A 133,310-nucleotide genomic window follows, 5' to 3' on the forward strand; every position below is an offset into this window, starting at 1 on the left:
GAATCGAATACAAGGTGGTAGGTGATAGGTGGAACTGGGAGAGAGGGAGGGGGTGAAGAACAGAGCTGGGAAGTTGATTAGTGGACATGAACAGCAATGGGGTATAAACATTGATTTCATGAACGGAAATTGCTCCTCCCTTTCACCATTGCCCAACCCTGATTCCCTCTCACACCTTCTCCCCTTCCCTCCCTATCAGCTCCCTCTGGAGTACATTCTTCCATGGACTTCTATCCTCCCCTATCAGATTCCCCCTTTTCCAGTCCTTCAAATCCTTCATCAATCAACTTCACCCCTCCCTCTCTCCCAGTTTCTCCTACCACCTACAACCTTCTCTTTCTTCCTCCTCTTCCACACCTTCATACTCTGACTTCTTTCCAGTCCTGGCGAAGGGTCTCAGCCTGAAACGTCAACTGTTTACTTTTTTCCACAGATGCTGCCTGACCTACTGAGTTCATCCTGCATTTTGTGATAAAAGGATGTCTTATCAGACCAAACAGATACAGGTATACAGACATTGATTGTTAGTAGGAAGGAAGGAAAAATATAGCTTTAAAGAATTCTATGTGATTTGTTCATCACATCTACACATAAAGGGAGCAGTGAAATATTAGCAAAAACTACACTTACATATATTTCAAATATCAAGTTCAAGTTTGATTGTCATTCAACTATACTTGAATATCCATGAATACAGTCAAACAAAACAGCATTACTCCCGGGGCCAAGGTGCAAAACACAGCACCAACAGTGCACAGCTCAAGGCACACATATCAAATATAATTACGTTACCAGGAAATATACAGTCTCACACAATAATAATATAGCCAAGACCTGTCCTGGGCTGTTTGTCAGCAAGAACAATCCTGTAACAGTCCGATCATCACGTGCCAGTGAAGCCGCAAACAAACGCAAACCAGCTTGTAAATTTCCTGTATGTAATTGCTATCTTATTTATTTCAAAATAAGGGGAGCCATGGTAGCATAATGGTTAGCACAGTACTATTACAGTTCGGAGTTCAGATTCTCTGTAGGTTCTTCCTGTGAGCGTGTGGGTTTCCTCCGGGTGCTCTGGTTTCCTCCCACTGTCCAAAAAACATACCGGTTAGTAGGTTAATTGGTCATTGTAAATCGTCCTGTGATTAAGCTAGGGTTATATAGGTCTGTTGCTGGGCCAGAAGGACCCTAACCCTAATGCACCATATCTCTTAATGAATAGATAGATAGATAGATAGATAGATAGATAGATAGATAGATAGATAGATAGATAGATAGATAGATAGATAGATAGATAGATAGAGAGATAGAGAGGAACTTAGACTGATAAAAGCCTGTAACACACAAGGCATTCACTATATCAAAGCATCAGTATCAGGCAACCAAAGAGAAGTTACATTGCCAGCCATCCCACAGTTTTACTGACATACAATGATTTATGTAACACCAATTAATTTCAGCTGAGATACCTTAAAATAGTCATTTGACATATATGTTGTTCAAATCCCTAAAGTCTCTGTATGCAACCTATATCTAACCCTACATGAATAATGCATTGAAATGCTTCAAAATATGCATATGTAGGAATGCATAATGAAACTCACCCAGTGGAAAGAGATTTGTATGCTTATTTTTCCAACTTCTTGCCAAAGACTTCACATATCACCGGTATACTTAAGCAGATTAAATTCTAAGTAAATACAATAAGGTAAATCTATTAGTTCTTATAATGATAAATATATATAATACTTTTCCATGAAAATTGCACAGTGCTGTCATCTGTTGATCATTATAAGCAATACCTTACTCTGTATTTTTCCACTATACAGTTATCACAAACTGGTGCACAGTGCCCCCTAGTGTAATAATTGGCAATTGAATGTTCCTTAAAATCAAGGTTCAAAGTAAATCAATTATCAATGTACATATGTCACTATACACAACCCTGAGGTTCATTTTCTTGTGCGCATTCACCATAAATATGAAGAACCATGACAGAATCAATGAAAGACTACACCCAAGATGATGAACAACTGGTGTCCTAAAGACATAAAACTGGAAGTATCAAATGAATAAAATCAACAAAACAATAAATATTGAGAACTTGAGACGAAGACCCCTTGGAAGTGAGTCCATAGTTGTGAGGACATTCCAAGTGAAGTTGAGTGAAGATATTTCTGTGTGCAACTGTAATGGCTCCATGCTGTGCACTGTGTCTCCTGATGTTTGAGGGTTAATAACCTGTGGTGTGGTCCTGAGGCTCCTGCACTTTAATCCTGATGCTTGAGGGATAATAACCTGGTGGTGTGGTCCTGAGGCTCCTGTAGCTTAATCCTGATACTTGAGGGGTAATAACCTGTGGTGTGGTCCTCAGGATCCTGTAGCTTAATCCTGATGCTTGAAGGGTAATAACCTGTGGTGTGGTCCTCAGGATCCTGTAGCTTAATCCTGATGCTTGAGGGGTAATAACCTGTGGTGTGGTCCTCAGGATCCTGTAGCTTAATCCTGATGCTTGAGGGGTAATAACCTGTGGTGTGGTCTTCAGGATCCTGTAGCTTAATCCTGATGCTTGAGGGGTAATAACCTGTGGTGTGGTCCTGAGGCTCCTGTAGCTTAATCCTGATGCTTGATGGGTAATAACCTGTGGTGGGGGTCCTGAGGCTCCTGTACTTCTTCCTGATAATTGAGAGGTAATAACCTGGTGGTGGGGGTCCTGAGGCTCTTGTACCTTCTTCCTGATAATTGAGGGGTAATAACCTGGTGGTGGGGGTCCTGAGGCTCCTGTACTTCTTCCTGATAATTGAGGGGTAATAACCTGGTGGTGGGGGTCCTGAGGCTCCTGTACTTCTTCCTGATAATTGAGGGGTAATAACCTGTGGTGGGGGTCCTGAGGCTCTTGTACCTTCTTCCTGATAATTGAGGGGTAATAACCTGGTGGTGGGGGTCCTGAGGCTCTTGTATCTTCTTCCTGAAGACTGAGGGGTAATAACCTGGTAGTGGGGGTCCTGAGGCTCCCCTCATGGCAGCAGTGAGAAGAGAGCATGTCCTGGATGGCGAGGGATCCCTGACAACTTATGTTGCTTTCCTGTGACAGCGCTCCATGTAGGTGTGCCCTGAGCCGGGAAGGGCTAAACTGGGTTGTATCTGCTACTTTTGTAGGATACTCAGTTCAAGGGTACTGGTGTTTCCATACCAGGGCATGGTGCAAAGAGACAACACATATTTCTTCTGAAGATAATCATGCAAAAGCGTATATTCCAGTTTTCCTGCCCGGCTGACACTGTGTTTTGTCCAGCGTGAGAATGTATCATGACACATTTTGGGCAGCTGAGTGGCACACTTGTGGGGGTGTGTTCACTGGGGTGCTGAACTTCTGCCAGAATGGACATCGAACCCATGATCACTACCTCACTACTTTTTAATTTCTGTTTTAGCTCTACTTATTTCTTTTAATTATTTGATATACAAATACTTACTTTAATTCAATTGTTTTCTATATTATTATGTATGACATAGTGCTTCTGTTGTAAAGTTAACAAATTTCACAACATATGCCAGTGATATTAGAGCTGATTCTGATTCTGATACTGACTGGAACCTGAAAATATAATTTTTTTGATTAATTACTTCAGTTAACTTAAATGCATTCAATATTCAACTTACATACATACAGTTTAATGACTTAATTGTGTATTTTTCTGCGATTTAATTTTCAGATGATTTCATTCACCTGGTTCTCTTGAATTAATGTTGGACTATTCCTCCATGATCTGACAAGTGACAGAATCTGCAGCACACAAGGCGGTGTCTGCTATTTGTGGCAAAATGGTTCTGCCCTGCTGAGTCTTGCCAACCCAGAGCAGGTCTGGGAACGTACTCCAGGAGACCAAGCACAGAGCGCGGGGAGCTTTGGGTAACTGGCCTTCAATAGATTTTGGAGTCATTATTATTCATGTCACCAGCAAATGGCAATGTCCAGAGACGTGTGAGAGGGAAGTGTGCTGCTATATTGTGATATTTTCTGCTGGAATGTGTTGAATTGCAATGATTTCAGGTTTCAGTCTTGCAAAGTAAAGCATATGATTTGCCTGAAAATTTCCAGCTGGTCCTTTGCAGTGAGCGCAGACCGTTCAACACGTAGAGGGTAAATGTTCTAGTTCTTGTTTGCAACATTCCAGCAGTCCTTGCTTCTTTGATTTGAAACATTACAAAGCAAGCAAAGTAACTGGCTTCTTATAGCGCTTTGTAGAGATAGGCTGCATTAGTTACACTTCTCACCGAGTACATTAGGCACAATGATGACAGGCAAACTGAAGGTCACTAGAGAAGTCAGAATCGGAGAAACACACTTGCAAAATGAATCACAACAGTCCATTTTACACATACCTACAAAGTGAGGTTTTTGTTTTACAATTATGCTTGACAAAATTCTTTCTGTCACCATATCCTTTGTCTAGTTACAAATATTCCAACCCATCTGCTCTAGAAATTTTATTCATATTCAAGTTTATTGTCATCAGATTGTACGTACATGACCCACATTCCTCCCGACCACGGTGCTTCCACAACACAGCACATAAAACAAAATATTACCACAAATCAGTTTATTGTTTACTCTGACCACAGATTGTTTGAAGTACATTTATTGACAATGGTTTAACTGAATGGGAATCATGGAACACTACAGCACGGAAACAAAAGTAACACACGCAAAATCCTGGAGGCAGCATTTATGAAAATTAATAGACGGTCAACATTTCGGTCTGAGATACTTCATCAGGACTGGAGGTGAAGAGGGGAGACGCCAGTATAAAAGGCATGAGGGAGAGGAAGGAGGACAAGCCGGAAGGTGAAAGGTAAAGGGTTGGAGAGGAAGGAATCTGATAGGAGAGGAGAGTGACCCATAGAAGAAAGGGAAGGAGGAGGAGACCCGGGGGAAGTGTAAGGCAGATGAGGAGAGTTAAAAGGCCAGAACAGAGAGGAACATGCCGGGATTAAACTCCGAACTCTGACGCCCTGAGCTATGAAAGCATCGCGCTAACTGCTATATTACCATGTTGCTCCAGACCATAGATCGTGCTTAACCTTTGACGTCAACCAGCATTTTGTGTGTGTTGCTCTAGTCATTGTTTGAAAGCTGCCATTAGAAGGTGAAAAGTCACCACCCCAAATCTCTCTTTCCAGATGCCGACTGACCTGCTGAAAATTTCCAATAGCTTCTGCTTTTGAATTGAGTTCCCAAGTTCATGACAGGCATCAGAATTTTTATTATAAAGAGAGATAGATTGCAGTATGTCACTGATAACAAATATCAACACTGCTGTAAGGCAGGTATTTTCAATTCTACATCCGTCTCTGGGTTATCATCAGATAGATTTCTCAATATCTGGTCAGCTTACTGCAACGAGGTTGTTATTGTCAGAATGAAGTGACCTCAATCCCGGCCACTGGGGTTTTGACTGCATGTCAGTCATGATCAGTGAAGTGTGATAAAGATCATGTCAATGAAGACCAGGTACTTGCAGACTGTATCAAACTAATTATACACTAAAGGATTGCCAATTGAGGAAATTTAACTGTTAAATACTGTGTTCAAAATGCTTGGAGTCCCACAATTATAATTGCATGAATTTGTAAGGATCTTCAGAATGATTAAGGAAACGTTATATGGAATAGTGTATGTAGCACATGTAAGACCATCAGATATAGGAGCAGAATTAGGCCATTTGGCTCATTGAGTCTGCTCTGCCATTCCATCATGGCTGATTTATTATCTCTCTCAAACCCATTCTCCTGCCTTCTCCCCATAACCTTTAACATCCTGACTGATCAGTAACCTATCAGCCTCTGCTTTAACTATACTCAATCTGTGACAATGAATTCTACAGATTCACCACCCTCTGGCTAAACAAATCCCTTCTCTTCTCATTTCTATATGGACGTCATTCTGTTCTGGGGCTGTGCCTTCTGGTTCCTGACTCTCCCACATCCACTCTATCTACACCATCCGATATTCTGTAGGTTTCAAAGCGATCTCCCATCATTCTCCTAAACACCAGTGATCACAGGCCCAGAGTCATCAAATGCTCTTCACACTTCATTAACCCCGTCATTCCTGTGAGTCTCCTCTAGACCCTCTCCAAAGCCAACACATCTTTTCTTAGGTAAGGGGCCCAAAACTGGTCACAGTACTCCAAGCCTCAGCATTCCTTCCTAGCACTTACATTCCAGTCCTCTGGAAATGAATACACTCATTGCATGTGCCTTCCCCACCACCAACTCAACCTTTACGGAATCCTGGAAAGGACTCCCAAGTCCTTTTGAACCTCTGAATTTTGAATCTTCTCCCCGTTTAGAAACTAGTCTATACCTTTACACTGTATCGATATGGAGTGTTACATACATGTAACAACCTTGGTTAACACCTGCTGTAATCATTAGTACATACAGGTGCACGATGATTCCGTATTGAATTTAATACTTATTTTACTTAACTCTCAGCAGTTTTACAGTCAGGAGATTTCATTAAAAATCCTGAAGAAAGATTGCACCTTGGATGATTTTTGGGAGGTTGCTTAGCTCAATGCATAGCTGTGTCCATATGTACAGTGAGGGCAGTGGAGGATTGCCAAGGTCGTCAATCATATGTTGACGGTGAAATTTTGAAAGGAAAGGATTGTCTCAGTGTTCTGTATTGGGTTTACAAAACCTGCACTCAACAATTAATGTGGCCATCACTGTGACGGATACCAGAGCAAGCCAAGTATTTGGAAACGAGAATCTAAAGATCTGGAAATTATTCAGTATGCCAGCCAGCATCTATGGAGAGTGAAGAACTTTGTGTGATTAACCTTTCTTCAGCATGGCGATAAACACAAAAGATACTGCAGACACTGGAAGTTCAGAGCAACACACACAACATGCTGGAGGAACTCAGCAGGTCAGGCAGCATCTATAGAGAAGAATAAACAGTTGATGTTGCAGGCCAAGACCCTTCATCAGGACTAGAAAGGAAGAGGAAAAAGCCAGAATAGAGGAGAGTGGAAGAGTTGGGGAGCATTATCAGTGAAAGCTAGGAACATAGACTGTTGCACACAGCCAATGAAAAGATGGGCATAGTTGGGGCACATGCGAGTACCCAAGGCAACACCTTGAGCTTGGAGAAAGTGAGAGGAGACAGAAGAGAAGATGATGAGTGTGAAGAGCAGTCCTGCCAGATGGCAGAGGGTGGTGAGGAGGGGAGGTGGTTGAGTCTGTTGTCGATCATAAGTGATCATAACATGATAAGTTTTTATCTACAATTTGAGAGGGATAGGGGCAGATCAGAGGTGTCAGTGTTGCAATTAAATAAAGGAGACTACGGAGCCATGAGGGAAGAGCTGGCCAAAGTTAAATGGGCGGATGCCCTGGCAGGAAAGACAGTGGATCAGCAGTGGCAGATATTCTTGGGCATAATACAAAAGATGCAAAAGCAGTTCATTCCAATGAGAAGGAAGGATTCAAAGAGGGGGAAGGGGCCACAGTGGTTGACAAAGGAAGTCAGAGATTGTATAGCATTAAAGAAAAAGAAGTATGACAGGGCTAAGTTGAGTGGGAATACAGATGATTGGGAAAGTTTTAAGGAACAGCAGATCTTAACTAAAAAAGCAATACGGAGAGAAAAAATCAGGTATGAGCTCAGTCTAGCCAGGAATATAAAAGGGGATAGCAAAAGCTTTTTTAGCTATGTGAAGAGAAAGAAGATAGTTAAGAACAATGTTGGCCCCTTGAAGAATGAATTGGGAGAAATTGTTATGGGAAACAGGGAAATGGCAACAGAAATTAATGCATACTTTAGATCTGTCTTCACCAGGGAGGACACAAGCAATCTCCCAGATGTATGGATGGGCCAGGGTCATAAGATATCAGAGGAATTGAGACAGATTGACATTAGGAAAGAAACTGTGATGAGTAGACTGGTAGGACTGAAGTCTAATAAATCCCCGGGTCCAGATGGTCTGCATCCGAGGGTTCTAAAAGAGGTGGCTCAGGAAATTGCGGATGCATTGGTAATCATTTTCCAATGTTCCTTAGATTCAGGATCAGTTCCTGAAGATTGGAGAGTGGCTAATGTTGTCCCACTTTTCAAGAAGGGAGGGAAGGAGAAAACGGAGAACTATCGCCCTGTTAGCCTGACGTCAGTCGTGGGGAAGATGCTTGAGTCCATTATTAAGGACGAAATAGTGGCACATCTAGATGGCAGAAATAGGATTAGGCCGAGCCGGCATGGATTTACCAAGGGCAAATCATGCTTGACTAATCTGTTGGAGTTTTTTGAGGGTGTAACAAGGATGTTAGACGAGGGTAAGCCAGTAGATGTTGTGTACCTAGATTTTCAGAAGGCATTCGATAAGGTGCCACATAGGAGATTGGTGAGTAAAATCAGAGCTCATGGCATTGGGGGCAGGGTTTCAACATGGATAGAAAACTGGTTGGCGGATAGAAAGCAAAGGGTAGCAGTGAATGGGTGTTTCTCAGACTGGCTGGAGGTGACTAGTGGGGTGCCACAGGGCTCTGTATTGGGACCACAGCTCTTTACGATTTATGTCAATGATTTAGATGAGGGCATTGAAAACTATATCAGCAAGTTTGCTGACGATACTAAACTGGGTGGCAGTGTGACATGCGAAGAGGACGTTAGGAGAATACAGGGAGACTTGGATAGGCTGAGTGAGTGGGCAGATACTTGGCAGATGTCATTCAATGTGAATAAATGTGAAGTTATCCACTTTGGAAGCTGGAACAAGAGGACAGAGTATTGTCTGAACGGTGTCGAGTTAGGTAAGGGAGAAATGCAAAGAGACCTAGGAGTCCTAGTTCACCAGTCAATGAAGGTGAATGAGCAAGTGCAACAGGCAGTGAAGAGGGCAAATGGAATGTTGGCCTTTGTTACAAGGGGAATTGAATACAAGAGCAAGGATGTTCTTTTGCATTTGTACAGGGCCCTGGTGAGACCACACCTGGAATATTGTGTACAGTTTTGGTCTCCAGGTTTAAGGAAGGACATTCTGGCAATTGAGGAAGTGCAGCGTAGATTCACTAGGTTGATTCCTGGGATGGCAGGGCTGTCTTACGCAGAGAGATTGGAGAGATTGGGCTTGTACACGCTGGAATTGAGGAGATTGAGAGGGGATCTGATTGAAACGTTTAAGATAATTAAAGGATTTGATAGGATTGAGGCAGGAAATATGTTCCAGATGTTGGGAGAGTCCAGTACCAGAGGGCATGGATTGAGAATAAGAGGTCAGTTATTTAAAACAGAGTTGAGGAAGAGCTTCTTCTCCCAGAGAGTTGTGGAGGTGTGGAATGCACTGCCTCAGAAGACGGTGGAGGCCAATTCTCTGGATGCTTTCAAGAAGGAGCTGGATAGATATCTGATGGATAGGGGAATCAAGGGATATGGGGACAAGGCAGGGACTGGGTATTGATAGAGAATGATCAGCCATGATCTCAGAATGGCAGTGCAGACTCGAGGGGCCGAATGGTCTACTTCAGCACCTATTGTCTATTGTCTATCTATTGTCTATTGATAAAGGAGTAGAAAACCTTAAGGCATTCTTGATGGTAAAAGAAAGAAGCAGAGAGCTTTAATCAATTCTTGATGGGGTTGACAAAGAAGCAAAGAGCTTCAAGTCCTTTAAACATAGTGAATTGTTTCAGCTTGCTTCTCTTCATTCCAGTTGATCAGTGTGGTTGAACAACATCTTTTATACATTAAGTTGATGTTAGCAAATGTAGAAAGATCATAGTTCCTGTGTGATCTTTAACTAGGACTATAAATAAAAATAATTCTCCCATTGAAGCAAATTGTGATATTTGTAGTGACAAATATACCAAAGCAAACTACTCATTCTGAATAAAAGGAGAGTTAAAGTCATACTCTGTCAAAAAAAATCACTCCTGAATAAAGTCTCACTTGCAGACTTATGAAATCATTTGACAAGCTCTCATTTCCGGGGCAAGAAATATAACAACTGAGCTTTCATCAATTAAAACTAACGTCCCCCTCAGGCACTGGTCTCCCAAAGTTTTATTTTAATTGGGAAGCTGTGACTTGCAGGAGGATTAGTGAAACACAATTTAATCATAGCTGTATCTGACCCATTACTTCATTAGCAGATGTGTCTGCTTTAATACTTTTACTCATAGAATTCACATTGGCTGAGATTTAAATGCTAATCTGCTGCGAGGATTCATTTAATGGTTTGAACCTTTGGGGACATGGATTATACCCTATTAAGAATGCGGTTTAATATTGTCTGAATGGCACTTTTAGGCTCCTGGAGGATGTCAGAATATCAGTGCTGCAGTTTAAATGGGTTGATTCAAATACCATCAGCCGACACAACTATTATTGGCAAAAGGGTCACAATAGTATAGTGTACTGAAATCATAATCTCATTCTGTAATGATATTACAATGGGACAATTCAGTGAGAACACAGACCCTCTATAGACTGATATTACCCTTGGTATGAGTAATGCACGAGTTGAATATGGAATGAGCACCCTCCAGTGCTCGATCATTGGAAGAACAAGCTGGATCAGGACTATAGTCATGCCACTCAGAATCATGTTTGACATTACTGGCGTATATCTTGAAGTTTGTTGTCTTTGCTGTAGCAGTAAAATGCAATATATAATAGAGAAATAAAACTGTGAATTACAATAAATATATGTATAGTTATATTAAATAAGTAGTGTAAAATTAGAAACAAAAATGTAGTGAGGTAGTGTTCATGGGTTCACTGTCCATTCAGAAATCCGATGGCAAAGCGAGAGAAGCAGCTCTTGAATCATTCAGTGTATGTCTTCAGGCTTCTGTACCTCCATCCTGATGGTAGCAATAAGAAAAGGGCATGTCCTGGGTGATAGGGGTGCTATACCACCTTTTTGAGGCATCGCTCCTTGAAGATGTCCTGGGTGCTGCAGAAGCTAGTGCCCATGATGGAGCTGGCTGAGTTTACAACTCCCTGCAGCTTGTTTTGATTCTGTGCAGTAGCCACCCCACCCCACCCCCTCATTCCACACTAATGCAGCTCAGGAACGTGGGCAGTATTCATTATTTTTCTTCGTGACCATATCATTTTCTGATATTCGTAACCATATATGCTATCTGTGCTATGTGCCTTTTGCAATGTGCTGTCTGCTGTTGGCAGTCTGCGTTGCACCTTGGCCCCAGAGGTCCACTGTTTTATTTGGCTATATTCACATATAGTTGAAAGATAATTAAACTTGAACTTTGAACTTTGAAATATGCTCATGTCATGAACAGTACAAATATGAGTCTCCTAGGGACTGATATATGAGCAGTAAGCCTTCTTGATATCACCAGCCCAATAAGAAAGATCAAACCAAAGAAGCACCTTTGATGAATGTAGGAGTCACTACCAAGGACTCCCTCTCATCAAGTCCATGCTTCCTGCTGCTGGATTAGGAAGGAGGTACAAGACCACCAGGTTCAGGAACAGTTATTACCCTTCAATCATCTGGCTCTTGAACCAGAGGGGATAGCTTCACTCACCTCAACATTGAATTGATTCCACAACTTATAGACTCACTTTCAAGAATCCTCATCTCATGTTCTCAATACTTCATGTGTATTTGGTTTTATTATTATTATTATTATTATTATTATTATTATTATTATTATTATTATTATTATTATTATTATTATTATTATTATTATTATTAATAATAAATATTAAATATTAAAATATTTTTGTATTTGCACAATCAGTTGCTTTTGCACAATGATTGTTTTTCCATCCTGTTGGGTGAGGTCTTTCATTGATTCTATTATGTTTCTTGTAATTACTGTAAATGCCAGCAAGAAAATAAACCTCAGGGTCGTACTATATATTATGACATATACGTACTTCGATAACTAATTTACTTTCAGCTGACATCTGCTATCTTTGCTAGGATTCTCACTACCAATAGAAAATCAAATAAACAAAATATTAACTTAAATTGAACTACTTGTTAGGAGACTAAAACATACATATTGAACTTGTGTCGTCTCAAGATGAAAGTGGTGGTATTTCTGTGAGAATACACACCAAATGCTGGAGGAACTCAGCAAGTAAGGTAGCATCTATGGAAAGGAGTAAACAGTCTACACTCCCGGCCAAGACCATTCATAGGTGAATCAGTGGAACTCATAACCACAGACAGCTGTGGAGGCCAAGTCATTGCATATAGATTAAACTAAGTTTGATTGTTTCTGGATTAGTCAGGGTGCCAAAGCTTACAGGGAGAAAGCAGGGGAATAGGTGTGAGAGGGATAATAAATCAGCTATGATGGTATGGTGGGGCAGACTCAATGAGCCAAATGGCCTAATTCTGCTCCTGTTTCTTATAGTCTTACAAGAAGGCATTTCTCAGTGATATACCTGTGTATTTCCACAGCTGGCATTGAAATACCAACCAACCAGCTTTTATCGAGAGCATACTGATGTACAGAATGACAGTGTGGTACTCGACTGCAGAAAGACAGATCACAAAGCACTCCAATGGGTGATTAAGATTGCTCAGCACATTGTTGGGACTCAACTGCTGGGCCTGGAGACAATCTATAAATCTTGATGCCTATGGCACACTCATAATATCATTAAAGACATACTCCATCCTGGACATTGCCTGCACAATCTCTTGTGAATAGGAATAAAAGGATCCTTGTCTGGTTGGCTGCCAGTGACTAGTGGTGTTCCACAGGGTTCGATGTTGGGACCATTTCTTTTTATACAGTTTATCACTGATTTAGATGATGGAATAGATGGCTTTGTTGCCAAGTTTGCAGATGACGTGTAGATTGGTGGAGGTGGTGTTGAGGAAACAGGTAGACTGCAGAACAACTTAGACAGTTTAGAAGAATGGGCAAGAGAGAGGCAAATGAAATATAATCTTGGAAAATGCATGGTTGTGCACTTTGGTAGTAGAAGTAAATGTGAAAATGATTTTCTAAGTGGGAAGAAAATCCAAAATTCTGAGGTGCAGGGGGACTTGGGAGTCCTTGACCAGAATACCTTGGAGGTTAACTTGCAGGCTGAGTCAGTGGTGAGGAAGGCAAATGCAATGTTAGCATTCATTTCAAGTGGTCTTGAATACAAGATGTGATGCTGAGGCTTATAAGGCACTGGTGAGGCCTCACCTTAAGTGCTGTAAATATTTTTGGGCTCCATATCTAAGAAGAGATATGCTGGCATTAGAGAGGGTCCAGAGGAGGTTCACAAGGATGATTCCAGGAATGAAAGGTTTATCATACGAGGAACATTTGTACTTACTGGAATTCAGAATGATGAGGGGAGATCTCATTGAGACCTTTTGAACGTTGAAGGGTCTGGACAGAGTAGAAGTGGAAATGATGTTTCCCATGGTGGGACAGTCTAGGACAAGAGGGCACAACCTCAGGATGGAGGGATGTCTATTCAAAACAGAGATGCAGAGAAATTTCTTTAGCCAAGGGGTGATGAATTTGTGGAATTTCTTACATACGTATGCTCTGAAGGACAGGTCATTGGGTGTATTTATGGTAGAGCTCCATAGGTTCTTGATTGGACATGGCATCAAAGGTTACGGGGAGAAGGCTGGAGAATGGTATTGAGGAGGGGATAAATGGATCAGCCATGATTGATTGGCAGAGCAGTATCGATGGGCCAAATGGCCTATTTCTGCTCCTATGTCTTACAGTCTTATGGTCTTAAAAACAAGTTCCTTTTTATTTAGAATCAGTGAGATTCATTAGAATAACCTTTATTATTCTAATTTCTCTAACTAATTAGATCTGGTGTAATTCCCTACTTCAGGTTTACAGACTAATATTTGCATTTATATTTTGTTTCTTGGTTTGTTGGAAGAAATGGCGGCTCACCCATGGAAAGTCTGTTCACAATACTTACACAAATAAACCCCTGACCAAATCCCTTGGTATAACTTAACAGAACAAGTTCCTGGTTTCACAGTAGAGATCTTGGACACTAGTCTTTGCCAATATCATCTCGCTGTGGTTGGTGCTTGTTTTTAGCCGTAGCTTCAATAAACTTTTATTGCTGTCCTCTCCCCTCCAGATGTTTCACCCTGAGGATTTCCAGTAAGTAGGGTAGAAATACTGGTAATTCCACTTTAAAAAGTTTATATCTTTTGCAAATTTCTATGGTTTGCTGTGTTTCTCTCGCTTGTCCATCCCTGTGTCAGCCATCACCTGTTCTTGCATAGCTATTTTTGTCAAGTCCTCAGTTTTTTAAAATTCAGTAAATCTTGTTTTCATCCCTCCACGGGTGGAGCTTTCTACCGTTACATCTTTGGGTTGAATTAACCTGGGTTACACAGTCCTCCTTTGAACTTATGCAAGTCCATTTGCATATTGTTACAGGTTGCACTGTAATGGGATATCTGGAAGAGAATCTAAAGTAGCTGCACTCAGACCTTAGAAGAAGGACTGAAATGCTGTTACTGAAGGATTTCCTAGCTCAGGCTATGTTAGAGTTCTAGATTTTTCTGTGTTTAGAAAACCTCCTGAGTTCAGGCTCTTCTCTGTGAGAATTTTTATTTATAACCATATAACAATTGCAGCACGGAAACAGGCCATCTCGGCACTTCTAGTCCGTGCCGAACACTTACTCTCACCTAGTCCCACCTACCTGCACTCAGCCCATAACCCTCCACTCCTTTCCTGTCCATATACCTATCCAATTATTTTTTAAATGACAGTATCAAACCTGCCTCTACCACTTCTACTGGAAGGTCATTCCACACAGCTACCACTCTCTGAGTAAAGGAGTTCCCCCTCATGTTACCCCTAAACTTTTGCCCCTTAACTCTCAACTCACGTCCTCTCGTTTGAATCTCCCCTACTCTCAATGGAAACAGCCTATTCACGTCAACTCTACCTATCCCTCTCAAAATTTTAAATACCTCGATCAAATCCCCCCTCAACCTTCTACGCTCCACTGAATAGAGACCTAACTTGTTCAGCCTTTCTCTGTAATTTAGGTGTTGAAACCCAGGTAACATCCTAGTAAATCTCCTCTGTACTCTCTCTATTTTGTTGACATCTTTCCTATAATTCGGTGACCAGAACTGTACACAATACTCCAAATTTGGTCTCACCAATGCCTTGTACAATTTTAACATTGCATCCCAACTCCTATACTCAATGCTCTGACTTATAAAGGCCAGCATACCAAAAGCTTTCTTCACCACCCTATCCACATGAGATTCCACCTTTAGGGAACTATGCACCATTATTCCTAGATCACTCTGTTCTACTGCATTCTACAATGCCCTACCATTTACCATGTATGTCCTATTTGGATTATTCCTACCAAAATGTAGCACCTCACACTTATCAGCATTAAACTCCATTTGCCATTGTTCAGCCCACTCTTCTAACTGACCTAAATCTCTCTGCAAACTTTGAAAACCGACTTCATTATCCACAACGCCACCTACCTTAGTATCATCTGCATACTTGCTAATCCAATTTACCACCCCATCATCCAGATCATTAATGTATATGACAAACAACATTGGACCCAGTACAGATCCTTCAGGCACACCACTAGTCACCAGCCTCCAACCTGACAAACAGTTATCCACCACTACTCTCTGGCATCTCCCATCCAGCCACTGTTGAATCCATTTTACTACTTCAATATTAATACCTAACGATTGAACCTTCCTAACTAACCTTCTGTATGGAACCCTGTCAAAGGCCTTACTGAAGTTCATATGGACAACATCCACTGCTTTACCCTCGTCAACTTTCCTAGAAACCTCTTCAAAATATTCAATGAGATTTGTCAGTCATGACCTTCCATGCACAAATCCATGTTGACTGTTCTAATCAGACCCTGTCTATCCAGATAATTATATATACCATCTCTAAGGATAATGTAAAGGCAACTGAAATTTGATTCATCACTATGTCTCTGAAGTTACAAATGAGCTTGCTGGAGAAAGGTTTGTTTCCACATTCAAAGCACAGTGAAATGGAAGGTTGTAAATAACAAACACAAGAGATTCTGCAGAAGCTAAAATTCCAAGACAACACACACAAAATGCTGGAGGAACTCAACAGGTCAGACAGCATCTATGGAAATGAATAAACAGTAGACTTTTCAGGCTGAGACCCTTCGTCAGGACTGGAAAGGAATGAGGTGGGGAAGAAGCCAGAATAAGAAGGTGGGGAGAGGAGAAGGAGGACAAGTTAGCAAGTGATAGGTGAAGCCAGGTGAGAAGGGAGGTGGGTGGTTGGGGACAGGGGTGAAATGTGAGGCTGGGAGGTGAGAGGTGGAAGAGACAAAGGGTTGGAGAGGGACAGACCTGATAGGACGATGAGAGAAAGGGAAAGAGGAGGGTTAGGGTCCCTAAGGAAGGTGATGGGCAAATACAGAGATACAGAGAAGTGATGTGATACAGGAAAGCCAGAAATCAGAATGGAGAAAGAAAGAGAGGGGAGCAGGGAGAAGTAACCTGAAGATAGAGAAATTGATATTCATACCATCGGACTGGAGGCCACCCGGAACGAATATGAGGTGGTGCTCCTCCAGACTGAGAGTAGACTCATCATGACTGTAGAGACAGCTGTAAACTGACATGTCACAATGGGAATGGAAAGTTGAATTGAAACTCAAGCCTTTTGTGGCAGATAGAACAAAGTGCAAACACCATATACCATAATAAATCAAACAGGAACACTGAAGAAATAAGAACAATTATTCTTAAGAACAATTAAAAACCAGAAACGAGGTAAAACTGTAAGATAAGGAGACAAATATTGAAAACCACAGAAAGGTACATTGCAGGAGCAGGCCTTTTGGTCTAGTACGGGGGTCGGCAACCCGCGGCTCCGGAGCCACATGTGGCTCTTTTACGTCTGTGCTGCGGCTCCCTGTTACTTTGGGAAATAATTGGTTGTGGCGACCCTTTTCCTGGCACATCCGAACCGACTCACAATTAGATAGCCTACGGGGGTTTGCGAGCACAGAGCTTTGGAGCCTCTGCGCCATGGGGGGCAGGTTGAGGGAGGCTTAAAAGTGAGGCTGAAGATTTCGAATAAGGTTTTTCCTTCGACTGCAGTTACTGACTCCGTGTCGTAATTTTAGCGCTGCATGTAGCACACCGCTACATGGTCAGTATTTAATTAAAATGTATTTTATGTTAGTTTGTTAGTTTTTGAAATGTAAATCTAAATTTGAAGATTATGGTGATCTTGTACAATCTAAATAAGATGTTGTGGCGACCCATTTCCTGACACATCCGAACCGGCTCACAACTAGCCAGAGTTCAGGCTAAGGGAGATAGCCTACAGGGGTTTGTGAGTACGTGTCTTTTGCAGCATCCGCGCCCATGGGGGGGCGGGTTGAGGGAGGCTTAAAAGCAAGGCTGTTTAGTTCGAATAAAGCTATCTTTGACTGCAGTTTACTGACTGCGTGTAGCAACCGCTACGTGTTTTTATCGCTGGCTGTCCAGAGGGGAGGTGCTGAAACGCTTTGTCGCGTGTCTGGAAGAAGTGAAAACTTTCCTGGGCAGCAAAGGGCTCAACTTTCCTGAGCTGGAACAGCCAGAGTGGCTGGAAAAGCTACACTTCATGGTAGACATGACAGCGCACCTGAACACGCTGAACACAGCTCTTCAACGGGGTAAGGACGTACAGCCCTGCACATGTTGGAGGATGTTTTGGCATTCGAGCGCAAGTTGACGTTGCTTGCCAGAGATTTACAGAAAGGCACATTGTCTCACTTGCCCAATTTGAGAGAGTTCAAACAATGTCACGACATGATAAATTCGGAGTATTTACATTCTGCAATCATCGCAATGCAAACATCGTTTGGGAAACGCTTCTGTGAGTTCAGAGAGGAAAAAAACACATTATCCTTCCCAGTCACTCCCCTAAGCATCGATCCATCCCTACTGAATACGACTGCATTGTCAGGTGTGAGTCAACCTGAACAAGTATGATAAATATTTTAATTGCCTATTATTTTACGTATATTCATATGTTTTCATTGTTCAGTGAAATAGTCCTTTTATTTTTCAGGCTGACAGCTGGCTGATGTTATTTTTGATTTGCTGCTGGCGGCAAATTTAAGTTTGGCGTTTTTCATAAATACAAGAAGGACTCAAATAGACGTTGAGTATTTTACTTAAAAGTAACCTTTAACCTAACGTCTTTTTTTTGGAGTTCAAAATGTTTCTGTTGCATGCAGAAATGTAATTTTGTTTTCTCTGCAGGAGTTCATCAATTTCATAAATGCAACACATTATAGTTTGTTTATACATAGCATAAAGGCAAAACAAAACGTTGTATGCAGTGTTATTTCATTTTAAATGTCAAACGGGTTTTGCGGCTCCCAGTGTTTTCTTTTCTGTGGGAAACGGGTCCAAGTGGCTCTTTCAGTGGTAAAGGTTGCTGACCCCTGGGACTCTAGTATGCCTGCCTGAATACAATGGCACGTTAATCTGCCTCTATGAGATCCGTATGCATCCGTTCATTCCCTGCGTTGTTATGTGTCTTTTTAAAACCCTTTTAAATGACACTGTCAAAGGGACATTCATTTGAACAAGGATAAGGAGGAATTTCTACAGCCAGAAGCTGGTGGATCAGTGGCATTCATTACCACAGGCAGCTGTGGAGGCCAGGTCATTGGGTATATTTAAAGTGGAGATTGACAGGTTCTTGAGTAGTCAAGGCATCAAAGGTTACGGGGAGAAAGCAGGAGACTGGGGTTGAGAGGGATAATGACTTAGCCATGATGGAATGGTGGATCAGACTCAATGGGCTGAATGGCCTAACTCTGCTTCTATGTATGCCTCATGGCTTTTATCACATCATCTTCCACCATTGCCCCTGGCAGCCCATTCAGGCAGGTACTACACTCTGTATAAAATAAACATTCGCCCCAAAGTTCAGAGGAAATTTATTATCAATGTACAAACGTATGTCACCATATACAACACTGAGATTCATAAATCCAAGAACCACAATAGAATCAAGGAAAGGCTGCAGCAACCTGGATGGACAACCAGTGTACAAATGACAAAAAAACTGTGCAAATACAAAGAGGAATAATAATAAGAAAAAATAAGAAAGCATAAATATTGAGAACGTGAGATGAAGAGTCTTTGAAAGTGAATCCATAGGTTGTGGGAACACTTCAGTGATAGGGCCAAGTGAAGTTGAGTGAAATTATCCTCTCTGGTTGAAGAGCCTGATGGTTGAGGGGAAATAACTGTTCCTGAGTCTGGTGGTGTGGGTCCTGAGGCTCCTGTGCAGTGAGAAGGGAGTATGTCCTGGGTGAGGGGATTCTTGATGATCAAAGCTGCTTTCCTGCGACAGCAATCCTTGTAGATGGGCTCAGTGGTGGGGCAGGCTTTACCCATGATGGCCTGTGCTGTATCTACAACATTTTGTGGTCTTTTCTGTTCAAGGGAGTACCGGGCTGTGAAGCAACCAGTTTATATACCCTCCACTGTGTCTCTATAGGTTTGTCAAAACTTTAGATGACAAGCCGAATCTTCACAAACTTCTGAAGAAGTAGAGGTGCTTCTGTGCACTTCCTTCATAATGGCACTTCCATGCTGGATCCAGGACAGACCCTCTGAAATGGTAACACCGAGGAATTTAAAATTGCTGACCCTGTCCAGCTCTGATCCTCCGATGATGACTGGATCATAGACCTCTGCTTTCCTCCTCCAGAAGTCAATAAATCAACTCTTTGGTCTTGCTGACATTGTGTAAAAGATTGCTGTTGGGGCACCGATCAGCCAGATTTTCATATCCCTCCAATATGCTGATTCATCATTACCTTTCTGGAGGACTAGAAAATTGCAAATGTCACTCCAAGAAGGGAAAGAGGCAGAAGAAAGGAAACTATAGGCCAGTTAGCCTGAGCTCAGTGATTATGAGGATGCTGGAGTTAATTATTAAGAATACTTGGGTATTTGGAGGCACATGATAAAATAGGTCATAGTCAGTCTGATTTCCTGAAGAGGAATCTTGCCTGATAGGTACATGGAGCTTAGGAAAATAGAGGGTGATGGGTAACCCTTGGTAATTTCTAAAGTAAGTACATGTTTGGCACAGCTTTGTGGGCCGAAGGGCCTGTATTGCACTGTCATTTTTCTATGTTTCTAAATCTGTTGGAATTCTTTGAGGAAGTAGCAGACAGGATGACAGCAGGACAAAGGAGAATCAGTGAATGTTGTTTATCTAGATTTTCAGAAGGCCTCTGACAAGGTGCCACACATGAGGCTGCTTAACAAAATAAGAGCCCATGGTATTACAAGAAAGATACAGGAATAGATACAAGATTGGCTGATTGGCAGGAGGCAAGGGGTGGGAATAAATGGAGCATTCTCTGGTTGGCTGCTGGTGATTAGTGGGGTTTTGCAGACGATGGTGTTGGGACACTTCTTTAACATTATATGTCATGACTTGGATGATGGAATTGATTGCTTTGTGGCTAAGTTTGCAGATGATACAAAGATATGTGGAGGAAGCAGGGAGACTGCAGAAGGACTTTGACAGATTAGGAGAATGGGCAAAGAAGTGGTAGATAGAATATAGTGTCAGGAGATGTATGGTCATGCATTTTGGTAGAAGGAACAGAAACATAGACTCTTTTCTAAGTGGGGAGAAAACTCAAAAATATTAAATACAAAGTGACTTTGGAGTCCTTGTGCAGGATTCCCTAAAGGTTAACCTGCAGGTTGTCAGTGATAAAGAAGGCAAATGCAATCTAGCTTTAATTTCAAGAGGAGTAGAATAAAAAGTAAGGATGTAATGCTAAGTCTTTATAAGGCATCGGCCAGACTGCACTTGGAGTACTATGAGCAGTTTTGGGCCCCTTATCTAAGAAAGGATGTGCTGACATTGGAGAGGGTTCAAAGGAGGTTGACGCGAATTATTCCAGGAATGCAAGGGTTGCTGCATGAGAAGAGTGTGGTCCTGTACTCACTAGAATTCAAAAGAATGAGGGGCAATCTCATTTAAATGGCCCAATTCTGCTCCTGTGTCTGTGGTCTTATGGTTATGATATAAATCTACCAAATCTTGAAAGGCCTAGATAGAGTGGATGTGGAGAAGGTGATTCCTATGGTGAGGAAGTTTAGACCATAGGGCACAGACTCAGAATAGAAAGATGTCCTTTTATAATGAAGAGAAGGAGGAATATATTTAGTCAGATGGTGGTGAACCTATGAAATTTGTTGCCACAAGTGGCTGTGGAGGCCAAGTTGTTGAGTGTATTTAAGGCTGATGTTGATAGGTTCTTGATTAGTCAGGGTATGACAGGTTACAGGGAGAAGGCAGGAGAATTGGGTTGTGAGGGAAAATGGATCAGCAATGTGGAAATGGTAGAGCAGACTTGATGGGCTGAAAGCCTAATTCTTCTCCTATCTCTTATGCTACTACTACCTTTGCTTAGTAATATTTTAGAGCTTCAACATATTTACATTGTCAGTGCTTCCATTTACAACACTGTTAGAAATTGTAACAATAAGCTCAGAATGGATGTCAGTAGCTCATTGTTAATAAGATGTCAGCCCTGGGCGCTGATACTGTCTTATTTTATAAATTTATGAAATGTAAAAGATTTTCTTCATTTTACTGTGTTTCATTATACCCTTGAATTAAATAAATTCAAAAGTATGTGATTTTTTAATTTTCATTCTATAGATTCATAGTACACATATTTCAAACAAAATGAAGTGCTGTACAGTTTTGAGGCCATGTAAAAATGCCCTGCTCAAAGAATGGCTGGTCTGTGTAGCCATAAAGTAATTAGAGGGAATGTTGGAAAAGAAGGAAGAAGCAACACTAACATGTTTACATACTGGACAGACTAGGTTGAATAATTCCTTGTTCAGAATTAATATGCTTGACATGGCATTTTTAGGGAGTGCACTTGTCAAGAAATGGTACAGCATAAGACTATAAGACATAGGAGCAGAATTAGGCCATTCAGCCCATCGAGTCTGACACCATTCCATCATAGCTGATTCCGAATCCCACTCCACCCCATAAACTGGCTTCTTGCCATAACCTTTGATGCCCTGATCAATCAGTAAACTATCAACTTCTGCTTTAAATATACCCATGGACTTGGCTTCCACCATAGTCTGTGGCAGAGCATTCCACAGATACACTACTCTCTGGCTAAAAAATAAAAATCCTCCTTATCTGTGTTCTAACTTGTTGCCCCTCAATTTTGAGGCTGTGGCCTCTAGTTCTGGAAACACCCACCATAGGCAACATCCTCTCCACAGCCATCCTATCTAGTCCTTTCAACATTTGGTAGGTTTCAATGAGATACCCCACCCCACCCTACATGTATTGTTTGAATGCAGTTCCAAGAGATCTTTGGCACAGGCACAATTTAAAGTGGAAAGTTTCTTAGGATAGCACTGCCTTCATATTGTATAAAGGTGTGTATATGACTTTCTGTAAAGCATTAGACTTTTTAACCCTTACATACTGTTCGGGTCCAATTTGACCCGTTTTGACATTTGACAGCAGTAAAAACACCCGAAATGCTATTTTTTTTTGCCGAAATTTGGTAACTTTTCCTAAAGAGATCCAAAATGTGCAAAAATGAAAATATTTTAAAATGTTATACTTTTTTACATGTGCTCCAAATTTTTGTACATTGAGGCTGTTCTGGGTCAAATTTAACCCATATCGATTGAAGCAACGCACACAAAATGTTGGTGGAACGCAGCAGGCTAGGCTGCGTCTATAGGATGAAGGGTCGCAGCCCGAAACGTCGACTGTACTTCTTCCTATAGATGCTGCCTGGCCTGCTGCGTTCCACCAGCATTTTGTGTGTGATTGAACTTCCAGCATCTGCAGATTTCCTTGTGTTCCTGTATCTATTGAAATGGATTTTAGATCTCTGAAGCATTAATTAAGGATTAATCACCCACTTATTAACGTCAGGTAGGCTATTTATACATTAGAAACATAGAAAACCTACAGCACAATACAGGCCCTTCGGCCCACAAAGTTGTGCTGAACGTGTCCCTACCTTAGAAGTTACTAGCCTTCCCTATAGCCCTTTGTTTTTCTAAGCTCCATGTACCTATCTAAACACCTCTTAAAAGACCCTATCATATCCGCCTCCACCATTGTCGCGGGCAGCCCATTCCATGCACCCACCACTCCCTGTGTAAAAAAACTTACCCCTGACATCTCCCCAGCACCTTAAACCTGTGTCCTCTTGTAGCAACCCTGGGAAAAAGCCTCTGACTATCCACACTATCATAAATAGATTTATGGTTCAAAATTTGGTCTAGACACTTGTTAGGAGGGAATTGACCCGGCCCATACTGTGAAGGAAAAGAATATGAACAGTATGTAAGGGTTAATATGATTTGAAATATTTTTGAGGGGAGCGGGAGTGTGATTTAGTGGGTGTACTTCCTGTATCTTTCCTCCACGCTGATTCTCGATAGGCAGCGAAAACACACACAAAATGCTGGAGGAACTCAGCAGGCCAGGCAGCGTCGATGGAAATGAGTGCAGTCGACGTTTCAGGCCGAGACCCTGCCCAGCACCGGAGGGAAAAGAAGCTGCCGGGTAGATTTAAAAGGGGGTGGGACAGGAGAGAGAAGCACAAGGTGATATGTGAAACCTGGAGGGGGCGGGATGAAGCACAGAGCTGGCAAGTTGATTGGTGAAAGGTCATGAAAGAAAGGAAAAAAGGGGGAAGGAGAAAATACATTTCATGTTGGTCTGGCCACGACACGCGGAAGTGCTGCCTCTTCGGGGAGTTAGTGTCGCCGCCACTCCCTCCCTTGTAACGGTGCTGTACGGTTCGACTGAGCCCGGTTTGTCCCATTGGGACGGCGGTGTACGGGTCAGCTGAGCCCGGTTTGTCCCTTGTGACGGCGGTGTACGGGTCAGCTGAGCCCGGTTTGTCCCATTGGGACGGTGCTGTACGGGTCAGCTGAGCCCGGTTTGTCCCATTGGGACGGCGGTGTACGAGTCAGCTGAGCCCGGTTTGTCCCTTGTGACGGTGCTGTACGGGTCAGCTGAGCCCGGTTTGTCCCATTGGGACGCTGACAATGGCCGGGCCGGCCCGGATCTCCCTCCTGTGCTGTGCCGTGTTGCTGCTGCCGATGCCGGGGGCTGCCGACTACGTGCTGGACGATCAGGCGGGTCTCGGCCCGGAGTTTGACGGTATCGGCGGCCTGAGCGGCGGCGGGGTAAGTCGTACTGGCGGGGTTAACTTGCTACAAAGTTTTCAAGGCGCAGAAATACAGTTTTGGTGAGAATGTCTATATTACGCAGTTACTGCAAATCTATTTCAGAATCAGGTTTAATATCAATGGCTCCTGTCGTAAAATAAGCTGTTTTGCGGAAGCAGTACATTGCAAATGAAATTATAAATTACAATAAAAATGTGTATACAATAATTAATATATATATATATATGAATTTAAGTTGAAGTTCCTCAAAAGAGCGGGGAAGTAGTAAGGTTGTATACGTGGGGTCAGTGTCCATTCAGAAATCGGATGGTAAAGGGGGAAAAAGCTGTTTCTGAATCGGTGAGTGTGTGTTAAATCGAGTTACAGTATTTTGAGAGGATTAAGGAGAAGTCTACATGATTTTTTAATGTATTTGTTTACGGGATATGAGTGTCGACAGCTAAGCCAGCATTTATTGCCCATCCCTCGTTGTCCTTGCACACAGTACTGTTAGGGAGGGAATTCCACGATTTTGACCCAGCGACGATGAAGGAACCCGGTGATATGTTTCCAAGTCAGGATGGTGAGTGGCTTGGAGGGGATTTCCAAGTGGTGATGTTCCCAGTTATCTGCTGTTCTTCTAGATGGTAGTGACCGTGGGTCTGGTATTTAAAACACGTAATATAAAATTAATTTAATTCTCGTTCACAAATAGCAATATGCTCCAAGATTTGAGATTTAAGATTGTTTAATGTCATTTCCAGTACAGAAGAGTAAAAAGAGAACAAAGTAATTGTTTGGCAACACGAGTGAATCTGCAGATGCTGGAAATAAATAAAAACACAAAATGCTGGCAGAACTCAGCAGGCCAGACAGCATCTATGGGAGGAGGTAGTGACCCTCCTGATGAAGGGTTTCTGCCCGAAACGTCGTCACTACCTCCTCCCATAGATGCTGTCTGGCCTGCTGAGTTCTGCCAGTATTTTGTGTTTTTATTTCAAAGTAATTGTTTCTCTGGATCTGATGTAGCACTAAAGAAGCACAATAAGATAAAGAACATAATGATAAAAATACACAATAAATATATAAGATAGCTTATACATTGATTGTATGTCCATAAAGTGACGCTAGGCACTGTGCGTAAGGCGACTCTTACAGGAAATGATAAAGTAGTGGTGGTGGGGTGAGGGGTGTGGAAGGGCGGGTTAGTGGGTGGAGGTGTTGTTAAGCCTCACTGCTTGGGGAAAGTAACTGTTTTTGAGTCTGGTGGTCCCAGTGTGGATGCTACAGATCCTCCTCACTGGTGGGAGGGCTCCTTCATGAAGCTTCTGGTCTTCTTCACGGCATGTTCCAATTTGGGCTGTTGTATTGATCAATGATAGTTTAATTGCAATCAGTTGGGGAATTAAGTGATCTACCGAGCAAATCATTGCCATTTCCATTTCAGTTAACGACTAAGAAATCATAATAATTTTGTTGTAGGCAACTTCCCGACTTCTTGTCAACTACCAAGAGCCATATCGCAGCCAGATCTTGGACTACTTGTTCAAGGTAGGACTGATGTTCAAATCGATACATTTGTGCGCTTCGTGATTGATACCGAGGATATGGGGAAGATTGCAATATCGGACTATCTGAAAAGCTGGTAATTCTGTGGATAACGTTTTTTGTTTGGGTACGATAAGGGTGTAATTATGTTCTGATTTGGTGTCAAGTTAAATAGACGAGTTACAGCACAGGAATGAGCCCTTCGGCCCACTGTGCTCTGCCAAACCAGTTGTGTTAATAATCAAACGGCCAGCCAAACTAATTTCTTCTCCCTACACAATGTTCATAAACTGGAGCCTAGATTGTCTTCTAACCGTAACTTGCTGTGGCAGACTGGCACCAAAGTGGCACTGTGCCAGCTCTCGGCTCTCATTCGTTGTATTCCGTTGTGAATGCGCTTTCAGACGGGATGTTGCTACCCAGCAGAGAAAAGACTTCATCTAGAACATTGAAAAGTACAACACAGAAACAGACCCTTCAGCCCACAATGTAGCATTGAACCAAATAAATTAGTAATCAAATAGCCAACTAAACTAACCTCTTCTGCCTACACAATGCCCATATCTTTCCATTTTCCTCACAGTCATGTGCCGACCTAAACGTCCCTTAAAAGTCCCTCATGCATCTGCCTGTACCACCACCCCAGGCAGCACACTCCAGACACCCACAACTCAGTGTGAAAACAAAAAAACAACTTGCCCCTCATATCTCCTTTGAACTTACCACATCTCACCTTAAATGCATGCGGTCTGGTGTCGGACATTTCAACTGTGGGGGACAAAGATACTCCCTGTCTGTCTATGCCACTCATAATCTTATAAACCTCAGCCTCCGCCGTACCAGAGTAACCGTCCTAAGCTGTCCAACCCTCTCATTATGGGACATGCCCTCTAATCCAGGCTGTATCGTAGTAAACCTGCTCTACACTCTCTCCAGAGCCTCGACATCCTTCCTGTAAGGATGAACTGCGTGCAGTACCCCAGATGTGGTCTCACTGGAGCTTAAAGCTGCAACATAACTTCCTGACTTTTGGACTCAGTGCCTTGACTAATAAAGACAAGCATGTCACATGCCTTCTTAACCACCCTGTCAACCTGTCAATATAACCATTGTGAGCCTTGCACTTGTGGGTTGACGCATGCACATATCTCTCTTGGCTAAGAGCAATGAGTTCAAAATTTTGTGTGTGAATTGACAAACTGGTACGTAGAGAATCATTGTTTACTAGTTCACAAAAACACAAAATTATAGAGCAAGCAGTTCTCTGTAAAATGCTTGAAGTGTAAAATAACCCCTCTTGCCTTTTGAGATTTGTGTGTTCATGTCTGTAGTTCTGTGCATTTAAATTCTCCTTATTTAACAAAATGTGCTATGGTATGATGAGGTGTTGTGTCCAGTTGGCCAAAGTAAATAGAGAATAGAAGGATGAGAGATCATTTCATTAAACTAAGTGAGATTGTGGGAGGATTTGATGGTGGAATTGCTAAGAAGCTATTTTATCTCAATGGAGATTATAGAACTAATACCATTGTTTCAAGGTAGCAGAGTGGTTAGTACAGGCCACACAAACTCAATTCCTGCTGCTGCCTGTAAGGAGTGTGTATGTTCTCCTCGTGCAGTGTGAGGCTGTGGCTTATTTGCCAGTCGAAAGCCGCCCGTAACTGTGTGTATTTCCTCCGGGAGCTCCGGTCTCCTCCCGCAGTCTAAAAATGTAACCGGTTGGTTAATTGGTCATTGTAAATTGTTCTGTGATTAGCATAGGGGAATTGCTGTGTGAGCTGGAAGGGGTGATTCCATGCTGCATCTCAATAAATAATTTAAAAAATCAATAATAAAAAGACGAAGTCCCTACTGCTCAGGAAATAGTTTAAAAGAAATTTCTTTCTGCAAAGAATTGTGAAACTTTGGAATTGTCTGCTCCAGGAATCAATGGTGCCTGATTATTGGGTACATTTAAACCTGAAATTAATAACGTTTTTGCCACTCAGAAACCGGGAAATTGGACCTGAGTTAGTCAGGTAACCTTGATATTACTGGATAGTGGAGCTGACACAAAGGGCCTTTTGCTTAACGTAACTTCCTGAATTCTTATTAAATATGGTACTGCCTGATTGAAGTTAATATTGTGGCAGCCATCGGCATTAGTTTAATGCTGAACACTGCATGGTAATATTGTTCATTAGAGTGCATTTTCACGTCATTGCCTAAAATTGCCTGATCAATGATTGAGCATTGGGACACTTGCTTCTGATATTAAAATATCAACTAACTATTGTGTTAATTGTACAGGGGGAAACTAAAGCGTGGAAATAAGTAGGTGCATTATATTAGAAATTTCAAAACTAAAATAAAGTTTGCTTTGTTGTTTGCCTTGGTGAGCTCACAATTTTGAATTGCTTGCAATTTTGGCTGAGAAAGCATTTAATAATCATAATACACAAAATGCTGGAGGGACTTAGCAGGTCAGGCAGCATCTGTGGAAAAGAATAAACAGTTGATGTTTTGAGCTGAGACCCTTCATCAGGACCTGATGAAAGGTCTCGACCCGAAACGTTGACTGTACTCTTTTTCCATAGATGCTTCCTGACCTGCTGAGTTCCTCCCTCCAGCATTTTGTGTGTGATGTTCTGGATTTCCAGCATCTGCAGATTTTCTTGTGTTGGTAATAATCTGTATGATTTATTTACAGAGCACTTTTCATACAATGTAGTTCAAAGTGCTTTACAATGGGGAAAAAGAGCAAACATGAAAATAAAAGGCAAAAAGATGTTGGTTAAGAGCAAGGTTAACCAAATAGGTTTTGAGCTGATGTTTAAAAGCGTTAACTGAGTCTGCATCCCTTATAGTTTCAGATATTGAGATCCCCTGTTTAGGAGCGTAGTTCAAAAAAGATGACCTGCCAGTTAATTACCTTTTGAGGGAGATTATTTAAATTTAGTAGACCAGCGGAATAACTGAGAACTCAAGCAGGATTATAAAGTTGAAGTTTATAGTGCACTTGATGATTATAACTGTAGTTCTACATTGATATTCACTGATTATTTTATGAACTGAATAGATGCAGCTTTGTGTGTAACTTGGTGATATTTTTCTTGTTGGTGTTTTAGGAACTACCTTTCTTGATTAGTTTCAATGTTCTATAGAGAAAGTAGTGATACCTTGGTTTTGAATCTTATATAAATATCTCCCTAATATGGTTAATTTGCAAGATTGAGCAAATAGACATGCTTTGACCAATACCATTTCCCCATTAACTAAGCCTTTGCTCCAGGTCAGAATCAGAATCATTTTTAATATCACTGGCGTATGTTGTGAAATTTTTTGTTTTGTGGAAGCAATACATTAAAATGCATAATAAAAAAAACTATGAATTCTCACTATAATTTATACAGCCCTGATTGAAAAGCTACAGAATATGGGCTTCGCTACCTCCCTCTGCACGGGAATCTCAACTTCCTAATGGAAGACCACAGTCTGTGTGGATTGGCGATAACATCTCCATCTCCCTGACAATCTTCACTGGTGCACCTCAGGGGTGTGTGCTTATCCCACTTCTTTACTCTCTATATACACATGACTGTGTGGCTAGGCATAGCTCAAATACCATCTATAAATTTGCTGATGATATATTGCTGACAGAATCTCAGATGGTGATGAGAGGAGATTCAGGAGTGAGATATGCCAACTAGTTGAGTGGTGTTGCCACAACAACCTTAACTCAGCATTTGTAAGACGAAAGAGCTGATTGTGGACTTCAAAAAGGGTAAGACAAAGGAACACGTAGAATCCTCACAGAGGGATCAGAAGTGGAGAGAGGGAGCAGTTTCACGTTCCTGGGTGTCAATATCTCTGAGGATCTAACTTTGTCTCAACATAGTGATACCGTTATAAAGACGGCAAGGCATTGGCTATACTTCATCAGTAGTTTGAAGAGAATTGGAATTTCACCTAAAATACAAACTTCTACAGATGTACTGTGGAGAGCATTCTGACTGGCTGCATGACCATCTGGTATGGGGAGGTGCGGGCCTACTGCACAGGATTGAAGTAAACTGCAGACAACGCTTAAATTAATCAGCTCTATCTTGCATACCAGCCTCCATAGTATCCAAAACATCTTCAAGGAGCGGTGCCTCAGAAAGGTAGTGTTAGTCCATCATTACGGTCCCTCGCCACCCAGGCCGTGCCCTCTTCTCTCTGTTTTCATCATAGTGGAGGTACAGAAACCTGAAGGCACACACTCTGATTCAGAAACAGCTTTTTCTGTCTGCCATCCTTTTCCTAAATGGACATTGAACCCATGAACACCACCTCACTTTTTAAAATTTCTATTTAATTTTAAATAAGTCCTCTCTCTTCCCCATCTCCCTCCCACGATGGGTGCCACCTTTTTGAGGCTTTGCTGCTTGAAGATGTTCTGGGTGCTGTGGAGGCTCGTGTTCGTGATTTAGCTGGCTGAGTTTTCAACTTGCTGCCCCTTATTTCGTCCTCTGCTGTGTCATCCTGTTCCCATCAACAAAGTGATATGGACATTGTGTAGGCAGAAGAGGTTAGTTTAGTTAGCCATTTGATTACTAATTAGTTCAACGCGGCATTGTGGGCTGTCGGACCTATTCCTGTGCTGCATTATTCTATGTTTTGATAAATGTTTATTTGACTGTTTAACTTTGCTTATCTCTTTGCAGATGACACACTGTAATTTCAATATTTTGTACATAAAATTGTTTGTGTTCAACATCCAACAATTAAGTAGACTATGGGAGGGTGAATGAAAATACAAGTTATAGGCATTTATAACCTAATCATACCAACCTGTTAATATTATTTATTATCTATTGTCAGCCAAATTTTGGTGCTTCTTTGCATATCTTGAAAGTTGAGATTGGAGGTGATGCCCAAACAACAGGTAAGAATTTTTTCTGTTAAAGATCAACTACAGAATGTTGATCTTTGCTGACTAAAATGATATCCTGGCTACCCTTGTGCCTGTACTTTCCCAACTGCACGTAAGAGTTGCCAAGAGATGGTGTTTCCAACTTTTCTGTAAGATTTCTTTCATTCAGAAATTAAAGTTACATTTTTTTTTCTTTCTTTCTGTACTTGCTGAGTTTGTTGTCTGTTGCACTTTGGTTGTTTGCATTAAATTCCATCGGCCACTTTTCAGCCCAATCTTCCAGCTGATGCAAGTCCCTCTGCAAGCCATAACGGCCTTTCTCAGTGTCCACTACACCGCCAGTCTTGGTGTCACCTGCAAATTGGCTGATCCATACTGACTGCCCTTAATCAGTCCATGTCTTTCTGAATTTTTGTATATCCGGTCCCTTAGAATACCTTCCGATAGCTTTCTCACAACTGATGTCAGATTCACCTGCCTATAATTTCCTGGTTTCTGTTTAGAGCCTTTTTTAAACAGAAGAACAACATTGACCATCCTCCAATCCTCTGGTACTTCTCCTGTCACTAAGGAGATATCCCTGTCCGGCCTCAGCAATTTCTGCGCTTGTCTCCCGTAGGGTCAGAGGGAGCGCCTTGTTAGGCCCTGGGGATTCATCCACCCTGGTTTTTCTCAGGGTAGAAAACGCTGCCTCCTCTAATCTCTACAGGGTCCAAGATGTTGATGTCGCTTTGCCTCACTTCTATAGACTTTTCTCGAGTAAATACAGATGCAAAGAATTCATTTAAGACCTTCCACATCTAATTTGGCTCCACACATGGGTTACCATTCTGATCTTCCAGAGGGCCAGTTTTGTCCCTTGCAGTCCTTTTGTCCTTAAAATATCTATAGACTCCCTTTGGATTCTCCTTCACCTTGTCTGCTGGAGCAACTTCATGCCGTCTTTTAGCCTTCCTGATTTTCTTAAGTGTTCCTTTGCATTTCTTGTACTTGTAAGCATCTCATTTGTTCCGAATTGTCTATACCTCCTATGTACCTCCTTTTTTTCTCTTAACAAGGGTCTCAATATCCATTGAAGAACCAAGCTGAAGGAAGCTATCCTGAACACATTTGACAAACTGTATTCCATCTGGTCCTTTTAACAGTTTGGGATTCACAGTCAATATGTGGAAAGTTAAAATCACCTACTATCACAACCTTATTTTTCCGGCAACAATCTGCGATCTCTTTACAGATTTGTTCCTCTCAATCCCTAGGACTGTTGAGTGATCTGTAACATGGCTCCACCAATATGGTCATAACTTTTTTCTTTCTCAGTTCCCCCTATAACGCCTCACTAGTCCAGTTCTCCAGTCTGTCCTGACGGAGCACTGCCGTGACATTTTCCCTGACTAGTACTGCCAGCCCTCCTCCATTGACCCCTACCGCTAAGAAAGAGTGGAAGAGTGTTCCATTATTATCTGTTTAACTTCAGTTCAGCATGTTTCTCGTGGTTTTTGCTGGGGTCTGTTAGCAAGATTTAACTGGTATTCGGTAGTTTTCATTCTGTCTGCTGTGGTTTGCCATCGATAGGTGCTTGTACCTCTCACAGCTCAGGACAACTAATAGAAGCATAGTTGCATCTTGGGACAAAAACTATTAGGATTGGAATCAGCTTCTTCCCCCAGGCCATGAGATGACCTAACTCCCTGTCGCCACCCAGCTCATCACGTATGAAGTACCAGTAGTGTTATATTGTTTACTTTTTAAACTTGTGTAATCAGTGCATCTTATAACTTGTGGTAAGATTTCTTGTTTTGTACGTGAGTTATATGTACTGTGCGCGCACCTTGGTCCGGAGGAATGTTGTTTTATTTGGAAGTACATGTGTATGGTTGAATGACAACAAACTTGAACTTGATCCATTTGTAAATCAATTGAGAAGTGATAATGAGAGAGGTTTCTTTTCTTTGTAGATGGGACAGAACCTTCACATATGCACTATGAAGATGATGCCAATTATTTCCGAGGATATGAGTGGTGGCTGATGAAAGAGGCAAAGAAAAGGAATCCTAATATTAAATTAATAGGTATAAATGATAACCATGTGCAAGTGTGGCTGAAAGCCAGACAATGAAACTAGGTATTGATTTTGAGATCTGTTCCATCTCAGTGCATTAATGATGATTTTATTTGGAGATTTGAAGTTTATATGAAGCTAAGTTTCTTTCAAGTGATTAATATTTTATTTATACAACTCCTGGCACATTTATGATGACAAACTTTAAGAACATCTATGTTTATTTCTAGAGCATAAATAGAACACGAGAGTACACTGCATGATGACTGTAGCCTTCCATTTTCCTCACATTCGTGTGCCTATCTAAAGGTCCCTTAAAAGTTTCTAATGTATCTGCCACCATCACCACTCCAGGCAGTGACCTTTTCCTGTTTGTAAAAAAACACAAAAAAACACCTTGCCCCCATGTCTCCTTTGAAATTACCTCCTCTTATTACATAGAACATAGAAATCTACAGCACATTACAGGCCCTTCGGCCCACAATATTGTGCCACCCATGTAACCTACTCTAGAAACTGCCTAGAATTTCCCTACCACATAGCACTCTATTTTTCTAAACTCCATGTACTCATCTAAGAGTCTCTTAAAAGACCCTACTGTATCTGCCTCCACCACTGGCAGTGCATTCCAAGCACCCACCACTCTCTGTGTGAAAAACTTGCCTCTGACATCCCCCTTGTACCTACTTCCAAGCACCTTAAAACTGTGCACCCTCGTGTTAGCCATTTCAGCCCTGGGAAAATGCCTCTGGCTATCTACATGATCAATGCCTCTCAACATCTTGTACACCTCTATCAGGTCACCTCTCATTCTCTATCACACCAAGGAGAAAAGGTCAAGTTCACCCAATCTATTCTCATAAGGCATACTGTGCAATTCAGGCAACTCCCTTATAAATACCCTCTGCACTGTCTATAGTATCCACATCCTTCCTGTAGTGACGTGACCAGAACTGAACACACAGTACTCCAAGTGGAGTCTAACTAAGGTCTCGTATAGCTGTAACATTACCTCACGGCTCTTGATCTCAATCCCATGGTTGATGAAGGCCAACACACCATACGCCTTCTTAACAACACTGTCATCCTGCATAGCAGCTTTGTGTGTCCGATGTATTTGGATAGACGGGGTGGTCACCATCGCTTTGTGTATGGTAGGTAATGCCTAACCAATCTTAGAGTGTTTGGAGAAAGTTACCAGGAAAGTTGAAGAAGGCAAAGCAGTGGATGTTGTCCCAGTGGACTTTAGCAAGACATTTGATGAGGTCCCACATGGGAGGCTAGTCAAGCAGGTTCAGTCAATCAGCATTTAAGATTAGGTATTAAACTGATTGAGATGTTGACTTTATTGGGGAAACCAGAGAGTGGTAGTAAAGGGTTGTCTCTGTGCAGCAGGGATCAGTACTGGGTCTGTTGTTGCTTGTCATCTTTATCAATGATCTGTATAATAATGTGGTTAACTAGATCAGCAAATTCATGGATGACACCAAGACTGGGCTGCAGCGGACCGTGAAGAAGACTCTGGTTCCAGTGGGATCTAGACCAGCTGAGAAAATGGCTGATGGAATTTAATGCAGACAAGTGTGAGGTGTTGCACTTTGGGAGGACCCACTGGAACAGGTCTCACACAGTGAAGGGTAGGGCACTGAGGAGTGTGGTAGAGCAAAGGGATCTGGGAATACAGGTCCCTAATTCATTGAAAGTGGTGTCACCGGAAAATAGGATTGTCAGGGAAGCTTTTGGCACATTGGCTTCATAAGTCAAAGTTTTCAGTACTTAAGAGGTTTTGTTGAAGTTGTATAAGATGTTGGTGAGGCCTTATTTGGACTACAGTGAGCAGCTTTGGTCACCTACTCATAGGAAAGATGTAAATAACATTGAAAGAGTTCAGAGAAAATTTACAAGTTTCTTGTAAAAGAAGTTTAAAATTTACATCTCCGCTCTGCCGTCATCCCCACCAGTATCTTCCTCCAAACCATCGGGCAAGCTCCTTTCCCATGCCTCTATAATTCCCTTTATTCCACTGTGGTACTGATACCTGTAAGTTGTGTTTCTCTTTCTCAAATTGCAGTATGAATTCAATTATATTATGTTCACTGCCTCCTAAGGGGTTCCTGTATGTTAAGCTCCCTCATTGAATTATTGAATTTTATTGAATTTATTGAATTTTTTGAAGAAGTTACGAGGAAAGTTGACGAGGGTAAGGCAGTGGATGTAGTCTATATGGACTTCAGCAAAGTCTCTGACAAAGTTCCACATGGAAGGTTAGTTAAGAAGGTTCAGTCGTTAGGTATTAATGCTGGAGTAATAAAATGGATTCAACAGTGGCTAGATGGGAGATGCCAGAGAGTAGTGGTGGATGATTGTTTATCGGGATGGAGGCCGGTGACTAGTGAGGTGCCTCAGGGATCTGTTTTGGGCCCAATGCTGTTTGTAATATGCATAAATGATCTGGATGATGGGGTGGTAAATTGGATTAGTAAGTATGCCGATGATATTAAGGTAGGAGGTGTTGTGGATAATGAGGTGGGTTTTCAAAGCTTGCAGGGAGATTTATGCCGGTTAGAAGAATGGGCTGAACGTTGGCAGATGGAGTTTAATGCTGAGAAGAGTGAGGTTCTTCATTTTGGCAGGAATAATCCAAATAGAACATACAGGGTAAATGGTAGGGCATTGAGGAATGCAGTGGAACAGAGAGATCTAGGAATAACAGTGCATAGTTCCCTAAAGGTGGATTCTCATGTGGATAGGGTGGTGAAGAAGGCTTTTGGAAAGCTGGCCTTTATAAATCAAAGCATTGAGTACAGAAGTTGGGATGTAATGTTAAAATTGTACAAGGCATTGGTAAGGCCAAATTTGGAATATTGTGTACAGTTCTGGTCACCGAATTATAGGAAAGATATCAATAAATTAGAGGGAGTGCAGAGACGATTTACTAGGATGTTACCTGGGTTTCAGCACAAGTTACAGAGAAAGGTTGAACAAGTTAGGTCTCTATTCATTGGAGCGTAGAAGGTTGAGGGGGGATTTGATCGAGGTATTTAAAATTTTGAGAGGGATAGATAGAGTTGACGTGAATAGGCTGTTTCCATTGAGAGTAGGGGAGATTCAAACGAGAGGACGTGAGTTGAGAGTTAGGGGCAAAAGTTTAGGGGTAACATGAGGCGGAACTTCTTTACTCAGAGAGTGGTAGCTGTGTGGAATGAGCTTCCAGTAGAAGTGGTAGAGGCAGGTTTGATACTGTCATTTAAAAAATAATTGGATAGGTATATGGACAGGAAAGGAATGGAGGGTTATGGGCTGAGTGCAGGTAGGTGGGACTAGGTGAGAGTAAGCGTTCGGCACGAACTAGAAGTGCTGAGATGACCTGTTTCCGTGCTGCAATGGTTATATGGTTATAAATAAAAATTCTCACAGAGAAGAGCCTGAACCCAGGAGGTTTCTTTACTCAGAGAGTGATAGCTGTGTGGAATGAGCTTCCTGTAGAAGTAGTAGAGGCCAGTTCAGTTGTGTCATTTAAGGTAAAATTGGATAGGTATATGGACAGGAAAGGAGTGGAGGGTTATGGGCTGAGTGCGGGTAGGTGGGACTAGGTGAGATTAAGAGTTCGGCACGGACTAGGAGGGCCGAGATGGCCTGTTTCCGTGCTGTGATTGTTATTTGGTTATAAGATCTGGATTATTACACAACACTCAATCTAAGATGCCCTTACCCTGAGTAGGTTCAAACACAAGCTGCTCTAAAAAGCCATCTCGTAGGCATTCAACAAATTACCTCTCTTGCAATCCGACACCGACCTGATTTTCCTGATCCCCCTGCATATTGAAGTCCCCAATTACAATTGTGACATTACCATTATTACATGCCTTTTCCTGCTTCCTTTGCAATCTCAACCCCACATCTTGGCTACTATCTGGAGGCCTGTATATGATTTTTATCCTTGCAATTTCTTAACTCCACCCACAAAGATTCAATATTCTCTATGTCACCTCTTTCTAAAAATGTAATTCCATCTCTTACCAACAGAGCCACACCACTGCCTGTACTTTCAATAAAAAGTATATCCTTTGATATTATTCTCTCAATGGTGGTCTTCTTTCAGCCACGACCCAGTGATGCCCACAACGCCATACCCACTAATCTCTCATTGTGCTGAGTTCGTTCACCTTTGGTTCACTAAGTTCAGATTCAAGTTTAATTATCATTCAGCCATACCCATGAATACAGCCAGTGAAACTGGGTTCTTCTGGGGCCGAGGTGCAAAGCACAGTACTCATAGTTCACAGTTACAATAGCAGAAAAACATACAATCACAAAAATAAATATCCTTTGGGTGGCATGGCCCATAGATTGATGGTGTGTAGAAAGTTGTCTTCCACCGAGCAAACACTGGAAGCAGCAGCCCCGAACCCAGTATGGATTCCAGTGTGCACACAGAGACCTCTGCTTTCTCCCACACCTCCTCCAGTGTCTCCTCTCCTGCGCAGCTGCAATAGGTGACCTGAACTTTGTTGCTGTTTCTGTGCTCCTGTTAACACACCAAAGTCATAGCTGACCCTTCTACACTCAAACCTACTAAGTGCACTAGAAAATTTATGAGACTACTATGTCACATCTAAAGAAGAAATGATAAAGTGTGTGGGAGTCTGGAACTCTGATAATCCAGCTCCACTCAAGTCCCAAGCATGCTGGATGAATAGTTTGTATATTAACTGTAAGGTAGACCACAGCAAAGTAAGTCCAATCAAGAAGAATGTTACTGAAGGGAGGTATTTCAAAACCTTCTAAATTCCCCGGGAAATCTAGCATCTCCAGAATGCAAGAGAATCAGAATCAGTTTATCAGTGTGTGAAACATACCAGAATTGATTGTGGTTTGATGCCAAACACAGGACAATGCCAGAACTGACAACACAATAGCAACCAATGAGCCATGAGCAATCAACAATTAGCAGAACGGTCACATGTGTAAACATCAATAATCAAGCTTAAATGTGAATGATATGAGCGGATTTAATAATTCTCAACAGAACAAGAAGAGCAGGAAAGACCATCTAACGGAGGTTGTTTGGGGGCAGTCAGAGTATCACAGCTGAGTGAGTTCTGTTGGGGAGCTGGATAGCTACCGGAGTGTAGCTTCGGAGCTGGAGTGTTGTCCTGGTGATGATGGACGTGAAATCGAAACATAAAACCATTTTAATATTGTTCTAATTGTAGTTTGCTTTTTAAGTGAATCATTTATTTATTTATTTCTCAGGGTTACCCTGGGCCTTTCCTGCTTGGATTGGTTATGGAGAGATGTCACCTTACTCTTACCCACACAGAACAGCCTATTATATTTCTTCGTGGATTCATGGTGCTAAATACTATCATAATCTTGATATTGACTATGTTGGGGTTAGTAAAGTAAAACATACTTGTTGTTTATGGTAACATTGTAGAATGGTAATTTATACCGGATGTTGAATCTGAATAACTAAAGGTGCCACAACAGCGTCATGTGTAGTGCGATGCTATTACAGCTCGGGGTGTTCTGGAGTTCGGAGTTCAATTCCAGCTCCATCTGTAAGAAAATTGTATGTTTTCCCTGTAATCAAGTGGGTTTCCTCCCACAGTCCAAAGACATCATTTAGTAGATTAATTGGTCATTGTAAATTGACCCGTGTTAAATAGGTTGAATTTCCCCATTCAGTCGGATAGTGGATTACCAACGTTATATTCTCAGATAGGCTCGGGTTAAGATCGGTGGCTTGCTGGCTGCTGCAGCTCATTGGGCCGAAGGGCCTGGTCCGCACTCTATCTCAAAATACAAAGTATAAAAAAAGCAGAGGCAGGAACATAGGATAGAACACTTTTTTAAACCTATATTTAATTATCTTTAAACCTATCATTAATTAGCAACTTAAATAATTACAACACACACAAAATGCTGTTGGAACACAGCAGGTCAGGCAGCATCTATAGGGAGAAGCGCTGTCGACATTTCGGGCCGAGACCCTTCGTCAGGAATTCATTGCCACTGGCAACTGTGGAGGCCAAGTCTTTATGTATGTATAAGACAGAGGTTGATAGATTCCTGATTAGTCAGGGCATACGGGGAGAAGGCAGGAGACTGGGGCTGAGAGGGAAAATGAATCAGCCATGATGAAATGGTGCAGCAGACTCTGGGCCAAATGGCCTAACTCTGCTCCTATATCTGTTGATCTGAGGAAAAGAAAATAAACTGAAGGCTGTTTTTTTTTTCAGCTGTTCATTTAAATTCATAACAATTATCCAAGAGATTTAGAATAGTTCAGTGACTACCAACTTTAGTGCCAAATGTAGGAGTGTTTAGACTTGTATTTTATTCACATTAGTCAGTCTAGTAAACATTTATGTACTTTTCAAACGCATCTGATAAAATACCACTGTTCATAAAATGACAGTAAAAGGCAGCAAAGGGGCACTTGAAACATGTTTTGCCTAAAGCAATTCCAGGTAATGGGGAACAGCAGCAATGAATGCATGTTCTCTGTTCCCTCTCCTCAGAGACAGTTTATGCAGTGAGATCTCCCAGGGTTAATACAAGGACAATTGTTTGTCATGTTAAATACAAGTTTTGAAGACCATAAGATAAAGGAGCAGGTTAGGCCATTCGGACCTTTAACTTTGCTCTGCCATTTCATCATGGCTAATTTATTGCCCATTCTCCTGCCTTCTTCTGTAACCTTTGACACCCTTACTAATCGAGAACCTGTCAACTTCCACTTTAAATATACTCAATCACTTGTCCTCCACAGCTGTCTGTAGGAATGAATTCCACAGATTCACCACCCTCAAGCTAAAGAAATTCCTCATCTTCTCTGTTGTAAATGGATGTCCCAGTATTCTGAGGTTATGTCCTCTGGTCCTAGACCAGGAACATTCTGGAATGTTGGAAACATTCTCTCGACATCCATTCTATGTAGCCCTTTCAATAGTCGATAGGTTTCAATGAGACCTCCTCCCCCCCCCCCCCCCCCCATTCTTCTAAACTCCTGAACAGACAGAAAGACATACTTTATTGATCCCGAGGGAAATTGAGTTTTGTTACAGTCGCACCAACCAAGAATAGTGTAGAAATATAGCAATATAAAACCATAAATAATTAAATAACAATAAGTAAATCATGCCAAGTGGAAATAAGTCCAGGACCAGCCTATTGGCTCAGGGTGTCTGACACTCCGAGGGAGGAGTCCTCGATACAGGAATGATACAGAACTAAGAGTCAAAGCAAAGACTGAACAAGATATGAGCAAACGTTAGCAAGCAGTGGCTTTCTGTAAAATTGTACCCATTCAAGCAAAGTAACATAGGGAGTTGATGTAATCTAAATCACACTTTTTAATGAGAAGTAGTCTTTGAGGGAATTTCCTTACACACTAATTCTTGAAGGTGGCTGGGCAAGTTGACAAGGCAATTAATGCAGTACTTGAGACTGAAGATGAACACAAGTTTGAGCTGGTATGCTAAACCGATTAACAGTTACACCCAAGCTGGTGAGAAACAGTTTCCTCTGGCAAGTAAGCCAGTATTGGAATTCATCGGGGTAAGTTAATTGGCAGAATCATTAGAAAGGTGACTTTAAGTTTTTATTTTTACAAAGCTCATATGTAATCCAGAACACACAACAAGAAAGGTTTGTGAAATCAACTTCAATGTGAACTTAGAATGCAATTGGATACAAAAATTTATTTGCTGAGTTTGAGGAAAATCTCGGGTGCATGTCACGAGTGTGCACAGATCCTTCAGGGAAAACCCAAGTAAATTTACCAAATGATTCCTCTCTTTACCATGCAGTTTCAAAACAAGAAGCAGGGGGGCTGGGCCATTCAGATGCTTGAGTCTCTGGTCAGAATCAGGGTTAATATCACTAGCATATATCGTGAAATTTGTTGTTCTGTGGTGGTACTGCAAACAAACCAAAGACTAAGCACGGTGGGGGCAAGGGGGTTGACACTGTATGATTTGATGCACTCAAATTTAATGATGTTCCAAAGTTCAAAGAATATGTTTTTCAGAATCCAGCAAAGGTGGACAATCTTGTTAAGATTTGTTAAAAAAACTAATTAAACTAAAACTGGCGATATAACAAAATAATAACGCTAGTGGTACTAAGCGTTCTTAAGCGTATTTAAATGGTCACCCAAAAAAATCAGCACATGGCTTACACCCTGGCTCTACCTGGACAAAACTGACGCAAGAGAGTGTGAATTCGTAACTATACTGCTTGCCTAACCCACGTGAAAAATTACCCATAATAAACATGCGGCACAAAATACAGTACAGACGGAAAATAGATACATAGCTTGTACAAGTACATAGCTTGGAATACATAATAAAAATTATAAATTGAACATAAATATGAAAAATAAGTCATGCAGAAAGAGAGGAAAAATAGTGAGGTTGTGTTCATGGGTATTTTGCCCATAAATTAGCTGGGTTTTTTTGGTCTTTATGTTGAATATTGGTATCAATGCTGAATTTGGAATAAATAGTATGCAAAAATGTGTTTTTTTTTGTTGTTAAATAGCCCTATAATTCAGATTTGTATTTAATTTCTCAAATCCTACTTGTGGAAGGAAAGTAATTTAGTGTTCATAATTGTAAATATTCATAGGTTAAGTTTTGTTTCTAATGGTAAATGATTGGCAACAAAATTAATGTTGCTGGTATAGTTGGCACTGATCTATTTAAAGATATATATTTTGTGCATAATCAGATTCTTTTATGTTTCTCTCCTAGATTTGGAATGAGAGACATTTTAACAAGAAGTACATCATGGTATGTTTCACATATTTTGTCTCCTATTTTCTTATAACACAGAAGCCCATTGAGCCATTTGGCTGTCAGTCCCATTCTCCCACGTTTTGTCTTGTAATCTGTTCTCTCCCAAAAAAGACACAGGAGCAGAATTAGGCCATTCCATCCATTGTCTGTTCCACCATTCCATCATGGCTGATCCATTTCTCTCTCGGTCCCATTTTGCTGCCTACTCTCTGTAAGCATTGACTACCTGACTAATCAAGATTTAAATATACCCAATGACTCGGCCTCTACAGCCGTATGTGCAATGAAATCCATGAATTGACCACCCTCTGGCGAAAGAAATTACTCCTCAGCTCTGTTATAAATGGGCGCCCCTCTATTCTGAGGCTGTATCCTCTGGTCCTGGACTCCCCCACCATAGGAAGCAACGTCAGATCCAGCAGCTCACCTTGACTTCCCATGCCACCAGCTACACTACTAGCACATCTTGTACATATGGGAGGAAATTTAAGTACCAGGGAGAGCTGGGGAGGGCCTTCCAAGAATAACTTCTGTTGAGAAATATTTTGAACATATTTCCAATTTAATTTTTATTTGTAACAAATTTTTAAAAACCAAGTGCAGGGATTTAAATTTACATGGTAAATATTTTTGAATGATTTTATTATATGGTGAGGCAAGAACATAAGGTTTTCTGCAAAAAGAGTTTGTGCAACGTCAGTATGATAAACCATTAAAATGGTAGTGTTTATAAATAAGCAGAATCTTTAAAATAATTATATAAAATTAATAACCCTATTTTATATTTTAGGATGGTGCAATGTGATGACATTAAAATTAAGTCCAGCACTATACTCACTTTCTCCTTTACTTAATAAAGTGGCCACTGAGTCTGCACGCATGGTCTTCAAAAACGTGTTCATGCTGTTGCAGTTGCCCATAACTTCAGGGTTTGATGTATTGTGTATTCAAAGACACTGTCCTGCACACCACCGTTGTAGCATGTGGTTCTTTGAATTCCTGTCACCTTCCTGTCGGCTCGAGCCAGTCTGGCCATTCTCCTCTGACCTCTCTCATCAACAAGGTGTTTTTGCCTACAGAACTGCCGCTCTCTGGATTTTATTTTTGCCTTTTGCACCGTTCTCTATAAACAATAGAGTCTGTTGTGTGTAAAAGTCCCTGGAGATCGGGAGTTTCTGAGATATTTAAACCACCCCATCTGGCACCAGCAATCATTCCATGGTCAAAGTCACTTTGATCACACTTCCTCCCCATTCTGGTGTTTGTTCTGAACAGCAACTGAACCTGTTGACCATGTCTGCATGCTTGCATGCATTGAGTTGCTGCCACATGGTTGTCTAATTAGGTACTTGCATTAACGAGCAGGTGTACCTAATAAAGTGGCTACTGAGTGTACCTTCATTCAGTTTCCTTCGGGAAATTATAGGAGCTCTTGATGCTGTTGTTCCTGCTTCATCTTTAACATGTTCCTCAGGCTTTTGTTGAAGTCGGGTATTACAGAAGTGTGCATTATGTATTCCAATGTTAATTTTTGCTTCATTGAATTGTATGAGAAGTTTCATTCATTTGGAAAGATGTGTTCCTGAAATTTCAAACCCAGTGAACTGCCCATATAATAACATCCCTGTGTTGTACTTTGCCTCTGCATTCATTCTCTACAGAGCTGAAATACACACAGTTCAACATAGAGTTTATAGTCAACAATGCTTTTACGTGTGAAGAGAGAGGAAAGTGGATTTTCTTTGACCTGAATACATTGGTTTGCTATAATTTGACGTCATTCAAGATCCAGAGTTGGTTCACTAGAATTATTTTGGGAATGAAAGGGTTAATGTGTGAGGAGTGTTTGATGGCTCTGGGCCAGTACTCATTGGAGTTTAGAAGAATGAGAGGGGGTCTCATTGAAATCTATCAAATGCTGAAAGTCCTACATAGAGTGGATGTGGAGAGGATGTTTCCTATAGTGAGAGTGTCTAGGACCAGAGGGCACAACCTCAGAACAGAACGACATTGCCTTAGAACTGAGATGAGAACTGAGCCTGAAAGTGTGGAATCCTTGTCACAGATGGCTGTGGAGGCCAAGTCATTGGTTGTATTTAAAGAGGAGGTAGATAGGTTCCTGATTATTCAGGGTAACAAAGGGTGTGAGGAAACTGATGGAGATTTTAAAGGCAGAGCTTTGCGGCAGATTCTCGGAGTTGAGGAGTGACCAAAGAGTGAGAGTGATTCGTTAGAGAGGGGAGTAAAGTAACGCAGGTGCAAGCAGAGCGGCCACGCTTATGGGCGTGTCACTGTTTAGAGTGGTTTTGGCTCATCAGGCTTGGGCGAGTTTAAGGATTTGTTGGTTTTCTCTCTTTCTGTTCTTACTTATTCATTCCTTGTCTGTTATGGCACAGTACTTTAGTGAGAATGGTTCCAGGGGCAGTGTTTTATACTGTGTGTGGGATGTGGGAAGTCTTGGAGACCGCCAGTCTCCAGGATAAACACATCTGCATCAGGTGCAGCTCCTGGGAGAATGTATTGAAGAACTGGAGCTGCAGCTCAAGGAACTTTGACTCATACGGGAGAATGAGGAGATGTTAGACAGGAGGTACGAGGACATAATCACCACTACATTGAAGGTAACAAGGTGGCTGTCAGGAGAAAGGGAGATGCACAGCCAGGGCAGAGTACACCTGTGGCCGTTCCCCTCAATCATAAGTATGCAACTTTAGACACTATTGAGGGAGACAACCAACCAGTGGGGAGCCACTGTGACCACATCTCTGGCACTGAACCTGGTGCTGTGGCTTAGAAGACCAGAGAGGCGAAGAGGACTACGGTGTTGATAGGAGATTCCCTAGTCAGAGGAACAGAGCTGAGGTTCTGTGGGTGTGATAGAGACAGCCGGACGGTATGTTGCCTCCCTGGTGCCAGGATCAGGGATGCCTCGGATCGTGTCCATGGCATTCTCAAGGATAAGGGTGAACAGTCTTGGTACATATTGGCACCCATGCAAAGGTAGACAAGGAGAATTTGAGGAGAGATTTTAGGGAGCTAGGTAGAAAGCTGAGCAACAGGAGCTCCGAGTGGAATCTCTGGATTGCTGCCTGTGCCACATGCCAGTGAGGGTAAGAGTGGGATGATTTGGCAGGTGAATGTGTGGCTGAGGAACTGGTGCAGGGGGTAGGGGTTCAGATTTATGGATTATTGGGATCTCTTCTGGGGAAGATATTAAAGGTACTAAAGGGACAGGTTATACCTGAACCCAAGGGAGTCCACAATCTCCTTGCAGGCAGGTAGCTACAGTTGTTTGTGATGGTTTAAACTAATTTGGCAGGGAAATGGGAACTGGGGTGATGGTGCTGAGGATGAAGTTGGTTACAAACAGAGGGAATGTGTAGTGAGATTCCCAGCAAGGAGAGGCTGATGATAGGGCAAAATTGCAGTCAACAGGATGAACTGCAATGTAAAAGGTGGACAAAATTGAAAATGGTGACTCTAGGTCTGGAAGTGTTATAACTGAATGCGTGCAGTACACAGTAAGGTAAATAAACTTGCAGCATAGTTACTGATTGGAATGCATGATGTAGGCATCACTGTATCGTGGCTGAAAGAAGATTATAGCTGGGAGCTTAATGTCCAAGGATACACATTGTATTGAAAAGATAGACAGGAAGGCGGGGGGGGGGGGGGTGGGTATGGCTCTGAAAAATGAAATCAAATAATTAGAAAGAGGTGACATAGGGCCAGAGGGTGTTGAATCATTGTGGATGAAGCTAAAGAACTACAAGGGTAAAATGACGCTGATGGAAGTTGTGTACAGACTCCCAAACAATAGTAAGGATGTGGTCTGCAAATTACAATGTGGCATAGAAAATGCATGCCAAAAAGACAGTGTTACTATAGTGATGGGGGACTTCAAATGCAGACTGGGGGAAAATCAGGTTCCAAGAAGGAGAATTTCTCGGATGCCTACGAGATGTTTTTTTTTTAATGCAACTCATAGTTGAGCCTACTAGGGGATATCCAACAAGTGAAGTCAAAGACAATATAAAAGTCAAAAAGAGGGCATATAATAGAGCAAAAATGAGCAGCTAGTTAGAGGTTTAGGAAGCTTTTTAATAACCAACTGAAGGCAACTAAAAAAGTCATGAAAAACCAAAGATGGAATACAAATGTAAGCTAGCTGATAATATTAAAGAGAATACTGAAAGTTTCTTCAGATTTATAAAGTGTAAAAGAGAGGTGAGAGTTGATAACAGACTGCTATAGAACAATACTGGAGAGGTAGTAATGGGAGACAAGAAAATGGCAGATGAACTGAATAAGTGTTTTCCATCAGCCTTCACTGTTGGTGGAAGTTCCAGATATCGGGTCATGAGGTGTGTGAAGTTACCATTACTAGGGGGAAGTTCTTTGGGAAACAGAAAGGGTCTAAAGGTGGGCAAGTCACATGTTGACCATAGGGTGTACACCCCAGAGTTCTGGAAAAGTTGGCTGAAAAGATTGTGGAGGCATTAGTAATGATCTTTACAGAATCACTGGATTTGGGTATGGTTCCAGAAGACTGGAAAACTGTAAATGTTGCTCCACTCTTGAAGAAGGGCAAGAGGCAGAAGAAAGGAATCTATAGGCCAAAAAATCTGACCTCAATGGATGGGAAGCTGTTGACATTCATTATTAATGATGAGGTCTCAGGGAACTTGGAGACACATGATAAAACGGGCTGTAGTCAGCATGGTTTCCTCAAGGAAAAAATCTTGTCTGACAAATCTCTTAGATTTTTTTGAAGAAATAACAAGCAGGATGGACAAAGGAGAATCAGTTGATGTTGTGTTCTTGGATTTTCAGAAGGCCTGTGATATGGTGCCACACGTGATGCTGCTTAACAAGTTACGAGCCCATGCTATTACAGGAAAGAATCTGGCATGTATAAAGCAATGGCTAGTTGGCATGAGGCAAAGAGTGAGAATAAAGGGAGCCTTTTCTGACTGGCTGCTGGTGACTAGTGGTGTTCCACAGGGGTCTGTGTTGGGACCACTTCTTTTTATGTTGTGTATCGGTGATTTGAATCATGGATTTGGCTTTGTGGCAATGTTTGCAGATGATATGAAGATAGATGGTGGGGCAGGTAGTTTTGAAGAAGTAGAGAGGCTACAGAAGGACAGAATGGGCAAAGAAGTGGCAAATGGAATTTTGTGTAGGGAAGTGCATGATACAAAGATGAAGGCTATTTTCTAAGTGGAGAAAATTCAAGAAGCAGAGCTGCAAAGTTTAACTTGCAGATTGAGTGGTAAGGAATGCAAATATGATAGTATTCATTTCGAGAGGACTGAGATATAAGAGCAAGGATACTTTATAAGGCATTGTAAAGTTATGAGCAGTTTTGAGCCTGTTATTTATGAAAAGCTGTGCTGGCATTGGAGAGTTTCCAGAGGTGTTTGACGAGAATTATTCCAGAAATGAAGGGTCTAATGCAGGAGCAGCATTTGATGGCTCTAGGACCGTACTACTGGAGTTTAGAAGAACGAGGTGTGACCTCGTTAATATGTATCACATATTGAAAGGGCTAGATAGAGTAATATGGGGGTGATGTTTCCTATAGTGGGTGAGTTTAAGACTAGAGGGCACAGCTTCACACTAGAGAGATGTCCATTTAGAACAGATGAGAAGGAATTTCTTTAGGCAGAGGGTAGATAATCTCTGGAATTTATTGCCACAGGCAGCTGTGGAGGGCAAGTCATTGAATATGTTTAAAGTGGAGGTAGGTAGGTACTTGGTTAGGATGTCAAAGATTACAGGGAGAAGGCATGAAAATGAAAATATTAGTGCAAACTCAATGGACTGTATGGACTAGTCCTGTTACTGCATCTTATGGTCTTACAAATTCTGGTTTTTAAAAAGAACAAAAAGGTATTTAATTAACACAAGATGTCCTGCAGATGCTGGAAGTCTTTCGTAGCTCACACAAAAGGTTGGAGGAGCTCGGGCAGCATCTGTGGAGGGGAATTTTTCATGTTTCAGCTGAGACCCTTCATCTGGACTGGAAAGGAAGGGGGACAAATCCAGAATAAGGAGTGAGGCAAAGGAGGGACAGGTGAGATGAGGTGAGGGGGAAGGTGGAGGAGAGGGGATGAGGTAAGAAGCTGGAAGGTGATGGGGCGAAGAGGTAATGGGCTGAAGAAGGAAACTAACAGGTGAGGATAATCATGCACTGACGTCCTTTGGAAAAGGAAAGATTCATGGCCAACTAGTGACTCCAATCCATTACCAATGTGACAGCTCAGTCAATGTGAAAAATAGCAGATTATGAGGGGGAGAGTGGATGTAACAAAGAGTAATTACCTGGATTGGATTCGTCCTGTCAAGGCAACAGGACATGTTGAAAGGTCTCAGCAGGTCAGGCAGTATCTATGGAAATTGTACTCTTCCTGCGCTGCATCGATGACTGCATTGCTGCTTCTTCCTGCACTGGTGCTGAGCTCATCGTATTCATTAACTTTGTCTCCATCTTCCATCCGATTGTTGAATTCACTTGGTCCATTTCTGACACCTCCCTCCCTTTTCTCAATCTCTCTCTCTTCATCTCTGGAGACAAACTGTCCACTGATACCTTTTTATAAATTGCAACTGCTTTAAAAATGTGTTGCTTTGGATTTCCAGCATCTGCTGAGAACACAGGGCATGTTGGGCAAATTGCCAAGCTATAGAATGGTAGCTGGCAACAGATAAGGTGTGGTAATTCTTATCAACAGCTCCATAAGAACATGGAGTATAAGAAATAGGAGTAGGCCATCTGGCCCGTCGAGCCTGCTCTGCCATTCAGTAAGGTCATGGCTGATCTGGCCATGGACTCATCCTCACCTACCTGCCCTTTCCCCATGACCCTTAATTCCCCTTACAACACTTGCTATGGTAACTTTTGTCTGAAATGCCCCTTGTTCTTTCTAAGTTTAAATATTGGTTTACCTTCATCTTTGTTACATTAATAAAAATGATCATTAAAATCTTTGTTTTTCCCATATGTCAGAGTTGTGAAAGTCCTTCCTTTCGCATCATCCATCCTACAATTTTTTTCCTTGTGTGACTTAATTCCTTCTTCCTAAGTAGCCCTGGTTTTCTTTTGCCCTCTGTGATGATGTCCCTTCAAATTTATTGTTATTCAATCATACAAGTGTATACTGACAAATGAAGCAACATTCCTCTGGACCAGGGTGCACAACACAGTACATATAACTCACAAATAGACAGGCAGACACTTGGCCACACAACAGATAAGTAATATTACTACAAATAAATTAACAAATAATGAGGTGTATTTACAACACGTGAAAAAGTAAACGTATAACACTACTGGCGCTTCATAAGTGATGAGACCTGCGTGGTGGCAGGGAGTTCAGTAGTCTCACTGTCTGGGGGAACAAGATGTTCTTCATCCTAATACTTTTGGTCCTGATGCTACGGTACCTCCTGCCTGGTGGTAAGGGTTATAGATTGTTGATGGATGGGAGAAATTAATAACAATGCTAAGGGCTCTATTTACACAGCACTCCTGATAGTTATCTTTGTGTGTGAAGGATCCCAATGATCCTCTCTGCCTTGAACTAAATTTTGAAGTTTTGTCCCTTCCCACCGTCTGCCCATGCATCAGGCCTTATTAAAGATAGTTTTCGAGGGTTTTATTCATTACTATTCCATTTTTCATCCAGTCATGTTCATCTTTATCTATTGCCAAGGTTCTGCACCAGTTACTGGATAATGTTGGTGTAAAAGATGTTGGTATTATTGCTGCAGATGGACATTGGGAGATCGCAGATGATTTAATAGTTGATCCATACTTAAGTGATGCAGTTGAAATTATAGGGTAAGTTTTTGGGCTAAATTGCACTATAGAATCCAGCTCTCTTACTAAAATGTTCTCTTGTTGTCCAGAGTAGAGTTTTAATTAGAAAATGATTTCAAAATGCTGAAGGATCTTAATAAGAACTGTTATGTATTCTGGGTTTTTGATATCTTGCTTTATTGAAAATCATGCACAGATTGATTTTGGGTTCAGTTTTTGTATTATGATGTTTTACCTTTATTATAAAAGTATTTTTGGTTCCTAAATGTTATAATAGGAGTGGTGGTGAGGATAAGCTCCAATTATTTGTGAAATGCTCCCAAATGCGTCCATTAGATGTAGATGCAGAGTTAGGCCATTTGGCCAATCGATCATCATGGCTGATCCATTTTCCCCTCTCAGCTCCAATTCCAGCCTCCTACTCATATCCCTCATCCCCTGACCAATCAAGAATCTATGTAACTCTGCCTTAATTATACCCAATGGCTTGGCTGCCACAGCTGTCTATGGCAACAAATTCCATAAATACACCACTCTTCAGCTAAAGAAATTCCTCCTCCTCTCCTTTCTAAATGGATGTCCCTCTATTCTGAGGCTGTGTCCTCCAGTCTTAGACTCCCCTCCCCTACCAAAGGAAACATCCTTTCCACATCTACACTGTCAAGGCCTTTCATCATTTTTAATGGGTTTCAATGAGGTCACCCCTCATTCCAGTGAGTAGAGGCCCAGAGCCATCAGATGCTCCTCATATGACAAGCCTTTCAATCCCAGAATCGTTTTCGTGAGCCTCCTTTGAACCATCTCAAATAACCTCCGGCAACCAAGCCCTGTTCTTGGCCTTCATGAGTGGATTAGCTATTATGCCCAGTTCAACATGTTGTGCTGATGGAAGGGGTAAAGACATGATACTGGTGCCTTAAAACCAGTTGCCTCAGGCAGATGGGCTTGTCAGCCGTGGTTGGCAGCTCATCTAGGAGAAGGAAAACTCTGATCCCAAATGCATGCTGCCTAGTGGCTGTACCCACTCATGGGGAAGGTTTCAGGATTAAGCCCCAAGGAAAATTCCAGAACTGGAGTCCCTAAGGCAGTTCTATATTGAGTCCCACACTGATTGGTAACTTCTGTGATACTGCTGGTGCCAAATTGTATTAGTCTCCACTGTTCCTTTGGGTTTATCAGCCGTGTGGAGTGGGGTATTTCAGGTTTACATTTTTTTTGGGGAGGAGAGGAGGGACTAAACTGATGGATGAACAATTTAAAAAATCATGTTGATTTTTAAAGAAAACAATCATAGAGGATGTCTCAGTGGTGCGATATTTGAATTTAAAAAAACCTTTCACCTCTGTCTATAGACAATCTAGTTAAACACTTTGTGTGTAGAGTGAATTGAATGGAGTGTAGCCATCAAACCAGTTTTAAGTTTAGAATGTGCCTGTGAATATAGTGCCTTTTAATCTGCACTTGGAAATTCTCCTGAAATTGGATCTGGCTACAGAATGGTTAAACACAACACACGTGAACTTCCCCCGCAGCTTGGCGTTTAGCGTCACACTATTACAGCAAGTTCAGAGTTCAATTCCAGCATCCTTTGTAAAAAAAAAGAAAAATTGTACTGCCTTTCCGGGAGTGCATGTTTTTCCTCTGGGAGCTCCAGTTTCTTCCCACAGTTCAAAGGTGTACAGGTTAGTAGTTTAATTGGTCATTGTAAATTGTCCCATGATTAGGCTGGGGTTAAATCAGTGAGTTGCTAGGTGGTGCGACTCAGGGCCTATGCCACCCTGTATCACTAAATAAAATTAAACCAAATGTGGTATGAAAGCCTGATTCTGGAAGATGAGAAAGTTGTCACATTTTTAAATGCTGGGTTGTCAAAGTATAACACAGTTTTACAGATAATAAAGTCAAATAAACTGCTCTTCTCCTTTAATCTTTTGTTTCCTTTACTCTTTCCTTGAAGCAACAAATAAACCTTCTTACCTAGTCCTGACATGCTTCTTCAGTTTCCTAATCCATCAAAAATGTGTAGCTTTCAGCCTGTCAATGCACAAATATCAGAGGCTGCATTACCAATAGATCGTGCACATTGAGATGAATCGGTATGTGTTGCTCCTATTCAAAACAAGATACTTGGCCAAAGAGATAGTTGCTGATTTATATTTATAGGCTAAATTCCTTCTCAACATGTACTGTAGGTATGAAAAGAACAAAAACTAATTGAGAAACTTGCCTTTTATTTATTTGGGATACTACACCGCTTAATTCGGACAAAAGACTGCTTCAAACTAGCGTCAGTCGCGTGTGCTATTCTCTGCTTAGAGTGAACGGTTTTAAACAGCATCGGTTGCATGTGTTTGTGTTCAAAAAGCAGTGATTTTTGTCACTGATAGTTGGCGCGAAATAAGCAGTAAGACAACTGTTTTGCTCACAGCAGTTTCAAACGTTCGGGCTTGAAGATGGTAGAAATGGCTGGGAGTGAAAATGAAACGATTTCACTACTCCAAGTTAGTAACTGAGAAATTTAAAGGTATCGAATCATCTTGAATGGTACAATGAAAATGAGGAATTGAAAGATGCAATCATCCAGAGCACTGCATGAAGGCACTGGGCATTATATTGTATGAAGGCGGTCCTTTAACTGCACTAGGTGTGTGCGCTGATTTTGTTCATTTAAATTTAATCAAAAGAACACAGCATACATCAGATGAATCTTGCCATCAATAACCGTTAGGAACTAGCCAGTTTGATATTTGTTCAAAGTTCAGTCAGACTTTGCTGAATCCACCAGATCAAATTCACCTTTGAATCAGAGGAAGAAAGACATAGCCAGCTGATCAGCGAGGAAAGGGGGAGTACGTTGAAAGGAGGCTGGCAATAGGTTTGCCTGCTTTTTGAAGGTGGGTAGGCTCAGGAAGGATTTGGAGGATGATCACTGGGGAGGTCACAGAGTCACAGCCAATTAACACACAATATTGCTGGCTTGGAGCTGAATTGAAGTGGCCAATCGGAGGTGAGGCAGGAGCTGACCCGAGAGTGAGGAACGAGCCAGTGCTTGGCCGATTTAAGCATAGGGTGTTGGACCCAGAGAATAGCATTGACAGGTGTTCAGCTCATAGCCCGATGACGTTTCCACTCGTTTCTGCTCTGAACCGAGGGTGTGGCCTGTAACTAATGGACTCCTGGACGGGCTTCGCGGCTATGAACTCTCTTTTATGAAGTTTACTTCTGAATGTTACTTAATTTTTTTTGTGTACATTTGGGTGTTTGACGGTCTCCTTTAATGGGTTCTATTGAGTTTCTCTGTGGCTGCCTGTAAGGAGGGGAATCTCGAGACTGTATATAGTATACGTACTTTGAACTTTGTTATTGGATGCAATCCTCTATGCACTGAGCTTCAGAAATAAAATCTGATTTCTACTTTAACTGTGACCTGTCACCCTCTGCACCTGACAGTAAACTCAGTAATTTTGTATTTGACATGAGTGGGTTGCCAATTGGAATATATTCTTCGAAGGTCAGGCAGCATCTCCGGAGAGAAGAACGGAGTTAATGACTCCGATCGATGCCCTGTTATCAATACAAGGAAAGGTTAGCAATCACATATGTTAAAGACAAGAGAAAATCTGCAGATACTGGAAATCCAAACAACACACAGAAAATGCTGGAGGAACTCAGCAGGCCGGACAGCGCCCATGGAAAAAAGTGCAGTAATAGTTTCGGGCCGAGACACTTAAGCACGACTGGTAAAGGGTCTCAGTCTGAAACATCGACTGTACTCTTTTCCACAGATGCTGCTGAGTTCCTCCAGCATTTTCTGTGTGTTGCTGTGAGCTGATGTTTTCAGTTTCAGAGAAGTGGGAGGACTGAAGAGAATTTCTGTGGTGGAACTGATTGACAGAAGTGGTGGTGGATGATGAAGATGCTGTAAGTGAATGGAAATAAATGATCAGGAGAGGGGTTAAGAACAGAACCAGAACAATGAGATACGGGCCTACATATTGTAACTGGTTATATTACCACCTGGTATGGAGAGACCGCTTCACAGGATCATAAAAAGCTGCAGAAAGTTGTAAACTCAGTCAGCTCCATCATGGGCACTAGCCTCCCCAGCATGCAGGACATCTTCAAAGGTGGATGCCTCAAAAAGATGTTATCCATCATTAAGGACCCCCCGCCCCACTCCTGACTGCTGCGCTTCATGTCTGCAAATTGTGCATTTATTTGCCCCCTAATATGATGGACAGATAACAAGGCTTTGGGCCTACTCCGTGCTGCTCCAGGCATTTGGATCTCGGGAATCAATTTGGTTCAAAATTCTGTTGCTGTTGCTCACTATTGAATTACAATGACAACATTCTAACAAAGGCCAGTGTACATTCAAGGAATGTGATCCCAGGCCCTGACTAGGTATGCTGCAACTCTCTGGACATAGTTTTTCTTTTTATTGTTTATGTCAGGGGTTCCCAAAATTGGACTCCATGGACCCCCTTCTTAATGGTATTAGTCAATGGCAAGACAAAGGTAGGGAGCCCCTGGTATGTAAAGATACAGGGCCTTCTGGTTGAATGAGCCATTGCTGACCTATGACACCCATGTGACCAATGAACCTATTTCAACAATCACATGCACCTGACATTCCAGTCTATATCAGAAGAGCCTAATTCTGATGAGGGATCTTGATGTTAACTTGATTCTTCCCTCTCCACAAATGCTGTCTGATTTGCTGAGGATTTCCAGCATTATTTTATGGTTCAAATTTACAACATCTGCAATGTTCAGTATCTTGCATGATACAAAGTGTGATACAATGCCTTTCCCACATGTTTACAGACAGCATCATCACAATTTCTGTCATTTATTGTCTTGATGAATAATGTTTCATAACTATTCCCATTCTCCTTCTCTGCAACTTAAAACATGCCTGGCTTCTACCTTTCCCTTGCACTGACCGAAGCGTTTGATTCGGAGGGATGATCATGGTATGTGCCATGTACGTATGCTGTTGGGGAATCTAGATCCAGGGACGGGAAATGAAATGGTTCCTTCAAGGGATTTTGAGTCTTTGACACACCTTTCCTCGGGGCAGTAGAAGCTGTGTCTCGCAATATTTTTAAGACTAGGGTACATGGCGTATAGGAGAATGAGGGGAGATTTGGTAGAGGTATACAAAATTATGAGTGATGCAGGCAAGCTTTCTCCACTGAGTTTGGGTGAGATGAGAACTGGAGGTCATGGGTTGAGGGTGAAAGGGGAAATATTTAAAGGGAACATGGGAGGAAACTCCTTCACTCAGGGTGGTGAGAGGGTGGGATGAGCTGCCAGTGCAAGTGATAGACGTGGGTTCAATTTCAACATCTAAGGGAAATCTGGACAGGTCCATGGATTGGAAGGTACGGACCAAGTGCAGGTTTATAGGAGTAGGCAGATTAATAGTTTGGCACAGACTAGATGGGCAAAAGGGCCTGTTTCTGTGCTATACTCTGTAAATAATTTGGTAAATAAGGATGTGCAAATTACTATGTTGAGATTAATGATGATCTTATTAAATGCAGTGCAGCAGCAAAACTGATCCAAAATCAAAACAAACCCATTGTTACCAGCCTGCTGTTATACCATGACTCACCCCCAGCTCTAATGATTGCTCCAAAAGACAAGCCTCCTATTCAATCCTTTATTAGCAATTAGCAAACATACAACTAAGCTTTATTGAGCTTTATCTCAGCAGTTAGCAAAGATGTAACCTTCACCAGTTCCAAGCTACAAACTGCCCTGAAAGAAGGTGAATACATAACTTATTCCCTTCACTTCCTCCCTCACACTCAAGTGACGTCCCCATAATAAATGCACAGCTCACAGTACATTGGCTCCAACGTGCGGAGTGGGGGTGATGAGACCATTCAGCTCACAGTACATTGGCTCCAACGTGCGGAGTGGGGGTGATGAGACCATTCAGCTCACAATACATTGGCTCCAACGTGCGGAGTGGGGGTGATGAGACCATTCAGCTCACAGTACATTGGCTCCAACGTGCGGAGTGGGGGTGATGAGACCATTCAGCTCACAATACATTGGCTCCAACGTGCGGAGTGGGGGTGATGAGACCATTCAGCTCACAGTACATTGGCTCCAACGTGCGGAGTGGGGGTGATGAGACCATTCAGCTCACAATACATTGGCTCCAACGTGCGGAGTGGGGGCGATGAGACCTTTCAGCTCACGGTACATTGACTCCAACGTGCGGAGTGGGGGTGATGAGACCATTCAGCTCACAATACATTGGCTCCAACGTGCGGAGTGGGGGTGATGAGACCATTCAGCTCACAGTACATTGGCTCCAACGTGCGGAGTGGGGGTAACGAGACCATTCAGCTCACAGTACATTGGCTCCAACGTGCGGAGTGGGGGCGACGAGACCTTTCAGCACACAGTACATTGGCTCCAACATGCGGAGTGGGGGCGACGAGACCATTCCTTTTGCTAAGTCATATGTTTCCATGCTGTACTACGCTATAATTGTTTCACCAATTCCATTTACCAAAGTTTAGTCCAGTTTAAACTCAAATGTTGAAAACCACTAAGTTGTGCAACTCCACTTACAGAGGGCACTTTGGCCTCTTAACTCTTCCCCTCACCTGCCTATCACCTCCTCCTGGTGCCCCTCCTCATTTCATTTCTTTCATGGTCCACTCTCTTCTCTTGCCAGATTCTTTCTTTTCCACCTATCGCCTACAAGCTTCTTACTTCATTCCCATTCTCCCTTCTCCATCCACCTGGCTTCACCAATCCCTTTTCTAGCTTGTCCTCTTCCCCTCCCCCCCACCTTTTTAATCTAGCATCTTCCCCCTTCCTTTCCAGTTCTGAGGAAGAGTCTTGGTCCAAAATGTTGACTGTTTATTCATTTCCATAGATGCTGCCTGACCTGAGTTCCTCCAGCATTTTGTGTGTGTCGCTTCATATACAGGAAGGTTCTTTTTAATGCCGTAAATTGTTGCCAAGGCATTGCATTTGGAATTATTTTTCAGTAAATGAAAACTTGTCCTTTCTCTTGCTTTAGTTTTCACGTTGATGTTGCAAAATGGTTGATTGTGAAATGTGAGCTTGCTAATTTTTTTTCGCTTGACCTTTAAGAACTGTCTTCACTGGCATCCACATTTAAACCTCAGTTTATTTGAAGCAATTTATTGTTTCTGTCATCTGTGTTCTGTTGTCTGAAAGAATGGCTTGGCCTGTATTCATTCTCCCATTAAATGTATCAGTAAGCAATTTTGTTTGAAGTTGGGAGTAGGAAATCAAGATGTCAATGCAGGATGGATTACAGTGCTGTACTGAAGAAAATTTTGACACCACCAAGCAATCTTTAGTTTTATTTGTTACATTTTTAAAAGCGTTTCCAATATCTGAAACATTGTCCACGGGCCCCCTTAATTCTGTCTTGGAGACCATACGCATGGGAGAAATTAGACCATTTAGCCCATTGGGTGTACTCTGCTGTCCCATCATGGTTATTTATTGTTCCTCTCAACCCCATTATAACATAGAAAACCTACAGGCTCTTCAGCCCACAATGCTGTATCTTCTCCTACCTTCTCCCTGTACCCTTTGACACACTGACTAATCAAGAACCTACCAACCTCTACTTAAAACGTACTCAATGACTTGGCCTCCACAGCCATCCATGGCAACAAATTCCACAGATTCCCCACCCTTTGGCTGAGGAAGTTCCTCCTCATCGCTGTGCTCAATGGACACCCCTCTATTCTGAGGATGTCTGCTCTGGTCCTTTACTCCCCCAAGATTGGAAGCATCCTTTCAACATCCATTCTAAATAGGCCTTGTGACACATTTTCTTCATTCTTAATTTTAATTGCAAATGCACATTGATGTTTAAAATGCTAATATTCTCTCTAACTTTTTTTTATATGCCAAGCTGCTGAGAGATACCCTGGACAAAATGGGTCTAGAGCAGGTGAAAATCATAGCCAGCGATAATCTTTGGGAACCGGTATCTTGGTATGTGCTTCATACTGAGCTAAACGACGTGGTCAACATCATAGGGTAGGCATTACTTTCTGCCATTCATTCTCAAACTCACTCAGAACATCGCTGCTAGACTTTTAACTAAGACCAGGTTGAGGGAACTCCCATCCTAGCAACTCTGCTTTGGCTTCCTGTATCTTTCAGAATTGATTTTAAAGTTCTCTTACTTGATTTTAAAGCTCTCAATGAACTGGGACTGAGTACATCAGAGAATCATTTTTGTTTTATAATCCTGCTCAAACTCTGAGGTCGTCTTCTGCCCTTCTCTTAAATTTAAAGATAATTGGTGGGTCTGCTTTATTGAGCTAAACTCAATACCTGAAACTATAAGGGATGCAGACTCAGTTAACGCTTTTAAACACCAGCTCAAAACCAATTTATGCTGCCTTGTAAAAGTATTCAGCCGCTAACCTTTTGTTCACATAAGTAGGTATTACAACCAGAGATTTTGGTCAATTTAACTGGGAATTTTTATTTGTGAAATAAATTTATTCACGTGCTCCTTTTTTCACTGTAGAGTCCAAGAAAGCGGGGGAAAATTGTAAAGCATGAAAAACTAAAAACTGCTGACATGTCAGCAGTTCAAAAGTATTCAACTGTGAAGCATATTCACAGCTCAGTACTTAGTTGATCCACTTCTCACAGCTGTTAAAATCAATAGTCTGTTGGGTAAGAATCTGTTAGCTTTGCCAGAAACGCCGCACATACAGCTCATTGGCGAGGACAAGGAGTTTCACTTTAGTCTCATTTGATCACAAGTCCTTCTTCCACATCTTTACAGTGTCTTCTAAGTAATACCTTGCAAAATCTTTATGGGCAAGGATATGCTTTTTTGTGGTATGTGTGACATAAATCTAATACGGTTCAGTAACACTATCACCACTGTAAAGTATGGCGGAGGTCACCTCAGGCTATGCATAGCAATAGCTGTTTCAACACTGAGATTGGGAATAATTAATTAATTGGAAATGCATACACATCAAATAACCTGTGAATTTGCTCAGCAATCGCAGTGTGTCTGATTGCTTCTTTGCTGATTTCACCTGAAGTTCAGTTGGTCTTTAACTGTAGTTTTCCCACATTCGAAGTTCAAAGTACATTTGTTACCAAACTGTATACATGCATACACTACCCTGAGATTCATTTCCTTACAGGCATTCATAGTAAATAGAAAGAAGCACAATAGAATCAATGAAAAACTGCATGTAACGGAGACAGGCAAAGAACCAATACAAACATTGAAGAAAAATAATAATAAATATATAAGCAAACATGGAGAGTCCTAAACAATAAATAGTCAAAACATGGGTTGTTGAGTCCCTAGGTTGGGGAAACAGTTCAGTGGTGGGATGAGTGAAGTTATCCTCTTTGGTTCAAGAGCCTGATGTTGATGGGTAATAACTGTTCTTGAGGCTCCTGTACCTCCTGCCTAATGGCAGCAGCAAGAAGCCAGCATGACCTGGTGGTGGGGTCTCTGATGATGGATGCTGCTTTCCCGCAATAGCGCTCCGTATAGATGTGCTTGGTAGAGATGAGGGCATTGGTGTCTGCTCCTGATGGATTGCAGTATGCAGATTTCATGACCGGTCATGCCACTGCATCTTTGTAATGCAGATTTCTATTTCTCTAATTAGTGTTTATTCCTAGGCATTGTGAGTTTCTTTTTCAGCCCATCTGTGCACAGGCCAAACTCCAGCACATCAGTAACCAGACCAGAATCAGGGTTATTATCACTGGCATGTGATGTGAAATTTGTTAACTTAGCAGCAGCAGCTCAATGCAATACATAATATAGCAGAGAAAATAATAAATAAATAAGAATAATAATAAATAAACAAGTATATCAATTACATATATTGAATAGATTAAAAAAACATGCAAAATTAGAAATACTGTATACTTTTTTAAAAAGTGAGGTAGTGTTCATGGGTTCAATGTCCATTTAGGAATTGGATGATAGAGGGGAAGAAGCTGTTCCTGAATCGCTGAGTGTGTGCCTTCAGGCTTCTGTACCTCCTACCTGATGGTAACAGTGAGAAAAGGGAGGTCCTTAATAATGGACGCTGCCTTTCTGAGACAATGCTCCCTAAAGATGTCCTGGATACTTTGTGGGCTAGTACCCAAGATGGAGCTGACTAGATTTACAACCTTCTGCAGCTTCTTTCAGTCCTGTGCAGTAGCCCCTCCATACCAGACAGTGATACAGCCTGTCAGAATGCTCTCCATGGTACAACCATAGAAGTTTTTGAGTGTATTTGTTGACATGCCAAATCTCTTCAAACTCCTAATAAAGTATAGCCACTGTCTTGCCTTTTTCATAACTACATCAATATGTTGGGACCAGATTAGATCCTCAGATTTTGACAGTCAGGAACTTGAAGCTGCTCACTCTCTCCACTTCTGATCCCTCTATGAGATCTGGTATGTGTCTCTTTGTCTTATCCTTCCTGAAGTCTACAATCAGCTCTTTCGTCTTACTGACATTGAGTGCCAGGTTGTTGCTGTGGCACCACTCCACTAGTTAGCATATTTCACTCCTATACGCCCTCTCATCACCACCTGAGATTCTACCAACAATGGTTGAATAATCAGCAAATTTATAGATGGTGTTTGAGCTATGCCTAGCCACCCAGTCATGTGTATATGGAGAGTAGAGCAGTGGGCTAAGCACACACTCCTGAGATGCACCAGTGTTGATCGTCAGCAAGGAGTAGATATTATCACCGATCCACACATACTGTGGTCTTCTGGTTAGGAAGACGAGGATCCAATTGCAGAGGGAGGTACAGAGGCCCAGGTTCTGCAACTTCTTAATCAGGATTGTGGGAATGATGGTATTAAATGCTGAGCTATAGCGGATGAACAACATCCTGATGTAGGTCTCTGTGTTGTCCAGGTGGTCTAAAGCCGTGTGAAGAACCTTGGAGATCATCTTCTCTGCTCCTGTCATCATATGGCTCTTTTCCTTTGAATACAGGGAATTCTTGTTAATTAGAACACGTCGGGACCAGTACATTTTGGCCCAATTAGGCAACTGCCCCAATTAGCCTAATTCATGGAAATAGTTGGAAAAATATAAAAAAGACAAACCACTGTTTGACTGAATAACAACTTTTGTATTTTAAATGCAATACAGAATGAATTAGAACACCACCAATATTACTCCAGTACTGCAAAACTAATAGTTATCGACAGAGCAATTTGCCCAGTTTATGCTGCTGTGTTCTTTTGATTGACTGTGTTGTATGACATGGGTGATCATGGCCTTTCCATGACCATGATTGTTCGTGTTCTACAGAAGTGGAAACTTCTGGCCAGTGTCTTTACAAGGTGGGTGACCCCAGCCATTATCAATACACTTCAGAGATTTTCTGTCTAGTGTCAGTGGTCACATAACCAGGACTTGTGATATGTACCAACTGCTCATACACCCTGCTGGCTTGGCTTCACATGACCTTGATCGGTGTGGATGGGGAAGGTAAGCAGATGCCACACCTCGCCCAAGGGTGACCTGCAGGCTAGCAGAGGGAAGGAGCTCCTTACACCTCCTTTGGTGGAGACGTATCTTCACTCTGCTACCCGGCTTGTCTCTAAATGAACAAAATCAGCGCAGACACCTTGTGCAGATAATGGACTAACTTCATACAATACTTTTGATGATTGCATCTTCCAAAATTCATTGTCAATGTAAAATTCAGGATTATTGTCAATCCCTTTGTAGTTCCTAACTTGTTGAAGTAATGAAACCATTTCATTTCCACTCCCAGCCATTTCCAGCATCTCCAAGCCTGGATGCTTTAACCTGCAGTGAGCAAAACAGTTCTGAATTGCCTTACTGCTTATTTCTCACCAATATCAGTGACAAAAATCACTGCTTTTTGAGCACAAACACATGCAACTGACGCTATTGTAAAGCACATTGTGGTGTCCTCACAAATGCATATGACTGACACTGTTCAGAAACTCTCCTGTCCTAAATGAGTGGCACAGCGTCCCAAATAGAGGGAAATCCCAGCTATTTTTGTCAATTTTTCTTTTGTTCTTTAACACTGGTCCCAAACAAACATCTGTCCTGAATACCTGTTGGCCCAATTAACCCGAATCATTGTAAATTGCCCTGTTATTAGGTTAGGGTTAGATAGGGGAGTTGCTGGGCAGAGCAGTTCAAAGGGCCTGTTCCAACTTTTATCTCTAAATAAATAAATAAAATTATATAGCAGTGTCTCTGTCTGAATCATTGAGCTTGTGCCTTCTGGCTTCTGTATCTCCTCCCTGATGTCAATATGTTTTTTTTTATTCTGTTTATTAATCAGTTGGTGTTTTTTTGCTGTATTTAGTGTATGATATAAATGCATGTTGTTTAAAAAATGAAATGCATTTTGTATTTATTATAAACGTCCGATTTCATTCCATAGAGCCCATTATCCTGGAACTATTTCAAGCAGCAATGCTCGGAAGACTGGCAAGAAGCTATGGTCATCTGAAGACTACAGTACGGTCAATAACAATACAGGAGGAGGGTGTTGGGCTCGAATACTTAACCAGAACTACATTAATGGCAATATGACATCGTAAGTACAAACATCAATAAGACACACGGGGACCAATACATTTTGGTCTAATTAATTGGCTGTCCCAATTAGTCAAATTTCTTGGAAATTGTTAAAACTGTATAAAAAACAAATAAGCTACCGTATAACTGAGTAACAAATTATGTATTTAAATGAAATACAGAACAAATTGGAGCACTTGTAACAATACTACTACAGTGCTATAAAACTGTGTATTAGTTCCTAATAGTTACTAACAGGTGAATTAGTTCAGTGTTCTTGCTGTATTCTTTTGATTATGAAAGAACAAAATCAGCACAGACACCTAGTGCAGATAATAGAGTGCCTTTATAAAGGCTTTCAACAATTACATCCTGCAAATCTTCATTTTCATTGTAACATTCAAGATGATTGCCGATATTTTCAAATTCTTCTCCAAACTTGTTGAAGTAGTTAAACTGCAGTGAGCAAAACAGTTCTGAATTGTATTACTACTTATTTCTCACCAACTATCAGTGACAAAAATCACTGCTTTTTGAGCACAAATACACACAACTGACACTATTTAAACAAAACTGATGGCTGCAAGCATGATGTGGGGTCTAATGGCCACACAAATGCATGCATCTGATGCTAGTTAGAAACCGTTCAACAACAGTATCCTGTCCCAGTTAAACTATAGTGTCCCAAGTAAACAAATTAAATCACAGCAATTTTCTTGATTAGTTTATGTTCTTTAAGACTTGTCCCAAATAAGCAGTTAAGTATGTGTCTTCATGCTCCTGTACCCTAAATTTGTGATGTTAACTGGTCTGCTCCACAATAAATACACACAAGTAGTATCCATTTAAGAACTTGTCCATCTCTCACGGCTCCACACGTAGACAACCACACTGATCTTTATGGGGACCCATCTCATAAGTAGGCAATCTCACTGATCTTCATGTACTTACAGAATCTCCCAGACTCCTCTTTACCTTATCTGTGAATGCTATTTTACACCCTCATTTTGCCTCCCTGATTTATTCCTTTAGTATACCCCTACATACCATATACGTAAGCGATCTATTTGTTTGACGCCTGCTACGTATCTGTACCTCATCTCTGCCTGATTTTGCTCTTTGTATCCCTCAATAGCCATTGTCCCCTAAACTAAGCCTAATTTAATTAACAGAAAACCAGTGCATATCTCTGTGCAATATTCCAAAGCAAACTGTATCAACATAGTAGCAGAAAATTGGAGGTGGTGTTCCGGTACTGCATGAGGCCAGATTTGATCCTGACCTCCAAATCACAATCTGGTTTCATATCGCTGGCCTCTGTCATGAAATGCTATTTTGCAGCAGCAGTTCTGTGCAATAAGTATAAATGACAATAATGAATATAACAAAATTAAATAAGTAGTGCAAAAAGAGAGCAAATAAAGAAATAAAATAATGAGGATTGATGGGGAGATCTCTTGTTTGTGATTAACGGGGAGTTGATAGGTTGTATTTGGGGCTATCGGGAATGAGAGGAGGAATGCGATCTGAGTATGGAGAGCAGGGATGGATCTGTGAATTGCCTCGTTTCCTTATGGGTGGGTAGGTTTATTCTTTCAAATGTCATTTTTTTTTTGTTGTATTTATTTTTTTATTTAGAGAGACAGCGTGCAACAGGGCCAATGAGTCTCACCATCCAGCAGCTCACCTATTTAATACTAACTGAATTGCGGGACAATTTACACCAACCACTTAATCTGGTTGGGTTGAGTTCTTCTCTACTCTTGGCGATTTACTTGCAAACGTTTCATCACCATATGAGGAGACCTCATCAGCGCGATGTTAATTGTGGACTGTCCTCCGAATGCTTGGCTGTTATATACTTACAGTTTCTGAAATGGCAACTAATCGATCAAGTGATTGAAAAGTATACAAAGGCCAAGCATTCAGAGGGCACAGCACACTGATGGTGTCTCCTCATATGTGACAAATCATTTGTAAGTAAATTGCCAAGATCGGTGAACAACTCAACCCCCACCTATCAACCAGCTGAGCTACACTTATTCCTAATTATTTCCACCAATTAACCTAGTAAATGGTGCATTTTTGGACCGTGGGAGGAAACCGGAGCACCCAAAGGGAATTTACATGGTTACGCAGAGAATGTACAAACTCCTTAGAGAAACAGCAGATTTGAATTCCAAACTGGAACGCCCTGAGCTGTAACGGAGTCGAGCTAATTCCTACGCGACCATGACACACTAGCATCTTCCCATGGTTATGGAGGTGCTTGAATCATAAAATGAAAAGGTCAGGACTCTCAAGGTTAAAATGTTTTTGATGTTAATTGTGAAGTTAAATCACATTTCAGTGCTTTTCTTTTTCTGTGTTAGTACAATTGCATGGAATCTGTTGGCAAGTTACTACAAGGAGTTACCGTTTGGCTTGGATGGGCTGATGACAGCAGATGAACCATGGAGTGGTCACTATGAAGTCCAGTCACCCATCTGGATTACAGGTGAAACACACTTCAATCATCATAGGATCTTTAAAAATCCACATTTCTCTCATTGAAGTGAGTTGTCATAGATCATCTTCAACCCAAGTGCATTTTCTACACAGGGGGCTGAAGACTATCTGTCCTGGGGTTGGAGGACTGTGTGGATGGGAGGGAGGAATATGGGGCATGTTTTGCTGTTATTGATTTGTTGTTTATTGTGTTCTGTGTTGCAGATATGCTAACAAATAATAATAATAATAATAATAATAATATTAATAATACGATTATGCACGTGCAGGTTTCTTAACTTTGTTGTAGTCAGGGGGTGGGCAGTTAGTGTGGATAAGTTTCCACCATCTATTAAATGCTCCTAGCAGTGTGCACCAGAATTAGGAAAATCATCCAGCTCCTGGCCTTCTCGTGTGCCTTAGCTACTCAGCCCGATGGAGCCATTTCTACTGACAGAAGAAGGGACAAGGGTGGGTTACTGGTGCCTTAAAACCAGTTGCTTCAGGCTGATGGAATTCATCAGCCTTGGCAGCTCATCTAGGAAAAGGAAGACTCTCATCTCAAACCTCCACTGCCTTGTGGCTACACCTACTCATGGGGAAAGCTTCAGGAGTAAACTCCGAGGAAAAATCCAAAGCTGGAGTCCCTAAGGCAGTTCTACGTTGAGTTCAACGCTGACTGGCAACTCCTGTAACACTGCTGGTACCAAACCATATCAGTCTCTGCCGTTCCTTTGGGTTCATCAGCTGTGGAGAGGGGGAGCTTGCTACGTGGACCACAGCTTGTTTGCCATGATTAACTGCCCTGGCTTGGGTATAACAGCTAGAATGCAACCTCCATGGTCAACCCGATTAACAGAGGGCTTCAGTACTCCTTAGGCACTCCAGTTATATGCAAGTACCTAAGGCGTTTTCACAGTACTGTATAAAATCAACTTCTACTGTTGTGGACGCCAATATTATTTAATTTTCCTGACATCCTCTCTGTTCATGCTCCAAACAATTCAAGCATCATGCTGAAAGTAGAATTTGTTTCAAACTGGAAGAAAAGGATCAGAATCAGGTTTAATATCACCAGCGTATGTCGTGAAATTTGTCATTTTGTGGTAGCAGTACTATGCAATACATAGTACTAAAACTGTGAATTAAAGACAAAATATATTCGTTAAATAAATAGTGTCAAAAAAAAAAGCAGTGAGGTAGTGTTCATGGGTTCAACGTCCATTCAGAAATCGGATGGCAGAGGGGAAGAAGCTGTTCCTGAATCATTGAGTGTGTGCCTTCAGGATTCTGTACCACCTCCCTGATGGGAGCAGTGAGAAGAAGCCATGGGTTGGGTGATGGAGGTCCTTAATGATGGATGCAGCCTTTTTGAGGCATCGCTCCTTGAAGCTGTCCTGGATACTACAGAGGCTCATGCCCATGATGGAGCTGACTTACAACTCCCTGCAGCTTTGTTCGATCCTGTGCAATACAACCACACCCCCCCATATCAGACGGTGATGCAGCCAGTTAGAATGCTCTCCATGGTACATGTTCCGTCGATTTACCCTATCTGGTCCACAGCCAATCCTTTGATTGAGTGCAAGGTTGTTGCTGTGACACCACTCTACCAGCTGATCTGTTTGACTCCTGCACACCCTCTTGTCACCATCTGAAAATCTGCCAGCAATAATTGTATCATTGGCAAATTTATAGATGGCATTTGAGCTGTGCCTGGCCACGTAGTCATTGGTATAGAGGGAAAAGAGCGGTGGGCAAAGCGCACATGCATACACAAAGTGCTGGAGGAGCTCAGCAGATCAGGCAGCATCCTTAGAAAAGAATAAGCAGTCAACGTTTTGGGCTGAGGCCCTTTATCAGGATAATATTATTATAAGCAATTGAATGAAAAACATAAACAATGATTTAAATACAGTAATTAATTAAAAAAATAGAGCCAGTACCATCATGAAGGATCTCACCCACCCGGCTCATGGACTGTTTGTCCCACTCCCATCAGGGAGGAGGCTACGTAGCATCCACACCAGGACCACCAGACTCAAAAACAGTTACTTTCCTTCCCAAGCAGTAAGACTGATCAACACCTCCACCCCCTAACCCACCCCTCCACAACCCCCACCATCACTACTTCATCATTTCCTGTCAGACACTCCTGTGCTGAGCGTCACTTTATGGACGTACAATCGATCTATGTGTATAAGCTATCATGAGTATATATTTATAGTCTCTTGTTTTCTTTTTGTGTTTTTTTTCTGTGCTGCATTGTAACCTGGAATAACAATTATTTTGTTCTCCTTTACTCTTGTGTACTGGAAATGATATTAGACAATCTTGAATGCTTAAAATCCATTTTAAAATGACTGGACGATAACTTGAAATTATTTGATTATGTGTGGTGGTTGAAATGATTTGTTCAGTTTTATTGCGGTACATTAGATGAAATGAGTTGGTACTGCTAGGTTTTTGTATGTAATAATATAAAAAGGTAATGTGCACTTTGAAAACAGTAATTTGTATCCTTCCTGAGTTACAACGTATACATGCTTGCTTAAACGCACTTTTATCTTTTTCCAGCACACACTACACAGTTCACTCAGCCAGGCTGGCATTACCTGAAGACTGTTGGTCACTTGGAAAAGGGTGGGAGTTATGTGGCCCTGACAGATGGGAAAGGAAATCTCACCATTATCATAGAGACCATGGTATCTAGCTTTCATTATTTCACATCTTATCTTGTTTCGGCTCTTCATGGTACATATCCTCTGAACTTGTCAGTCGTGTCGAAAAGTTTCGCCTGAAATGTCAGCTGTACTCTTTTCCATTGATGTTGTCCAGCCTACTGGGTTCCTCCAGCATTTTGTGTGTGTTGCTCAGATTTCCAGCATCTGCAGACTTTCCCTTGTTTGCTTAATAATCAGTCATTTGAAAATAGTAATAATATAGGGAGCAGCATAGATTCTGTTGTACTGGGCACCACAAATAGCTGAAGGAGCTGATTCTGTGATGTAACTACTGGAGGATCATCCTGAAACCGGAAGTGTAAATGCAGACTTATTCTGAAGCAATAATAGCCATGTTCAGCTGCGATAGTATTCTAATAGATGGTTTGGAAATTTAAGGGGTATTCCCTCTAACCGTGGCCCTTTGCTTCATTTCTAAGCCTTGAAAATTCCAGGATTAGCTTTAACCACACCATCTCGTAAGTTAATTAATCATCAGGTCTTTAGGACCTGGCTTCTCATACTGTTCTACATCTCTGCACAATAGACTACAGCCAAGCTTATGTGTGGTTGCTTGTTTGTAATGACAGCTATCAGCTAGCCATGAAGGATGGAGATGTTGATGCAAGTCTCAGGGTAAGGGTGGAGCTCTCTGTTCAGGTCTTAGTGAGAGGGTGGAGATCTCTGTTCAGGTCTCTGTGTAAGGATGGAGATCTCTGTTCAGGTCTCAGTGTCAGGACCGAGATCTCTGTTCAGGTCTCAGTGTCAGGACGGAGATCTCTGTTCAGGTCTCAGTGAGAGGATGGAGATCTCTGTTCAGGTCTCAGTGTCAGGACCGAGATCTCTGTTCAGGTCGCAGTGTCAGGATGGAGATTTCTGTTCAGGTCGCAGTGTCAGGATGGAGATTTCTGTTCCGGTCTCTGTGAGAGGGTGGAAATCTCTGTTCAGGTCTCAGTGTAAGGACGGAGATCTCTGTTCAGGTATCAGTGAGAGGAGGGAGATCTCTGTTCAGGTCTCAGTGAGAGGGTGGAGATCTCTGTTCAGGTCTCAGTGTCAGGACGGAGATCTCTGTTCAGGTCTCAGTGTCAGGACGGAGATCTCTGTTCAGGTCTCAGTGTCAGGATGGAGATTTCTGTTCAGGTCGCAGTGTCAGGATGGAGATTTCTGTTCAGGTCGCAGTGTCAGGATGGAGATTTCTGTTCAGGTCGCAGTGTCAGGATGGAGATTTCTGTTCAGGTCGCAGTGTCAGGATGGAGATTTCTGTTCAGGTCGCAGTGTCAGGACGGAGATTTCTGTTCCGGTCTCTGTGAGAGGGTGGAAATCTCTGTTCAGGTCTCAGTGAGAGGGCGGAGATCTCTGTTCAGGTCTCTGTGAGAGGGCGGAGATCTCTGTTCAGGTCTCTGTGAGAGGAGGGAGATCTCTGTTCAGGTCTCAGTGTGAGGACGGAGATCTCTGTTCAGGTCTCAGTGAGAGGATGGAGATTTTTGTTCAGGTCTCAGTGAGAGGACGGAGATCTCTGTTCAGGTCTCAGTGTCAGGACGGAGATCTCTGTTCAGGTCTCAGTGAGAGGGCGGAGATCTCTGTTCAGGTCTCAGTGAGAGGGCGGAGATCTCTGTTCAGGTCTCAGTGTCAGGACGGAGATTTCTGTTCAGGTCTCTGTGAGAGGGCGGAGATCTCTGTTCAGGTCTCAGTGAGAGGGTGGAAATCTCTGTTCAGGTCTCTGTGAGAGGGCGGAGATCTCTGTTCAGGTCTCTGTGACAGGACGGAGATCTCTGTTCAGGTCTCAGTGAGAGGGTGGAAATCTCTGTTCAGGTCTCGGTGTGAGGACGAAGATCTGTGTTCAGGTCTCTGTGACAGGGCAGAGATCTCTGTTCAGGTCTCAGTGTCAGGACGGAGATCTCTGTGACAGGACAGAGTTCTCTGTTCAGGTATCTCTCAGGACGGAGATCTCTGTTCAGGTCTCAGTGTCAGGATGGAGATCTCTGTTCAGGTCTCAGTGAGAGGGTGGAAATCTCTGTTCAGGTCTCGGTGTGAGGACGAAGATCTCTGTTCAGGTCTCTGTGACAGGGCAGAGATCTCTGTTCAGGTCTCAGTGTCAGGACGGAGATCTCTGTTCAGGTCTCAGTGAGAGGACGGAGATCTCTGTTCAGGTCTCAGTGAGAGGACGGAGATCTCTGTTCAGGTCTCAGTGAGAGGACGGAGATCTCTGTTCAGGTCTCAGTGAGAGGACGGAGATCTCTGTTCAGGTCTCAGTGAGAGGGTGGAAATCTCTGTTCAGGTCTCAGTGTCAGGGTGGAGATCTCTGTTCAGGTCTCTGTGACAGGACGGAGATCTCTGTTCAGGTCTCAGTCAGAGGACGGAGATCTCTGTTCAGGTCTCAGTCAGAGGACGGAGATCTCTGTTCAGGTCTCAGTCAGAGGACGGAGATCTCTGTTCAGGTCTCAGTCAGAGGACGGAGATCTCTGTTCAGGTCTCAGTGAGAGGACGGAGATCTCTGTTCAGGTCTCAGTGAGAGGACGGAGATCTCTGTTCAGGTCTCAGTGAGAGGACGGAGATCTCTGTTCAGGTCTCAGTGAGAGGGTGGAGATCTCTGTTCAGGTCTCAGTGTCAGGGTGGAGATCTCTGTTCAGGTCTCTGTGACAGGACGGAGATCTCTGTTCAGGTCTCAGTCAGAGGAAGGAGATCTCTGTTCAGGTCTCAGTCAGAGGACGGAGATCTCTGTTCAGGTCTCAGTCAGAGGACGGAGATCTCTGTTCAGGTCTCAGTCAGAGGACGGAGATCTCTGTTCAGGTCTCAGTCAGAGGACGGAGATCTCTGTTCAGGTCTCAGTCAGAGGACGGAGATCTCTGTTCAGGTCTCAGTCAGAGGACGGAGATCTCTGTTCAGGTCTCTGTGTCAGGGTGGAGATCTCTGTTCAGGTCTCAGTGAGAGGGTGGAGATCTCTGTTCAGGTCTCAGTGAGAGGGTGGAGATCTCTGTTCAGGTCTCTGGGTAAGGACTGAGATCTCTGTTCAGGTCTCTGGGTAAGGACGGAGATCTCTGTTCAGGTCTCTGGGTAAGGACTGAGATCTCTGTTCAGGTCTCTGGGTAAGGACGGAGATCTCTGTTCAGGTCTCTGGGTAAGGACGGAGATCTCTGTTCAGGTCTCAGTGTGAGGACGGAGATCTCTGTTCAGGTCTCTCGGTAAGGACTGAGATCTCTGTTCAGGTCTCAGTGAGAGGACGGAGATCTCTGTTCAGGTCTCTGGGTAAGGACTGAGATCTCTGTTCAGGTCTCAGTGAGAGGTCGGAGATCTCTTTTCAGGTCTCAGTGAGAGGACGGAGATCTCTGTTCAGGTCTCAGTGAGAGGGCGGAGATCTCTGTTCAGGTCTCAGTGAGAGGACGGAGATCTCTGTTCAGGTCTCCGTGTCAGGACGGAGATCTATGTTCAGGTCTCAATGTCAGGGTGGAGATCTCTGTTCCGGTCTCAGTGAGAGGACGGAGATCTATGTTCAGGTCTCAGTGAGAGGACGGAGATCTCTGTTCAGGTCTCAGTGAGAGGGCGGAGATCTCCGTTCAGGTCTCAGTTAGAGGACGGAGATCTCTGTTCAGGTCTCTGGGTAAGGACTGAGATCTCTGTTCAGGTCTCAGTGAGAGGACGGAGATCTCTGTTCAGATCTCTGGGTAAGGACTGAGATCTCTGTTCAGGTCTCAGTGAGAGGACAGAGATCTCTGTTCCGGTCTCAGTGAGAGAATGGAGCTCTCTGTTCAGGTCTCAGTTGAAGGACGGAGATCTCTGTTCAGGTCTCAGTTGAAGGACGGAGATCTCTGTTCAGGTCTCAGTTGAAGGACGGAGATCTCTGTTCAGGTCTCAGTTGAAGGACGGAGATCTCTGTTCAGGTCTCAGTTGAAGGACGGAGATCTCTGTTTCGGTCTCAGTGAGACGACGGAGATCTCTGTTCAGGTCTCAGTGAGAGGACGGAGATCTCCATTCAGGTCTCAGTGAGAGGACGGAGATCTCTGTTCAGGTCTCTGGGTAAGGACTGAGATCTCTGTTCAGGTCTCAGTGAGAGGACGGAGATCTCTGTTCCGGTCTCAGTGAGAGAATGGAGATCTCTGTTCAGGTCTCAGTTGAAGGACGGAGATCTCTGTTCAGGTCTCAGTTGAAGGACGGAGATCTCTGTTCAGGTCTCAGTTGAAGGACGGAGATCTCTGTTTCGGTCTCAGTGAGACGACGGAGCTCTCTGTTCCGGTCTCAGTGAGAGGACGGAGATCTCTGTTCAGGTCTCAGTTGAAGGACGGAGATCTCTGTTTCGGTCTCAGTGAGACGACGGAGATCTCTGTTCCGGTCTCAGTGAGACGACGGAGATCTCTGTTCAGCTCTCAGTTGAAGGACGGAGATCTCTGTTCAGGTCTCAGTTGAAGGACAGAGATCTCTGTTTCGGTCTCAGTGAGACGACGGAGATCTCTGTTCCGGTCTCAGTGAGAGGACGGAGATCTCTTTTCCGGTCTCAGTGAGAGGACGGAGATCTCTGTTCAGGTCTCAGTTGAAGGACGGAGTGCTCCATGGAGGTCTCCATGATGGAGTCCCTTGATTAATATAGCATGTTGTCAGACAGCACCTTCTTGAGTAGCAGGGCCGGTGTGTGAATGCTGTCATTTTACAGAAGTGTTTGTCGTCCCTTTGGAGAAAGCAGCAACAATCTCAGAAACTGGATGGCCCCTGTGACCATTGGAATAGTGGAGGGTGGGAGTCTGGGCTCAAACAGCAGAGCTGAGAACTTCCACTGCAGGTGGACACTGAGGGACTTTTGGCTACACTGCCATGGAAGCGAGAATTTTGGCATCTGATTTTTGCAAAGTAGTGAGGTTATCGGTGCTGTCACTGAACTCTGTCTCTGCGCTTGCATCATCTATCGGCCCTCGAGCAAGATGACGTGTTGCCACTTCAGCATGTTGTGTTCAGGTTGAATGACCTTTACCTCTCAGAGTCCAAGGAGAACACAAGATCCAAGGTATCTGTTTGTGCAGGTAACGACTAGATTAGTAATGCAAGTTATTTTTAAGAAACACAGTGCATTGAATTTATTTGCAAAGGAAAGAATTGAAAGGAAGAGGTTTTATTAAATGTAAAGAAGCTTGTTTAGAATACTGTAAGCATTTCAGCCCTGCAGATAATTTAAAGGACATAGAAGCATTGACTTAAAGCAGTGGTTTACATCTACCACAGAGTATTCAACTGACTGGTGCTTCTGAATGTTTACAATCTGCAACTTGCTGCCACCAAAGCAACTTGGGGCAATTTCATGTTGTTTCTTAAAGGAGATGTTAAATAAATGAGAGGTCAAAAGAGTGCAGTAGATAAGAGGTAAGATATAGATAAGGACTCTTACACACAGAACATACACAGAAACAGGGCCTTTGGCCCAAAATATTGTGCTGAACTGATTAAATTAGTAATCTAATAGCCAGCTAAACCAAACTCCTCTGCCTACACAGTGTCCATACCCCTCCATTTTCTTTGCTTTCATGTGCCGATGGAAATGACTCTTTGAAGTCCCTAATGAATCTGCCTCTATCTCCACCCCAACAGCAGATTCCAGGCACCCACCACTCCGTGTGGAAAGGAAAGAAACTCCTTTGAAATTATCCCCTGTTACCTTCAATGCATGCTCTCTGGTTTTAGACATTGCAACCCTGGGATAAAGCAACTGTCTCTCTATCTATCCATGCCTCTCATAATCTAATAAACCTCTATCTGATCTCCCCTCGGCCTCCGTCGCTCTAGAGAAAACAACCCAAGTTTGTCCAGCTTCTCATAGCACATGCCCTCTAATCCAGATGCCATTCTGGTAACCCTGCTCTGCACCTTTCTGTCTCTAGTTAGAGTAATCACAGTGACTGTTTTGCTCCCACGCTGTTAGAACTTTGCCATTTGAAAACCTCCACTTGGACTCCTTGATTCCAATGCAACTGAAGAATTACTGTGTATCTGCCATTAAATAGTGTTTCATCTTGTATATTTGAATACTGACTAATATTTTAAATCTGCTGCTCTTAAATTTAGACTCATGATCATTCGATATGTATACGGCCTCCACTGCCACCTTTCAAGGTCTTTCCACAAGATGTAACTTTTCACCTCCGAGGATCATTTGTAAGTATCACAATCCGTAGCATTGTTTGAATACAGTAGAGAATGTTAGAAAGCGGAGTCACAGGTAGATTGCGCCTTTAAGAGCTTCTGGCACGTTGGCCTTCTTAAGTCAATGTAGTTGGGATGTTATGTTGAAGTTGTAGAAGACATTGGGGAGGCCTAATTTAGAGTATTATGTGCAGTTTTGGCCTCCTCCCTACAGGAAAGATGTCAGTAAGGTTGAAAGAATACAGAGAAAATTTACAAAGATGTTGCCGGGTGTGAAAGACCAAGTTATAAGAAAAGTTTGATTAGAATTAGGACTTTAATCCTTGTGAACGTAGGGGAGATTAGATACAGGTATAGAATTTTTTATGTACTGAAATACAGCGTGGCGCTGCCTGGCAACCCCCAGTTTAATCCCAGCCTATTCGTGGGACAATTTACAGTGATCAATTCCCCTTTCAACCGGTATGTCTTTGGATCATGGAAGGAAACCGGAATGCCCAGAGGAAACCCACAGGGTCATTGGTCATACAGACTGCTTATAGACAGCAGTGGGATTGTGCTGACCAGTGTACCGTCGTGTCGCACCATTACGAGGGGTATAAATGAGTAAATGCAAGCAGGCTTCTTCCACTGAAGTTTGGTGAGATTACAACTGGAGATTGTTGTTTAAGGGTGAAAGGTGAACTGTTTAAGGGGAACATGAGGAACGTCACTCAGAGGGTGGCGAGAGTGTAAATTGAGCTGCCAGTGGAAGTGGTCAATTTGTGTTTGATTTCAGTGTTTAAGAGAAATTTGTATAGGTACATGGATGGGAGGGGTATGGAGGGCTATAGTCCAGGTGCAGGTCAATGGGACTGGCAAATTAATATTCTGACGCAGACTAGATGGACTAAGGGTCGATTTCTATGCTGTAGTGTTCTGTTATGCTAGGTTTGTGAATAGTTTTAGAATGTTTGTAATCCGGCCTATATTTCCAAGTTTAAACATGCCTCCAGTCCTTGAACTTCTGTGTGATGTATTTCAGTTAAGCAGTTTTAATGTTTGCTCTCTCTTTAGAAAAAGATTGACACTTTAAAAGTATGGCATACAAAACTTGACTTCTACAAGAACTCCTCCAAATTTTTCACTCAACATTCTGACATCAAGGTAATCCACAATTTTTTCTCTTGTCCAGTTAAGATTAAACTTCTAACTTCTGTTCTTTGAATATTTCACACTGGAAAGATTGCCCAAAATGCATTAAACTGCTGGTGGAGCTTGACCCCAGTTTAGTTTCTATGGTTCACTGTGCAATTCTGGACAGGTCGTTAGTTATAGAGAAACACCTCTAGCTTTCTGGTTGGTGTTTCTTTTAAGAGATACAGTGCCATAATACACCATTTCTGCCCGACCGAATGAGCCCACAGGGCCCAATTACACCCGTGTGACCAATTATCTTTCTTACTGGTTTGAGTTTGGTACGTGGGAGGAAACTGGAGCACCTAGAGGAAACCAATGGGGAGAATATATAAACTCCTTTTAGACAGCAGCAGGAATTGAACCCCTGTTGCAAGGTTAATAAGACGTTACATTAACGCTGCACTGCTGTGTTGCCCAGTACTTTTGCCATTGTTATTTTCTCCTCTTTATCTGAGTCTAGGTTACCGATCCCCAAATCTTTACTATTGCTATTTTTTAATGATTTCTGGAATTATGTGAAGAATATATTGCATTAGCTTTATAGATTTGCTTAAAATGAAAGATTTGTGTGATACACCTGCAGTTACAATATTGCACCATCAATCCATGAGTTAAAATTGCTCCATAGCACCTAGTCGAATGAAAGGTAGTAAACTATGATACTTTTATGTGCTGACACCAAAATAAATGGATGGAGGTTGTGATTTTAGATCAACATGCTACAGAGAGGTCCCAATACCCTCACAAAAACCAAAGATGTGCAATAAATTGTAAACACAAGAGATACTGCAGATGCTGGAAATCCAGAGCAACGCTCTCAAGGTGCTGGAGAAACTCAGCAGGCCAGGCAGCGTCTATGGAAATGAGTAAACAGCCAACATTTCAGGCTGAGGCCCTTCATCAGGACTGGAAAGGAGGGGGAAGACGGCAGAATAAGGTGGTGGTAAGAGGAGAAAGAGGACATGTTACTAAGTGACAGGTGAAGCCAGGTGGAACGGAGGTGGGGGGGGGGGGGATGAAGTGAGAAGCTTCGAGGTGAAATGTGGAAAAAGTAAAGGGCTGGAGAAGAAGAAATCAATAAGTGTTGTGTTATTAATGTTGCCCACACATCAAGAAAAAATGTAGAAGAATAATTATACACTCCTGTAGAAACTTGCAGCAAATTTTGTTTCAGAGATGGACCATCCAGTTGGGGCCCAGTCATGGTCTCATGATTGGTCTCAGTCTTTCTTTCTCAATCTTCCTTGCTGATTTTTTTTTTTTATTTCCAGTCAGAGTCTGCACATCAGTGTTGAATCTTCCTCCACTACAGCCGTTTATTTAGAACAACTCTTAAAGAAGAAAAACAAATCAAGAAAATAACCAGGATTCCCTTCATTTATTTGGGACATTTGACCAAAATGTACAGGTGGCAAGAAGCTGTTCCTAAAACATTGAGCGTGTGCCTTCAGGCTCCTGTACTTCCTGCTTGATGGTAGCAATGAGAAGAGGGCCTGTCCTGAGTGATGGGTCCCTGTGCTTTTGCTAATTATGATAAATCTGTGTTCTTTGACTCACCCATCAATGAAGATGAGGTTGCCTTATTTACTTTATCGAAGCTCTTAAGAATATTGCAAACCCCTATTTCAGCTAACGCAATATTGTGGAAATGTGCATTGAGGTGCATGGCCTGTTCTGCCACAATGACACCACTCTCAGATTGGATGAGAAAGACCTTGTATTCTATCTGGGGAGCCTCCAACCTGATGGCATGAAAATCGATTTCTCCAACTTACTGTAATTTTCCCCATCCCCGTTTGCTCTTCTTCTATTTCTCCCTCTGGCCCCCTCTAACCGGCCTATCACCTCCCCCTGGTGCCTCTTCTCCTCCCCTTTCTCCCATGGTCCACTCTCCTCTCCTATCAGATTCCTCTCTCTTCAGCCATTTGCCTTTTCCACCTATAACCTCCCTGGTTTTTACCTCATCCCCCTCCCCCACCCACCTGGCTTCACCTATCACCTTCCAGTTTGTCCTTCCTCTCCCCCACCTTTTATTCTGGCACCTTCCCCCTTCCTTTCCAGTTCTGAAGAAGGGTCTCAGCTCAAAAACGTTGACTTTTTATTCATTTCCATCGATGGAGTGTGGCCCACTGAGTTCCTCCAGCCTTTTGGCGTATTGCTCTAGATTCCCAGCATCTGCAGAATCTCTTGTGAGTCTCACTGATGTTTGTTTTTAACCAATGGAGATTCAATATTTTGGTCATGGCATTCCAACACATATTTACAATGATGCGGTTAACTGGATCAATAAATTTGGGATGACGCCAAGATGGTGAGGGGAGTGTGGAAGGCTATCATGGCTTACAGAGGGATCTACATCAGCTGGAAAATGGCACATGGAATGTAATGCAGACAAGTGCAAGGTTTTGCACTTCAGGTCCATCATTCATTAAAAATGATGTTGCAGGTAGGTAGGGTCATAAAGAAAGCTTTTGGCACATTGGCCTTTATAGATCAATGTATTGTACAGAAGATGGAATGTTACGTTGAAGTTGTATAAGATGTTGGTGAGGCCTAATTTGGAGTGTTGTGTGCAGATTTGTCACCTACCTACAGGAAAAATGTAAACAAAGTTGAAAGAGCACAGAGAAAATTTACAAGAATGTTGCTGGGTCAGGAGGACCTGAGTTATGAGGAATGATTAAATAGGTTAGGATTTTATTCCTTAGAACATTGAAGATTGAGTGGAGATTTGATAGAAGTATACAAAATTACAAGGGGTATGGATAGGTATAAACAAGGAGGCTTTTTCCACTGAGGTTGGATGAGAATTCAACTGGAGTTCATAGGTTAAGGGTGAAAGGTGAAATGTTTAAGGAGAACATGAGGGGAAACTTCTTCACTCAGAGGTTGGTGAAAGTGTGGAACCAGCTGCCAGTGCAAGTAATGCATGGGAACCTGATTTCAATATTTAAAGAAGTTTGGATAGGCACATGAATGGTAGGGGTAGGGAGGGCTATGGTCCTCCTGGTGCAGGTCGATGGGAGTAGGCAGTTTAAATGGTTAGATCGACTAGATGGGATGAAGGTACCTTGTTCCTGTGTTTGTACTTTCCTGTGACTCTGACTCTACATAGTTCCTCATATTTGCAATACCAGCAATTACTGGTAACAGAAGTATGAAATGTAGAAGTGGTAAGCAACAGTTTGACTTGCCAGTGTGCAATCCAAACAATTGTACATTATTACGTATCTGTGACTTGCTTCTAGTCAAGGTGCATGACAGAAATGTGATAGTCCTTAAGATTACCTTTATGTAAACGGCAGAGATATCGTAGTCTGTGCTAAAAGCAATCTGGCGGACATGGGATTCTGAAACAACAAATTTATTGGATTAGATCAAACGTCTTTAGAAATATTGCGTATCCATGTATTTAAAAGAAAGCTCCAGTTTTCACTAGTTTTCATTTTATTAGAATGTTTTACAGTTGGCTGATGGAAGTTGGGACAGGAAACAGTGTGACATACTGAGATAGGCTTTCTCATTCTGCCTTGTAAATTGAAAACAAATTGAAGATGTATTTGATTCCACTTGTACAGCTCGTGAATGGATCATTCTCCATGCCCTTGGAGGTGGATGAAATATGGACCATGACCACCATTAGCACAGGGAAACATGGCAGTTTTGCTGAGCCGCCTCCCTCTAGCTCATTTCCAAAGGACTACACGGATGATTTCAATATTAGTAAGTAACTCATTAAAAATAACTTGGGCCACTACATCGATCACGCCCAACAAGATGTACCAAGATGCACTCTGTGACCAGTTACAAACGGGTGGAACACAGTGTAGTCTCTGATGTTGTGGCCCGTCCACTTCAAGGTTCAACCCCCAATGGTTATTGTAGTTACTGTCACCTTCCTGTCAGCTTGACTGTGTTTGGCCATTCTCTGAGTTCTCTCATTAACAGGCGTTTTTGCTCACAGAACTGCCCCTCACTGGATGTTCTCTGTAAACTCTAGAAACTTTGTGGTGAAAGTTCCAGAAGATCGGCATTTTTGGAGATACTCCAATTACCCAGGAGGGCACAACAATCATTCCACAGTCAAAGTCACTTAGATCACGTTTCTTCCCTATTCTGGTATTCGGTCTGAACGACAACTGAACCTCATTAATGTGTATGCATGCTCTTGTCTGCCACCTGATTGGTTGATTAAATATTTGCATTAACGCAGCGTACATGTGTACCTAATAAAGTGGCCTCGGAAGTGGCTTTTCGAGGATGTAACCAGGAAGTTAGACAGGGGAGATCCAGTGGATGTAGTGTACCTCGATTTTCAGAAGGCATTTGATAAGTTCCCACTTAGGAGATTGATGGGTAAAATCAGAGCTCATGGCATCAGGGGGAAGACATTGACATGGATAGAAAACTGGTTGGCAGATAGAAAGCAAAGGGTAGCGGTGAACGGGTGTTTCTCAGAATGGCAGGTGGTGACTAGTGGGGTGCCACAGGGCTCGGTATTGGGACCACAGCTGTCTACGATTTACATCAACGATTTAGATGAAGGCATTGAGAATAACATCAGCAAGTTTGCTGATGATACTAAGCTGGGTGGCAGTGTGACATGTGATGAGGATGTTAGGAGAATTCAGGGTGACTTGGATAGGCTGGGTGAGTGGGCAGATACTTGGCAGATGACGTTTAATGTGAATAAGTGTGAGGTTATCCACTTTGGGAGTAAGAACAGGAAGGCAGATTATTATCTGAACGGTGTAAAGTTAGGTCAGGGAGAAATACAAAGAGATCTAGGAGTCCTTGTTCATCAGTCACTGAAGGTGAATGAGCAAGTGCAACAGGCAGTGAAGAAGGCTAATGAAATGTTGGCCTTTATTACAAAGGGAATTGAGTACAAGAGCAAAGAAATCATTTTGAATTTGTACAGGGCCCTGGTGAGACCACACCTGGAGTATTGTATACAGTTTTGGTTTCCAGGGTTAAGGAAGGACATCCTGGCTGTAGAGGAAGTGCAGCATAGATTCACTAGGTTAATTCCTGGGATGTTGGGACTGTCTTACGCAGAGAGGTTAGAGAGATTGGGCTTGTACACGCTGGAATTAAGGAGATTGAGAGGGGATCTGATTGCAACATATAAGATTATTAGGGGATTGGACAAGATAGAGGCAGGAAATGTGTTCTAGATGCTGGGAGAGTCTAGTACCAGAGGGCATGGTTTGAGAATAAGGGGTAGGTCATTTAGGACAAAGTTAAGGAAAAACTTCTCCCAGACAGTTGTGGGGGTCTGGAATGCATTGCCTCAGAAGGTAGTGGAGGCCAATTCTCTGGATTCTTTCAAGAAGGATCTAGATAGGTATCTTATGGATAGGGGAATCAAGGGATATGGGGACAAGGCAGGAACCGGGTATTGATAGTAGATGATCAGCCATGATCTCAAAATGGCGGTGCAGGCTCAAAGGGCCAAATGGTCTACTTCTGTACCTATTGTCTATTGTCAATCAGAACCAGGTTCAATCTCACTGGCGTATGTCGTGAAACATGTTGGTTTTGTGGCAGCAGTACGGTGCAATACTAATAAATTACAATAAGAAACATATTTTTTAAATTTAAATAAGCAGTGCACAAAGAAAACAAAAATGCATCTCATAAACAGGTATACCTAATAAAGGGACTACTGACTGTAAATATAGGTGGTCAAATTTTATATTTTGTATTCTGAATACTTTCGAATGAAGGATAATCTAGCTGATACAAAGGAAGCAGAAATTATAAAGGCTTATGTTTATCCATGTACTTTCCATGAAACTGTGAAACTTTCACAACTGACAATACTTCCCTCAACAAGTTAGGATATTGAAATTTACAGCGGTGTCTCCAGTGACAGGGATTTATGTACACAGTTTTAATACTTCAGCAGTAAATACCAGTGGTCTGAAACACTTATGAAGAAGCAGTGCGTGATTAATTGACACTCATTTTTTTATTTGCCAACAACTTCTACAAATTCAGTACTCAAACATATAATGGAGTTAAATATTCAGATTTTATATATACGATTCAATATTGAAATTTGAGAAGTAAGCTTTAGATCTGAATTGTGATAATAGATTTGCATAGAATATAATTGAGTTACAATTCTGAAGCACGAGTTCTTAACTAATTTTTCATTTGCAATATTTTACACCATACATCATAGGAGCAGAATTAGGCCATTCGGCCCATCAGGTCTGCTCTGCCATTCCATCGTGGCTGATTTTATAATCCCTCTCAACCCCATTCCCGCCTTCTCCCCATAACCTTAGATGCCCTGACTAATCAAGAACCCATCACCCTCTGCTTTAAATATACCCAATGATTTGGTCTCTACTGTTACCCATGGCAGTGAATTCCACAGATTCACCATCCTCTGGCTAAAGAAATTCTATCTCATCTCTGTTCCACATGCACATCCCTCTGGTCTGAGGCTATACCCTCTAGTCTCAGACTCCTTCACTATAGGAAACATCCTGTCCATAACTGCATAATCTGGGCCTTTAGTTTCAGTCAGGTACCTCCTTATTCTTCTAAACTCCAGCGAGTACAGCGTCAGAGCTATCAAACACTACTCATACGTTATCCCTTTCATTCCTGGGATCATCCTCTGGATGCTCTCCAGCGCCAGTTCTGTGTTTTCTTAGATAAAACTAAAACTGCTCACAATACTCCAAGTGTGGGCTGACCAATGCCTTATAAAGCTTCAGCATTGCATTTGCCTTCCTCACCAATTCAAATCCAATATTGGTTTTTCATGTGTAACTAGGTTAAGAGAGTTTAATTAACTATTGCAAGTAGAAACTCTAGATTCCACATAAGCTTATCAATGTGTGTGTGTGTGTGTGTGTGTGAGAGACAATCTACTACAGTGAGATTTGTTTTCTTGTGGCATTCACAGTAGATAACCAATAAACACAATAGAATCAAACTGCAGACAAAGATGAACTAACAACCAATTGTACCTATTTGTATTTAAGCATCTTCATGTTTATTTTAGAAGCACATACATGTCGCCATATACAACCCTGAGATTCATTTTCTTGGGACATACTCAATAACTGCAAGAAACAGAATAGAATCTTTGAAAGACCAGACCCAACAGGATTGACAACAGCCAGTGTGCAGAAAAAACTGTTCAAGTACAAAAAGGAAAGAAAGAAATAATAAATAAATGGGCAATAAATATTGAGAACATGAGATGAAGACTCCTTGAAAATGAGTCCAGTACAGTGGGAGCATTTCAGTGATGGGGAGAGTGAAGTTTAGTTCAAGAGTCTGCTGGTTGAGAGGTAAAGACTGTTCCTGCACCTGGTGGTGTGGGTCCTGAGCCTCCAGTACCACCTTCCTGATAACAGCAGGAATACTTAATCAGTAAGCTCATTGATTTAGATTCTGCAGACTTGGAACCTAACACTAAATTTTACCACCGTAGATGTTTCTCATCCAAACTGCTCCATCAAGAGTGAAAATATGGTATTCTGGATGAATTAGGAAGATTACTATTTAAAAAGGGCTGTCCTTAAAAAAAAAAGATGAGTTTTTTACTTTAGGTTGTAACAACAAATTTTCCAATTTCCAGGTGCAAGTTCTGAATTTCTAAAACCAAACAAGATGGATGTTGAGCTCCTCATTGAAATAGGTGTTGACGGATTGAAATAGTGGGGGAAAATATTCAAAAGTATTTGATTACTGAAAACGTTAAAATCTGGAGTTTATGCTCAGTCATGAATATGGAAAAATGTCATTCCATTTTTTTCTCATCTTGAAACATCTGAAATATTCTTTTAGGACCAGTGCTTGTTAATGGGATTTTGGATTGATAGGTGTTAATGTGGTTGGAGTTTCATAAACTAATTCAGTCTGTTTTTTCTGTGATTTAGAGACTCCACCATTCAGTGAGGCACCTAATTTTGCCGACCAGACTGGAGTGTTTGAATATTTTATAAACTACTATGATCCTGGTGAACATATGTATACTCTGCGACAGGTGGTAACACAGCGACCTATAACCTGGGCAAGTGATGCTGACCAAACAATTAGTGTTATTGGTGATTACATGTGGTAAGAATCTGGTTTATTAATTTAAAAAAATAGAAACTCAACCTGCTTTGGATGCACAATCTTTTGATTTGTGAATTCACTGGATGATGTTGCCTCTTGATCTTTTCATTGCATTTAGAACACAGTCAGTACAGCACAGGAAAAGGCCATTCAGCCCACAATGATGTGTTGAGCCAATTATATTAGTAATCAAATAACCAACTAACCTAATCTCTTCTGCCTACACAATGTCCATATCCTTGCATTTTCCTCACATTCGTCATCCTCTCTAAACAGCTCTTAAAGTCCCTAATGTATCTGCCTCTAGCACCACCCCAGGCAGTCCATTCCAGGCCCCCACCCCTCTCTATGGAAAAAAACTTGCCCCTCGTATCGCCTTTGAAATTACCCCCTCTCAAATGCATGTCCTCTGATATTAAACATTTCAACCCTGGGGAGAAAGATACTGTCTGTCTACTCTGTTTGTGCCTCTCATAATCTTATAAACCTCTATCAGGTCTCCCTTCAGCCTCCACTGTTCCAGAGAAAACAACCCAAGTTTGTCCAACTTCTCGTCACAGCACTGCATTCTAATCCAGGCAACATCCTGATAAACCTCTCTTCTTCCCTCTCCAAAGCCTAAACATCATTCCTATAGTGGGGGTGACAGATTGAATGCAAAACTCCAGAAGTGGCCTAACTAAGAGTTTTATAAAGCTACAACATGAGTTCCTTTCTCATGAACTCAACGCCTGGACTTTAATTTTGTGAAGTGAATTTCTATCACTTTACAAAATGCCTCAGCTGACTTATCCCAGTCAGTAAAACCTAAGACATTTTATCATTTTATGATCTGCCATTATGTTAGTTTGTTCATTATGTGCCATGCCATATGACGTGGACAATTATGATCTTTCCATAACCATGATTGTTCTTGGAAAATTTTTCTGAAGAAGTAGTTTGTCATTGCCTTCTTCTAGGCAGTGTCTTTATGAGACAGGTGACCCTAGTCATTATCAGTACTCTTCAGAGATTGTCTGCCTGGAGACAGTGGTCGCATGACTTGTGATATGCACCAGCTGCTCCAGTGACCATCCACCACCTGCTCCTATGGCTTCACACGTCACTGGCACCAGCCTACCCACCATCAAGGACGTATATACAGAAAGGTGCTGGAACAGGGCCAGTAACATCATGAAGGATCCCACCCCCCTGGCTCATAGACTGTTTGTCCCTCTCCCATTGGGGGGGGGGGGGGGGAGGGTAGGCTACAAAACATAAGGATCTGAAGTAATAATTACTTAGTTCCCCTTTACACTCTTGTGTTGGAAATTACATTAAACTATCATTTATTTTAGAGATACACCGTGTAACAGGTCATTCCAGCCCAATGAGTCACAGCACCCCAGCAACCCACCGATTGAACAATGACCAATTAACCTACTAATCGGTATGTCTTTGCACTGTGGGAGGAAACCGGACTATCTGGAAACCACTCACTCACAAGGAGACATACAAACGCCTTACAGACAGCGTTGAAATTGAACTCTGAAGTCCGAAGCCCCAGTCTGTAATAGCACTCTGCTAACTGCGGTGCTACTGTGACACCCCGTGGTTATGGATTTAAAAAAATAGATTCGAAGATATGCTCAAATATTCTCTTGAAAGAATGCAACATCCCAAATGTCTCTTGGAACTCGTGGCTAATAAGGTAGATGAACGAGCATTCAGGATGGTATGAATATAACAAGGACGTCGCCAGGACGTGAGGATCTGAGTTATTGAGGAAGATACAGTAGTTTAGGACTTTATTCCCTAGAGCATAGGAAATCAGGGGAGATTTGATAGAAGTATACAAAATTATGAGGGGTATAGATTGGGTAAAGGCAAGCAGGCTTTTTCTACTGAGGTTGGGTGGGACTACAGCTGGAGGTCATGTGTTAAGTTTGAAAGGTGAAAAGTTTAAAGGGAACATGAAGGAACTTCTTTACTCAGGGTGGTGAGAGTGTGGAATGAGCTGCTAGTGGAAGTGGTGGATGCAGAGTTGATTTCAACATTTAAAAGAAATTTAAATAGATACATGGATGGGAAGGGTATGGAGGGCTATGGTCCATGTGCAGTTAGATAGGACTTGGCAGATTAATAGTTCAGCACAAATGAGATGGGCTGAAGGGCCTGTTTCTGTGCTGTAGTGTTGTACGACTCTAAAGAACCCAATGAGACAACACATTTTGAGGTGATCTCTGCTTATTGTCAGACTTTGAGACTTTTTTTTCCTCAGGCAAGATCTCAATATAACTTGCGATGTACTCATTGAGATGGCCAATACTGGAGGTGTATTCATTGCTGGAAGGGTGAATAAAGGAGGGGAACTTATTCGAAATGCAGAAGGATTATTCTACTGGATCTTTGCAGATGGGACGTACAAAGTTACTAATGACTTGCGTAAGTGTTAGTTATTACAACTTCATTGCCTGTTTTGAAGAGAATAAAGTCGGCCCTCCTTATCCGCGGGTTTCACATGTGCAAATTCAACCAACCGTAGATCGGGGAACTCAGAAGTTCTCTCTCCAGCACTCATTGTTTGAGCATGTACAGACTTTCCTTTCTTGTTATTATTCCCTAAACAATACAGTATAACTATTTACATAGCATTTACATTGTATTAGGTATTATAAGTAATCTAGGGATGATTTAAAGTACAGGCAGTCTTTAAGTGGGATTTGTAAAAAGTCGGAACAAGTACATCCGATATTATTTAGTGTCAGTCAAACGTTTGTCTTAGTATATAGTATATATTTTACCTTTCTATGCATATAAAACACTTAAGAAACATAATGTATTTCAATAGTTAAACCACTGCGTTGCTTAGTAATCATTGTAGCTTTCATTGGGGCAGGGCCTTCACATGCTCCATTATTCTCACTTTATCCTTTAAAATTGTTCCAGTCGTTGACTGACTGTAACCTAATGCTGTTCCAATGACCATGGTGTTTCACCTCTTTCTGATCGCTTTATTATTTCCACTTTATTTTCTATCGTGATCGCTTTCCGGAACAGAAACACTGCGGATTCAGCAGGAGCCGCGGGCGGTGGTTCTGAGCTCCCCCAGGTCCTGAAGTCCACCGCATTAGGGTTAACCTGAGACAGGTTAAATAAGGTTCGGAGCTCCCCTGGGTCCTACAGACCACTGCACTGAGACAGGTTAAATAAGGGACTTGAGCATCTGCGTTTTTTGGTATCCGTGGGGGGTCCCGGAACCAAACCCCCACAGATAAGGGCCGACTGTAGTCATTTTAGTGGTTATGTAAGTTAATTACTGCTTCTAAATCTAGGCCCCTTGCAATTAGCAAATGCTGTTTTTGTTTTACCAATCTTGGTACCTTTCAGTTGTCATGTATAATCTTCACTCAGGTTGGAGTTAGTATGTCACCCTCTCTGTCTGGCTAGTCAACCAGATGTTTGAGGCAAAAATACTCCCAAGGTGTTTGCGAAATGCCTTAAGGTTTTAAAGCGGATTGTTTTCTGAAATGGAAAATTTCTTGTGATTTCCAAGATGTAGTTTTTCAGAAGTCAGATAGGATACTCTCAATGGTGCTCCTGTAGAAAGTTGTTAAAATTGGGCCAGGTGTGCCTTCTTGACTAATGAGGTACTTTGGGACAAGATTATGTTTGAAGCACTGAAGTTATACCAAAAATAAATCTCAAAGAAAGATGGAGAAGTTTACTTTTGGTCACTATCTCTAAGCAGAAAATGATTTTGACTCAGTTGTTGTCAGCTCTAAGTATTCAGTCAGTATGGAGGCTGATGCTTCTAGTACAGACTTCCTGTCCTATCAAGCAATTGATTTAAAATGTGGAGGACAATACTGTGCTATACAGGCCATTCAGTCCATGATGTTGTGCCAGCACCTTAACCTCCTCTAAGTTCATTCTAACCCTTTCCTCCCACATAGGCCTCCATTTTGTTTTCATTGCTCTGTCAGTCTAAACATCTCTGAAATGTTCCTAATGTATCTTCCTCCACCACTCGCTAGACTTGGAGAGATTAAAAGCTGGCTTTCATGTACTTAAAGGAACACTTTCCAATTATATTAATGACCAATTCCATTTGCTGGCCTAATATTTTGGTTATTCAAGGACTTAAACTTTTCTATTCAAACAGTTAACCTGCATAATTATTTTAAAATTAATGCAACCTGATCCCGGAGGAAAAAGCATGTTTCTAAATCTGTAACTTTGTCCTACTGGTTAATTTTAATGACAATAAAGATATAAAATGCTAGAAATATTCAACACATCAGGCTGTATCTGTGGGAAGAGAAACAGTCAGAGAGTCATTGAAAACTACAGCACAAAAACAGGCCTTCAGTCCATCCTGTCTGTGCCAAACCATTTAATCCACCCAGTCCCATTGACCTGCACCTGAACCACATCCCTTCGTACTTCTTCACTTCAAAGACTGTTGGTGAAGTTTTCATTTTGGCCAATACAGAGGGATGATAGAAACATAGAACTTAGAAAACTGACAGCACAATACAGGCCCTTCGGCCCACAAAGCTGTGCCAAACATGTCCTTACCTTAGAAATTACCTAGGCTTACACATAGCCCTCTATTTTTCTGAGCTCCATGTACCTGTCCAGGAGTCTCTTAAAAGACCCTATCGTATCAGCTCCACCATCGACACCAGCAGCCCATTCTACGCACTCACCACTCTGTGTTCTAAAAAAAACAAAACAAAGCTTACCCCGATATCTCCTCTGTACCTACTTCCAAGCACCTTAAAACTGTCCGTGCTAGTCATTTCAGCCCTGGGAAAAAGCCTCTGACTATCCACACGATCAATGCCTCTCGTCATCTTGTACACCTCTATTAGGTCACCTCTCATCCTCCACCTCTCCAAGGAGAAAAGGCCGAGTTCACTCAACCTGTTCTCATACGGCATGCTCCCCAATCCAGGCAACACCCTTGTAAATCTCCTCTGCACCCTTTCTATGGTTTCCACATCCTTCCTGTAGTGAGGTGACCAGAACTGAGCACAGTACTCCAAGTGGGGTCTGACCAGGGTCCCATATAGCTGCAACATTACCTCTCGGCTCCTAAATTCAATTCCATGATTGATGAAGGCCAATATACCGTACGCCTTCCTAACCACAGAATCAACCTCCACAACAGCATTGAGCGTCCTATGGACTCAAACCCCAAGATCCCTCTGATCCTCCACACTGCCAAGAGTCTTACCATTAATACTATATTCTGCCATCATTTTTGACCTACCAAAATGAACCACCTCACACTTAACACATACAAAATGCTAGTGGAACACAGCAGGCCCAGCAGCATCCATAAGGAGAAGCACTGTTGACATTTCGGCCCAAAACGTTGACAGTGCTTCTCCTTATAGATGCTGCCTGGCCTGCTGTGTTCTACCAGCGTTTTGTGTGTGTTGCTTGAATTTTCAGAATCTGCAGATTCCCTCGTGTTTGCACCTCACATTTAGCTGGGTTGAACTACCATCTGCCACTTCTCAGCCTATCGTCCTTCTGTAACCTCTGACAACCCTCCAACCTTTGTGTCACAGCAAATTTGCTAACCCATCCCTCATCCAGGTCATTTATAAAAATCACAAAGAGGTTCCAGAACAGATTCCTGAGGCACACCATTGGTCACCGACCTCCATGCAGAATATAATACGTCTACAACCACTCTTTGCCTTCTGTGGGCAAGTCATTTCTGGATCCACAAAGCAATGACCTTTTGGACCCCATGCCTCCATATTTTCTCAATAAGCCTTGCATGGGGTACCTTACCAAATGCTTTGCTGAAATCCATATACACTACATCTACTGCTCTACCTTCATCAATGTGTTTAGTCACATCCTCAAAAAATTCAATCAGGCTCGTAAGGCACGACCTGCCTTTGACAAAGCCATGCTGACTATTCCTAATCATATTCTGCCTCACCAAATGTTCATAAATCCTGCCTCTCAGGATCTTCTCCATCAACTTACCAACCACTGAAGTAACACTCACTGCTCTATAATTTCCTGGGCTATCTCTACTCCCTTTCTTGAATAAGGGAACAACATCTGTAACCTTCCAATCCTCCAGAACCTCTCCTGTCCCCATTGATAATTCAAAGATCATCACCAGAGGCTCAGCAATCTCCTCCCTCGCTTCCCACAGAAGCCTGGAGTCCATCTGTAGTGAATACTGAAGCAGCCATTCTCTTACGTCTTATCCTCTTGCTCTTTACATACTTGTAGAATGCCTTGGGGTTTCCTTAATCCTGCTCACCAAGGCCTTCTCATGTCCCCTTCTGGCTCTCCTAATTTCCTTCTTAAGCTCCTTACTGTTAGCCTTATAATCTTCTAGATCTCTGTTATTACCTAGTTTTTTTTTTTTTTTGAACCTTTCATAAGCTTTTCTTCTTGACTAGATTTACAACAGCCTTTGTACACCACAGTTCCTGTACCCTAGCATCCTTTCCCTGTCTCATTGGAACGTACCTATGCAGAACTCCACGCAAAAATCCCCTAAACATTTGCCACATTTCTTCCATACATTTCTCGGAGAACATCTGTTCCCAATTTATGCTTCCAAGTTCCTGCCTCATATTTCCCCTTACTCCAATGAATGGCAATAAAATATTAAATTACAAATTATTACATTAAAAAAGTGATTATTGCATAATCATTAATAATTCATTAACAAACTCATGGCATTAAAATCACTTTAAAATGTGTCATGAATACTATAAGACCATAAAATATAAGAGCAGAAATAGGCCATTTGGCCCATCGTCTGGTCTGCTATTAATTATGGTTGACTTATTATCCTTGTCAACCCCATTCTCCTGCCTTTCCCCGTAACCTTTGACAGCCTGTCAGATCAGGAAACTATCAACTGCTTTAAGTATACTCAGTGGCGTGGCCTTCACAGCCATCTATGGTGATGAATTCCACAGATTTACCATTCCCTGGCTAAAAAAATTCCTCCTCATCTCTGTTCTAAATGGACTTCCTTGTATTCTGAGTCTGTGCCCTCTGGACTTGGATTCCCTCACTATAGGAAGCATCCTCTCCACACCCATTATCTCTCAGCATTTCAATAGTCGATGGGCGGTACAGAAGTCTAGAAGGAAAATGGCACTCCATTTTGAACATCATCCCCATTCTCAAAATATTTCAAAATATTTTTTTATTTTTCTAATATAAACTGGAAGTCTAATTTCTCAGAAGAGCACAGCAATAGATGTGGTGCTGATAATTGCTGGACGTGAATGAATTATTTTCTCCTTGCAGCCGGGAACATTGTGTTGGCTTCAGGCAAATCCGGAACACGGGCAGGAAAGTGGCACACTCTCACTCTCAGGATTCAGGTACGCCTCCCATCCTTGATGTTCAAGTGGTTTGCCCTTTCTATTGTTTTATGTCAGTTACATAATTCTAAATTTTAATTATTTTTCAAGCTAAACGGGAATCCAGGACAATACTCAGAGTCTAGTCTCGCTGGTATTTTGATTACTTACAAAATTCTTTTAACTGCTAGTGAAGGCACCATGGTAGTGTAGCAGTTAACACAGCACTATTACAACTCAGGGCTTCCGAGTTCTGTTCCAGTATCTTCTGTAACAAAGTTGCTACATCCTTCCCGTGAGTGTGTGGGTTCTCTCCAGGTGCTCCGGTTCTCTCCCACTGTCCAAAGCCATACCAGTCAGTAAGTTAACTGGTCGTTGTAAACTGTCCCGTGATTAGGGTAGGGTTAAAAGGGTGGCTGGTGGGATTCATTGGGCTGAAAGGGTCTGTTCCACACTACATCTCTAAACAGAATAAAATCAGCAATGAATGGGAAAAACGCCTTGTAATGTCTGCAGAATCTGACCTTCAGTAACCTGATGGCAATGTGCTTGGGATTCTGATCTTGGAGGAGATAGAAACTGGCATTCTAGGCTCAATCAATAGATATGATAAGCTCTAATAATTACTTCCCTACTTATTAACTAAGATAGTATGATCTGATACCACAAGACCGTAAGACATGGCAGCAGAATTTAGCCATCGTCCATTGAATCTGCTCCTGATATGGGTGTGAGGAAGAAGGAGGGATGTGGACATGGTGAGGGTAGGAGGGTAGTGTTTGGGTTATTTTGATTTTCAATTGGGCTGAATGGCCTGTGCTGTACTGTTCTATGTTCTAAATGTACCCAATGATTGTACCGGGTTATAGTTGCAAATAATACATCAAGTCCTTAACATGTAATCACTTTTCAGAACTGTGCATCAGTGGCAAGGCCAGCTTTCTTTGTCTTGTAGAGGCGGGGCTGCCTACAGCTGAGCTCTTCTCTAAGTCACTTTAGAGATAATTCACCTGTAAGGCTGATAAATTTTCACTGTCAGGGACATTATTACTAATGAACTGAGTGTGTAGAGTCAACTGTAAGGCTGATAAATTTCCACCATCAGGGACTTTATAAGGAATGTTGCACAGGGCCAAATTAACTTACAGTGGCTTGTTCATCAGCCTATGATTGTGCATGTTTTCCATAATTCCTATCACGTGTTTCATTTCTGGCTTGTTGAATTCTGCAGCACTTTCATCGTCTGATTCCCTATTTGCAGAAAGTAAAAGAGAGAGTGTTAAATAAATTAATCTTACTTTATTTGTGATATAATTTCCTTTAATAAAGTACTAAAATCTTTATTTGGGTTTGTTGGTGGAAATGAGTGTTTGCTGCTGCCTTTCCCTTGTTATTCTCTTCAGATCACAGATGTTGTTCATCTTCCAAGAATTTTTTTTTTAACTCTGGCTCTGAAAAGAACAGGGTTTCCCTTCCTCGACCATTGCTGCTGTCCTCACCCACACCTCCTCCATTTCCCAGACATCTGCATTCACTCCACCTTCCCTCTGCCTTCACAGTGATAGAGTTCCTCCTGTCTTTGCCTACCACCCCTGAGACTCGGTATCCAAATCATTATTCTGCGCAACTTCCTCCATCTTGCAACACTTCACCAAATCTGTTGGATCAAATGCTCCCGATGCATCTTGATACTTGGGGGGGCAACTTCATTGAACATCTCCTTTCTACTACCCAAAGCAGAACTTTCCCTTGGCCAACCAGTTTAATTCTGATTCCCATTCCTGTTCTGACATGTCAATCCACAGCCTTCTCTTGTGCCACGATGAGGCCACCTTCAGTTTATAGGAGCAACACCTCATATTCCTTCTGGGTAGCATGAACATGGATTTCTCCTTCTGGTAATCATCTTCCCTCCATCTTCACTCTTCTTCCATTCTCCACTCTGATCTCTTACCTCTTCTCTCCTATCAGACTCCTTCTTCTACAGCCCTTTACCTTTTCTACCTATCACCTCCTAGCTTCTTACTTCACCTCCCACCCACCTGGCTTCATCTATCACCTTCCAGTTTGTCCTCTTTCCCCTCCCCCTGCCTTTATCTGGCGTTTTCCCCCTTCTGGATTAGACAAAAACAAATACTTGAGGTATTTTGCTCTGGTTATAAATTTGCTGTACGTATTGATTTTAATACGCTTTATGAAGAGTCAAAATATTATTGATAGTTAATTGTGTTGCTGAGAACTACTTTAAAGCAGCAATCTATTCATTTTAATTTCATTCCCATTTAGGATGACTTTGCATATGGATTCCTGAATGGCTACCCACTGTGGAAGGATGTCCTTGTAGTTCAACCTCTCAACGGCTGGGCTGCTATTGGAACACGGAGCTTCGAATTGGCTCAGTTTGATAATTTTCACGTACAAGCTGGTTAATCCCAAGTGGATCCATTCCTGTATCTCAAGCACAGTGCCGCATTTCTATGTTTGCAGTCCTGAAGTGCCTCAGAAAGAATATGAGTATTTCTTCCCACTCTGTGCATTCAGACACTGCTGGCAGCATCTTCTCCACCCTCTGATTTCTTTTCAAGTGCCAATGCTGTGGTAATAGCACAAGACTTGCTGCTTCAGTCTAATCGAAAACAACTTATGACATTGCATTTCAAGCAAATGTTTTAATTTCAGTATACAACACACACATCTGTTCCCCCGTGTACCCGGAATGAAATACAACAAGGTGAAAGGTATTGTGTGAGCGTGGGTAAGGTAAACCACCTGCCTCCTTAACTACAATAGCCAGGCTGTTTACCAATCTCCACTGAAATTTCCTTAGGAAAAGTATGTACCAGAAGGGCCAAAGCATTCTGACTACTAATCCTTTTTTTTGAACAAGAATACTTAAAGTTCAAAGTGAATTTATTACCAAAGTACATACAGTACGTGTGTGTGTCTATAAAACCATGAGATTCAGTTTACTGTGGGCACTCTCAATAAACCCAGTAACCATAATGGGAAGCCTACACCGACGGGCAAACAACCAGTGTGTAAAAGACAACCAATTGTGCAAATGCAAAAAGAATGAAAATAAATGAAATAATAATAAATATTAAATATGAAGAGTCCTTGAAAGTGAGTTCATAGGTTCTGGGAACAGTTCCAGTGATCAGCTCTTTGGACTCGCTAACACTGAGTAAGAGGTTAGTGCCATGGCACCACTTGGCCAGATTTTCATTCTCCGTCCTACGTTCATCTGATATCAGTCTCATAAAACTCACCTGCTTCCATGCCAACTGACCAAGGCTAAACCTGACTGTTTGAAACCTTACAATGAAATTTGAACCTCTGCTAAACATTGCATTGGATATTGATGTCATTCCTAAGGTTCTTTTTCTACCTTTTGTAATATTGCATAATTGCAGTCCTGCCCGTGCATACACTCACTAACCATCCATAGATTGCAACACTCCATCTTGCCCTAGCTGCCTTACATGTTCTACCTTCTTTAAACATCGGGGGGGGGGGGAGGGGGCCATGGTAAAGTAGCAGTTATCGTGACGCTGTTACACCTCGGAACATTGGATTTCAGAGTTTAAAACTTCTGTGAGGAGTTTGTACACCCTCCCTGTGAATGAGTGGGTTTACTCCAGGTGCTCTGGTTTCCTCTCACTGTCTTGTAGGATATCCCATGATTAGGCTAGGGTTAAATAGGTGTCTCGCAGGGTGGAACAGCCTATTAGGCTGGAAGGGCCTGTTCCATGCTGTGTCTCTAAATAAATAAAACAAAAAAATAAATAAATTCTACTACAGATGTCTTAGTTCACTTTAGAGATCAGTCCTACAACAGCTGACCTCATTCCTTCCCTTCTCTGTAATCTTACTCAGCCTTGTAATCCTGCAAGTTTAGGCCATAAAACCGCAAGACGCAGGAGCAGGATTAGACCATTTGGGCCATTGAGGTTTCTCTGCAATTCCATCAACCTCAGTCTGCTGCCTTCTTCCCATAACGTCTGATACCCTGACTAATCAAGAGCCTATCAACCATCGCTTTATGTATACTCAGTGACTTGGCCTCGATAGCCTCTGTGTCTGTGAATTCCACAGATAAGAATTCCCTCCTCATCTCTGTTCTAAGTGGATGTCTCTCTATTTTGTGGCTCTGTCTTCTGGGCTTAGACACGCCCACTATAGAAAGCATCCTCTCTATATCCACTCTATCAAGGCCTTTCCATATTCGATAGGTTTCAATGAGATGCTCCTTCATTCTTATAAACTCCAGTGAGTACAGACCCAAAACCATCAAACATTCCTCATACATTAACCCTTGCATTCCTGTGAACCTCCTTTGAATCCTCTCCAATGTCAACACGTCTCAGATAAGGGGCCCAAATCCATTCTCGATACTCCAAATGCGGTCTGACCGATGCCTTATAAAGCCTCAGCCTCACATCCTTGCTTGTTTATTATTACTTCATTGGCAGATGCACCTTCCTGCCAAATCCCAGCGCTCTGGAACTCCTTCCCTAAGTATCTGCTCTGCTGATTGTTATCCTTTTTCAGGAGCTTCCTAAGTGCTGCCTCTCACCCAGATTTCAGTCACATCTTTTGTGCCTCTTATGGAATTATTTGATGAAGCACTGACGATTGTTTTTGTATTTTACCCGATTATTTAATTTGTGCTGTTACTGGTACTTCTACTGAATTGTTACAGGAAACCAGTCAGGAATATTTAGTTGACTTGTTCATGTTACAGAATAACCTTTGGGTTTCTTTTTAATCTGAGTCGTTCTCTAAATCTGATTCATTGTTTTTCTAATGCAATTCTCCAAATAAATAAAATCTTCCTAACATTTTCTTTAAATATTTAAATTTTTGAGTCAATAAAAATGATTTTATTCAACTCCTGTGAAAAAAGTTGCAGGTGTGGTTGTTATCTGATTATATATTTTATCCGTGGTTGTGATGTTAAGATTTGACTTTCTGCTGACCGGACAGAAGGGAAGGGTAGAATTGTCAACAATTCAGTCTGAGATCAAGATTCAAGATGGTTTTATGTCATTTCCAATGCATGAGTGTAAAGGAGAATGAAGTAGTTGTTACTCTGGATCTGCACAAAAAATACACACTAAGATGAAGTACAGAATAATAATAAAAGAAACAATAAATATAAATACATAAGACAGCTTATATCCATAGATTGATGTTATGTCCATAAAGTGACACTAGGCACAGGAGTGTCTGTACATAAGGTGACTGACAGGAAATGATAAAGTAGTGGTGGTTGGGGGTGTGGAGGGGTGGGTTGGTGAGTGGAGGTGTTGATCAGCCTCACTGCTTGGGGAAAGTAACTGTTTTTGAGTCTGGTGATCTTGGTGTGGATGCTACGTAGCCTCCTCCCTGATCGGAGTGGGACAGACTGACCATGAGCATCAATATGGTTATAATAGTATTTTTTGACCATGCAATGTTGATCCACACCTACTTTAAAGTGATAGTTATCAAAGTATATATGTCACTATATACAACCCTGAGATTCATTTTCCTGTGGCCATTCACAGTAAATATATAGACTAGTAAATATAAAAGGATCAACAAATGATCAACCGGAGTGCAGAAGGCAACAAACTGTGTTAATGCAAAAGATAAATAAATGCAAAAGAAGTAACATAATAGTAAATTAGTAAAATGAATACTGAGAACATAAGATGAAAAGTTTTTGAAAGTGAGTCCAGAGGTTGTGGAAGCATTTCAATAATGGAGCATGTGAAGTTATCCCCACTGGTTAAAAGGCATAATGGTTGAAGGGTAATAACTGTTCCTGAACCTGCTGGCATAAGTCCTGAGGTAGCTGTACCTTCTTCCTGATGGCAGCAGTGAGCAAAGAGCATGGTGTTGGAAAGAGCTGCTTTCCTGCAACAGCGTTTCATGGAGATGTGCTTAATGCTTAGGAGTGCTTTCTTTACCTGTGCTGGACCAGGCTGTATCCACTGCCTTTTGTAGGTTTTCACATTCAAGGGTATTGGTGCTTCCATACCAGGCCGTGATGCAACCAGTCAATATACTCTCCAATGCACATCTATAGAAGTTTGTCAAAGTTTTAAATGACATGCCGTATCTTCGAAAACTCCTAAGAAAGTAGAGGTGCTGTCATGGCACTTGCATGCTGGACTCAGATTCTCTGATGATAATGCTAAGGAATTCAGGCACACATATTTAGCTAGGATGTCTCAGACTTTCACACAGTACTGTAGTGATTCTACACAGTTGCCACAAAAAAATCAAATTTCATTACTTATGTGAATTTTTAGTCCTCTCCACCTCTGATTCCCCAATGAGAGGACTGGCTCATAGATCTCCAGTTTCCTCCTCCTGAAGTCAGTAACACTGGACAACAAAGACTTTGCTTCCTGAATACCTTTGGGTGTATTTGATAGATTCTGGACTGCTGATCACAGAATCTTTTTGCCCATGCTTTTTATTTCAATTCATAATTCAGGTCAGAATAATTCCAAGATTAAAGATGCCATTTTTGTTGGCCCACAAATCAAGCAAGTCAGTAGTGACAGGCAATGTGAAGTGCTTCTAGTGGGATGGAGAAAATTGCATGGAAGACATTGCTGAAATTTTTCTTGGGAACTACAGAGCACTAAACTATGTGCAGCTGGTTGGCAACATGTTTCAAGCATACAAACCAATGAATGTCACTAAAGATTAATTTTCTGCATTCCCACGTAGACTTTGCTGCAAATTGTGGCACTGTCAGAGATGGGCATGGTGAAAAGTTTCACCAAGACATTGAAGTCATGGAGAAATGGCAACTGGAATCCATCAATACTGGCTGATTATTGTTGGACACAAAAGCAAGAAGCCTTAAACACTGAGTTCAAATGAAAATCATCAACATAACATTTTTAGCTTAGTTGAACTATTACAAAGCATCAGCAATTTTATACAATTAAATGCATTGTATTCAATGAATGTCAATTTCTTGTTTCTCCAAATTCCACGTTATGCAAGTAGTCTGAAATTATATTTGTTTTCAGTTTCAAGCGGTCTATCATAAGCACAAAAAAAACCTTGAGTAAGCAGCACTTTATAAAAAAAATGTCCAGTGTAATAAGCTCCTCGTTCTTGCTGACGTTGAGTGAGAGTTTGTTGCTGTGGCAACATTCAGCCAGATTTTCAATCTCCCACCTATATACCGAGTCATCACCACCTTTAGCTTGGCCAATGACAGTGGTCTCATAGGCAACCTTAAATATGGCATTGGAATTATGATTAGCCACACAGTCGTAAATGTAAAGTGGGTAAAGTAGGGGGCTAAGCACATTGCCTTGTGGTGCAACTGTGCTGATGAAGATTGTGGAGGAGATGTTCTTGATAGTGTTCTCTTCATCTGTCTGAGACCTTCTGTAGCCTCTTTACTTCCTCAAAACTACCTGCCTCACCAACCATCTTCAATATCATCAGCAAACTTTGTAACAAAGCCATCAATTCCATCATCCAAATCATTGACATATAACGTAAAAAGAATTGGTCCCAACACAGGTGCAAGTGAGAAAATCAAGGATCCATTTGCATAAGGAGATATTTTTCTTCATTCTTCAGAATTCCAGTGAGTAGAGGCCCAGAGCCATCAATCACTCCTGATATGACAAGCCATTCAATCCTGGAATTATTTTTGTGAATCTCCTTTGAACCTTCTTCAATATCAGCATGTCCTTTCTTAGGTAACGGGCCCAAAACAGAACACAATATTCCAGGTGAGGCCTCACCAGTGCTTTATAAAGCCTTAACATTACATCCTTGCTTTTATATTCTAGTCCTCTTCAAATGAATGCTAACATCATATTTGCTTTCCTCACCACAGACTCAATTTGCAAGTTGACATTTAGCGAATCCTGCACGAGGTCCTCAGGTGTCTTTGGACCTCAGATTTTTGAATTTTCTTTCCATTTAGAAGATAGTCTACACTCTTATACCTTCTACTGAAGTAATGACCATACACTTCCAGACACTGTATTCCATCTGCCACTTCTCTGCCCATTCTCCTCAACTGTCTAAGACCTTCTGTAGCCTCTCTACTTCCTCAAAACTACCTGCCTCACCAACCATCTTCATATCGTCAGCAAACTTTGCAACAAAGCCATCAATTCCATCATCCAAATCACTGACATATAACGTAAAAAGAATTGGTCCCAACACAGACACCTGTGGAACACCACTAGTCACCGGCAGCCAACCAGAAAAGGCTCCTTTTATTCCCACTCTTTGCCTCCTGCATATCAGCCACTGCTTTATCTATGCTAGATTCTTTCCTGTCATACCTTTGGCTCGTAGCTTGTTAAACAGACTCGTGTGGCACCTTGTCAAAGGCCTTCTGAAAATCCAAGTACACAACATCAGCCAATTCTCATTTGCCTATCCTGCTTGTTATTCAAATAATTCCAACAGATTGGTCAAGCAAGATTTTCCCTTAAGGAAGATGGAGAAAAACGGAAATAGTGTAAGTAGGAAGAATTAGTGTTTGGGTGTTCTTGATTTGTTATTTAGCTGGTTCAGCACAACATTGTGGGCTGAATGGCCTGTTGCTGTGCTGTACTCCTCTATGTTCTGTGTAACTGTGCTGACTTCAGCCTATGTTATCGTGATGACACACTGCCCATGGTAATGTAACTCTGCACTCTAGTTATGAGGGAGCACTGTTTTACAACCATTCAAGCACCAACCAATTCCTCATTCCATTGGCTCGAATCATTGTCTTTTTATTCCCTCCATAGATGTTGCCTGTTACTCTAGCATTTTATATCTTAACCCTATGTCTTCTAGAAACATAGAAACATAGAAAATTGGTGCAGGAGTAGGCCATTCGGCCCTTCGAGCCTGCACCGCCATTCAGTATGATCATGGCTGATCATCCAACTCAGAACCCTGTACCTGCTTTCTCTCCATACCCCCTGATTCCTTTAGCCACAAGGACCATATCTAACTTCCTCTTAAATATAGCCAATGAACCGGCCTCAAACGTTTCCGGTGGCAGAGAATTCCACAGATTCACCACTCTCTGTGTGAAGAAGTTTTTCCTCATCTCGGTCCTAAAAGGCTTCCCCTTTATCCTTAAGCTATGACCCCTCATTCTGGACTTCCCCAACATCTGAAACAATCATCCTGCATCTAACCTGTCCAATCCCTTTAGAATTTTATACGTTTCAATAAGATCCCCCCCCTCAATCTTCTAAATTCCAGTGAGTATAAGCCTAGTCGATCCAGTCTTTCTTCATATGAAAGTCCTGCCATCCCAGGACTGGTTTCTGGTTTGAGACTCTCCTGCTGGGAGAAAGTATTGTGGCTATCAAAGTCGCTCATGATTTTATAGCGCCTGACAAGATCATTCCTCATTCTCCTTCATTACCTTACTTGGTCAGCTGAAGTGTTTGTTTCATGTGATCTAATAAGGGTCTTCCCTCAAAAAGTTCAACAATTAAAGGCAAATTTATTGCCAAAGTACATATACTGTTATGTCACTATACGCAATGCTGAGATCATTTTCTTGCAGGCATTCACAATAAACATAGAGACATGACAGAATCAATGAAGACTACACACAAGCAAAGACGGACAAACAGCCTTGTGCAAAAGACAACAAATTGTGCAAATATATAAAGAAAAGTTCAAAATGATAGTAATAGATAAATATGTAATAACTAAAATTGAGAACATGAGTGTGGAGTCCTTGAAAGTGAGTCAGTTGGGAATTCAGTGTTGAGGTGAGTGAACTTAACTCCTTTGGTTCAGGAGACCAATAAACACACACAAAATGCTGGTGGAATGCAGCAGGGCAGGCAGCATCTATAGGGAGAAGCACTGTCGACGTTTCAGGCCGAGACCCTTCGTCAGCATCTGCAGATTTCCTTTGTGTTTGAGGGGTAACATCTGTTCCTGAACCTGAAGTCCTTGTACTTCCTGCCTGATGGCAGCAGCAGTGGGGGGTCCTTGATGATGGATGCTGCTTTCCTGTGACGGAACTCTATGCAGATGTACTCAATGGTGGGTGGATGGGTGGGGGGGGGGGGGGGTTTCCTGTGATAGACTGGGCCATATCCACTATTTTTGTAGATCCCAATTTTAAAAATCCCCACAGCAATAGCTATATCATTCCAGAAAGAGAGAACCGTGTCTGATTTTGAGATCACTATCAAACATAAAAATAGAAAGATGATTTAAGTCTTCAGGCCTGCTCCTCGTTGCGGCTTGAGTTAGACATAATCCTACATTCAATCCATTACTGAGCTCATCTACACAGAGCACGGTGGGTTTTCGGAAATAAAACTGTGTGAGGCATTGAAGAAAAAGATGCTACACATTTTATTGGATTTCAAAACCTGAAAGCACACTAAAAACGCTTTATGTGATTACATCTTCATGTCAGACCACCCTCTGAAAACGAACCCCAACTCAACTGAATTATGTCCATTACCCCCCCCCCCCCCCCCACCAAAATTCACTAAGGCTGACATTGGGAGCCTTCCAGAGCTCAGACAAACCACAAAGCTTGGGTCCTTTGTTTCATATGTGAAGGGACAGCAGGTGCCTCTAGCTTGTCCAGAGGTGCCCATGATAGGGGCATGGTAGCAGATCCTCCAGATCTTGATGGGCCAGTTTAAGGAGATCTGCTGAAATGCATTCAGGTTTACCCCTCGTATCTATAATAAAAGTCTTTTCTCTCCCCATTCCAAAATGCAGAATGGGCCATCGTAAAGGGGAGTAAGGCGATGTTGGTGTACATCATGGCGGATGAAAACAAACGAGGTGGACTGTAGGTCTGCAGGAACCGAAGAGTGCTGTTTGCCATCTTGGGAGGGAGGAATAGGTGAAAAGTAATTGAATTTACTGAGGAGGGTGGAACTTATTGTGAGGCCAACCAGGCTGTCATGGTGTCAGAAATAAAATCCCCTGGCATATGTGATGGCTGCCGGTATACCAACTCAGCCGGGAAAACTGCAGGTCCTCTTTTGGAGCAGTTCTGAGCCCCAGCAGGACCCACAGGGAACGATCATGCCCAAGCTCATCAGTCAGGTGGGCCCTCAAAGCAGCCTTGAAGGAGCAGTGAAACCGCTCACATAGGCCATTGGACCGTGGGTGATAGGCCATGGTGTGACGTAGCCTAACGCTGAGGTTCGGGGCCATCACGGCCCAGCGATCTGATATGAATTGGGGGCCACAGTCAGAGGAAATACCAGGTGGGTTGCCAAACCCAGCAGCCCAGGTGCTGATGAATGGCCGTGCCAAGTCTGCTGCCATCATTCACGCCAGGGGAATGACCTCCGGCCACCTGGTTTAGTCCACCGTGGTATGGAGGTGTTTGAAGCTGTGTGGGAGTGTGAGGACCAACATGGTCAAGCCATCGCTCGGGAGCCTCAAAAGATGCCAATGGCATCTGAACGTGACAGTTAATTTTTGCCCGCTGGCACTCCACACAGGCTGCAGTCCACGTCCTTTCGAAGGCCATGCCACAGAGCCTTAAGTGCAACCCGTTTCTGTGAAACCTTCCAGCCTAGAATGGCTCTGCATGGAGTTAAAAACCTTCTGCCCCCAGGGTGCTATGGGGTTAGGGCAACCGGTTCAGATTTCACACATGAGAGAAACTCCAGCTTCTCCACACTTCATGTCAGCTCACCGCAGGCCTGTGGCTGCCGTTCGGTCAGCCTGGACCTCTGGATCAGTAGCTTGATCGGTTGCCATGCTGTCGACTATGTGTATGACCTCAGCAGCTGGCCGTGACGGGCAATCATTATTTCTCCCCTTGATAAGTTGTACATCAGCTGTGAACTCAGGTAGGTTGGCCAGGTGGCATTACTGAAGTATAGACCAACGGTCTCATATTTTGCCCATTGCGTCCACGAGGGGTTTATGGTCAATGGACACCGAAATGGTGATCCTCCAGAAAAAAACAAAAATAGCGGACAGCCAGATAGAGACCGAGAAGCTCACAGTCAAACGTACTGTCCCTCCTTTCGGGGGGATGGAGCTGGCAGCCGAAGAGGGTGAGCGGCTGCCTCCAACCCACTGTCCGTGCCCAGCATCAGTAATAATGTCTATGGGCGTGTTGGGTCGTGGCTGGGCCAGTAGGGTTGCATTGTGTTTGGCAGCATCAAACGCCCTGGTCTCATCCGCTGACCAGCCAAAAGCCCAGTGAGGTTTTGTCGTTCTTTGCATTCTCGTCAATGGGCAATGCACACTCACCTGTGTACTGGTGTCACACAGGGAGCATTGCCCTGAAAGGCTGCCCATAATAAGCGGCAGATGACCCTGGCAGCTGGACCCCACGGTGTTCTCAGACCTCTGACGTCCCATTGTGCTGGCTCTGTCGAAGCTGCGAGGCCATCCGCACTTCCTATCATCCAAAACAAAGTGAACATGGTAAATCACTGGCCCGGCCGGCGGTGTCTGTTCTGCAGCCGTGAGCATCCTTGTGTTGGGGGTTTTGCTGACCAGGCTTATTAAGGTAGAGACAGAAGGAGGAATGATGCCCCAGTGCCCAGATGAGTGTAGACCAAGCTCCTTCACGGGTGCGTAAGTGAGGGCTATGCGAACTTTATCAGGCATTTGCTGTATGAAGATTTCTTTGAAAAAAAAACAAGGATGGGTATTTCAAACAAGAGAAAATCTGTAGATGCTGAAGTCCTGCTGAAGGGTTTTGGCCAGAAACAACTCCACTCTTTTCCATAGATGCTGCCTGGCCTGCTGAGTTCCTCCAGCCTTTTGTGTGTTTTACAAGGATGGTGATTTCCCAGCAGAGACAGCATGTGTTCCATTAGGCTTACCATCACCAACAAAGGATAAGGAGAGCAACTGTTTGGCATGCTCAGGCTCCGATAGTCCAGACATCTGTAAAAGATGAGTTTTCAGCGATCGGTATTTATCGTGTTCAGGCGAGTGTCTCAGTCGACTCCCCATTCTCGCAGCCGTGGAGTTGCTGAGTGAAGTCACCACATGCAGTTCAATGCAATACATAATATAGAAGAAAAAAAACAAAATAATAATAAATAAATAAATCTATTACAGTATACATATATTGAATAGATTAAAAGTTGTGCAAAAACAGAAATAATATACATTTAAAAAGTGGGGTAGTTTCCAAGGGTTCAATGTCCATTTAGGAATCGGATGGCAGAGGGGAGGAAGCTGTTCCTGAATCACTGAGTGTGTCCATTCAGGCTTCTGTACCTCCTACCTGATGGTAACAGTGAGAAAAGGGGATGCCCTGGGTACTGAAGGTCTTTAATAGTAGATGCTACCTTTCTGAGACAACGCTCCCTGGAGATGTCCTGGGTACTTTGTAGGCTAGTACCCAAGATGGAGCTGACTAAATTTAGAACTCTCTGCAACTTCTTTCGGTCCTGTGCAGTAGCCCTTCCCCCCACCCCCCTGATGCACCATCAATAACTCTGAGAAGCGGGTTAAGGTAGGCTTTTATTGGCTGGAAGAAAGCACAAGCAGCAAGTGACCATCACACAACATCCTGGAGACTGAGGAAAGGTCTGTGCCCTCCAATCGCCTTTATACAGGGGTCTGTGGGAGGAGCCACAGGAGCAGTCAGCAGAGGGCATGTCTAGACAGGTATATGTAGTTCACCACATTCATCCCCCAATACCAGATAGTGTTGTAGCCTGTCAGAATGCTCTTCACGGTACATCTATAGAAGTTTTTGAGTGTATTTGTTGACATACCATATGTTTTCAGATTCCTAAGGAAGTATAGCTGCTGTCTTGCCTTCTTTATAACTACATCGATATGTTGGGACCAGGTTAGATCCTCAGAGATCTTGACACCCAGAAACTTGAAACTGCTCACTCTCTCCACTTCTGATCCCTCTGTGAGGATTGGTATGTGTTCCTTCATCTTACCCTCAATCCACAATCAGCTCTTTCATCTTACTGACATTGAGTGCAAGGTTGTTGTTGTGACACCACTCCACTAGTTGGTATATCTTCGTATCATCCACAAACTTTGCCACAAAACCATCAATTCCATTATCTAGATCATTGGCAAACAATGTGAAAAGTAGCGGTCCAAATACTGACTCCTGAGGAACACCACTAGTCACTGCCAGCCAAACAGAAAAGGCCCACTTTATTGCCACTCACTGCCTCCTGCCTGTCAGCCATTCCTCTATGCCAATATCTTTCCTGTAACGCCATGGGATTTTATCTTGTTAAGCAGCCTCATGTATGGCACCTTATCATAGAAATGTAGGAACTTAGAAATTCACAGCATGTTACAGGCCCTTTTGCCCATAATGTTGTGTCGACCATGTAACCTACTCTAGAAACTGCCTAGAATTTCCCTACCACATAGCCCTCTATTTTCCTAAGCTCCATGTATCTATCTAAGAGTCTCTTAAAAGACCCTATGGTATCCATCTTTACCACCTTTGCTAGCAGTGCATTCCATGCACCCACCACTCTCTGTGTGAAAAACATATCTCTGACGTCCCCCTTGTGCTCACTTCCAAGCACCTTAAACTATGCCCCTTATGTTATCCATTTCAGCCCTGGGATTGATCTGTGAACCGATCATGTGGTACTGCACCAATGTATGTGTGAATGTCTCTGCCTAGTGTGCCTTGGCATGTCAAGCTCTGTGAAATAACGCCATTGATTAATAATATGAGCATTTGTCTTTTTCTCTTTGGCAGTTTCTCCTTCTCTGCCTAACATCTTACCTTTGTGTGATGCCAAGTACCATAGCAGTTAGCGCAACACCACTACCACTTGGGTCATCGAACTGCGAGTTCAATTCTTGCGTCCTTTGTAAGCAAGTTTATGAAAGGGATAGATAAGATAGAGGCAGGAAAGTTGTTTCCACCGGTAGGTGAGACTAGAACTAGGGACATAGCCTCAAGATTAGGGGGGAGTAGATTTAGGATGGAGATGAGGAGGAACTGCTTTTCCCAGAGAGTGGTGAATCTGTGGAAATCTCTGTCCAATAAAGCAGCGGAGGCGGATAAGATTGAATAGATTTTTGCATAGTAGGGGGATTAAGGGTTATGGGGGAAAGGCAGATAGGTGGAGATGAGTCCAAGGCCAGATCAGTCATGAACTTACTGAATAGTGAAGCAGTCTTGACAGGCCAGGTGGCCTCCTCCTGCTCCTGGTTCTTGTAAGTTTGTTCGTTCTCTTCATGAATGCACGGGCTTCCGCCAGGAGATCCGGTTTCCTCTCACAGTCCAAAGACTTATTGGTTAGTAGGTTAATTGACCATTGTAAATTGTCCTGTGATTACCCAGGGTTAAATAAGTGGGCTACTGGGCAGCACAACTCAAAGGACCAGAAGAACCTGTTCTACATTCTACCTCCTGTTACGTACCCCGTAACTGGGTCCCAGTCTTACCAGCAGAGAAAGAAGAATCTGTTGGAGTCTGGTGGTACCAAACTAAAAGTGTTTATTAGTAAACTACACAATACAGTATCAAAAATGCAAATATACATATAAAACAAGTTAGCAGTAATAAACCTAAAAGTGTAGGAATAATAATAATCAATAATAAAAAAGCTCTATTGACGTCTAGGGGTAAAGGAATTGTCATAGGAAAGTATAGAGTTCAGTTCATAAATGCTGAGGTGGTTATGGTTGTTGTGTTGAAATCACTGGAGAGAGAGAGTGAATGAGATGTAACAGCAACAGCTGCGGCAGGCAAACCTTTTTGTGGCTTTCTTAATCCATTGTGTCATTGTGGTCATTCAGTTATGACCCCTCTGGTCTTCAGCTAGACCGTTCTCCTGTGGTGGACTGGTCACTCTGGCATGAGTGGGCACACACACAAGTCCCCACCGGCCCTGCTTTAACACTGTGAGCTTTACTGACCGACCTCCTGGTTCGGTCTTCGAAGCCCCCACCTTACTATGGGTTCCCAACACTCAGTCAGTGTCCATGGGTGTGTCTGAAGGGTGTCTCTCCAGACCCGTCTTTTATCCAGAATGTGGTTTAATTAGTGTAACCAAACATTCAAAAGATGATATTCCTTTTCACATGTTCAAGAGCCTACCTATGGAAATTGGACTTTATATGAAGCGTTGTGGCACGGCGGCCTTTCAGACCTGGTGTTACTTTAATTTAATTTTCTATTTTAAGTTTGATACACAATTGTCGATTAGGGCACATGGATAACAGAGCGGCTACCTACCATCGCCAGATACCACTACAATACAGAGATCGCCCAAAAACAAACCTCCACAAAGATCTGCTGGCTGAATTACGCAACGTCGGCTTGCTGAGGGGAACGGGCCTACAATCCTTGGACTTGCCTGATGTTGGGAGCCGGAGATGGAGATGGAGACGTCGAAAGCGATGTGCGAGGAAGCAGAAGCGAGGCAAACGGGCAGGGGTCTGTGCCAGGCTCAAAGCAAAGCCGGCTCTCCCGTCCATTCTGCTCTCCAACGTCCACCCCCTGGATAATAAAATGGACTACATCCGACTCCAACGAAATACTCAGCGGGAGTACAGAGTTTGCTCCGCGTTTGTCTTCACAGAGACATGGCTCACTGATGGGATTTCGGACGCTGCCATCCAGCTAGACGGGCTAGCTTTGCTTCATTCGGACAGAGATTCAGCTGTCTCCAGTAAGGGCCGCGGTGGCGGTGTCTGTGTTTACATCAACACGGAATGGTGTCAGAACTCTGTGCTGGTTTCCAGACACTGCTCATCATTAGTGGAGTTTGTGGCTGTTCGATGCAGACCATTTTATTTGCCACGGGAATTCACCTCTGTCCTTATATTCAGTGTCTACTGGTATGATCCCAGCCCCCTCCTTTGTGAGAATCGCCAAAGCACCCATCGAAAGGGGGGGGTCAGTAGACCCAGTAGGAGAGAGAGAGAGAAACGTGCCAAATTGCACGTCCCCACCCAGGATACAGAATAAGACGACAGCGACTATTGTCTCATGGAGACCACGTGAAAAGCCCTCGGGCAGGGTGGGCTGGTTGAGAGAGAGATTGCATCATAACAACCTGATTGACACCTGCGACCCCGTGAGGAAGTATAAAGGAGAGTATCGGGGGAACAGCCCCTCAGACACACCCAGAAGACACGAGAGAGTGTTCCCGCAGCAGCGGGAAGCCATTCTGAAGGAAGCCACATGCGTTAGATTCCGGGATTGGATTTTGTGGCTGAAATCACGGAAAACCGCTTTTAACTAACATCGGGGAGAGGGAATCAACGCTCCCCCGATTTCACGGAAGATTCATCAAGACTCGGCAAATTCTTTCTCTTCTCCCCCAATCTCTCTCTCTCGGTCGCCCCACGTGAAACCCAGCGACTTTCAAAGGGCTGAGACCTGCAGCCTTCTGAGTGACTTTTATATTTCCAACGGACAATCTATTAACTCCTAGACATCAGCAGAGCTCACTTCTTAATGATGATTATTAATATACCCGCGCTTTAGATTGAGTGTTGACGATGTGCACTATCTGAATGTATGTATTAACCCTACTTTTGTGTCCCTTTATGAATAAAACGTTTGAAAATAGTGACATCAGACTTCAACGGACCTCTCTATCTCTGCTGGTAAGTTCTCCAGTTACGGGATTCGTAACAGTTGGGGTTCTCGTCTCGGGATTTGACACCAAATTGGGAGGCCAGTGAATCGGGCTTGTAAATCAAAAACTTGAATCTGGTTACGCGGGTCGCCAGACGGGAATCCAGCAAAGATGGACGTGGGTGAATTTATGGAAAACCCGACGGTTGGGGCGCTAGAGGCGGCCACAAAATCAGACTTGTTAAATTTAGCGAAGGGGTTGAACCTCACAGAAGTGAGGTCATCCATGAAAAAGCGGGAGGTACGAAGGGCCATAACCCAGTATTACATTGGGAAGAAGGTGTTTGAAGCTGAGGTATTGGGAGATATCCCTGAAGAGGTACCACCAAGTGGGACGGTTCAGTTAGAGGTGGAGAAATTGAAGTTGGAACATGAAATTAAGTTAAAAGAGCTGGAAGCGGCTGAGAGAGAGAGAGGGAAAGGCAAGAGAGAGAGGGAAAGGCAAAGGCAGCATGAAATTCACCTAAAGAAGCTAGAAGCAGAAGAGAAAGAGAAGGAATGGGCCGAGAAAGAGAAGGAACGGGCCGAGAAAGAGAAACAGAGGCAACATGACTGGGAAATTGAGAAGATGAAGAATGAGCGAAGAGATCAAGGGTTAGACCAAGCAGAGCGGTTTAACGCTGGTAGGGAGTTGAGATTGGTGCCCCTGTTCGAGGAGACAGATGTCGATAGTTATTTCTTGCTTTTTGAAAAGGTGGCAGTAAATCAGAAGTGGCCAAAAGAGCAGTGGGTGGCGTTGTTACAAAGTGTGTTAAAGGGGAAGGCCCAACGAGCATATGCGGCCTTGTCCCTGGAGGAGGGAGGAGCGGAGAATTATGATGAGGTAAAAAAGGTCATTCTCCGGACTTACGAATTGGTACCTGAGGCCTACAGACAAAAGTTTAGAAATTTAAGGAAAGGGTGGAATCAAACGTATACCGAGCTAGCCCATGAGAAGGGGGTGCTCTTGGACCGTTGGTGCACCGCGGAAAGAGTGGGCGAGGATTATGGGCGTCTCAGGGAGTTGTTTTTGATTGAGGAATTTAAAAGTTGTGTTCCGGAGGAGATCCGGGTGTATTTGAATGAGAAGCTGGATAAGTCCATTTCAGAATTTGCCAGGTTGGCGGACGAATATGCCCTAACCCACAAGACAAAGGATCCCTCGAATAAAGGTCCCCAGAGAGACCGTGGGAACGATCGAGAAAGTCCGACGAGTGAGGCAGAGGTCCCACCGGGAGCTAGCGGTGCGGTTGAGGGGGAAAGGCAAGACGGCCAGAGGACTCCGGGTTTGACCTGTTTTAATTGTGGAAAGGAGGGGCACATTGCATCTCGATGCTTTGCTCTGAGGAAGGAGATAGGAAGAGGGAAAGCCGCAGTCCCTATCAGGTGTGCCGTGGTAATCAGCAAATCGACCAGAGAGCTGAGGGTAGACAGAGTACGAGAGGGCTCTGAGAGTTGTCTGTCACACGGAACCCTGTCTGTGACGGAGGGAGACGCACCAGTTCCCATACGAATCTGGAGGGATACGGGCGCTGAACTATCCCTGGTTAGCTGTAAGGTACTAGAATTTGGTCGGGAAACGGGCATGGTAAAGGTGGAAGGAATAAATAAACGGATAGAAATGGTGCCCTTATATAAGGTCATTCTAGATTGTGAGCTGGTGTATGGATCAGTTGAAGTGGGGGTGCCCTCAGAATTCCCGAGAGCTGACGTGGACATCCTGCTGGGGAATGACTTAGCAGGGGGTAAGGTTTGGTCAGCCATGCAGCCGACCTGGCGACCGGCGAGTATGGTGGCCCCGTCCCTAGCGCCCAAGGACCATCTCACCGGCGCGGTCACTCGCAGCCTGTCGAGAGAGAGAGCTGTGAATGAGAGCAGTTTAAATCTGGCCAGTTTTGATTTGGCCGAGACATCTTTGCCGACCCTGTGCCATGCGGGTTTAGAGGGTGGTAAGACGAAGAGTAGTAAAGTGAAAGGGGGTAAGGGAGAGGAGATAGATCTGCCTTTAGCGAAGAGAAAGGTCCTAAAGGTAGGAAATAACAATGAGAAACGGATAAAGCTGTTAAAAAGGTCCAGAGTTGGACATGGATGATCTGTCTGGTGTGGCAGAATTGTTTGAAGAACTTGAGAGTTCTAAAGGTGTTCCCGATAATGAGAGGAGGGCAGTCCTAGATGGAAAGGATACCCTTGCCTCGAAGGGGTCTGCTAAAAGGGTCGAGGAGGTTGTTTCAGCTCGCAGGGTTGCGCCTTCCCTGGGTGGGAGCTGCCCAGAGAGTAACTGGGTGGATCGGGGGAAGTTAGAATTTGAAAAAGGTACGGGTGTTGAAAGCCTTGAAGAGGCCAATGTCCCTTTTGAGTGTGTCCGAGATGGGGATGCACGAGGTGCTGAACCTGGTAACGGAGCTCAGAAGAAGTCTGAGGTATCTGATTCAGTGGAACGGGGCGGCCGTCCGTGTGGGTCAGATGGACTTGGTTCAGTGGGAAAGGGGTTAATCTTGGTAACCGGGGGATGTGTGAGTTCCCCAGTGTTTGTACTCGAAGGTGGGTTCAAAGTTAACGCCGAATTTAAGAATGGGGAGGCTTGCTGAAAAAGAGGCGACGGTTAATGGGGCTGCCATTGTTAGACAGCCAAGCAGGTTGAACGGGTTTGCGCCAAAGCCTGTGAATAATAAAGCCAGCCCTTTGGAGACCTGCCGGTTAAGTTAAACGACTGAAATGACTAGTATTCGCGTAAACTTTTGTAAATGCACCTAAGCTAAGGTCACACCTCCTTAGTTTTGTTGCTTAAGAAGAAAAAAAAATTAAATAGGTGGTTATAAAATTGAAGTCTGATGTACGGTTCGCAATGTTCAGATATTAAAGAAAGGGACACTGTAATCATTAACTATTTAGATACTGACTTGAATGTATAACGGTAGTATTTTGTGAAAAGAAAAACTTGTGTATTGTGTTAGATTCAAAACTCCTGTAAGACTGGACCACTCCGTTTTAACCGCTGGTAAAAACGTTTTTTAAGAGGGGAGGTGTTATGATCCCAGCCCCCTCCTTTGTGAGAATCGCAAGAGCACCCGTCAAAAGGGGGGGGTCAGTAGACCCAGTAGGAGAGAGAGAGAGAAATGTGCCAAATTGCACGTCCCCATCCGGGATACAGAATAAGACGACAGTGTAGCGGTGTGCTACAAGCAGCGCTAAAATTACGACACGGAGTCGGTAACTGCAGTCGAAGGAAAAACTTTATTCGAAAACTTCAGCCTCACTTTTAAGCCTCTGTCAACCGGCCCCCCATGGCGAAGAGGCTCCAAAGCTCTGTGCTCGCAAACCCCCGTAGGCTATCTAATTGTGAGTTGGTTCGGATACGCTAGGAAATGAGGCGCTACATAACCCCCCCCCAGAACCGGCGATACACCCCCCAATGTCCACAGCCTGGGCCAGAACCTGCTTGGGAGGTCGGCCTCTGCGCCGAGGCGCCGAAAACTCGGCCGGTTGCGCCAGGTCCACATGGGCCGGCTTGAGGCGGTCCACCGTGAAAACCTCCTCCTTCCCCCCAACGTCCAGCACGAACGTGGACCCGTTGTTCCGGAGCACCGTAAACGGCCCCTCGTATGGCCGCTGCAGCGGTGGCCGATGCCCGCCCCTTCGTACAAACACAAACTTACAGTTCCGTAGGTCTTTGGGTACGCAGGTCGGGTGCCGCCCATGCTGTGAAGTGGGTATGGGGGCCAGGTTACCGAGCTTCTCGCGAAGTCTGCCCAGGACTGCAGCGGGTTCTTCCTCTTGCCCCCTCGGGGCTGGTAGGAACTCCCCGGGGACGGCCAGGGGCGCGCCGTATACCAACTCGGCCGACGAGGCGTGCAGGTCGTCCTTGGGCGCTGTGCGGATGCCGAGAAGGACCCAGGGAAGCTCGTCCGCCCAGTTGGCTCCACGCAGGCGGGCCATGAGGGCCGACTTCAGGTGACGGTGGAAACGCTCCACTAGCCCGTTCGACTGTGGGTGGTAGGCAGTGGTGTGGTGCAGCTGAGTCCCCAAAAGGCTGGCCATAGCTGACCACAGGCTGGAGGTGAACTGGGCGCCTCTGTCGGAGGTAATGTGGGCTGGTACACCAAAGCGGGATATCCAGGTGGCGAGCAGGGCTCGGGCGCAAGATTCGGAGGGGTGTCGGTGAGCGGGACCGCCTCTGGCCATCTTGTGAACCGGTCCACGATAGTCAGGAGGTAACGCGCTCCGCGCGACACTGGCAAGGGGCCCACGATATCCACATGAATGTGGTCAAAACGCCGGTGGGCAGGATGGAACTGCTGCGGTGGGGCTTTGGTGTGCCGCTGAACCTTGGCCGTCTGGCAGTGCATGCACGTTCTGGCCCATTCACTGACCTGTTTGCGGAGACCGTGCCAAACGAACCTGCTGGAAACCAGCCGGACAGTTGTCCGGATGGAGGGATGTGCCAAGTTATGAATGGAGTCGAAAACACGTCGCCGCCAGGCTGCGGGGACGACCGGACGGGGCCGGCCGGTGGCGACGTCACAGAGTAGGGTCCTCTCACCTGGGCCCACGGGGAAGTCCTGGAGCTGCAAACCAGAGACCGCAGTCCTGTAACTCGGAATCTCCTCATCTACCTGCTGTGCCTCTGCCAGTGCCTCAAAGTCTACCCCTTGGGAAAGGGCATGAACGGTAGGGCGAGAGAGCGCATCCGCCACGACATTGTCCTTACCCGAGACGTGCCGGACATCCGTTGTGTATTCAGAGATGTGGGACAGGTGGCGTTGCTGGCGGGATGACCAGGGGTCGGATGCTTTCGTAAACGCAAAGGTAAGCGGTTTGTGGTCCGTGAACGCGGTGAAGGGCCGACCTTCTAGGAAGTACCTGAAATGCCGGAGCGGCAACGGCGGGCTTCTGCGCCCCACCGCTGGTGGTAGAAGCACCAGTGGTCATTGGGCCGGGGGTTAGTGGGCTCTGCGGCCGGGCCTGGACTGGTTTGCTGCCGGGAGCGTGGCTGGGAGATCTGTGCGATGGACGCCCCGCTCACCTTTTTGGCGTTCCACAGCAAGTCCGCCCGGGCTGCCACCTTCCGGGGGTCACTGAAATCCGCGTCGGACAGCAGCAGGCGTATGTCCTCGGGCAGCTGCTCCAGGAATGCCTGCTCAAACATGAGGCCTGTGTGTCCCTCGGCCAGAGACAACATCTCATTCATTAAAGCCGATGGAGGTCTGTCGCCCAAGCCATCCAGGTGCAGTAAACGGGCAGCCCGCTTGCGCCGTGAGAGTCCGAAAGTCCTGAGGAGCAGGGCTTTGAATTCCGTGTACTTGCCGTCTGCCGGGGGCGACTGTACGAACTCCGCGACCTGGGCAGCTGTGTCCTGGTCGAGGGAGCCCACCACGTAGTAGTAGCGGGTGTCTTCTGAGGTGATCCGGCGAACGTGGAATTGGGCTTCGGTTTGCTGGAACCATAGGTCCGGGCGCTGTGTCCAGAAACCCGGCAGTTTCAACGAAACCGCATGAACAGAGGCGGCGTCGGTCATTTCTGGTCCAAAAATCGTTTGGACCGTCGGGGTCACCAATTGTAGCGGTGTGCTACAAGCAGCGCTAAAATTACGACACGGAGTCGGTAACTGCAGTCGAAGGAAAAACTTTATTCGAAAACTTCAGCCTCACTTTTAAGCCTCTGTCAACCGGCCCCCCATGGCGAAGAGGCTCCAAAGCTCTGTGCTCGCAAACCCCCGTAGGCTATCTAATTGTGAGTCGGTTCGGATACGCTAGGAAATGAGGCGCTACAACAGCGACTATTGTCTCATGGAGACCACGTGAAAAGCCCTCGGGCAAGGTGGGCTGGTTGAGAGAGAGATTGCATCATCCCAACCTGATTGACACCTGCGACCCCGTGAGGAAGTATAAAGGAGAGTCTCAGGGGGACAGCCCCCTCAGACACACCCAGAAGACACGAGAGAGTGTTCCCGCAGCAGCGGGAAGCCATTCTGAAGGAAGCCACATGCGTTAGATTCCGGGATTGGAATTTGTGGCTGAAATCACGGAAAACCGTTTTTAACTAACATCGGGGAGAGGAAACCAACGCTTCCCCGATTTCATGGAAGATTCATCAAGACTCAGCAAATTCTTTCTCTTCTCCCCCAATCTCTCTCTCTCGGTCGCCCCACGTAAAACCCAGCGATTTTCAAAGGTCTGAGGCCAGCAGACTTTCTGAGTGACTTTTATATTTCTAACGGACAATCTATTAACCCCTAGACATCAGCAGAGCTCACTTCTTAATGATGATTATTACTATACCCGCGCTTTAGATTGAGTGTTGACAATGTGCATTATCTGAATGTATGTATTAACCCTACTTTTGTGTCCCTTTATAAATAAAACGTTTGAAAATAGTGACATCAGACTTCAACGGACCTCTCTATCTTTGCTTGTAAGTTCTCCAGTTGCGGGATTCATAACACTACATTCCCCCCCCTCCCAGTGCTAATGCTAAGGAGGTGCTCTGTGAACTGTACGGGGCTATTAGCGAACTGCAGAACGCACACCCTGATGGTCTGTTTATTGTAGCTGGAGATTTTAACCACGCGAACCTTAAGTCAGTGCTCCCCAAATTCCATCACTATGTGGACTTTGCAATGAGGGGGAGAACGCATTGGACCTGGCTTACACAAACATTCCTGAGGCGTACTGGGTGGAGCCCCGCCCCACCTCAGTTACTCAGTCCACATCTCGGTTACGCTAATCCCAGCATACAGACCGCTCGTCAGGCGCTCCAGACCAGTTCAGAAGCAGGTGAAAACCTGGCCAACAGGAGCCATCTCTGTTCTTCAAGACTGCTTTGAGCACACTGACTGGCACATGTTCCGGGAGGCTGCAACCGATGGCGACTCTACCAACTTAGAGGAGTACACAGCATCAGTGACCAGCTACATCAGCAAGTGCATTGATGATGTTACTCTGTCCAAGACCATCACTATACGTGCCAACCAGAAGCCATGGATGACCACAGAGGTGCGTGCGCTGCTGAGATCCCGCAACTCCGCCTTCAGAGCAGATGACAAAGCAGCTTTAACAACAGCGAGGGCCATCAGAGGGCAAAGCGTGCACATGCCCAGTGAATCCACAGTCACTTCCAGGACAGCAGCGTCACACGGCGCATGTGGAAGGGCATCCAGGACATCACCAATTACAAGACAACATCACCTGACTGTGTGGGTGATGCCTCCCTCCCAGATGCACTGAGTAATGTCTACGCCCGGTTTGAGGCGGAAAGTGACGTGGCAGCGAGGAAATCCACCCCTCCTGCGCTGTGTCTCTCCGTAGCCGACCTGAGAAGAACCCTGTGCAGGGTCAACCCACGGAAGGCTGCTGGACCAGACAACATTCCTGGTAGAGTGCTCAGAGGATGTGCAGACCAGCTAGCAGATGTTCTCACTGACATCTTCAACATCTCCCTGAGCAGCGCCACCATTCCAACGGGCTTCAAGGCCGCCACCATCGTCCCCGTGCCAAAGAAGTCTTCACTGTCCTCCCTAACTGACTACCATCCCGTTGCACTCACATCCATCATCATGAAGTGTTTCGAGAGGCTCGTCACGAGGCATATCAAGACCCTGCTGCCCCCCTCACTGGACCCCCTGCAGCTTGCGTACCGTCCCAACCGCTCAACAGATGACGCCATTGCCACCACCCTCCACCTGGTCCTAACCCACCTGGACAAAAAAAGACACATACGTTCGGATGCTGTTCATAGAGTTCAGCATTCAACACAATCATCCCTCAGAAACTGATTGGAAAGCTGAACCTACTGGGCCTGAACACCTCCCTCTGCAACTGGATCCTAGACTTCCTGACTGGGAGACCTCAGTCAGTCTGGGTCAGGAGCAGCATTTCCAACACCATCACACTGAGCACGGGGGCTCCCCGGGGCTGTGTGCTCAGTCCACTGCTGTTCACTCTGCTGTCCCACAACTGTGCTGCAACACACAGCTCGAACCACATCATCAAGTTCACCAATGACACGACTGTGGTGGGTCTCATCAGCAAGAACGATAAGTCAACTTATAGAGAGGAGGTGCAGCGGCTAACAAACTGGTGCAGAGCCAAGAATCTGTCTCTTAATGTGAACAAAACAAAAGAGATGATTGTTGACTTCAGGAGGGCACGGAGCGAGCACTCCCTGCTGAACATTGATGGCTCCTCAGTACAGATCATAAAGAGCACCAAATTTCTTGGTGTTCACCTGATTGGAGAATCTCACCTGGTCCCTCAACACCAGCTCCATAGCAAAGAAAGCCCAGCAGCATCTCTACTTTTTGCGAAGGCTGAGGAAAATCCATCTCCCACCCCCCATCCTCATCACATTCTACAGGGGTTGTATTGAGAGCATCCTGAGCAGCTGCATCACTGCCTGGTTCGGAAATTGTACCATCTCAGATCGCAAGACCCTGCAGCGGATAGTGAGGTCAGCTGAGATCATCGGGGTCTCTCTTCCTGCCATCACGGACATTTACACTACACGCTGCATCTGCAAAGGAAACAGCATTATGAAGGACCCCATGCACCCCTCATAAAATCTCTTCTCCCTCCTGCCGTCTGGGAAAAGGCGCTGAAGCATTCGGGCTCCCATGGCCAGACTATGTAACTGTTTCTTCCCCCAAGCTATCAGACTCCTCAATACCCAGAGCCTGGACTGACACCTTGCCCTACTGTCCTGTTTATTATTTATTGTAATGCCGGTTTTTGTGCACCTTATGCAGTCCAGTGTAGATCTGTAATCTAGTATAGCTTTCTCTGTGTTTTTTTTATTACGTAGTTCAGTCTAGTTTTTGTACTGTGTCATGTAACACCATGGTCCTGAAAAACGTTCTCATTTTTAACTATGTACTGTACCAGCAGTTATGGTCGAAATGACAATAAAAGTGACTTGACTTAATTCTCCCAAATATTATCAAAGCATTTTTCAAGAGAATAATAATAATAAAATGTTTCATGGTCACAAACATGAGTGATTCTGCAGATGTTGGAAATCCAGAACAACACACACAAAGTGCTGGAGGAACTCAGCAGGTCAGACAGCATCAATGGAAATGAATTAACAGTTGACGTTGTGGGCTGAGCCCCTTCATCAGGACCAGAGAGAAAAGTGGGAAGAAGCCAGAATAAAAACACTTTCTCCTGTTTTCCCTCTGTAACTTTTGGTGTCCTGACTAATCAAGAACATATCAACCCCAGCTTTAAGTATACCCAAAGACTTGACCTCCACTGCTGTCTATGGCAATGAATTCCATAGGTTTACCATCCACTGGCGTAAGAAATTCCTCCTCATCTCCATTCTAAATGGAGGTCCTATTCTGAGCTTGTGTCCTCCGGCCCTAAACTCCCCCACTAAAGGAAATACCATCTCCATGTCCAATCTATCCAAGCCTTTCAACATTAAATAGGTTTCATTGTGGCTTGTAGTGGATCTAGATGTCCTTTTCCCTCAGGCACTGAAAGCAAATATGTAGATACATTGAATTTCACTGTGAAAGGTTTAGATTAAAGGATCAAGCATCTCTTAATACCACTATAGAGCCCATGTTGAGGCCATACCTTAACTGCAGGAATTTGTGTTTGTTGCACTTCCTAAATGGGTGACAGTGTCAGAAGTCAAGTGTTAGATACGTGGACAATGTGGTCTATCCAGTATGATAAACTCAGTGTAACCATAGTCACAGTGCTGGGGTTTTTGGCCTTGGAGAGAACATGGGCATTCCTTTGTTTGGCCCTCCTTCATTCCGGGTGTCAGCATCTCTAAATATCTATCCTAAGCCCAACACATTGATGCAATTACAAAGAAGGCATGACAGCAGCTATACTTCAATAGGACTTAAAAGAGAAGTTGCTATATCACCAAAGACTCTATCAAATTTCTACAGTTGTATTATGGAGAGCATTTTGACTGGCATGGCAGTGACTACACTGCATTGGATTGGAAAAATCTGCAGAAAACTGTAAACTCAGCCAGCTCCATCATGGGCACTAGCCTCCCTAGCATCCAGGATGTCTTCACAAGGCGATGCCTTAAAAAGGTGGCATCCATCATTAAGGACTCCCATCACCCAGGACATGCCCTCTTTTCATTGCTACCATCAGGACTTGAAGATACACACTCAATGTTTCAGGAACAATTTCCTCCCCTCCGCCATCAGATTTCTGAATGGGCAATGGACACTATCATGTACACTATCTCAATACTTAGTTGTTTTTTTAATTCTTTGTTTCTCTCTTTTTACAAAACAAAAGAGATGGTTATTGACTTCAGGATGGCACGGAGCGACCACTCCCTGCTCAACATCGACAACTCCTCAGTAGAGATCATTAAGAGCACCAAATTTCTTGGTGTTCATTTGGTGGAGAATCTCACCTGGTCCCTCAACACCAGCTCCATAGCAAAGAAAGCCCAGCAGCGTCTCTACTTTTTGCGAAGGCTCAGGAAAGTCCATCTCCCACCCCCCATCCTCATCACATTCTACAGAGGTTGTATTGAGAGCATCCTGAGCAGCTGCATCACTGCCTGGTTTGGAAATTGCACCATCTCGGATTGCAAGACCCTGCAGCGGATAATGAGGTCAGCTGAGAGGATCATCAGGGTCTCTCTTCCCGCCATCACGGACATTTACACTACACGCTGCATCCGCAAAGGAAACAGCATTATGAAGGACCCCATGCACTTCTCATACATTCTCTTCTCCCTCCTGCCATCTGGGAAAAGGCTCCGAAGCATTCGGGCTCTCATGACCAGACTATGTAACGGTTTCCTCCCCCAAGCTATCAGACTCCTCAATACCCAGAGCCTGGACTGACACCTTGTCCTTTTGTTCTGTTTATTATTTATTGTAATGCCTGCACTGTTTTTGTGCACTTTTCGCATTCCTGGGTTGGTCTGTAGTCTAGTGTAGCTTTCTCTGTGTCGTTTTTTTACGTAGTTCAGTCTAGTTTTTGCACTGTGTCATGTAACACCATGGTCCTGAAAAACGTTGTCTCATGTTTACTATGTACTGCACCAGCAGTTGTGGTCGAAATGACAATAAAAGTGACTTGACTTGACTTGTTATATATACTATATACATACATTCATACATATACCGAGATACTGTAATTTGTAGTTTTTTATTATGTGTTACACTGTCATCATCATTCCAATTGAGTATGATTCTTCTCCTGATGGTTGATCTGGTCACCTGTTGGTCTTGAGATGACTGAAGAGGCTGTTCCGTGATCGACAAGTCCTGTTGTAGTGTTAGCAGGTGTAGGTCATTGAGGTGCTGGTGGATGCTGCTGGTTGGCCCTTTCCCTGTCTCTCAGTCTCAGCGGCACGGTGGAGCTATTCTTTGAGCTGTGCAGTCCCCTCATAGACAGTCCTTCTCCAGCTTTCCCTATCCTGTGCTAATTCCTCCCATCCATTCAGGCCGATGTGGCACTTCCTCAGCTGGGTCTTGATATTGTCCGTGAACTGCTTTTCCTGCCCTCCAGGAGTGCTCGTGCATCCTTGAGTTGGTCAAACAGCAGTTGTTTAGTGAGGTGGAAGTCAGGCACACGGATGATGTGGCCGATTCATCATTGAGTCATAATTGTGGTTATGGAGTTAATGTTAGTTTTCTCCAGGATGCTGGCATTAGTGCACCTGTTCTTCTAGCTAACTCTCAGAATCACTTGGAGGCATCGTTGATAGTAAATTTCTAGGAAATTTTTGTGTCTTCTGTTTGTTTTCCATGAGTCTGCTCCATCTAGCAAGGAGGGGAAGACTTTAGCTTATACCAGAAGCTTAGTATTTTCGACTTCAAAATCCCTTTTTCTCAGCCTGGCAAAAGCTCCACTCGTGCAGCCTATTCTGCGATCAATTTCAAGGTCAATGTTGGCCCTTGAAGAAAGAAGGTTGCCAAGGTATGGAAAATGATGTGTTCTCCAGAAGGATGTTGTCAACTTGGTTGGTTGGAGGTTTAAGAGCTTGATCCGGAGTAGGTTGGTGCAGGACTTGGAACATTTTGGTGTTTGGATCAAGTCCCAGGAGAAAGTATCCATGATGCATTGCCGATCCTCCTCAGAGCGAGCTAGGATGGTGTTGTCGTCTGCATATGGGAGCTGCATGATGGAGGTAGTTGACAGCTGGCTCCTTGCCTTGAACCTGTTAAGGTTAAAGAGACCCCCCACCCCCACATCTGACCTATAGAGAACCTGGAGTCCTTGTGGGAGGTCTTTGCCTGTGAGGTGTAGAATGGTTGTAATGAAAATGGCAAAAGAGCTGGGGCAATGATACACCCCTGTTTGACCCTGATCTCAACCCTGAACGATGCTGTTTCAGGGCCACTGGCGCTGATGACTGTTTCACTCATATCATTGCGAAAGAGCTGCAGGATCATCAAGTATTTCACCAGGCACCCGAATTTGGACAGTACCTGACAAAGGGCAGGACGACTTACAAAGTCAAATGCTTTTATAAGGTCTGTGAAGGCCATGTAAAGAGGGAGATTTTGTTCCTGGGCTTTCTCCTGAAACTGGTGTGCTGCAAAAATCATGTCAGATGTTCCCCTGGCTGGACAGAAGCCACACTGAGACATAGGCAGGAGATCTTCTGCCAGAGGTGAAAGCTGGTCACATAAAATTCGGGTGAGTACCTTTCCTGTTGTAAAGGGGAGGGAGATGCCCCTATAGTTTCCACAGTCAGCTTTGTTGCCCTTTTTGAAGAGTGTGACAATGAAGGTGTCCCTGAAGTCAGCTGGAATCTTCTCCTGGTCCCAGATCTTGACAAGCAAGTCATAAACATGATTTAAAAGTTCTGTGTCAACTTCCTTGAGGATTTCTGCTGGAATATCATCAGGACCAGTGGGTCTGTTGTTACTCCATTTCTTACAGGCCGTCTGCACTCTTTGGTACCAGGAGGCTTTCTCATGTCCTCCTTGATGGGTCGTTGTACTGCCGCAGAACAACGAATTTCACAGCACACACCGGTGATGTTTAATCTGATTCTCATTCTGCAATAATCACCAAGCAAACTGCAGTAATAATATTGATGAAGAGAAGAATACCGGTCAGACTCCCCACTTTTTAAAAAAATAGTATAAGCAGGATGTCAGTCTGTGATTGCATGTGAAAGAAGGCTCCCAATTCGAACAGCACAGCCCTGTGGCGTACTACAGTGAAGCCTAAATCTTTGTGCTAAGCATTGTACCCACACCTTTCTGACTAAGGTTCAAGAGTGCTTCAAACTGATGTTTTATCTTGAAGTGATCATCTAGCTCTTGAAATTAACAGCACCTAGAAAAGTTGTTTTTAGATGGTAATATTATCAGACTCTCGTTTACTACAGAAAGCATTATTGTTAATAAACACAAGGGATTCTGCAGATGCTGGAAATCCAGAGCAACACACACAGAACGCTAGAGGAACTCAGTAGGTCAGGCAGCGTATGTGGAAAGTGCAACACCTCACACTAGTCTGCATGAGATTCCATCTGCCATTTTTCAGCCTATTTTTATATCTGGTCCAGATCCCAGTGCCAGCTTTGATAGTCTTGCTCATTGTTCATTACACCCCCAGTCTTGCTGTCTTCCAGAAATTTGCTGATCCATTTTATGCCATAAGACCATAAGGTAAAGGAGCAGATTAGCCCTTTTGGCCTATCAAGTCTGTTCTGTCATTTCATCAAGGCTTGAAATGATCCATTTTCCCTCTCAGCCCCAAATTCCTGCTTTCTCCTCATAGTCCTTCATGCCCTGACTAATCAAGAACCTAACAACCTCTGCCTTTACCTCATTATCATCCAGATTGTCGATACAGATGATAAACAACAACAGACCTGATGAAGGGTCTCAGCCCAAAACATCAACTGTTTATTCATAGATGCTGCCTGGCCTGCCAACTAGCATTTTGTGTATGAATCATTGCTGAAATGTTTATGTGGAATTGGGAACTTATAAACATTTTGTGAAATCTTATTGTTCTTTCAAACCACTGTTGTTTTTAAACCCCATTCCTTGGTGATGCACCATCAATAACTCTCTGAGACGTGACGTGAGATATAGGCTTTTATTGGCCGGAAGAAAGCACAAGCAGCAAGTGACCATCACACAACATCCTGGAGACTGAGGCCAGGGCTGTGTCTCCAATCGCCTTTATACCGGGGTCCGTAGGAGGAGCCACAGGAGCAGTCAGCGGGGGGGCGGGGGGGGGGAGGCGTGTCCAGACAGGTATATGTAGTTATAGTTCACCACACTTGGCTATACATACTTTAATCAGCTTTGCACTCAATGAATATTTTGAATTAAGAAACCATGCTGTATCTTGATATGCACTCCACGTGCAATCGCACTGCCACAATAAATCTCCAAACCCTGAGGCAGGCTTAACTGGCTTTAGTTAATTCTGCATTCATGGAAGATGTTGCCAAGTGTAAGTAGAACATCTTAAAGTCTAAGAATCTTTCTCGGAATGATAATCTCTTTCATGGAAAATACAGTATTTACAAATTTAGTTTCTTTAATGAAAGCTAGATCAAGAATTCGTAGTAGATTTTGTGGGATGTCAGTTTTGTTAAAAATATCTTCCTATAACTGGCAGCATTGTGTATTCCAAATCCTTAGCTTAGAAACACCAAGAATTGCTCAGAGATTCAAATTTTCAAATCCATTTGCTTTACATAGTTTGCTGGTACTGTGGTTCCCAGGGACAGGATATCCAATTGCCTCATTTATTGCATAGCAGTGAACAGGCAATAGAGGAAAAGGAATTATTTTCTTTCTTTTTAAATCTTTTTATTGATTTTAAACAAACATAATTGAAACATTGAGTACAAAGAGCTTGAGAGTACATAATTAATAGGTTAAGGTATAAATACAAATAGATGATAATCCATATATAATAACCTCCCAAACTCATAGTAGTTACAAAAGATGGAGAAAATAAGAAACCCCCCCCCAAAAAAAAACAAGAAAAAAAACCTAACCGACAAGGGCCATTGCATTATATCAAATATACACAGTAGCGTCAATAACTCCGTACCTCCATCCAAATAATTAAAGATGATAAGAATAAGGTTTAGGAAAAGTCAGTTTGGCTCATATGAAAATGTTGAATAAATGGTCTCCAAGTTTCTTCAAATTTAACTGAAGGGTCGAAGACAATACTTCTAATTTTTTCTAAACTCAAACAAGAAATATTTTGAGAGAACCACTGAAATATAGTTGGAGGATTAATTTCTTTCCAGTTCAATAGGATAGATCTTCTAGATCTTCTAATCTTCTAATGTGACAAATGCAATCATCCGCCGGGCTGAGGTGGATAAACAACTATTATCCACCATTAGTAAACCAGAAATTGCAGTAATAGGATATGGTAGCAAGTTGATGTTCAGAACTGTTGAAATAGTACCGAAAATATCTTTCCAATAATTTTGCAAACAGGGGCAGGACCAAAACATGTGGGTCAATGAAGTGACTTCAGAATGACATCTGTCACAGGTTGGATTAACATGAGAATAAAATCGAGCGAGTTTGTCCTTGGACATGTGAGCCCTATGTACAAATTAGGGCATGGTTAGCACAAATAGAAGAAGAATTAACTAATTGTAAGACTTTCTCCCACTGCTCTGTGGGTATAAGACAGTGAAGTTCTTTTTCCCATTCCTTCTTAATTTTTTTCTGATACTTCTGGCTTCATGATCATATTATAAATGATGGCTACTAAACCCTTCTGGCAAGGATTCAGGGCAAGAATTTTTTCCATAATATCCATTGGACATAATTTCAGAAAAGACTGTAACATATTATTCAAGAAATTTCTAACTTGCAAGTATCTAAAAAATGAGTTTTAGGCAAATTATATGTATTGGACAGCTGTTCAAAGGACATAAAACTGTTATCTAAAAATAGATCACGAAAACATGTTATACCTTCTGTTTTCCATAACACAAAGGCTTGGTCCATAAAAAAGAGCTGAAAAAAAAATGTTAAATATAATAGGGCTTGATAAGATAAACTTATTCAAGCCAAAGAATTTACAAAATTGAAACCATATTCGTAATGTATGTTTAACTATAGGAACTCTGATACATTTTTATCTTGTTCAGGGTTAGAGTTACGGGGTAGAGATGCATCTCTACCAAGGTGATGTAAGGCAGTCTTTCCCTCTGCTAGCCTGCAGGTCACCCTTGGGAAAGCTGTAGCACCTGCTTAGCCCCCGATAAGGGTCATGTGAAACCATGGGAGCAGGTGGTGGACGGTCATATGAGCAGCTGGTGAATATCACAAGTCCTGGTTATGCGATAACTGAGACCAGGCAGAAAATCTCTGAAAAGTATTGATAAAGGCTGGGGTCACCCATCTTGTAAAGATGCAGCCTAGAAGAAGGCAATGACAAAATTTGCCACTAACAATCATAGGCATGGAAAGACCATGATCACCTACATCATACAATATGGCGCATAATGATTATGTCATATGTCATGGCACATATCATGATGATGATAGCACAGAACAGGCCCTTCCGGCCCAACAAACCGCATAAGCCAGCAACCCACCTATTTAACACTAGCATAATCACAGGAAAATCTACAATGACCAATTAACCTACTAACTGTTTTTGGACTGTGGGAGGAAACCGAAGGAAACCCACGCACTCAGAGGAAGGATGAATAAACTTTCTTACAGAGGGTGCTGGAATTGAACTCCAAATTCCGACACCTCAAGCTGCAATAGAATCAGGCTAACCACTACGCCACCGTGGCACCTTATCTATGATCATTACAGCAGGTATTACAGCCTTGTCTATGGTGAGTTTTTTCTCATTATCTACCATTCTATTTACATGAGTGAATCACATTGCAAAATGTCAGGAATACAAACCTCATCACTGTACTTCAATGTTTAACTAAAGGAGCAAGGTTATTTGACATTTAATCAATATATTACAAAATGTCCAATCATCAGTTTTTGGTGTGTACAGAAAGAACTACAAATAGCTTTAATGGAATTGAGTTAGATTTAGCTGGAGCCAGGATTGATGACATAATTTTTGATGGAAAATTTATTATTATGTTTCTGTATTTTTGTCACATTAAACACAAACATTCTGGAAATCTTCAAGATCATCAGTCTTCAAGATAGTTTAATGTCATTTCCAGTACGCAAAAGTAAAGGAGAATGAAATAATTGTTACTCCGGATCTGATGCAGCACAAAAAAAGTAAGATATAGACTCATTTTTTTAAAAAGTACAATAAATATAAATACATAGAATAGGCTATTTACATAGATTGATTTCATGTCCATAAAGTGACACAGGAGTATTGTATATAAGGTGATTGATGGGTGGGTTAGTGAGTGGAGGTGTTGATCAGCCTTACTGCTTTGGAAAAGTAACTGTTTTTGAGTCTGGTGGTCCTGGTGTGGATGCTACGTAGCCTCCTCCCTGACGGGAGTGGGACAAACAGTCCACGAGCAGGGTGGCTGGGATCCTTCATGATGGTACTGGCTCCTTTCCGTATATATGTCCTTGATGGGGAGGGGGTGCTAGACTGCTGCCCCCCCCCCCAGAGATGCGCTGCACAGTTTTGACTGTCTGTTGTACAGCATTTGTGTCTACTGCGGTGCAGTTTCTGTACCAAACGTGATGCAGCTTGTTCCGATGCTCTCTACTGCCATCTACAGAATAAACGTGAGCGTAGATGTATCAGCTGACAGAGTTTGCAACACATTTCTCCCTGAGTCAGAGATCTCCATGGCAGGGATCAGGCTGCAGGCATCGGGGATCCCAAGGTCAGGTGTTCTGAGAGTGAGTGGGAGTAGGAGTGGGTAGGAAACGTTGTTGAAAGATCTGTGACATAATTACAATGCAATGGAGTGGTTAGTGCTGTGCGACTGAGTGGCACAACTAGTAAAGGTTTACCAGCCCAACGTTCAAATCTGACCAGCTGTCGTGTCAATAAGGATCACTGCTTCTACACAATGTAGTCCAACTACCAGCCACAATGAAACTTATCGAATGTTGAAAGGCCATGGTAAAGTGGATGTTTCCTACAGTTTTCGGCTAAGACCTTTCCTCAGGACTGAGAAGATACCAGAATAAAAAAGGAGGAGGAGGGAGAAAGAGGCTAGCTGAATGGTGAAAGGTGAAGCCAAATGGGTGTGGAAAGGTCTGGAGAAGATAGGAGAGGAGAGTGGACAACAGGAGGAGGCAACCCAGGGGGAAGTGTTAGGCAGGAGAGAAGAAGTGAAAAGTCAGAGATGAATAGAGGAAATGGTGGGAGGTGGGGAATAATGTCCACTAAAAGGAGAAATCAATATTCATGCCATCAGGTTGGTGGGCAATCGGGTGGAATATAAGGTGTTGCTCCTCCACCCTGAGGGTGGCCTCATCTTGGTACGAGGAGGCCATGGATCAACACATCAGAAAGGGAATGGGAATTTGAATTATTATGTTTGGCCACCAGAAGTTCCTCTTGTAATGGATGATGTGGAGGTGCTCAACAAAGCAGCACGTCATTAGAATACACAGCTACGTATTAGCTCAGTGGAATTAGGTGTTATTTGGTCACTGGAAAGACATTATATACAGTACTGTGCAGAGGCCTTAGGCACCCTAGTGATTTACATGTGTGTAAGTCTTTTTGCACAGTATTGTGCATAAATTAGCTTCATTCAAAACACAAATAATCACTTTAAGCAAATTTGTTTCTTTCCCTGATCCGCCCACCTTGCTTCCATTTCTAAATCCAGAACCACCAGTGAGCCATCTAATTGGTAATTAAGATTAACACAGGATGAGGAAGAACCCTTACAAGACTGGTTTCTCTCTTCTACTGACTGCAAGACTTTTACTTGTGCCATCACGACCCCTCGACTTGGTGACCTCTTCAGGGTTGACTTTTCAAGTTATGTGCTTTTGCAATCACTGCTGTTTGCATTTCATTTCTTCTCCTGCAACAGTGAAATTTACTAACCTCTATAGATCGCAAAGCATATATGCTCTAAGTTCATTAGCTTTACTCTTCACACTTCTTCAAAATTTTATCTTCTTCAGAATCTATCTGGTTTCTGTTTTGCTGAGTCCTGTCCCTTCTGTGCAACAATATATACGTTTTAAACTTGTTCACGGTCCTATCGTTCTCAGTACTGCATTTCCTTCCCTAAATCTTCACACAATGTTCTGCTTAGAACATTTGCTTCTCAATGGTTGAACGGTTGTTTTTGGTTAATATTTGATTGTATTTATGGACTTTGTAATGGTTTGTGGAGTAGTCATTTTGTCCAGTCACTGGAAATTCTGAATTAATTGAGCCAGTTGTTCAATTGAAAATAGTCTGTTAGCAAATTAAAATTCCTCTCTATTTCAACACAGTCAACCTGTATGCATCATGCAATTTGCAGGAAAATTAATCTCTGTGTGATTTGTCATTAACAACTGAACTGGTCAACAAGCTAGTACAAACCTAAAATGCTTGTGCATTTGAGCTACAAAAATATATACAGCTTGTTGAAAAGAATCAAATTCTTTTATTTCCATATTTACTTCCTGCCTGTTACTTCACCGCTGGTGTTTAGGGCAGCAATGAAGTCCTCCATCTCTGTCCGTCCATACTGTCACACGCAGATATAGTGAAGTCCTCCATCTCTGTCCGTCCATACTGTCACACGCAGATATAGTGAAGTCCTCCATCTCTGTCTGTCCATACTGTCACACGCAGATATAGTGAAGTCCTCCATCTCTGTCCGTCCATACTGTCACACGCAGATATAGTGAAGTCCTCCATCTCTGTCCGTCCATACTGTCACACGCAGATATAGTGAAGTCCTCCATCTCTGTCCGTCCATACTGTCACACGCAGATATAGTGAAGTCCTCCATCTCTGTCCGTCCATACTGTCACACGCAGATATAGTGAAGTCCTCCATCTCTGTCCGTCCATACTGTCACACTTAGATATAGAAGGGTTCTTCAGTACTGTTTCTGTAACAATTTTATTTTGGCAGTCAGGGTTGTTAGCCCTGAGCTGAACCCCTGAAACTAGAGGACCGGTGGACCACTCTTATTCTGGCCTCTACCCTTGGACCTGTTTGGCATGGGTGACCCTACCAAGAGCCAAAACGTAAAGCCCTGACTTCAGTCAAAGTAGCTCTCTCAGTCAATGAGGCACACAAGCCTCCAAACCCTATGACAAAATTGTGGTGCTCTTGAAGGTTTATTTTCATTTTTGCACTTTATCGCATTGTAAAGCACTTTTGAACTACATCATCTGTATGAAAAGTGCTCAATAAATAAGCTATTATTGATAATGAATGCATATTTCATTTTCTGTGTATTCTGGACAGTGGTGCTAAAAACTTTGTGAACCCTGTAGAATTTTCTCTATTTCTGCATAAATATGACCAGATTTGATCACAAAAATGTGATCAGATATTCAGATAAATGCTAAAACTAGATAAAGAGAACCCAAATAAATAACACAAACACAATGTATTTGTTCATTTATTTATTGAGAACAATGATCCAACATTACATGTATTTGTTGCAAAAAGTATGTGAACCTCTGAGGTAATGCCTTCTACAAAAGTTATTTGGAGTCACATGTTTCAAACAATGAGATGAGGTTGGAGGTGTGGGTTGTAGAGGTGCCCTGTCCTATAAAAAAAAGGCACAGAAAGCCAGGTTACTGACAGAGCCTGCTCTTCTCAAGGAAGACCTGTTTATGTGCACCATGCCCCCATCAAAACAACTTTCAGAGGACCTTAGAAGAATTGTCGAGATGCATGAAGCTGGAAAAGGCGATAAAAACATTTCCAAGGACCTGAGTGTTCATCAGTCCACTGTAAGAGAAATTATCTACAAATGGAGGAAACTCAGTACTGTTACTACTCTCCCTAGGAGTGGGCATCCTGCAAAGATCACACCCAGAGCACAACATGCAATGCTTAAAGAGGTGAAAAAAAAACAAGGGTAACAGCAGGACTGCAGAATTCTCTAGAACTTGGTGAAGTCTCTTTTCATTTATAAGAAAGACACTGAACAAGAATGGTGTTCATGGAAGGACAACACTGCTCTTCAAAAGAAACATTGCTGCATGCTTCAAGTTCGCAAAAGTCCACCCAGATGTTCTACAATGCCTCTGGGACAATGTTCTGTGGATAGATGAGACAAAAGTTGAACTTTCTGGCAGAAATACACTTTGCTATGCTTGGAGGAAAAAAGGCATTGCACACCAAATCCAAACCCTCATCCCAAATCTGGAGCATGGTGGAAGGAGCATCATGGTTTGGGGCTGCTTTGCTGCCTCAGGGCCTGGACAGCTTGCAATCACTAAGGGAACAATGAATTCAAAATTGCATCAGGATATTATACAGGAGAATGTCAGGATAGCAGTCCATCAACTGATGTTTAATAGAATTTGGATAATGCAACAAGACAATGGTTTGAAAGACAAGAGTAAATCAGCAACAAAATGGTATAAAAAGAAGAAAATTCATGTTTTGGAATGGCTGAATCAAAGTCCTGGCCTTAATCCTATTCAAGTGTTGTGGAAGGGCCTGAAGTAAGCAGTTCATTCAAGAAAGTCCACCGACATCCCAGAGTTGAAGCAGCTTTTTAAGGAAGAGTGGCCGAAGTTTCCTCCAAGCTGATGAGTGGGACTGATCAACAGTTACCAGAAACATATGGCTGAAATTACTGCTGTACAAAGGGGTCACACCTTTTACTCAGAACAAAGGTTCCATTACTTTTTCCAAAAAAATCTCTGTAATATTGGATCATTTCGCTCAATAAATAAATGAATATTGATTTATTTATTAATGTTTTATAATGTTTTGAGTTATTTATTTAATTGTGTTCTATTAATCTAGTCTTAGGATTTATGTCAAGATATGATCACATTTTAGACTGCATTTATGCAGAAATAAAGAAAATTCTACAGAGTTCACAAACTTTCTAGCACCACTGTAGCATTAATCATTCAAATAACGTGGAAGATAAATTCAGGGTTGACAGAGTCAGTCTCAAATTCCAATGTAAGATAGCTAGAGGACCTGGTAAGCATTCTGATAGTTTAAATATTTAGAAGCATTTGGGGAGCAAATATAAGAATGAAACTGCTTATTTTCTGGAGCAAAGCAATCTTTTGATGAATTTATCTTGTCAAATATCTTTGTCGGAATGGTCTCTATTCTTCCACAAAGTCTACTCAAGCAGTCAGATCATTAGCTTCTGTATAAACAAGTTGTAACTTGAATGGGTCAAATTTTCAAGGAAATTCTTCCAAGTTAGAAGATGAAAGTCTGTCTTGAGATATATATATATATATCTCTGACAGTTCTTGGCAGCTGAAAGGAGAGATGAAGCAGAACTTTACTTCTTAGAAGCAAGTTAATTCATAAATTGTACACTCAAATCTCTGCCATGTGTGGAGATGGTGATTTAACACAGAAACATAGAAAAACTACAGCATAATACAGGCCCTTCGGCCAGCAAGGTGGTGCCAAACATGAAATTTTTGGGCTTAGAAATTACGAGGCTTACCTATAGCCCACTATTTTTCTAAGATCCATGTACCTATCCAAAAGTCTTTTAAAAGACCCTATCGGATCCGCCTCCACCACTATTGCCGGCAGCCCATTCCACGCACTCACCACTCTCTGAGTAAAAAACACACCCTTAACATCTCCTCTGTACCTACTCCCCAGCACCATAACCTGTGTCCTCTTGCGGCAACCATTTCAGTCCTGGGAAAAAGCCTCTGACTATCCACACAATCAATGCCTCTTATAATCTTATACACCTCTATCAGGTCACCTCTCATCCTCCGTCATTCCAAAGAAAAAAGGCCGAGTTCACTCAACCTATTCTCATAAGGCATGCTCCCCAATCCAGGCAACATCCTTGTAAATCTCCTCTGCACCCTTTCTATAGTTTCCACATTCTTCATCTAGTAAGGTGACCAGAACTGAGCACAGTACTCCAAGTGGGGTCTGACCAGGTTCCTATAGAGCTGTAACATTACCTCTTAGCTCCTAAATTCATTTCCATGATTGATGAAGGTCAATACACCGTATGCGTTCTTAACATCAGAGTCAACCTGCACAGCTGCTTTGAGCGTCCTATGGATTCGGACCCCAAGATCCCTCTGATCCTCCACACTGCCAAGAGCCTTACCATTAATACTATATTCTGCCATCATATTTGACCTAACAAAATAAATCACACTTCACACTTATCTGGGTTGAACTCCATCTGCTACTTCTCAGCCCAGTTTTGCATCCTATCAATGTCCTGCTGTAACCCCTGACAGCCCCTGACTATCCTTAACACCTCCAACTTTTGTGTCATCAGCAAACTTGCTAACCCATCCCTCCACTTCCTCATCCAGGTCATTTAATAAAATCACAAAGAGTAAGGGTCCCAGAACAGATCCCTGGCACTCCACTGGTGACCAAACTCCATGCAGAATATGACCCGTCTCCAACCACTCTTTGCCTTCTGTGGGCAAGCCAGTTCTGGATCCACAAAGCAATGTCCCCTTGGATCCCATGCCTCCTTACTTTCTCAATAAGCCTTGCATGGGGTACCTTATCAAATGCCTTGCTGAAATCCATATACACTACATCTACTGCTCTTCCTTCATCAATGTGTTTAGTCACATCCTCAAAAAATCTAATCAGGCTTGTAAGGCATGACAAAGCCATTGTGACTATTCCTAATCATATTATACCCTCCAAATGTTCATAAATCCTGCCTCTCAGGATCTTCTCCATCAACTTACCAACCACTGAGGTAAGACAACTTTCTAGTCTATCTCTACTCCTTTTCTTGAATAAAAAAAAAACAATATTTGCACTCTCCAATCCCTTGGAACCTCTTCTGTCCCCATTGATGATGCAAAGATCATTGGCAGAGGCTCAGCAATCTCCTCCCTCGCCTCCCACAGTAGCCTGGGGTACATCTCATCCGGGCCCGGCGACTTATCCAACTTGATGCTTTTCAAAAGCTCCAGCACATCTTCTTTCTTAACATCTACATGCTCAAGCTTTTCAATCTGCTGCAAGTCATCACTATTATCACCAAGAGCCTTTTCCATAGTGAATACTGAAGTAAAGTATTCATTAAGTACCTCTGCTGTTTCCTCTGGTTCCATACACACTTTCCCACTATTACACTTGATAGGTCCTATTCTTTCACGTCTTATCCTCTTGCTCTTCACATACTTGTAGAATGACTTAGGGTTTTCCTTAATTCTGCCCGCTAAAGCGTTCTCATGGCCCCTTCTGGCTCTCCTAATTTCCTTGTTAAGCTCCTTCCTGTTAGCCTTATAATCTTCTAGATTTCTAACATTACCTAGCTCTCTAAACCTTTTGTAAGCTTTTCTTTTCTTCTTGACTAGATATATTGCAGCCTTTGCACACTGCGATTCCTGTACCCTACCATAACTTCCCTGTCTCATTGGAACTTGTCTATGTAGAACTCCACACAAATATCCCCTGAATATTTGCAACATTTCTTCTGTACTTTTCCCTGAGAACACCTGTTTCCAACTTAAGCCTCCAATTTCCTGCCTGATAGCCTCATAATTCCCCTTACTCCAATTAAACCCTTTTCTAACTTGTCTGTTCTTATTTCTTTCCTTTCCCTCTTCTCTTTTCCTACCTATGTTATTGGTAAAAACCTTTAAAAATGTTCTTCCTTGAAAGTCCTGAAGCCCTACAGCATCCGAGCTGTAAAACCCACACCACCTATCTATCCTAATCCAATTTACCAGCTCTGGGACTTTAGCTTTCTATGTTTCAGTGATTCATATGTGCCTGTAGGGACTTTACCAGTGTTGTGAGTGAATCTGCCTCTGCAATCTCCAGAATCTAATAGTGTAGTGTGAAGGCCTCCATTAGTCTCGATAGACCATGGATCTGCACCTTGGAAAGTTCCCAGGGCGCAAGCCTGGGCAAAGTTTTTTTTATGGAAGACCAGCAGTTGCCCAAGCTGCAAGTCTCCTCTCTCCACACCACCGATGTTGTCCAAGGGAAGGGCATTAGGACCCATACAGCGTGGCACTGGAGCAATGTGTGGTCAAGGACACACACGCAACCTCAGCCAAGGCTCGAACTAGCGACATTCTGATCACTAGACGAACGTCTTAATCACTTAGCCACGTGCCAACACAGAATCTAATAACTCTCTAGGTGAAAGAGTTCTTCTTCAGATCCCCTTTGAACTCCCATCCCATACTCTAAACTAATGCCCTACTACCAACGGAAAAGTTTCTTACTCTCTGTTTTGTCATTGTATCTCTAATGAGTTCATAAGGTAATGATCTATCCCACAACCTAAATCAGCCTTGAGGTTCCAATTATCCGAAAAAGATAGTTCTTCAAATTTCATCATTTTTTTATCTTAGTTACTGGCATGTCTCTGGACAATGGGAGGAAACCAGAGCACACAAAGAAGATTCAAGATTCAAGATTCAAAAACTTTACTGTCGTTCTAACTGTACATCAGCTCTGCAGGGCAGAATGAGACAGCGTTTCCTGGGGGCAAGTGCAATCATAACATAACAAACGCAACACTAAATAATAAACACAACAATAAATAGTAAAACATAACAGCCACGTCGGTTAAAAACAAGTTATAAGTGTCCAGTGCAAGTTAAAAGTGTCCAAAGCAGAGTCAGGTAGAGCAGCTATTTACCAGTCTGACTGCCTGTGGGAGGAAGCTGTTTAGTAGCCTTGTGGTTTTAGTTTTGATGCTCCTGTAACATTTACCTGATGGCAGAAGAACAAACCATTTATGGAGAGGGTGTGGGGGGTCTTTAATGATGTACCGTGTCTTCTGGAGGCATTGACTCTGAAAGAAGTCTTGGACAGAA

The 133,310-nt window shown here is 42.9% G+C and overlaps 1 protein-coding gene across 4 annotated transcripts; it reads left to right on the top strand.

The window, feature by feature from the left end:
- Positions 1 to 23,742: 23,742 nt before the first annotated feature.
- On the top strand, positions 23,743 to 94,738 carry LOC132389958 (galactocerebrosidase-like). 4 transcript variants are annotated; one of them, XM_059962547.1, is made up of 18 exons: positions 23,748 to 24,024; positions 24,067 to 24,245; positions 25,710 to 25,778; positions 30,618 to 30,681; positions 32,625 to 32,738; positions 37,985 to 38,124; positions 41,491 to 41,529; positions 57,285 to 57,412; positions 61,810 to 61,965; positions 64,319 to 64,443; positions 67,011 to 67,138; positions 73,202 to 73,291; positions 74,336 to 74,425; positions 78,037 to 78,181; positions 82,366 to 82,546; positions 84,807 to 84,970; positions 89,831 to 89,907; positions 92,173 to 94,738. In XM_059962547.1, the coding sequence occupies exons 2-18, from the start codon at positions 24,105 to 24,107 to the stop codon at positions 92,314 to 92,316; spliced, it is 1,995 nt and encodes a 664-aa protein (XP_059818530.1). In that variant the 5' UTR covers positions 23,748 to 24,024; positions 24,067 to 24,104; the 3' UTR covers positions 92,317 to 94,738. The 4 variants fall into 4 exon arrangements, with proteins under 4 accessions (XP_059818523.1, XP_059818530.1, XP_059818514.1 ...); XM_059962540.1 differs by lacking the exon at positions 57,285 to 57,412 and adding an exon at positions 49,254 to 49,381 and having other exon boundaries at positions 23,743 to 24,245; XM_059962531.1 differs by having other exon boundaries at positions 23,748 to 24,245.
- Positions 94,739 to 133,310: the final 38,572 nt, after the last annotated feature.

The sequence above is a fragment of the Hypanus sabinus genome, chromosome 2 (genome assembly GCF_030144855.1).
Source record: "Hypanus sabinus isolate sHypSab1 chromosome 2, sHypSab1.hap1, whole genome shotgun sequence".
In the NCBI taxonomy this organism is placed as follows: domain Eukaryota; kingdom Metazoa; phylum Chordata; class Chondrichthyes; order Myliobatiformes; family Dasyatidae; genus Hypanus; species Hypanus sabinus.

Coding starts and splice junctions, on each gene's coding strand:
- LOC132389958 (XM_059962540.1), top strand. CDS start 24,105: ATGGCCGGGCCGGCCCGGATCTCCCTCCTGTGCTGTGCCGTGTTGCTG. Junction 24,246..25,709: donor GCGGCCTGAGCGGCGGCGGG/GTAAGTCGTACT, acceptor ATTTTGTTGTAG/GCAACTTCCCGACTTCTTGT. Junction 61,966..64,318: donor ATTAATGGCAATATGACATC/GTAAGTACAAAC, acceptor TTTCTGTGTTAG/TACAATTGCATGGAATCTGT.